The sequence below is a fragment of the Falco biarmicus genome, chromosome Z (assembly GCF_023638135.1).
Source record: "Falco biarmicus isolate bFalBia1 chromosome Z, bFalBia1.pri, whole genome shotgun sequence".
NCBI classification, from domain to species: Eukaryota; Metazoa; Chordata; class Aves; order Falconiformes; family Falconidae; genus Falco; species Falco biarmicus.
The window spans coordinates 28,992,196-29,136,374 of record NC_079311.1 but is presented as its reverse complement, the minus strand read 5'-3'; positions in this window follow the sequence as shown (position 1 = coordinate 29,136,374).

Here is a 144,179-nt window from a genome sequence, read left to right as displayed (position 1 = left end):
GAGAGAGTCACTGGAGTATTTTTTGTCATCTTGCTTTGTTTTTTTTTTTCCTGGGATTTGTTGGTTGGTGTTTTTTTGGGTGGGGGAGGTATTGATCAGCTCAATGCTGAATGATTTTTTTAAGCTTCCTACCTATTAAAACTGCAGCACAGATACTTAAGAAGTAATCAGTTGCAGTACTCCTCAACAGAAGCATACCGCATTAGACGCTTGCAAGAAATGTCATGATACTACTTGAAGCTGTTACACTGTAAGTTCTGTATTTAACATTGATATTCACAGCAATTAATCAAACATCTTATTTACTACATGACCATTTCCATGAATTTTAAATGTAAGAATGCTATTGATTTTAAGTTGCCATGTCATGTGTTCTTTTCACATCTGGTTCTAAAAAAGTAAATTAACATCCCAACATTACTAAGGTAGTGAATGTATCAGTCCTAATGAAAATCCTATTGATCAAAATGTATCGATAAGATAAATCTGGGAATTTGTAAATCAAAAAAGAAAGTGAAAAATTAAGATTGACTGTCTGTTCATTCCTTAATGCAAAAAATCTCCACACAACAAATTACCTTGCAAAAAGCTCATAAAACTCCAGATCTATCACACACTAGGACAATATTTTGGTCCTTGTTATTGAAAAGCAAACCTTTGCATTGTTAATCACGAAAATGAGCTGCCTTTGAGAGCTATTCAGACTGTACCAGCTACATTTTCAAAATACATATTCAGGACATACTTGACATGGTGTAAGGCCTAGACTTCTAATAGGCTTTTTTGGTTCTAGTTAAGGTAATAAAAGATTTAGATAAATTAGAATGGAGCCTTCTGAAATTTGTATAGAGTTTAGATTTTGAACAAAATTATTCTGATTCTTTCAAGCCTCACACAGTTCTTAAAATATTTAACAAGCAAGGAAACAAACACATTTCAGTCTTCACATTGATGAGTTAGGCTTGGTTTACAAAATTGATTTAAAGGAAAGGAAGTTCCGTAAGTAGATTCTGTCACAAGTTTTCAAAATGATATATATTAAACTACAGATAATACAGACACTGATGAATACTTTTGCTGCAATAGTAATTAAAAATGACTTTGAATATGACATTCTGGAAATATTCTTGGTTTTGATCTCAATTATTTTCTTACATCAGATTTTTAAAAATCAAGCAAATTTTATTAACAAACAGAAATGTAAATTCATCTCATCAGCTGAGAAAGAAAGCGAAGCACAAAGCTTTTATGTCACTGTTAACAGTCTTGTGAAACAACAACAGAACTAATTGTTGGGTGGGTTTTTTTGTAATGAAATGTGAAAAAAATGCATCTGGCAAACTGAAGGATAAAGCTGATATAGATAAAGTGTGGTGAAGACTAAAGTTATTTCTTTATAAAAACTATTCAGTCATTCTGCATTCAAATTACTGGTAATAATTTTGATATTTAATTATATATTAAATGTTGCATATAAAACATTAAAAAACCCCACTGTCATTCATATCAATCTGTTTAATTGTAGCATTAATATTCATATGCCCTCTGAATATTTCTCCAGAACTATGTATGTGAAAAAATTGTATCACTGTATCTGAATATCGATTAGGAAGATAAAATCTGGTGTAGCTTGATTTCACAATGATAAGTGCTTAGAAAAGTGTTATAAAAAGCCAAAGCAGGTTTTTGTACTACTGAATTCGTCTTGCATGGAGAATGAAAATCTTCATTAAAATAACTTTGAATAGGATTGTTTTCTTCAGGAAAAACAAAGTTTGTATGAACTTTGAGAAATTACACGTAATTCTTTCACCATTCCACAGTCTGTTATTTTAACTAATTAGATTTAACTAATTAGATGATTAGGATAACAAGATGAAAGAAAAAAGGGTGAAAGAAATGGAAATCTAATGTGTTGAATATGTGAAAGAGTCAAAGTTTTGGAAAACTGGAAAGATATTGGGGGAAATTTTGATATATATTAGAGAAGCAAAATGTAAATAGTGTCTTAGTGACATGAAAAAGAAGCTTGGCATTAGAAAGCTGTGTACAGATCAGCCCTAAAGAAAGAGAGTTACCTAGGATTTTAGAAGAAATTAAGCAGAGTTCCTTGGAGACAGGTCACTGGAAATAAGAAAGGCATGATCTTAAGTTGTACAGGAAACGAAGAAACTGATGAAAGTGGCATTGAATATCAGACTTTCTCCAGAAGATGTGGTAAAATTAGGTGCACAAGAACCAGGTGAAACATAGCAAATGAGAATTGTAACACATGAAGAGAGCGAGATGGGAGTGAGAAGGCAGAGACTGGGACAAGCATGAAAATTCAGAGGTTTTCTTGACAATTACTGTATTGAAAACAGAAATTCTGATTCTTGGGGCTTCAAAGTCTGGTTTAATTTTGCCAATGAATTTCTAAATTTTCAACATCTTTCACAAACAAAACAAACTCTTAAATAGGAAAGGTATTAGGGTACTAGGAAAAAAAAAGAGAAAGAAAAAAGAAAAAAAAAAAAGACAGACCCTCCAGCCCAATAGCTAGCAGTTATGTTTTTCTTCCATTTCTGGCACTTTATTGTTCTTTGAAACTGAGAAAGGTTCCCACAAAATGGATACATTTCTAGGGGAAAAGAAATATTTTCAAATACATATTGCCATTTTCCCCTCCCCAACCCCAGCCAGTTCTTTTATTCTTCTTTCTGTTTTCTTTTCTAAATAGAATATATGTCTGGAGTCTATTTAATGTAATTTTCAAACCATGAGTAAGGGAGAAAGAAGGAAAAATCTACAAAAGAAGAATCTTGCACATTTTCCCTGTCTGTATTAGCAAATTTACTAGATAGAACTTAGGAAGTCCAATTATTAACTAGGTTCTATAAAATCATAACAAATGCAACAATATGATTTTCCTCCTGTGAACCCGAATCCTTAGCTTTATGCTACATGGTCTGATCACTAGGAAAATATCTGTTGGTAGATCTTCACAGACAATTGTTTTTTATATTGTATTTACTATCTCTTCCAGGAATTTGTGTTCCTAATAGTCTAACCACAAATATTTTGTGACAATCTCCTACCCAGAACCCAAGAATAATTGAAGTTGTGACTCTTTATGTATACATATGTATCTGAAAGCATGGGTGCTTCCAGTTTCTCATCTTTAATTTTGGAGTATGAGCCACAAGTCACCTGTGTCATTTAATTCCATTGATTTACAATTATCTATCAGTTGTTTCTACTCCAATGCTCCCAAAGTCACATTTGACCTATCTACATATCCGTCAGTCATATCCCAGACTCAGCCCTCTGTCTTACATCTCATTATTATGTTTTGTTTTACTAAGGATTGCTACAGTCTTCCTTATGTATAGGTCAAGGTCACATCTCTAACACATTTTCTGCAGTCACTGGATCATGGATTATGACTCAGCCAGCCAAGATCATCCTGCACACAATAGAAATAATAAGAAAATTTAAATCTTATGAGATCCAATTATATGAAAATGTATTTATGGGATTATGCTTAAAGTGTCCTCTGGAATTCAGCGAATTTTTTATAATTTTTTTTCTATGGAAAGTTAAATGACATGCTTTAAGATTTCATCATTAATTAGGGATTGATGAAATGTCTTTTTTAGGTAACTCTTATCTACTGGGTGACATTTTTGACTATGCAAAACCTCAGTATGCACATCAGGTAAACAAATAATATTGAGCAAGGAGCTTTACAATGAAAAGTTAGAATTTAATTTTAAAAAAAGTCCCCAAATAAACAGTAAAGACATAATAAACAGAAGCAGGGCATAAGTAACTAAAGAACAAAGGAAATATTTTTAAAGTTCTGTCCAATGAGTTAAAAGAACATCTAATGTTCAGGTTCTCTCTCTATATATGATAATGAAAGATTAATTACGAAAATTTTGGTTTTGACTCCAAAAAGGAGTCAGATTCAGGTAGAAATTTCACACTTACCTTCCCTGTCTGGTATGTGAAATGATGGCAGAAACCTGAACTGGATTTTACACTCAGCATTTTAGATCTTGGTAGAATCTTAGTGCAGATAATGCTTAAGGTCCCTACAACTGCAGTGAAAATGATTGAATATAAAACTGATTTGCATAAATGTTCAATAATTATCTTTAATTCCAGGCATCCAAGACTAGAAAAGGAAAAAAAAATTATGGCCTTTCCTCTTCTGTCAAAGGTCATGAATTAGTTCACAAATGTTAATAGGTTTTCCTTCTGATAGGGCATCTGTCAACACCAGCTATGTAAAAGTATGAAAAAATGCACCTAAGTATGTTGAAGGGTTTTCTTCATTAGAAAAGTGATCACGTAAAATAAAACTTTTTCCTTACATAACTCATTGGGTGCAGCCACATACTTTAGTGAATATGTTGGCAGATTGGGGAGGCACTCTGGCAAGTGTCTGGGATGCTTGTCTTGCTTGTGCACCATCAGTAAAAATTAATGAAGTTCTGACTGCTGAAACTTTATGTTTGGTGATATGTGAGCTAGTAAAATCCCAGACTGGATTTGCAGAGCTCAATGTTAGCAAGCACATCTGCTTGGGCTTGTAAACGGTGAAGATTTAACCTGGAAGTCAAGGATAAATGAACATACAAACTCAGTATGCCAACGTACAATGCAAGATTTCATAGAAGGAATAGGAATTACACATATTTAATAAGCTGTCACCACAAAATGGAAATTACAGAAGCCTGAATCTTGTAAGACCTATTTACTTTTGATTTTAAGTATCCATGGAGTATAACCTTCCTTAAACTAACTTCAGCTGATGCGATCTAGCAGGTAAAACACAACTACCATTTTCTTCTGAAACAGAAATTAAGAAGAAATGCAGCAAAAAAATAGTCATATAATTATAGAACCATAGAATATCCTCAGATGGAAAGGACTCATGAAGATCATTGAGTCCAACTCCTAACTCCACACAGGGCAAACTAAAAGTTAAATCATATATCCAGGAGCATTGTCCAGCTGTTTATTGAACAATGACAGGATTGGTGCCAAGACCACTTCCCTGGGAACCTTCTTCCAGTGCTTGACTACCCAGTCAGTGAAGAACCTTTTCCTAATATCCATTCTGAACTTTCCCTGATGCAACTTCAAGCTGTTGCTTCATGTCCTGTCATGGCACACCAGAGAGAAGAGATTGGCTTCTTCCTCTCCCCCCACCATCATGAGGAAGTTCTAGACAGCGAGGAGGTCACCCCTCAGTCTCCTCTAAGCTGAACAAACCTCGTATCCTCAGCCACTCCTCGTAAGTCATGCTCTCTAGTCCTTTCACCACTTTTGTTGACCTCCTTTGGACACATTCGAATATTTTTATATCTTACTTATATGGTGAAGCCCCAAACTGCACACAGTACTCAAGATGAGGCTGTACCAATGCTGAGTACAGTGGCACAATCATTTCCTTTGGCTGGTCATGGTTAGTTATACTGTGCTTAACGCACCCCAGGAGAAGTCTGGCCCGTTTGGCCTTCAAGGCATACTGCTGTCTCATGTTGATCTCACCATCAACCAAACCCCCCAGATGCCTTTCTGCAGGGCTGCACTCCCAGTTTTTGTCCCCTGGGCTGTACATTTAGGATTACACCTCCCAGGTGCAGAATCTGGCCTATGTCCTTCTGAAGTTTCACATGGCTGGTGATTGCCCAGTGCTCTAGTCTATCAAGACTTCTCTGTAAGGCCTCTCCTGCCCTCAAGGGAATCAACAGCTCCTCTAAAGTTCATATTGTTGGCAAACTTAGTGTGCACTCAACTCTCGTGTCCAAGTCATTCGTAAACACGCTGAAGAGAACTGGACCTAAAATTGAGCCCTGGGGAACACAACTAGCGGCTGGCCACCAGCCTGATGTAACCCCTTCTACTCTCTGAGCCCAACCCCACAGCCTATTTTTGTGTACATGCCTAGCTGTATGCTGGACGTTTTGTCCAGAAGCATACTGTGAGAGAAGTTATCAAAAGCTTTGCAAAAAAAACAACAAAACCAAACAAACCCAGAACACATTCACTGCCTTGCTTTTGTCCACTAACCTTGTGAAAGAAGGATGTTGTGTTCGTAAGGCATGAGTTTCCCTTCATGAACCCATCTTGGCTACGGCCAATGACTGCACTGTCTTCCAGGTGCTTTTCAATTAACTCCTGGAATAATCTGCTCCATAATTTTGCCAGGCACCAAAGTGAGACTGACAGGCCTATAACTGCCAGGGTTTTCTTGCTTGCCCTTCTTGAAAATTGGAATAACATTTGCTAGCTTCCAGTTAAGGGGCACCTCTCCAGATTCCCAAGACCTTTGGTAAACAGCCATGAGGAAGTCTCACAATAACATCATGCAATGTTTTAGGACCCTGGGATGATTCCCATTGGTGCCCATCGATTTCAGTGCATTCAGCTGCAGCAGCAAAGCCCATACCAGCTCAAAGTCAAGTGGAAGCTTGTCAGGCCCCCATGGCTGTCTTCTAGCCTATGGCGCCAGGGGTCCCAGAGCCCATCATTCTGGTTAAAGGCAGAGGCAAAGATGGCATTCATAGAATCACAGACTCATAAAACGGTTTGCGTTGGAAGGGACCTTAAAGATCACCTGGTTCCAACTCCCCTGCCATGGGCAGGGTCACCTTTCACTAGACCACGTTGCTCAAAGCCCCATCCAACCTGGCCTTGAACACTTCCAGGGGTGGGGGGTCCACAACTTCTTGGGGCAACCCAAGGTGCTGTCTCACCACCCTCACAGTAAAAATGTCTTCCTAAAGGATCTATTCTAAATTTACCTTTCTTTAAAATCCATTACCCCTTGCCCTAAGGCTGCATGCCATTGTAAAAAGTCCCTCTCCATCTTTCTTGCGGGCCGCCTTTAGGTACTGGAAGGCTGCTATAAGGTCTCCCAGAGCCTTCTCTTCTCCAGGCTGAACAACCCCAACTCGCTCGGCATGTCTTCATAGGAGAGGTACTCCAGTCCTCTGATCATCTTTATGGCCCTCCTCTGGACTTGTTCCAACAGGTCCATGTTCTTTTTATCTTGGGGGCTCCAGAGCTGAATGCAGTGCTCCAGGTGATGTGTCACAAGAGCAAAGTATAGAGGGAGAATCACCTCCCTCGACACGCTGGCCATGCTTCTTTTGTGGCATCCCAGCATTCAGTTGGCTTTCTGGGCTGTAAGTGCACACTGTCAGGCAATGTTGAGCTGCTTTTTCACCAGAATGCCCAAGTCCTTCTCCCAAGGGCTGCTCTCAATCCATTCTCCACCCAGCCTGTATCGATACTGGGGGCTGCCCCAACGCAGGTGCAGAACCTTGCACTTTGACCTTGTTGAACTTCACGAGGTTCACACAGGGCCATCTTTCAAGCCTGTCAAGGTCCCTCTGGATGGCATCCCTTCCCTTCACTGCCCATGTCACTCAATTCCACTGCCCATGTCACAGACAAAGATGTTGAACAGCATTGGACTCAGCATGGATCCCTGAGGAACCCTTCTCATCAGTGGTCTCCACTTGGACATTAAGCTTTGACCACAACTCTTTGAGTGTGACCATAGAGCAATTCCTTACCCACTGAGTGGTCCACCCATCACATCTTTGTCTCTCGATTTTAGAGACAAGGATGTTATGAGGGATGGTGTCAAAAGCTTTGCACAAGTCCAGGTAGATGACGTCAGTTGCTCTTCCCTGATCTGTCCATGCTGTAATCTCGTCATAGAAAGCCACCAGATTTGTCAGGTACAACTTGCTCTTAGTGAAGCCATGTTAGCTGTCACTAATCACCTCCTTATTTTCTGCATGTCTTAGCATAGTTTCCAGGAGGATCCGCTACACAATCCTGCCAGGCACCGAGGTGAGACTGGCCAGCCTGTAGTTTTCCGGGTTTTCCACACTTCCCTTTTTTAAAATGGGGGTTACATTTCTGTTTCATCTTCATCCCTATTTGTGACTAACCTCATCAAGTAACAGGGTAATGTCTTCTTCAGTCCTCCTTTTGCTGTTAACAGTCTTGAAAGTGTCTGATTTCTTATCCACCACAGTACTGGCCAGCTTCAACTCCAGTTGAGCCATATGAATTTTCTGCCTACAGTGGTGAACAGCATCTCTGTAGTCCTCCTGTGCAGCCTGACCTTGCTTCCAAAGCCCATATGTTTTCTTTTGTCTCCTAAATTCCAGAAGAACACCCCTGTTCAGTCAGGCTGGCCTTCTGCCCCACTTGCCTGATCTCCAACACATTGGAATTGCCAGTTTATGTGTTCTTTCTTAAAAGACGGCCTTTGAAAAGTCACCGGCTTTTACGGAACCCAAGACCCTCAAAAGCAAATTCCCAGGTGACCATATTTAAAAGTTCCTTGAGCAGCCTAAAACCTGCTCTTCCAAAACCCATGGTAGTAGCTCTTCTGACAGTTTTTCCTCACATTGCCGAAGACTTTAAACTCTGCAATTTCTTGTTCACTGTGGCCAAGACAACCACTAATCATGACATCACCCACAACCATCCCTGTGTACAAACAACAGATCTAGGGGGCCACTTTTTGTAGTCAGCTCCATTAGTACCTGTATCACAAAGCAACCTTCATTGTCCTTCAAGAATTTCCTGGACCTGATTGTGTTTGCTGTTAATATCTGGGGAGCTGAAGTTGCCCGTAAGAACAAGGCCAACTGGTCTAGATATTTCCCTTAATCCCTTACAGAGTAATGCATGGGTACCACCATCCTGTTTGAGTGATCTATAGTAGACTGCCACAGCAACGTCCACTTCTTCAGATTTTTTTCTAACCCATACCCAGAGGCTCTCACCCATGCCATCGCCAGCTGCAGAAGCTGTACAGTCCAACTCCTTTACATACAGTGCTACCCCCCTGCCTCACCTGCCCTGCCTGAAGAGCCTACAGCCATCCATCACAGCACTTCAGTCACAACAGTCTTCCCACCAAGTCTGACTTATGTCAAAGATATCTGTGTGCGTTAGTGTGCAAACATTCCAGATGTGCTCCAGAGTACCATATATCATGGTGCAGCATGAAAGCCCTTGGTAGGACACTGTCTGTCAAAGATTTTCATGCCATCACACAGGTTATCAGTGGTAAGCCTAACTTTATCCCTTTTCCCGCTTCAAACCTTGTTTAATGCTCTCTCAATCAGCCCCACCAACTTGTGAGCAAAAATATTTTTCTCCCATCGACAAAGGTGAATCCTGTCAAGGCCTTGGAAGGACTCATGTCACATAAACTATCCCGTACTAAAAAAAAGAAAATTCTGCTGAAGACACTAGCCTGGGAGCCAGGTATTGATAAGATGGGTGTGCCAGTTTCTTTTGATGTCAATCCCTGCACCTGGGAGGATAGGGGAGAATACTACCTGCACTCCTGGTCCCTTTGTCAGTCTCCCCAGGGCCCTGAAGTCTTTTGATCACCCTCGGACTTTTCATTGCAACCTCATTTGTACCCACATGAAAAAGCAATAGTGCATAATAATCTGAGGGCCGTACCAGGCTAGGAAGTTTCTGGTAACGTATTTAACTCAAGCCTCAGGGAGGCAGCAAACTCCCCTAAAAGGCACATCTGGCCAGCAGACTGAGCCATCTCTTTCACCTTAGAAGGGAATCACCTATGTCAGTAACTCACTGTTTTTCTTCATGGTGATGAAGAAAACTCTTCATGATGAAAAGGATAGGCTAACCTGACCATGGTACTCCTCTAGCATAGATGGATTGTGATTGACTTCACCATGTCCCCGGCCTTCCAGTTCTGTAGTCTCATATCTGTTAAGTAAGAGCACCTTGGCAGACAAGGTAGACAAGGATGAATTTCCCCATTGCCCTGAGCAGGGATTTGTTTCTATTCATCTCTGTCCTTCAAGTCATTGCCTTCTGCCTGGCAGAGGTAGGGTACAGGATCCCCCTTGTCATTTGTTATGCCTAGCTGACATTTCTGTTCTGGTGAGGGTTGAATATGGTTCCAGTAGCCAATCTGCTACTCAGACTCCCAGATGTTCTTCAACCTGTCCACTTCCTCCTGAAGCTGAGCAGTTCTTCTGCCTAGGTGCATCTTCCACATGCATTCTTGCTACTTCCCTCAAACATCAGTAGAAACCTTGGAAACACCCTGCAGCTGGAGACCCAAATGGCTACATGTTCCCTTTGGAAGTCTGTCTGCACAGCTGTATTTGTCCCAGTGGGTGCTAATACCACAGGGGACATAGAGGACATAGCTTTCTGTTGAGTGGCCGCTGTTGCTTGAGTTCCTGGGGAGGGGCAGATTATGACTGATGGGGAGGGTCTGTGGCAGTCCAAAGCTGCAGTCCTACAGCATCTTGGTGTCCTTAAGCAGCTGCTGTCGTCCTTGCTGCTGCCTGGCCCCTTTCCACACAGGGTCTAAGGGTGTTTGGGACCAAGATGCCCCCTTAGACATCCCCTGGGTACCTCACAAGCTTTACAGTCCTCTTAGCACACAGTAACAGCTGCTGCTGCTAGCATCAGCCTTCCATGTTTTCAAAGAAATATCTTCTTGTTCATTTTAAGAGTTTATTTTAGCTTGGTTGTCTAAGAAAATGAGTCATGCCACCTCATAGTCTTTCTGTCCCTCTACCATTCACCTCACATGCTATTTTATTATTAAGCACCTGTGCAGCTGTGAACAACAAGCATCTCTATCATCCAGCTAGAGAGAGGGTGGCACCAGATTAAGGTATTTTCATTTCTGAGGCTGAGAAGCTTAAGGGACACACCTTATGGGAGCATATGGGAAACAGCAGGACATACACAGGAGCACAGAAAGGGAGATCAGGGAAGGTAGATGTGAATTTGGAGGTGAAGGAGATATAGATGACTCTCTCTCTCTCTCTCTATATATATATATATAGGGAAAAACTGCATATATTGCAGTAAAAGGACTATATCGCAGAATTGGAATTCCTGGGCTGGAGTATCTAAGGAATCTATAGGAAACCAGAGTCCATTAATATGCACTTCCAGAGCAATTTGCAAAATAATGTATTTTGTTAGATATCTCCCTTCCTTTCTTCCCACTGCAGTGATTATGTGCACAGCATCTCAGTTTCCCTGTTTACTCGTGTAGAGCATAGGTTACTTTGTACAGTTGCCTATTAACTTCTCAGTGCAAACTGGTGCCATTATATTCCTAATGGCTATTACATTCTCTGATAGAAATGTTGCTTATATTGCTCATGTATAGTCAGTCTGTGTCCAGGCAGCGAGAGCCTATGTGCATAAATGAAAATGTTCTTAGTAAGCATTTAATAAGCTAGAAAGGCAGCCAGCAGATGCAGCATTTTGCAGAGCAGTTTGCACAGAAGGGTATGAAGAAGAGGACACCAAAGGAGGCCTCAACTGAAAATGTGGCACCAAGTGGCTGATGCAACCTTACAAGTCCCAGGCTGCAGGGAGTGCCTGGGACAGATGCAACTCTGTCTGCAGGAGGTGTGCTGTCTTGGAGGATCTGTGCTGCCAAGTGGGGGTGCTACGTGAGGAAGTCAGTAGGCTGTGCTGCATCAAAGAGGATGAGAGAGAGATAGAAAGGATCTTTTCTGAAACTCAGTAACTTGAAATGTCTCAGACCCCATGTGCAAAACAGAACCAGGCAGTTTCTACCCCACTACAAAGGTAAGTGAAATTTCTGGAGAAGGGAAAGGATGGAAGATGGCAATTTCTGGCATCAAGAATAGGGCTTCTTCCCCATCCAAAAGCATATACTTGCGAAATACATTCATTATCCTGTTAGCTGAAGGGAAGCCAGAAGTGTCTACAAGCAAAAGGTGTGGCCCATCTAACCCCAAACCATGTAAAACTATCAGGAAGAAATGTTGAACAATCATAATGGGTGAATCCCTGTGGCAGGGGATAAAGGTACCTATTTGTCAGTGTGACCAACCATCTAGAGAGGTTTGCTGCCTGCCTGGGGCCCAGTATCTGGGGTGTTGTAAAGGGACTGCCAAAGCTTATCGGGCCCTCTGACTACTGTCCCCTGCTCTTGTTCCACGTGGGCACAAATAATACTGCCTGGGAAACCTAGACAGCATCAAAAGTGACTACAAATCTCTGAAGCCCATAGTCAACTGAATGGGAGCTCAGGTGGTGTTCTCAATCCTCCTGGTGAGGGTAAAGGGCATGAGGAAAAGGCACTAATGGAACAAATTAAAATTGGCTGTGGAACTGGTGTTGGTGGCAGGGTTTTGGCTTCTATGACCATCAGACTCCTTTTTCAGACCAGTGTCTGCTTGGGAAAGATGTGAACTGTCTTAGCAGAGCAAAACTATTTTTGTCAAGAGGATGGCTGACCCCATTAGAAGGTCTTTAAACTAGGAGTGACGGGGAGGAAAAGGGCGACTAGCAGTCCTCTGAGGGAGTAGTAGGATTGCTGACCAAAGGGCATGGGGTGGGTGGTGGGAAGGGATCACAAAGCCAGTGAGGTGGGGCTTCAGTGGAGTCACCTCCAGCACCTGCATGTCAGTAAGGATTTGCCTACAAGGCACCACTGTGACTAAATCCCCCAAACCCTGTCCAGGACCCCAACATGATTGGGGTGCCACTCAAATGCCTGTATACTAATGTATGCAGCAAGTGCAATAAACATGATGAGTCAGATATATGCATGCAGTTGCAGGACTCTGATCTTGCTGGGCTCATGGACACATGGTGGGATGGCTCCCATGACTGGAGTGTTGCAATGGAAGCATATAGGCTCTTTAGCAAGGACAGGAAAAGAAGACAAGGGCAAGTTGCCCTTTATGTGACAGAGCAACTGGAATGCATGGAGCTCTGTCTGGGGATGGATGGGAAGCTGACAGAGAGCTTGTGGGTTAGGATTAAAGGGAGGACAGGCAATGGTGACACTATAATGGGTGTCTGCTATAGGCCACCTGACCAGGAAGTACTAGTGGATGAGGCCCTCCACAGACAGATAGGAACAGCCTTATGTTTACAGGCCCTTATCCTCATGGGGGACTTAACCACCCCATATCTGCTGGAGGGACAAACAGAAGACCATAAGCAATGCAGATGGTTCCTGGAATGCATTGATGATAACTTCCTCCTCAAAGTGATTGAGAAGCCAACAAGGAGAGCTGCTCAGCAGATCCTCACACTCACCAGCAAGGAGGGCTTCCTGGAGGATGTGAGGATAAAAGGCAGTTTTGGCTGCAGTGACCATAAGGTGGTAGAAATCAGGATTCTGAGGGCAGGAAAGAAAGTGAAAAGCAAGCTCACAACCATGTACTTCAGGAGAGCAGACTCTGGTCTCTTCAAAGGTCTGCTTGGAAGAGACCCATGGAATAGGGCCCTGGAGAGAAGAGGGGCTCAAGAAAGCTAGTTAATATTCAAGAATTGTCTCCTCCAAGCTCAAGGAAAAGTCCACCCCAGCTAATAAGAAGTTGGGCAAAAATACCAGAAGGATTGTGTATATGAAAAGAAGATCCTGGCCAAAGTCAAACAAAAAAAGAAAACATACAGAAGGTGGAAACAAGGATGGATAACCGGATAACCGGGAAGCTTTTTTTGAGCATCTAGGGGTGAAGTTAGAAAAGCTAAAGCCAAAATAAAATATAATCTGGCTAGGGGTGTTAAAGACAATCAGAAGGATGCTTAGAAGTACGTAGGATACAAAAGAAGGACTAGGGAGAATATAAGACCAGTGCTCAGTGGGACAGGGTCCTGGGTACACAGAACATGTTAAAAGTGGGAGTACCGAATGCCTTATTTGCCTTGCATTTTACTAGCGAGACAGGTCCTTGGGAACCCCAGGTCCCAAAGGCTGGGGGAAAATACGAAGTAAGGAGAATGTGCTTTTGGTAGAGCAGGATCAGGTCAGGGAATACTTAAGCAAATTGCACATACATTAAGTCCATGGATTTTGATGGGATGCACCCATGACGGCTGACAGAACTGGCAGATGTCATTGCAAGGACACTCTTGATAATCTTTGACTAATTGTGGTGACAGGCAGAAGTGCCAAAAGACTGAAGGAAAGCAAATGTCACTACTGCCACCCCAGCTCAACACGGGAGACCCAGGGAACTACAGGCTGCTCAGCCTCATTTCAATCCCTGGGAAAATGATGGAGCAGCTAATCCTGGAAATCCCATCCAGGCACTTCCAGGTTTCATCAAGGGAAAGTCATGCTTGACTAACTTGATAAACTTCAGTGACAAAGTGACTAGCCTGCTAGATGAGAGAAAAGCAGTGGATGCTGTCTACCTGGAGTTCAGTAAAGCCTTTGGTACATAAGATCTTCACAGAGAAGCTGTTGATGTATGGTCTGGGAGAGCAGAAAGTGAAGTAGATTTAAAACTGGCTGAATGGCTGGGCTCAGATGGTGGTGGTCAGTGGTGCGAAGTATAGCTGAAAGCCAGTGAGAAACAGCATACCCCAGGGATCAATACTGGGTCCTGTCCCGTTTAACATCTTCTTTAATGATCTGGATGATGGGACAGAGTGTGCCCTCTGCAAGTTTGCTAATGAGTTAGAATGGGGAGGAGTGGCTGATATGCCAAAGGGTTGTGCTGCTATCCAGAGGGACCTCAACGGTTTGTAGATTAGGTAAAAGTGTTAAATCATTGCCCATCAGTCAAGGGAGGTGATTCTTCCCTTCTGCTCAGCGCTGGTGGGACCACACCTTCAATACTGCATCCAGTTCAGGCCTCTTCAGTACAACAGAACATGGACATACAGCAGAGAGTTTAAGTTACTAGAGAACCTCACACATGAGGAAAGTCTGAGCAAGCTGGGACTGTTCAGACTGGAGAAAAGAGGGCTCAGGGGGATCTTATGCATGTGATAACTGAAGGGAGGGTAGAAAGAAGTGAGAGCCAGGGTCTTTTCAGTGGTGCCTAGTGACAGGACCAGAGGCACTGGACGCAAACTAAAACACAGGAGGTTCCCCCTGAATATCAGGAAACACTTTTACTGTGAGGGTGATGAAGCACTGGCACAGGTTCCCAGAGATGTTGTGGAGTCTCCCTCAGAGATATTCATGGTCCTGGGCAAGTGGCTTTAGTTGGCCCTGCTTGAGCAGAGTGTTTGGACAAGGTGACCTCCAGAGGTCCCCTCCAACCTCAGCCATCCTGTGATTCTGTGAATATTACAGCTTCCAACTGTGGGAAGAACTGTGAAATTCTCAATGGTTATTTCTTGTGAAATATACTAGTTACTATTAAAAACTATTTATTGAATTCACATAACTGTTAAGGGTGCCAAAATTGCTATTAAAATAAAAAAACAGGACTTCACTGCACTGTATAGTATAGAAACATGGATGAAGAGATGTCCCCTTACCTGCAAGGGACCTTAAGCTATACAGACAGCTGAAAGAAGTTCGAGAAGACCATTAGAGAGATTTGACCGACAGAGTAGTGTTTGGTCACAACATGAATACCCTAATCATCAATTTATTTGTAAATAAAGCACAGTGGTGGACTGAAATTTTTGAGCACTTCTTGCTTTTCTTCCTCCTCTTCTCAAGAGGGAGGTAGTGCTGGCAAAAGAAGTTGCTTGTTTACGTAGAAACAAGCCAATTAGTGAAAAAGCTACAATTCTTGGTAACTGGCTGTTGTTAAGGAGACAATGACCTATGGGATTAAATTCCTTGTATTAGATGGAATGGATGTCCTTCAAAATAGGATATAAATGCAGAAAAGCTGACTGTGAGCAATTTTAAGCTTACCTACTTTATGGGCAATGGCTAGAGTATAGGTAAAGTAAATTTATTTAATGTCAGTAAGTGTTTTGTCATGGTCCATTAACAAACTACTAATTTTTTAAAATTTCATTGTGGATTTATAGGGTTGGAGGATTTCCCCCCACTTGTCTCTTTCTCATAAATTTTTGTTATAAACAGGTAAATCCTTTTGCCAAAAGGGAAGCTGAGGTTCAAGAATAACTTTTATTTGGCCTGTTCAGGTGATGCTTGTCCCTTGGGTGTGGACTACTAATTGTATGAAAAGAATCTTTGAAGTCAGATGCTTAAGATATTATATATTATAGTTCATTTGAACATCTCACATCTTTCACATTGCTTAGCATGCTTTTTTTTTTTTTAGTTTCTATAAGCCATATAAATAAAAATATTTAATGAGTACAATCCTAAAATGTGTTCTTGAGGAATTCCGCTAGTAGTTGGTAAATAACTAGTAAACAGTCAAAAACCACATTCAAATTGTCTCCCACTTAGTCATTTTCCTATATGCTTTCCAAGACATTTTAGTACTTTCTATTATCTCTGATTTAAATAACAATTTCCCATGCATTATCACATAAAATACATTGCTGAAGCTCAAATAAATGACATCTCTGTAATATCTCTTCTCTAAATAATTATCTAATGAAAGAAAAGAAATAATTTGTTTGTGCCAATCTGAAATTAATTAAAGTTCTGGATTTAAATCTTAGCAGATGGAGTAAAGGATTGTCAGGTCATCGAAAGATACTAAGTAAAACCTTCAGGCTGAAAAAAAAATACTTAAATCTGCTTGAAATGTGTGCTTGTAAGTTTTCATCAGAAAATGTTTGGTAGTTTAAGAAAAGGTATTTTCAGCTATTACAGTCTGTTCTCTTTCAAGGAGTACTAGGATGAATGACTATAACTTTTCTTTGAAGTACATGGAACTACTACAGCAGAAGGTCTAACTAATATTTTAAGTTTTTACTGTAATTTTTTAGAAGACTTTACACTGAATGTTGTACTTAATGATAGTGTAATAGCTTTCAATTATTTCACCAAGTGATATTTAAAATACTGTTATATCTCCTGTAACCTAGACATAAAAGACAGGCACTAAAAACTTACAATGAGCAATAATAGTTACACTTAAAACACTCTCCAGAGTGAAATTCACAAAAAATAATCTGGAAGACCATTAGTGAATATTGGAATATCCATGAAAATGGAATGTCTTGGAAATATCCAAGGTGCCACTGCAGCAGAAATGAATGAATATAGCAAGTTTAGTGAAGTTCTATCAGCTGTTTAATAATAAGAAGAGTAACTGTAAAAAAACCCTTTAAAAGTCACTATATGGCAGGGTACAGTTATTAAAGCTTTAAGTACAGCAAGGCCAAGAATATTCCTTATAGTCATTACTGTGTAAGCAGATTCAAGGAATTCAACTCCAACAAATGGTTCAATATGAACAAGGGTGGTGGGGTCAGACCCTGAGCAAGCAATGCTTATACAATTGAGGAGAAAGAGAATCTTTACTTGAATATAAAATAAGTCCTTTTATGTTATCTCAAAGACAAATATTGATTGTTGCTCTGTCAGCAATGCATATGTAAAAAGCCTGGAGGGTTTAGAAAGTAAAATGATATAGTTCTTTCTCAGGATGATGATAAAACACTTTCATTCAGTACCAGACCTGGAGGATATTTAAAAGACTTTATTGGAACTAGATTTTTTGACACTACCAAGTCCACACAACATGCACACAAACAGTATTAAAAGACATGGATGAGACGCATTCTGGGATATTAATATTTATTTTCAATAAATATTGTACCAGACTGGATATTCCAGAAGACTGAAAGGAAAATAGTGTACTAATGTTTAAAGTGATAAATTAAATAGCATAGATAATTGAGTTTTTTCTGCCTGACAGCTGCTTTGCACTTTTTGATTATTAAACAGCAAGGTCACATAATAAAACAAAACTTTAATCATTATGAGCCTCAGGATATTTTTCAATCAGTATCTGTGGAAAACAGATTATTTGTATTAACATTGTATGCATTTGTGTATAATAATTTGACTAATGTAATAGTGTGACAGCATTTTGGTATAGTGACCGTTCCTTTTGAAAGGCACTCATACCATTTTGTATCAGAAATTGAAAGATTTCCAACTTAGTGTGTTTCCCACTTATATTGATATCAAATCGGCTGCTAAGACTGGAAGTGTAACCATAATGAAGGGAACAACAAGTGGTTTTAGTAGAGTCCCATGTGATCTCTTTCTTGAACCCGTGTTCTGTAACATTTCTATCAGTGAGCTGGAGACAATATAATTGATCATATTTTCCATAGTTCAAAGGTAGATAATACGTAACAAAGAACACAGATTATTGTTCCAGAATAATCTAGATTGCTTTCTAGTATAAATTCTAGAAAGTCTTTTTATAGGAAGAGGACAGTCTAAAGTAAGAGGCAGTGACTATAGAACACCGGGGGTTGAAGCTGTAATCCAATAAATGCCATCCCTCAGTGTAACACTGGCCAAAGAGACTAATGTGAGCACTGGTTACATAAAACCAATACTCTGGTTGTTCCAAAATTTAAGGTGAAGGTGTAATTTAAATTTAAGAGGGAAGCTGGTAAATCACAGCAGGATTAAAAAAAGAATGAGAAAGGTGATTAAATGGGCCTAAAATGTAAGACAGAGCTTCAATCCACTTGATCCAGTGAACACATTAAAAGAGTCTTCTGAGGAAAGGAATAAAGAACATTTAATTACAAATTCTTAAATACGATATGAGGAACAGACTTTTACCATGTCTGTTTAACATAACAGTCAAAGGTAAGAAATGCCAAATAGCTGGAAATTTTCAACCAAGTGAGTTCATACAGGGATTAAGTGAAGTTATTAGTAAACGATGTAGTCTGTCAAATTATTTGTTAAAAAGCTCATGGATACTTCCACAAAGAGGCACAGTGTGACAGCGGTAGGTGGGGGAGGTCAAGTAATACACTTGATGGTCCCAGGGCCATCAATAGAGCCATAGACCAATCATTGGTCCATCACAAGCCCAGAGCAACACAGGGGCGCAAAGGGGAACCAAATTTTGGATTCAGGAGGACATTCTTAGGAGATGCTCAGCCCTGATATTCACCATGAATGGAGAAGATCTCTGTAGCAGCTTTCAGACTGGTTGTGAGTCACTGCCTAGACGTATGGGAGAAATTATGGGATGCAGGGGAAGAAAATGCTGGAACTGCACAAGACTTATAATGGGATATTTAAGGGACTAACCAAAGATAGGGAAAGGTGATTTAGGGAGGAAAAGCAGTAGAAAACCAGGGATAAATAGCACCATTTTCCTGTAAACAGTGGGCTGGAGACCTGTGTGTGTGTGTGTGCGCGCATCTGCATGTAAGTAAGATTGTATTAACAATTGGAGTGGGGCTGTGGCCTCAGGGGTTTCTATGCATTAGCAGCTTGTGACACTGTGGTCCATGGACCAGCTACTTGGCAGACCAACTGCTTGAAGGATCCACATTGTACTTATGCCTTCTTATTTTCACTAACAGAATTCCATCCTGGTCAACCAGGGAGGGAAACGGGATGAGGCTGCTGGTGCTCTTTGTGTCTGTGTCTTTGGCAAGTGCAATAGGCAAGGGAGCTGCACTGAACAGCTCAGCTCTGGGAAGGTATCACGTTCAGCTGCACTGAAAGGTTGTGCTGACTGTGAGCCACAGTCAGCACAACCACACTGCAGCTGTGCAGAATTATCACCAGCAAACCTTGACCTATAGGTGACAATGACAACACATATTAAAATTGCTTAAGCTTGCAGAACTAAGGAAGCAGTCTCATATAAAAGAAAATAAGGAAAATAGTAATTTGTTCAATGCAATAGTCAAGCACAGATAAACTGTAAAAGGCAAAATTAAGAAATTAACTAATAATTAGAATATAAACTGTTCATGAGCACAATTGTATGCAGCACAGGCATAGCAAGTGCTGTTATTGGTTGATTAGAGAAGCTATAAGGGTATGAAGCCACATAAAAGCTGAGGGTCAAAACCTTGCCTTGTAGACCAAATACAACAATGTATACACATATGTTCACAGTCAGCCACATATATTACAGTTGTGCATTAAACAGCCAGTTCCAGCTGGGTCCAACAGACCTACCATAGCACAGCAGTGAAGCTGGTAGTGCATCTGTGAAATCTTACTTAAGAAAGAGTAAAATTGTAAAAGAGCAGCTACCCCCCATTTCCCATACTCCCTGTGCTGTTAGGTAGGAAGGAAGTAGGGGAGGCAGAAACAAAGAAGTTGAGCATGGAAAGAAAACAGGAAGGAGGTGTTTTTACTTATTTTTTTCTTCTCTTTTTTTCTCACATCCGACTCTATTTTTAATTGACAAAAAGTTAAAATTATTTTCCCCAAGTCAAGTCTGCTTTGCCCATGATGGTAACTGGTGAGGGATCTCCCTTTCTTTATGTCAACCCACAAGCTTTTCCATCTTATTTTCTCCTGCTGTCCTGTTGAGGAGGGGTTGTGCAAGAGTGGTTGGGTGGGGGTCTGGCAACCAGGCAAGGTTAACCCATCACAAGATGAAATGCAAAGTGTTTCGCACTAAGAACTCTCAAATCTATATTGTTCTTTTCCTAGAGTTTTCCTTTACCATTTCTCAGCCTTCAGGGCTTTGTGTCATGCTTTTATCATTTTCCAATATGTTTTGCTGGCTGGAGGTGAGTTTACTAAGCAGTAGCAAGGGATTTAAATAAATAATTGTCTCGTTTGAAGAATAAACATATGGCCATAAACAAGAATAAAAATTAGTGTATATTTGACAATCAAAATGAACAGAGAGGTAGGAAATTGAGTTTACATCAACTTCAAAGGCAGTTAAAATCACAGGCATGGTATAAGTATTTGATTAGGTCTGCATAGTCCTTCTGGAAGTACTTCTACAATGGGGACAAGGAAGAAGACTGTACACAGAGTTCCTTTGAAGGCGACTGGTGGAGTGGGAGATAGGCCCATAACCTACAGTCATTCTTCCTCAAACACTGTTTAGTGACAGACACTGAACCTGAGGCCAAAGCGATCTCCTTTTGTTCCTTGCCTGCTTTCATAGACCCACAAAGGCATCTCCTCCAGCCATGCCAGCTGAAGAGCACACTACTGAGACACATTTCTTTGCCACTGGCAAGCTGTATTCATTTCTGAAGGGATGCCCATGATGCTGCAGGTAGATGTATTCCTTTGGCTCTTCCCACAGTACTCTCTGAGTTCCTTTTCAAATATGTATATACATTTAAAATATGTATTTCCCATACATATTTTACTCTCTAAAGGCATGCTTTAGGACAGACTGGGAATGCCTGCATTAAACTGTGAACTCCCACTAGTAATATAATTAGTTTAGATTTTCAAACTGTAGAAAATCCCATAATTGTTCCTATTTTTGAAATCACAAAATAAAATTTCTGATGTGTTGTTTGAAAAAAGCCAAAATTATTGTTTGTGTCATTTTTTACATTAATCTGTATTATATGTCAAAGTATTTAAATAATCTAATGCCAACAGTTTTGGAAAAATCTGTGAGGTTACCCAGCATGCTAATGTTTTGTTGAATCAATATTTCCTAAAACCCAAGAAGACTTAATTGTGGTTTTTATTTTGTATAACTGCATATTCTAAGATTAAGAAATACTTAAATTTGCCCAATGCCAGCCTGTCAGAATGAGTTCTATGTGGCCATTCTATCCTATTAAATGTTTAGCGGATTATTGAAGGGAGATATCTGAAAAAACATCAGAGAGGACCCTGGGGAAATGACATAATTAGTCTCCACTGAACAATGGATTTCTTATGCAACATTTAAGATGTCTGAAGCCAGATATGTTAATAGAGGAAGAAAGTAACAGGACTATAATTTCTTTGCAACTGAGCTATCAAACATTGTATTGGTAAGACTGGCTTTCATGCAGGAAAAAGCAGAATTTTCCAAGAATAGAAAAGATGCTAAGGTATCAAGCATGAAGTACCACAGTAAATTAGGGCAGGTACATTTCAGGAATCTTTCTTTTCCATTTATTTAATATCTATTTATAATGAGATTAGTATTTAATCTCCCTGTTAAATTAAGCCCAGTATGTTTTGCTTTCCATCACTGTCAAGTTAGGATTTATATCAAAGTATTTATATCAAAGTAGACATCTGAGTACTTTAAGAGCAACACTACATCTAGGATATAAGAAGCTATTCTTTCAGAGACTGAGAGTTGCCCTTAGTTCTGGAAACAACGGACAAGTTACATTTACACTAGATGCACCAGTGATTTAAGTACACTTCCTAAAGATTGCTGATTGTCCACAAAGACTCTGGACCACGTTGTGAGATACTAGTGGAGTAATACGTGGTAACAGTAACAAAGAAAGATCATAATTTAAAAGACAGATCACATCACACTTAAATTATTAGAGAAGTTAAATGAAACAGGAACATAGGAAAAGTGCTGTACAAGCACTAAAAGAATGGGAATACTATCAGTTTTCTACATATTATGGAGAAGTTTATTCTGACAATCTAGATAATGTCAAAGCATGAACTGATGTCACTGCAATGAAACACTACTAGATTAAAAATGTAGATAACTAGTGCATACGGAATGTAGAGACAGACTGATCAGATTTAGGATGAGGTGCTCTCCTTTCAATACACAGTTACTAAACTCTCTTCCAGAGTTAGTCTTAGAAACCTGTAAATTGATACTTGTGGTAGGCAGGATCTAAAAATGTTAATACATATTTTAAAGGAAAATGACCCTAGAAAGACTGACCTTCATGAGGTAGAAAACATCCAAAAGAAATGACAACTAAAGGACATGTGCACACTGTAATCAGGTCAGTGAGGATTTTAAAGATTAGAGCGTTATGAGATGCACTCTCCTCATTCCTTCTCTCTTACTCTACTCACTTGTCTCTGTACAACAGGAATTTTTCCATTTTTCCCAGCCATCATGTCCTTCACCCATTGTCAGATGACTATTTGAGCAGCAAAAAAATCCCACACCCAAACCTAATTTCTAAGGAAAGCTGGTGGCTTTGACTGAAAATCAAACATCAGTCTACAAGGTCATTCGACAATACAGCATGCAGAAAATGTCTTTTCTCTTTCTGAGCCTATGCTGCACCTCTTCTTTTTGTATGCCTTTTTGTTCCTGATCATCATCTCCAACACATAGGTCCCTTAATGTGCAAACAGTCATGCAGAATGTATGTCTATCAAGAAGAATTCAAAGTAATCATGATTTTTTTCAAGTTAGACTTGATGATATTGTTTATCAGAGGTGTGATTCCTTTTCAGTGTAACAAAAAAGTGGAGACTATTCAGTTACACTGTTACTACCAATACAGTAAGTTATTTTTCCCCAGAACCAAATTACACTGCAAATAAGAGTCAACAGGAAATGAAAAGAAAATAATGATCCAATCCAAGCAATACAATTTCTTACACACTTTACTTCAGGTACTAAGTTCAGTAAAATAAAATATTTGAAGCCTGGTATATACTGGTATAAAATCACTTGGAACCTGAGATGAAGACTATGCTGGATCATGCACATTGCTTAACTAGTAGCCCTCTCTGTGGTATGGCTTTGGCCAATGCAAACGAGTATGCTCTGCATAATTGCCCAGCTCCACTGAAGAGTCAGCAGGTGTCAGGAACTCCTACCAGTGAGCAACATAAAGAGGAATGCAAGACCTTTCCTGTATACAGTCCTCCAGCACTCAGATTCAAGTGCCCTTCACGTGGTCTCAGGCCACATTTTAGGCATTCAGAATTTACCTTTGGTTTCATGCTTTGCTAACTTCGTAGTGGTGGTCTACAGAGCAACTCTCATTTTATATGCTTTGTACTGAGAAAACAAACAAACAAACAAACAAACAAACAAACAAACAAACAAACAAACAATTATTATTATTATTATTATTATTATTATTATAATTATACTACAATAATAAGAGTAATAGTAGTAATGATAATAAATAATAGTGGAAAATCGTGCACACACACTCCAGAAATAATATTATTGTTTTAAGGCCATAGGAAGATTATACAGGGCTCAGAAAAATCCCATGATACTTGCTATGTATAGCATGGACACAGGCAGCCTGCACCAGCTTAGCCTCAATCCTATTTTACTCTGAAGCATAGTTATACGCTGCCTGCTTAGCCTCCATCCTGCTGTCTTCTACTCAGCTACTTTTTTGTAGATGATTTCTACCTCCAGGTAAAGTATGAAAGGAAATCCTTTTGACTCTCTTTTTGGGCACACTTTCAGCAGTGTGTCTTCCGTTGGCAGAACAATATCTCGCAGCTAGGCCATAGCATATGAGGTTACTTATGAATTCAAGAATCTCTTGCAATGAAAACAGTCCTATAAGGGATTTAACTTTCAAACTTCCTAATACCTCCTTGTTTTCACTCCTAATCTTAAACATTTCCTAATTAATTTGCATCTTGGATTGACTGTTTTGAACATGACAGGCAGTTATAAAAAGCTTATGACAACCCTTAATGATTTAATTCTTAAGCCTTCCTCCTTTAAGTAGGAATTAGGTGCATATAAACTCCAGCAAGCTGCTAACGTGGAAGAGATTTCACTGCTTGCAAATTCTGTTGGCAATGCAATTGGCTTAATCATTCTGAGAGTGCACATTTCTCCTGAAAAAGGCAATGATAATACTGCACTTTAGGCACTGAAAAATTCTTCAGGGAGTTGTCTCTTATTGCACCATTGAAGCTCAGCAAAGCTAACGCAAGAGTAACATGTCACATAGCTTGATTCAAATCAACGTATTACAAACATTTCCTTAAAATAATGCCTTGGTTTATTCCATGTCTTAGGGTACCTAGATATCCCTTTGTATGAACAGAACAACTCAAATTCATTCCTGCATGTGTATTTCAAAGACTGTTCCTAAAGGATCCTCCTGCTGCTTACTCATTCTATAGTTAAAACCAGTGCAGATGATGCTTAACTCGGACACTCATCTTAGGAGAGGTGAAGTCTGGGAATTACCATCTATGGAATGGACTAACTTAAAAAGGGAATTACTTAGCCAATAAAAAAAGCTGTGATGCTTTTACATTGAAAGACATTTCCAACACAGTTACCTAACATCTGTGTTATTTCAGCCAATGAGTACGCAAAACTATATTCAAAAGCAGTTTTGTTTGAAAATGGAGAAGGAGGAAGGAGGGAGAAGAAGGAGCTTCAAGCTGTTAGCAACTCCTGGTAACCATAGCTAAACACCAAGTTAATCTTGTTCAGTGTATAGTGAAATACAATGGACTTTGGAAGCCAAGGGTTTTCTCCTTCCTGGTCTGTGAGATGAAGATTTCTGCTGTTCCTGATTACAGATCCAGCCGGTAAGTATGCTGAGTGTGAATTCAAAAGGTGCAAATACACACACAAAACACACCTATGGCAGAGAACACACATCAACACAGACTGCACGGCCCTTATATGCATCCATATAAACACTAACAAAACACAAACATGAACAACACAGTTAGAACCTGCTTCCTGTCTCTCGCTGATCAGGTATGACTTCACTGCATGCATCCTCTCTCACTCACTGCACATGCACGGTGACTTTCACTGGTTTCTCAAATAGTGACATGGATTTTCTAACTAATAACTGGCTCACATCTGAGGTATTTCCAAATGCTGGTGTCCTAATGCCAAGCAGTCCAACTCAAAGTTCACATGTACATGCACTCACATGCAGAGGCTAGAGATAACATTCACACACAAAAATTAAAAAAGAGACAAAGGGGCAAAGCCTGGGCAGACAGATATACTGAGCATCAGCCTGCTTACACACAACTAACCTTTTTATCCTCCTTCTCTCTATTGCTCTTTCCCCCACTCACCTGGAGTCTTTCTCCCTCTTCTCCTATCAGAAAAAACTACCCGCCTCCCATTGCTTTTCCCCATTGGTCCCAGTGTTGCTACATCCATACTGAAATTTGGTGGTTCTTCTGTGGTTACCTCGGTAATCTCAGCCTCTTCTGATGCTACTGATGCAGTTACCTAGGCAGTGTTTGTTTTGCAATACTCCTCTTTTCCCCAAAGATACACCCAGTACTCACCTCCAATTATCTGTGGATTTTGCACAGTTCTCACATAACTCCCCATATACACATGGGAAAACCACTCATTTCTCACAGCATCATTGTCAGCTTCACACTCTGGTTATTTATTAAATCTAGCCACTTCTCTCTTTTTTTTTAGTTAGGCAAACCTCCAGCCACAGCTAAGTGATCTACCTGCATACTTTAAAACTTTTAAATGTGATTTGTGAGGTCCACTGTAACTTATTTCGTACCATCATCTTTTCAATTATGTTCATAGCAATCTTAACTGGACAACAGATGAACATGGTTAATCCAAAGTAACCCCATGGTTAGTCTCATAATGTCTCTTCACATCAATTTCTGCTACATATTTTGTTACTCTAATAAATGTAATTGTTTTCTTTCTGTAGTATTATGTCCTACATTAAGCACAAAATGAGGTAAGAAATAATTCTGCTGAAACCGAGCCACTAATATTAGATATCCAGATATCCACTAATTCTGGTGAAGCTTGAGTTTCAATTCAATACTCACTATGCAGTATTAATCTCTATAGTACTGACTATTCGTAAGACGAAAGTCATCCTACTGCAAGAATTGTGATAAAAAACTTCTGGTCCAATTCCACTTGTAGTTGCAGATGAACTGGTTTGAATCTGTAATGGACAGAAATGTTATACAGTAGCAGGGCAAGTGCTTGTAGTCTTTCTTCAAAATGCCAAAGATGAGAAGGAAAGTGGCATAAGCATAAATGTTTAAAAGAACCTCTTGTACTGTTATTGTCCACAATGATACATCCTATGTACCTATTACCTTAGGGTCTCTAGGGTTGTTATACAAGTGACTTCAAAAAATCTAGTCAAGTCTTTATACAGATCCATAAAAATTCTAGGAAAATTCAGAAACGGATCCACAATGTGAAGTGCAGTCCTCTAAATACCATCAATTATCGCCAATTGTATTAGTTGTTCTTGCCCTGTGGAGATATGTCCACTAGGAACTAAATTGATATCAGAACCTTATTGTCTATATAGGTCAATAATCAGACAGATAGATTATCTTTATTCACTCCAAACTTGTGCTAGATTCAGGCCAGTAATTCAGAAATAAAAGACTTTGTGTCCTATTATTAATTTCCTGAAGCCATGTAATCACTCAGAACTAGTAAGCATAAGAGTAATTAAGAGTCCCTCACACGTGATGGTTTTGAGTGTCTCTGTGCTGTAAGCAAAATTTCATGTCAATTTACTATTTGAACCATATCACAACAGAGTATAAGCCCATCAAGGATTTTAATTACTGTAGGAAGGGGGGAAATTCTGTTATCACTTATGCATGCTGCAAAAGGTTCTAAAATATTCAAAACTGCTGCCTCACATTTATGGACATATTAGTCCATTTTCCTTGTCAGTTCTGTGTGCCTGCCTTTGAATGATACAGGATTTCTGTATTTTGAATTCCAAAGGTGTCAGTGCTGTGCAAATAGCTGAACAGGTTACACGAGTTGCTTAATTATTGAAAAATATAAGTGTGAGAGAAAAAATAAAGGCAATAACAACATGGAAGACCATCAGAGGTATAAACCAACCAGTTTAAAACAGGCTTGCCATTGGAAAAACTCTTCAGATTGTGTTGTTCAGTTCTGCTGTGGCAGTTTTACTGCAATCTGAAAGATCTAGAAGAATATTAATATGGAAAAAAGTTCAGCGGCCACAGGGTAAGAATACATTTGAAACAAAGTAATGCAATTACTGTGTAAAAGGGTGATTTTCTTACACTTAAAAAGCCAATAAAATAAAACAATTACTGCTTTATTATTACTTCAACAGTATGTAGTTACTTCTGCCCTATATATTGTTCAAAGGGAGCTTTGCATGTAGAAGGAACAAAGCACTTCACATTAAAGCTAAACATCTGCAGGTGTGCTCAGATTTAAACTTAAAAATCTATTCATAAGATTCACTACACTTTTCCCTGAGAAAATATTTCAAATTATATCCTCTAATCCTGTAATTTATTTTGTATAATACAGTGTTTTAGCCATATAGTGCATATTAATTACAAATATTTTGAAAAAAAATTAGAGTTTTCTTTCTAAGCCTTTTCTCCCAGATTGGAAATATAAAGGACAAGAATTGGAGGTGACGCACTATTTAGTTAGATAGTGAGTTTTTCAAAACATGGGGCACTTGGATCCAAAGTTTTCAGGCTTTACCCTGTTTTTTGAGCCATTTAATATCATGGGTTCTTCCCTAGAAAATAACTGTGTGATTATTTATAAGGACCATGTTTAAATGTCATGCTGCGCCATGCAGAACTCCCAGCTGTTTTAAAGAACACTTTATAGACTTCACATGTTTGTGATGGCTTTTTGTTATAGAATGAGCTAATGAAACATGACTAAAGAGGAAGCAAGCAGGAAAGGAAGAAAAACAAGCAAACAAACAAACACTAGTCACATGAACAAACAAACAATGTGTAAAGAAGAAACACTTCAGAGCTAGTTCTTTCTACACAGCTGTTAATGTTGAGAAGAAAAAGACTATCGGCATCCTCAAGTATCAAAGAACAGCAAGGCTGCAGGCTGGTCAGGAGGAGAGAGGAAAGGCTTTAAAGGGGTCAGAGACTGCCCAGAAATTGCAAGCTGGGGTAATGTGAACAAAGCCAGAAAAAAGGTGTAAAGAAGGTTGCAAGGAAAAGACTGTCTTTTAGCCACAAGCAAGGGTAAACTAAATCATGAGGGATATTGAAATCAAAATTTTTGACAAGGCAGTTTCAGGAGAAATGAAGATGTAGGCATGCAGGTTTCTTACTTTCACCTTCTGCTTGTACGTTTTACACCTTTACAGTTGTATGTCAAAGGCCTTGAGGATGCTCATGGCCAGATTTATACAGCTCCACTTCCTATCAGTAGGTTCACTCCTTTTACCCTTATGAGGGATGCACTCCTCCTGTTTGAACTAACCCAACTTAGGTCCAGGCAGATGCTCAGCAAGTAGGCCTAACCTAATTTAAAACTATTGTGTAAGGCTGACAGTGAGAGCACGAGACCAAAAACCCAGTTTGGCTGGACACTGGGCTGATAAGTGGCCAAAACATCATGAACACAGTGGAAAGTCTGGTTACAAATCAACCCCTTTGCACTTTGAGTATCTGCAGCCATCAGCATCTGTTGAGCTCTCCCTCCGTATAAGTTGGCTGAGCAGCAGTGATCTACCCTTGAGTAAGGATACCTCTCAAGGTTACCCCTCAAGGCCGTGAGATCCCTTACCTGATGTCAGACATTGATGTGTTGGTAAGTGACGTTTTTTGCATGGATGTAACATTTAAGATACATATATTATGCTTATGTGGTAAAGTTTGAATCCCATATTATCTTTGTGGAGTATTGACTACCAATCCATCTGTATTATCAAACATTTTACATACCTAAACTTGCTATTAGAACTCAATAACTACTAGATCAGATCTGTCTGAGTGATCTCTGACTCTCCTATGACGACCTTACAAAGTAATCACCAAAAGGATGAGCCTGCAATAGCTGGATATGTTAGAAGGACTTGCGGAGTGTGATGTAGTGAACTTTTAAATGTGCAGATGTAGGAAAACCCAATAGAACTACACACACACCTTTCACAATTTTCAGAAAGAATGTAAATACATGAAGGGGCCAGACAACTGCTTACTGCTTTCATAGCCTGGCTATGTCCAGTCTAAAAGAAAATTACTGTTCTTGTTCATTCCACTTTAGATCAAGTCCTGTCTACTTTCTTGTCCAGGTCTTTCAAGGACTCAACTTGTATGGCTGATGCTACGTAGTAGTATGAGAAGGAAAACAATAGAAAAGCTATTATAGGGATATCAAAATATTTCATTTACAACTAAAATAATCCAAGAAAAACAATTACTATAATTGCTAGCTATCCCTGCCCATTCCTCTGCTCATGGATTTACTGCTACTTCAAGAACAGAAAGCTGCACAATTGCCAGCATGCATCAGTCCCTCAAAAGCAGGGTTCTGCTTTAAACAAAGAGGTCCTTTGGAAACCTTCCTGAATGATTGGCCTCACCAGCACAATAAACCCTATCCTCTGTCACAGTTAAAGGTCTTATTAGACTCACTTTGCTAGACCTTATGGAGGCCATATTTGCAAAGTGTTAGGATGAATATACAGTGATGTCAGAGGGATCAGAGTAGTCTGAATTTCTTTATAGAGACTGATGCTAGAGTATAAACCCAAGAACAAGAAGTATAAAATCTTGTTTTATATCATTTATGTTTCTTTTTAACACATGCTACTTCAGACATAAAATCTTCAGAACAAGACACAGTATTTGTCTGTTTTCAGTCAAAGAAGCTAAGATGGTACTTGAGAAAAGTTTGACTCAAACTTAAGTACAGAAATTACACTAGAATTATATGAATATCTAGTTACTATTCTTGGCAGCTTCTTATATTATTGTTGTCGGTTAGCCTTTGGAAGCAGCAGAAAACAGGAACACCAAGAGAAAGCAAGCTTGTGGGCTGAGATAAAGACAGGGAGTTTATTTACCAACTAGCATCATGCACAAAACACACTTGATTTGGGGAAATTAACTTCAATTGTTATTAATTAATTTAAATTGATTCAGTTAACAGGAAAGAAAAAAAAAATCAACAAACCTTAATACACTGTTCTGTGCTTTCCCAGGCTCAACTTCACTCTTCTACACTCTCAAGTGGTGTGGGGAGTGTAGGCTGTAGTTAGTAAGCAGCAGTTGCTCTCTGCTGCTGCTTCCTTCTCACAGTTTTCATTTCCTCTGGTATTGGCTCTCCACTGGCCATGGGTCCTTCAGGAATATCCCTTTCTCCTGGCATAGGGTCCTCCACGGTCTGCAATGTGGGTAATTGCTCTATCATGGAGCATCTCCTCCTATGACCCTGGTGTCCCAGAAGACTGCTGTTTCTTTTTCCTTCCTCCTCTGCCTGTCCAACATTTCTTCCCTTCTTTTAAATACTCTTTCCCAGAGGCACCACTGTCTTGGCTGAGGGGCTCCGCTGTACCCTGTGGTGGGTCTGTTGGAGCCAGCTGGATCCAGCTGTGTCTGCCACCATATAGCCCTGGTCTCTCCTCACAGAGGCTGCCCCTGCAGACCCCCACTGCCAGTACCTGGGCATCTGCACCTTACACAGTTATGAAGCACAGATGCTTTGGAACTAATGGCAGGGTTCCTTTCCTGAGTTTTTCCTATGAAATTCTGTTAGCATCCCACAGTAACCAGCATTTCTGACTTGACCGCAAATAAGCGTAAATAAAAACATGCTGCAGTATAGATTAACTGCTGAAATTTTATGGAGATCAACAAGTAAAATGTCATTGGACCCTGATTTGAAGCGACCCTGTGGGAGTTTGTCAGGGTTGTAAGGAGGCAAAAACCCTATCAGTTGGTGGCATTTTGGAATTACAGGCTCTTTCCAACAGGGCAAGGAAGTGTAGATCTTAATCATCTTTATCTTGGAATGTTAACACAATGCTTAAAGAACTCACCCAATCTGCCTCACCTTAAAATTTTTTACCTTTATGGATCTAAAACCCTCATAGAGGAAAAAAACTTTGTTTTTTCTTAACCTTCTCAAGGAGAACTAAAGACTTACAGGCATAACTTATTGATTTAATCCTCCTTTAAAATGGAAAAATACTGTATACTGTAGCAGCATCTTGATTACTTATTTGTCTTGGGGAAAAAATAAGCCTAAAAACGTCCTCCCTTCCCTTATGTCATCTCAAATTACTATATCAATCGCAGTTAAGCATAGATTCTTACTTGGAAGAGATCTGAAGCAGCCCAGTGAGAGAGGCAGCCATGCTCTCTTGAGAAGATACCTACAGTGTTTGAGCCAGTTAGAAAGAGTAAAATACCTAAAGTGTGCTGGGGGGAATCTATGACATTAAGACCACATCAGAACCTCTGTTATATGTGTGAAAACTTGTTCTCTAGAGCAGTACTTGTTCTTGTAACGCTTGTCTCTGCCTCAGCTGTGTAATTCACTGAGCAGTGCTGAGAGAAATCCCACAGGGGATGGCAATTCTTGTTCTGCTAGCTGGCTAAGTTGCCTTTAGTTTATTTGCAGTTACTGGATGTTGGAGAACAAGGGTAAACACTGATGCTAACAACTACAGAAGAGGACCCTGGCTACTACAAGAACTGCCACCTTCACTAAAATCTGCTAGATCACCCGTAAGAGTAATGTTATTAATTATTGCTTTCAGAGCAGTAGAGTTTTCAAATGACAAGTTCCATGATGGTACAGGTAATTCAAGCAGAAATAAAAGACAGTATGTGCCCAAAAGAATCTACAGAATAAGTAAACGAGAGAGAAAATGTCCTCTAATCTGTTCTGCTCATCAATGGAAACTAGAAGATTTCTTGCAAATTAAAATAAAAGTGAAAATAAAGTATATAAGAAATAATTAATAATTCCCTGACTATTCATATTTTTAAAAATATTTTTAAACAGAGCCTCGAAAATGTTACATTATTCTCCTCTCTCCCCAGGCTCCTTTGAAACTGTAACACAAGCTCTCCTACAGTTCCACAGGGTGGAAATCTAGCAGTCATGGTCATGACCTATGAGGGTTACCTGACCTGCGGGTATGTAAAGATCATGACTGTGGGCTTCTCAGCATTCTGCAATGCACAAGGACATGGACGTCTGTGTTTCTGAGAAATATTACAAGTTAATAAAAAAACAATTATTAGTAAGAAGAAATATGTGTACATACATATATACCACAATGCACTACAAAATTACATCTGGGAAAGCAAGTCTGTAAGTGTACATATGTTACAAGAGTAAAGCAAGTATATGTACCTTGTAAGTTACTGCAGAATTCCAACCAGTGAAGCAAGTGTACACTTACCAACCTTCACGTGTGCATGCACCTATAAATGTATCATGTGATGATGAGATGTCACTGGTACAACACTCACCAAATCACACCCAGGACTGGGGCTAATCGATGACTAAAGAAATTTTACTTCAAAGACGATCAACATCACAGGGGCTAGTCCCATCCAGACCCAGTAAGGATCCAGCCTGTCCATGCAGAGACGCTCTTTGTCCTGGTTTCAGCTGGGATAGAGTTAATTTTCTTCTCAGTAGCTGGTATCTCCTTTGCAGGAATCCTCATTTTTGAGTCATCAGCAAACTTGCTAAGGGTATGTACTGGCTGTCCAGAGAGTGTTCACTCAAACTCACTGACTTTACATGTCAGGATTTTGTGGGATACAGTGTTGAAAGCCTCACTGACGTAAATGTAGACAATATCCACTCTTCTCACCCTGTCTACAAAACCATTCATTTAATCATAGAAGGGTATTAGGTTTGTGAAGGGTGACTTCCCCTTAGGTCTTTCTTGAGTGAGAAGATGTGCCTGAATGGACATAGAGTTTTTCCAATCAGAGAAGAACCCAGTGATGGACGTAACACTTTTGATTTTACTTTTGGCAAAAAGGTAAGGTGTCATTTAGAAATTTTATCTTCTAGGATTTTTTATTTGAAACTCCTTCACTTTCACTTCAGTTCCTTAATGTCTGGTCATCAGGATGTGCTCCCTGCACACGTTATGCATATCTGTGGATTTTCAGACTGTTTCTGTAGGTCACGTTTGGTGTTCCTCAGAAGAAGTATATCATGGAAAACAATGTTTGTTTTAGGAAGAGAGCAGAGCTGGAATGTGATTTATAAAAGTCCTACTAAGATACTATTTTGAGTTTCCAGAAAGTAAAATTTTCAAATTTAAAGCAAAAGCTTTCATTTTTTTAATTTCTTCTTCTTTGTTTCTTTTACTATTCTTTGTGGAAAAAAAAAAAAGTCAGTGTTTTACGTGGAAAATCTGTACTTTCTGTAATTTTTTTTTTACAAATTTGAGGTTTTTCTACAAGAAGGCCTTAAAAAGAGTCAAATAAAATACATAGATTGATTTACTCTAGCATTAAGATACTCATTAGGTTCTTACAAGCTAAATATTAGTGAGCTATTCAACACACATGCTGATTTATACAATATATTAAGTTGTTTAACACTTATACACCAGTGTGATTATACTATGAACCAGAATGTTAGTGTGATAAACGCAGTCATGATTCATGTCAAAAATAGAATGTACTGTGATAAGTGTAATTGTTGTACCCTGTGTAAATCTGGGACCTGTATCGCAGTTGTGGTGAGTGGGCACGTGTGGCTCTCCTTTGAGACAAGGTGATGGCTTCCCCTTCCCCTGAGGCAATCGCTGCTTGGAAAAGCCTGCCAGAGGAGATAAGGAAAGGGAAGGCCCGCCGGCCGCAGAAGGAGACAAAGACCTTGAGATCTGAAAAAGCCCCAAAGGAGAGCCAGTAGGAGGAGAAGGTGTACCTTGACGGCCCAGTGGGGAAAGGGCAGGACGGACAGCCGGCGAGAGGAGACTGGTCAAGATCCGGGCATAAAAGACGCTGCTTTTAGGACTCAGGGGTGCCTGTGGTGGAACTAATTGAGCTCTCCGCGCACCCAGCGCTGTTTTTGCTTATTGTTTCTCAACCTAAATTGATTGAACCCAAAATAAAATTGTTTTAATTGTTATCGTTTATAACATTAGGAACAAGAATGACCAGATAAAAAAAGCTATTATGGTGTACCGGATATTTTTACATTACTATGTAAATAGTTATCTAGATAGAAGTACTGTTTTTTTGTATTTTGAACATTACTGTTTTACCACATTAAATCACAGCTATGTTGTGATTTAGATCTGATTGCAATTATGGGACTATTGATGTACACTCTCATCTGGTATATATTGGCAGGCCACTTCAGAATCTGGATTGTATCTCAGATAATTTCACAGCAGGTATATTAGAATTAATACTGTCCTCCTCAACTGCAGTTAACCCATGTGTATAACCACACTTTAATTTATTCACTTTGCTCAGAATATACTTGTCATTGATTACTGAATATCTTTTGTCATTACTGCCTCAATAGTTTTCAAAATGTCATTCTGAAATAATAACTTTTTGTCTCATTTTCTAATCTCACTTTCTGTAAGTTGCCTTTCTTTCATCTACACTTATTTCACTCTTCTGATTGCATTGTTTCATCATTGTCACCAAGCAGGTTTCCCTTACTTATCAACCCCTTTTTCTTCATCTCAGCTCAATAAGTTTATGCATTACAAAATCTAGATGCCAGTATAAAAGTTTTCTTTTACCTCCATAATTCTGCAGGAACAGCTTGATCATGAATCACACTCACCAGTGTCACACAGAAATGGCAATATCAGTGAAGGACAGAGTGTAGCATTGCTAGAATTTGAGTCAGTCAAAATACATTAGCTCTTTTTTAGGAGAAAGGTCCAGTTTGTGGGAATATTCTGTTTGCAAATACCTTAGCTTTGGAGCTGACTACCAAAGTACCCATTGTGTCCTGTAATTTAAAGGAATGCAAATCACAATAAACACCATCTCTATATCTGGATAGCTAGGGAGGCTTTCTGGCAGAGACTGTAAGGTTTTAGAAACATTTTCAATCGTTTAGTTACCATATATGGCTTTTGGGATCCAAAAGACTTCAGACTGCTGTATTTTTTAAGTCTGTAAACCAGCAACAGCTAAATATTTCAAATTACTAGGTCAGTGTGAATATGAAATAAATAGTTAAACAAAATAAATCCTTCTTGAAACTACTGTTAGAAAGGAAATAATTGCACTACATACTAAACAGAGTAATGGAAATTACCTGTCTTATTTTTCTTCATACCATCAAGTGTATTTGTGATACCAAAAAATTTGATACTGGACAGAAAATATTTAATATTAATCAGAGAAAAGAATGTTTGTGATGAAACAAACAAATGACTGAGATGGCTGAGTCACACCAACAGTAGACAGTTCCTGTCTAAACCAGCTGAACAGTATATTGCTTGCCATTTGGTGATGAAAAGAATGTCATGACTTTACTGAACTCAAAGGGAAAATTATGGATATTCAAGTGTGAACAGTGCAAAGGCCTACCAAGAGCTGGGATTACAGGAAGTTTTATGAAGGGCAGAAAACACATTAGTATGAAAATATGATGTGGCTTCAGGACTGCCTTTTCCCTTCCCCACCTCTATTCTGACATTTCTTCTAGACTTTCTTACATGAGAGAAAGACATAGTCATTGGCCCATTCTAGCATATAGCATTTTAATCTGATACAAAGCTTGCCAATAATTCTGAAAGAATCCATAGCAACTTTTTTCACTGATCTTTTCTAAATCTTTTGGGTATCTGACATGTCATGTAAGTGTTGTCACATAAACACATCATGTAGAAAAAAATAATCATGAGACCAGTCTCTCATTATTTAATAGTATATCATTAGAGATACATATATATCTCCCTGAATGTTGCTTAATAAAACAGATGATTGTGTGTATCCACAGCTGGATTTGCTTTAAGCTTGCATTGTGTGTGTGGTTGCAGGTAAAGATACCAACAGTTCTGTTCTGAGTTAAAGCATTTACCCAATAATGCTTTCTTTATTCTATTTTATATTATTATATATATTCTATAATATAATATTCTATATTATAAGGCAAATAGTCACAATTTTTGAGGCTGATGTCTGTTTAGACTGAAACAACCTAAAAAAGGTATTGCTTACTCTTGACCTTTAATGGGTCCCTTGGGACTTAAAATTTCCTTATTAAATAATAAATGTTGCAACATTTTACGGAAGATTGTACAAAGGAAGTGAAGACAATATATTTTCTCACTGCCAGGATCAAGGAGACTTTCAGTCTATCAGAGAAACCAATGTATTTTTGGAAGATGCAAGTAGGGAGACTTAGTAAGTGTCTATTTATGGGTGTGCACAAATCAAACCAAACAACATTATTTCTTTCTAGTTCAATTTTCTTTTTTAAAAAGTTATATTTAACATATGTGAAAAGTGCACACAGAATGTTACATTTATTCCAAATTAATGATATGCTAAAATTTCCTCTTTTGAATGGATACAAGAAATACTAGCAGTAATTTTTGTATATAGAGTGTACATATACATTCAAGAGTACTTAAATAATCTGATTTTGAACACATTTATCAGTTTTTCTGATTTTTAGGAATGACTTTGATCTCCCTTTGTTAAAGGAGCAAGATGGCTACATGTGAAGTCTGTTAACCCCATCTCATGTGAAAATCCTACCAAACTCTAAGTAAATTGGATATTGCATATCGTGTTCACTCTTTAAGCCAAAGCCCTCCTGTTAATTTATTTCCATTATACAGAATAGCAGTCCCCACTTGCAGTATTATAAAACATCACTCACAAACACTTTTGTTATGGAGTTGGCAGACAGCATTCTTTGCAGTTCAATTATCCTGTTGATTCATTCCATTAATTATAAATTATTTGATTTGGGTGTCAAGATCTAGCAAGACTGTTCTTTTGTCAAGTTGAAACAGTGTTGCAATGAATGCTATGCATTATAATTGGGCTGGGAACCAAACTTCACCTGTAATTCTTTGCCAAAATCAGGCTGGCAGTGTTCCCTTGGTAAACAAAAAGATTTTCAGTTTAGAAATTGATTGCCAGCATTTACAAGAGAGGCACAATAAATAGTACTTGGAACCTGCTCATAAGCCCAATTCCAAGCATAACTTTAAGGAAGAAGGACTGAAATACACAAATAGGTATATTTATTAAATTGGACCTCCAAGAAAAAAGCTATGATATGAAGAACTCTAGTTATTCAATTGCAACAAAGGTAGAGACTGCAGATGGCTGTGTTAACTTTAAAAATACAAGAATACTCATGATTCATTACTTCCTATTAGTGATAATCCCATCATAAATGAGCAATAATTGTTCCAGTGCTGGATTATATTACAAAGGGGAAAACTTGCCAGTCAGACACAGACAAAACTGCTGCAGCTCCATGCCCCCGCCTCCAAGTGGAAGTGAGGCTGAGCATGCATTCCCGGTAGGCACTTACACACATGCACACACATACACACATGCACACACGCACACAAAGACACCTGTGGTGGGTTGACCTTGGCTGGCTGCCACACCCCTCCAGCCACTATCTCACTCCTTCTCAACAGGAAAGGGGGAGAAAATATGATGGAAAAAGGTTGAGTTGAGATAAGGACAGGGACACCACTGATCAACTACCATCATGGGCAAAACAGTCTCAACTTGGGGAAAATAATTTTAGCTTATTGTCAATTAAAAATAGAGTAGGTTGGTGAGAAACAAATGAAAAAGTACAAACCACCTCCTCCCCTCTTCTTCCCAGGCTCAGTTTCACTCCTTGCTCTTCTACTGATGTGGGGCACAGGGGGATGAGGAACTGGGGCTGCAGTCAGTCCATAACACTGTCTCTGCTGCTCCTTTCTCCTCACAATTTTCCCCTGCTCCAGCAGGGTCCCTCCCATAAGATAAATTCCCTCAGAAATTGCTCCAGTGTTCCACAGGCTACTGTTCTTCAAGAACTGCTCCAACATGGCTTCTCTCCGTGGGGTACAGTCATAGAATCACATAATCATTTAGGCTATATAAGACCTTTGAGACCATCAAGTCCAATCGTTAACCCAGGACTGCCAAGTCCATCAAGAAACCATGTCCCTAAGGACCATGTCTATGGGTTTCTCAAACACCTCCAGGGATGGTGATTCCACTGCCTCCCTGGGCAGCCTGTTCCAATGCTTCACCACCCTTTCAATGAAGAAATTTCTCCTAATATCTAATCTAAAGCACCTCTAGTGTAATTTGGGTCTATTTCCTCTTGTCCTGCTGTTTGTTACCTGGGAGAAGAAACCTACCCCCACCTGCTTACAGCCTCTTTTTAGATAGTTGTAGAGAGCAATAAGATCCCCCTGAGCCTTTTCCCTCAGCTGCTCCTCATAAGACTCATAAGCTCCAGCACGGGTCCCCCATGGGACACAGTTTCTGCCAGAAAAACCTGCTCCTGCATGAAGTCGTCTCCACAGGCTGCAGCCCCTGCCAAGAGACTGCTCCTGCATGAGGTCTCTATGGCCTGCAGTTTCCTTCACAGCATGTCCACTTGCTGTGACATGGGGTCCTCCACAGGCTGCAGTGTGGATAGCTGCTCTGGTGTGGTCCTCCAAAGGTGGCAGCGAAATACCTGCTCCACCATGATCTTCTCCATCAGTTCCAGAGCAATCTCTGTGCTGGCACCTGGAGCATCTCCTCTCACTTGTCCTCTCACCTTTGTGCTCACAGGGCTGTTTCTCTCACATTTGTTATTCCTCTCTGACACTCTGCTGCAAAATGTTTCTTGCCCTTTCTTAAATAAGCTTTCCTCAGAGGTGCTGTCACCTTGGCTGAGGGTCTGAGCTGTGCCCTGCGATGAGTCCATTGAAGCCAGCTGGACCCAGATGTGTCTGACATGGGGCAGCCCCAGACTCTTCTTGCAAAGGCCACCCCTGCAGCCCCCAGCTGCAAACGCCTGAGCACATAAACCTAATGAACACCTAAAGACCCTTAACTGACCTCACAGCTTCAGGGCATAGAAAGACTTTTGAGGCAATCTTACTATACAATGACCTTATAAACAATTATCTCTGTTGTCACACCATTTTCCTATTTTTGCAGAACGTGCAGCTAAAGCCTTGTGGTACTCCATGAGTGAAGGCAGTCTTTCCCTACTAAGCCTTTTACACTGCTCAATAACCTTGCCTCCAGCCTACAAAACACTGAAATGTAAGGAAACAGCAAAAAAGCCCAAACACGTCAATAAGCCCTGAAGGCTGGCAAACTGAATGTCTTTTTTAGTGTGCCCTCACACAGGCTAAGGATGAGGCAAAACTGTACTTTACACTGACTGAGAACCCACCTTCCCTGTTCACAACAGCATGTATCATTTCTACCGTGTCTGCTTTGGACATGTTATATCATAAGGTCACTTTAAAAATGCAATGGAAATGGGCCACCCAAGTGTAAGTAACAGTGAATCATTCTTCTGGCTTGGGGTGTGGTACTGAGAAGGACTGTGTGCCACAGAGAACATGTATATCACCAAAATCGGCAATTCCAGTTTCCAAGATGTCCCCACAAAAGTGAGCAATCTAGTTACTGTTCATTCAGAAGGTCTGCCTTCAGTGTCAGAGAGCTGTATGGCATGCAGACAAACTGTGATGTGTTTGGGAGTGTGCAATAGTAGTGCAGGTGGCGTGGCCATGCTCACAGTCGTTTACTGCATGGCATTCTCTTGTGCCTTAGGTGATACCCATAATTACATGCTCTTCTGCAATATATTTTATGAAACCTTGTCTGTATGTGGAAAGTATTTTTCCTGTAAAGGGACATTTGGACTCACTTGTTCTGGAAATTATTTGCTTTTGTTCATCAGTCTGGTAGCCTCATCGGCTTGATATATGAAGTAGTTTTGAGGGCTTTTATTTCTACCGTAAGCCTTCCCCACGGGAGTCTTCCACAGAGCCCATGTTGATTGCTGTGCAGTTTTCTTATATGCTCAGCCTTAGAGACCATGTACAATTATTCAACCAAGAGAATTCAGAGTCATGGACACTCTTTCATGCTTTTAGTGCTTTTTTTTTGATGCTTCACACCAGATACTGGTACAGGGGGGAGATAGCTACTTAGAAGAGAAGAAACAGTATGCTAGAAGAACAACTTTGTGTCTGGGTTTCATGAAACTATTATGAAATTCTTCCCTCAGGTTTCGTAATATCTGATCACAGTGATGTTACTGAAAATCTCATTGTTCTTCACAATGAGCTTGCTTTCTCCACTGAAATGCAGACATTTCCACTGTTTTTGTTTAGCACAATCATCCTGATTTGATGAACAGCAACCAGTTTTACTTAATTTTATATTCTGCCTTCTGGTTCTGCTGTTTCTCTGCTAATACAGAGACTTTTTGAATTGCTATTAGTTGAATCATTTCATTTTATTTTTAATTTCTGATTTTCTCAGGCAATATTCCTTTACCTACAAATAATTTTCTCCATTATAGTTTGTTTATGGGCCAGATTAATACACTTGCATATAGATGTCTGCTTTTTCATCCAGAGGAAATGTAAAATTAATCAACAGAAATGCTAAGTATTTCAGGTATGCTGGTTTAATTTTAATCCCACACGTCTTCTACTGTAACATTAATAGACTAAAGATAAAACTAAGAATTAATGTTTTCAAGTGATAATTTCATTTTACAATGCAGTCTAAAACACATCCAAAAACTGGATTATAATTTTATTTGTGCTTAATATTCAGGGAAAATTCAAGTCATGTCATTTTCCTCAGAATAACTGATTATATTATTTATTTATTTCAAATTTTTGCTATTTGAAAGATAGAATTTGAGGTTTTGATTCCTGGAGAAGCTGATGGAAGGCATGCAACAACATTCATTTTCTTATGTTCTTTTATTTTGAGTATTCAGACTTTGCTTGAATTTTAGGTTGTAAGTTAGGCTATGTTTTGGGACAGAAAATGATATAACCAGTCAATTGTGTTTCTCTATTTCCAGGCCTCTCTGGGAACATGCAATTATCATTGTTGCATTCACTAAACTGGTTTACCTGATTAACTAAATAGATACCCTACAGGAGGACTGCAATGGAGAACTTAGTAGTTCAGTAACACTTATCTGCCACGAAGAGTAGGCTAGCACAAGGAACATGTATGACTTTATGAAGGAATTGAGTCATATTTGTAGTAGAATGTTAAAGCTGGTAAACACAAAAATCACCTAACATCTACTTCTTTCTATTTACATGTGCTTTTCAAATGTCTTCAGTTGTATTCCACATAATCACAGAGGCTGGCAGGGACCTGTGGAGATCATCTAGCCTAACCCTCTTGCTCAGGTAGTGTCTGCTGGAACAGGTTGTACTGGACTGTGTCCAGTTGAGTTTTGAACATAACCAGCTACAAAACCCCACAATATCTCTATGCAATCTGTTCCTGTATTCCACCACTTTCACAGTAATAGAAAGTACTGCTTAGATTGCACTTCCTTCATTTCAGTTTGTCGATTTCCTGTCACTGGTCACCACTGATCAGACCCTGTCTTCTTTACACCTCCCTTCAGATACTTATAAATGTTGATTAGATCATCTCCAAAGCTTGTCTTCCCCAGGCTGAACAGTCTCAAGTCTTTCAGCTGTCCTTGTATGGCAGCTGTTCTAGTCCCTTCATAATTTTTGTGGCCCTTTTCTGGACTCACCTCCAGTATGTCCATTTCTCTTGAAACAAAGCAAGGTCTTAAAAAGATTAGTCAGGATGATTTTGGTACAATGCTCTGGGTGATGCTCTGTTTGTATTGAGAAAGGAATGTACTCTGAATAATAAGAAAAGTACTCTGAATAATAAAAGGTTCCATGACGATGTTAACCTAAAGGAATGTACTCTGTATAATTAGAAAAGGAAACGTGGGCACCTGAAGGAGATAAGGAGACCATGAGTCAGGAAATCATTGAACAAAGAAGTTGAAAGGTTTACTCCACCTAGATCCCACCTATTATAAATAGAATAATTAGATGTCGATGTTGAAATCAAATAAATATGTATGTAAAGACGTTGTAACCTCTCAGGAAAACTGTATAAATTACCTGACCTTTCACTGAAAACTTTGGAGCTAGTTTGTCCGGTGTGAACCAGATAGCTCCCCAAAATTGCATGAAATAAATACTTTTGCTGCTTAAAGACAAAATTCATCTCTGAGCAGTTACTCTGTGCCGTTTTGACATCATGCTTCTGTACTAAGGGAGCCCAGAACTGGATACAGCACTCAAGATGGGTCTCCACAGTGATAAGCAGAGGTGAAGGATCATTTCCTATGGCCTTCTGGTAATGCTGCTCTTCATGCAGCCAACAATACCATTGGCCTTTGTTGCAAGGACACATTGATGGCTTGTGTTTGCCTTGTCCATTAGGACCCCCAGGTCCTTCACTCCAAAGCTGCTTTCCAGCTGGTTGGCCCCCAGCCTGTACTGGTGCATATGTTTTCCTCTCCGCACTCCATAAAAGTATTTAAAAACCAGGAAGAATAGTATTATTGCTTTCATTTTCCCTCTCAGTAACTCCCATTAATGAATGGATGGTTGCAAAGCAGAAAGCGGAGTATTGCTTAAAACCAATCAGATTATTGTCAAGAGGACACGGGGCTCATGAAGTTTGCTCCATTAATAAATGGACAGAAAAAATAAACTGAAAGCAGAGCTGACTTTGAAATATTTTCTCTGATAATAAAGTGAAAGGTATTACATCTGTGCCAGTCAACTTACTGTGCTGTGTTTATTATTCAAGAAGCATGAGCGTACAGAAATTGGTCGGTTAAATATCCCCTTACCTGATGAAATCAAACAAGAAATATCTAAAAAAAAAAAAAAAAATAGATCTGTTGAACTTTTAAAAAACTAGTGCTATCTATGCTTGCATCCTCACATAGCAAAAAAAAATAGGTAACATCTGATTAAGAATGAAGCTTCAGCAGATCTATCACATAGGTGAAGTTAAACCTTTGATGAAGCTTGATACATGGTTTAACATCCTGCCTATATTTGTTTCACTGAAGTTACATGTTTTAAATAACCTTTACAGTTAAATACATAATTGCACTAGAACTACATGTTGGTATCTGTGTAGACAGAAATGGGACCAAATTCCTCTAAAGTCTGTTTCTTCAGTTATACTTTTCGGGTGGAGGATCAAGTAATTTTTAACTCCTTAGGACTTAACACATACAAGCCTGTGAATAAATTATAAATATCATGCAACAAATATTTTTAATGTTTTACTCTCTGAATTTTCCCAAATGATCCTGTACTCAGCTTTATGATATTGAATTGAGTTTCTTTAAATTGACGTTAATTGGAATAATGCTGTCTCTTGAACGGAAAGGCTAAGGTAATTCTCTGGGGAATGTTGAGTGGTGTCTTCTGTAGTGAGTAGTGTTGTAATTATCCTACTGCTAGTGTTACAATTGTAATGCCACCCTATGCAAAAACTGTTGTGTAGCTCCTAAGTGATCCCATGAGCTGGAGTCCTAGGTGCTGTAGTACAATGGTTCACTTGAGGTTTAGTATATGAGGATATGAATATGAAGGAGACAGAAATATATGAAGAATACAGTGAAATATGATTTGTTATAAGGGGCTAGTTCTCTTTGATAACTTTATCAATGATCTGGATAAGGACATCAAGTGCACCCTCAGTAAATTTGCAGGCAACACCAGCTGGATGGGAGTGTTAATCTGCTTGAGGATAGAAAGGCTTTTCAGAGGAATCTGGACAGGCTGCATTGATGGGCCAAGGCCAATTGCATGAGATTCAACGAGGCTCAGTGCCAGGTCCTGCAGCTGGGTTACAACATGCAACACAATAGATTTCGGGAACAGTGGCTGGAAAGCTGCCTGGTGGGAAAGGACCTGGGGGTGCTGGTTGACAGCCGGCTGAACATGAGCCAGCAGTGTGTCCAGTTGGCCAAGAAGACCAACAGCATTCTGGCTTGTAGCAGAAACTGGGTGGCCAGTGGGACAAGGGAAGTGATCATCCCTTTGTTCTTGGCCCTGTTGAGTCTGCACCTTGAATACTGAGTTCAGTGTTGAGCCCCTCACTACAAGGAAGACACTGAGGTGCTGCAGCGCATGCAAAGAGCAACAAAGCTGGTGAACAGTCTAGAGAACAAGTCCTAATGGTTCTGAGGCTCATTAAGTTTCTAAGAACTCAGTCCTTTGAATCAATAATTTCACCAAGAATTACCAAGAAAAAAGAATGTGATGTGAATGCTGATCTATAGTTCCCTGAACATTGCAGTACAGTTGGAAGTCAAAATACTCACAGATGTTATAATTGTGATTTTAAATCAGAGTATATATTTGGATCCTCCAACGTATTATCTGTATGAAGTATGGGAACTTTTCATACATAAGCTAACAAATGTTAGTCATAGAATCTTCTTGTAAGTAAAAACCAAAAAAAGCATCTCCAGTTTTCTGAAAATTTCTATTTCCTAAAATGTTTTTGTTGTACTAATTCCAACTTCTAAACACGCTTGAGGAAAAGTGGACAAAACCATAATCCCACTGAAATCAGCGGCACAGCTCCTGTGAAGGAGGAATTAAGATTTTCTGAAACCACTCATGATTCAGATTTCTTTTTCTTCAAACTTCACCCCTTAATTATGAAAGCATAACTTAGTACAAATAATAAATCTAGAAATCAGAAATTTTGATGTAAATTTTCCTATTAGAAGATGGCAGCTTACCTTCTCTAAAATTTTTTCTTCAAATGAATGAATTTTGATTCATCTCAGTAACTTGGTTTACTTTGCACTCAAAACCTATCATAAATAGACCCCCACCTTCCTGCCATCTAGCTGTACATCAGAAAACCAGAAGCAACAGAGGAAGAGGGATCTGAGCCCTGGTTGTACAGTTCAGAACACACGCTTGGGTATGACCATCCTAACCCAGAAGTCTGGGTTTTTTTCTTATTTGATTCCTACTGAAGCTGTCCAAATCTGCAGAATATCATACATTTCAGGATTGACAGAGACAGAATAACAGTGTTTATAAGGCTGCATTTCTTTCATGAGATGAGATCTAAGCTCGAGTCCTGGTCTTAATTTAGTGCAGGAAAGTGTGAATACTGGTTTTCTCATTTCCCCTGAATCCTGACTCAATGTGCTAATAGGACCTAAGAACTACAGTTGAAAGAGCAGACAGGTTGTTCTTAGAGAAATATTTCCTAAGGTCTTTAATGCCAGGTCCCAAACCCATCCATACATAAACCAGACATTTTTTGAAATCAGAAAAAATCATACAGGACTGGGAAGCTATTTTTACCCAATTCAAGATGCAAGATTCGATTTTATGGGAAAAATATAAATGGGATAACTGCATGTAACTGAGGGGAAAAATCTGCTCTTTACATTGAAGTAAAAATTTGAGGTATTGGGTGCACAAATTCTGTGTAACTAATCTTGGAGAGGTATGAAGTGTGTTGTGAAATGGACTTATCTGTCAGGCTTCACAAAGTTCAAAAAGTTATATAGATTGGAGACTACTAATACTTCAAATTGTTATTCCATTATTTTTATTGCTTTAATTACAGGTAATACCTTTAAAAACATTAACTGGAACTCAATGTTCTATTGTATTTGACAGGAATAATAATGGTGGTGAATATTTCATACAGAGCTCGTGCATGCTATAGAAATCCAGCAAAAGAGAAGAATAAATAAGAAAAAAACCCAGACTTGTTAACACATTTTGGCTGTGCTATACAGATTTGTCAGAACAAGATTCCTATATACATGAAAGACTGAGGTTCAAATAACACATATTTCATTAGGCATAATTCATACCCAGGAGCACATCATGGTATTTTCTGGCTGGAAATAAGCAATTATTACTTAGAAAAAAAATTACACCATTGCATTATGGAATTACCTCTGTAAAAAGGAGAACTGATGACTGCTAGATGTGACACTCCATTTATTTTTTTAAAGTTTAAAAAGATCTACTGTCAATTTACAAGATACAGCAGAAGTATTAAATCGTATGTCACGCTAAATAATTTCTAAAGACATTATCTGACCTGTTTTATATCCGACTAGAATTTGGCTGTTGTCTCACAGGGTGTGTACCCCCATGTGAAAGGTGCCAATCTCACACGCAGAGCCAAGGTATAATTTATAGCATGTCCATGCCGAAGTGGGTGCTAGGTGGGAAATCTGCAAACTAGCACCCCTATTAACACATGGTAGAACAATTAATATGACTTTGAACAGTTGTTTATAATTACGTTTAGTCACACTTAATGCTCATTGGTTCTTAACAGCCTGATCTCCATTTAAAAGTACAGTATTCTTTTTTTTTTCACTGGGGCTTTGTAAGTAGGGGGCCTTCTTTGCTCTGGGGTGGAACTTGTAGTATGCTATTAGGACAGTTCACACGTATCCAATTAATTTTCTTTTTGGTCTCATTAATCATTTGGTTCTCCTTGAGCTTACCTTGAGTTGTAACCCAACAGGCTCCTGCCTGCTGCCCTGAGTGGGATCCATATTACTGGTTATAGAGCCTGGTGGTGCAGCCAAGCACTGGGACTCACTGTGTGACTGATGTGATTACTTTAATAAGCACCATAAATCAATAATCACAAGCAAACCACTATCCCTGTTGATATAATGGAGGTAGTGATTTTATGCTGATCACCCTTGATAGTTTTAGAATAAACAACACACAGAAAGGTAAGGAAATAGACTACAAAGTTGATTGACACATTACAGTAAGTGGACACAGTGAATAGACATATGACCTGCCCAGAGGGAAAGCATTGCATGGCGATGACAGGGGATCTCAGGCCAGCTGAAAGGGAGCTCCACAAAGCACTTTCTGAGTTAAGGTTTTATACCCTTACAGTCATATAGGCTTTTCCTATGGATAACTTTGATAGGCAAGCCTTTTTTATCAGTTTAGAGACAACATGGAGGTGTTGCAACACTGGATGTGTGCTCCCCTTTAGCTGGTAGATAGCTTTTATCTATCTGGGATTTTTATTTATCTGGGATTTGTCCCACTTGAGACGGAGGGTGTGAGCGAGGCACTGTTATCCCTTATGCACAATGGGGATGGAGGGCTTCAGAAAGGAGACACTCCCTGGCCCTACCCCCAGTCCTGCTCCTCTCCTTATGGCTTCAATGGCTGTTTCCCTTCAGCACACTTCTTAGTTGGTTTCTTCACCCCCCGCCCCCCGCCCCCCCCCCCCCCCAATCCCCAAACAAGAGTCTGAACCTCACATCTTGTTAGTTCTTAGCTTGATGTATTTATGGTGTTCATTCCTTCTCCTAAGGTCATGTGTCGTTAACTATTTGCAAGGATTAATTAATATCCTCTGTTTTTAAAATTCTTTCTTGTTTTTCATTATTTACATATTTTTTTTAAATTTCAAGTTAAAGAACCGACTAACCTTCTATTAACCATGTAAATGTGTATGTTTGATCTAATATTGAGCTGGGCCAATGGGACAGAATGGCTTTATTATGGTTAACATATAACTACAGGGTTTCTTGTAGAAATTATGCCAGGCAAAAATAAAATAATCCTGAAACCAAAAAAAAGGGAAACAAAAGGAATTTTGACATTTACTTAAATGAATCCAAGATTTCACCCTAGAAACATTATAGCTTCCTCACGTTTTTTCCATCTTTTGGATGGAAAATATAATCTGATTTTATTATGTGTTTTTTCCCTTTTCTTTAGCTATTCAGCTGCAGTATTTTGCTACCACCATTTAGATAGCTGCTTATTTGGAAGCAGTTAATTCCCGGAGTTTCTGGCAACTTTACAAATCAAGAGTTTCATACAGACAACTTGCATGACATATTCAAGATACAAAATTCCTTTAACATAAAAAATAAATTGTTCTAATATTCAGATACCCTCAGGAATAATACTGTTTCTCCTTCAGATGATGGGGTTTTACCAATGGCTTTAATGAGAGGAAGGCCATTTTGAGTATTGCAACAAAAAGTATAACATCTCCCACAACCAGAGCTAAAAACATTAAACTATTATTTACTCATTCAAGTTTATTATTATGATAAAGAATTTGTCACCTTGGTACTACAGCATAAAAAGTATTTTCCATGTATAGAAGATATATATAGCATGTATGGAGGTAATGCAGTATAAACCAAAGAAAAACATTGAAAGATATTTCTATTCTATTCTATTCATGATCAGATTATATGATTATAGGGATTCTGACACATTATACATACCTATAAAATAATACTTCATATGTACACACCTAAGTTTAACTTAGATGACAGAAATTCATAAATACTTATTTTTGCAGCGAAGATTTCAATTTGTGAGGAAAAGTGAAATAAAGTCAGGCAAAATATACCCTATATTCCAATAGTTTCCTCTCTAGGCAACCATATTATATCCATCCATCATTAATCCGTCTATGTCCTTTACTGGTCATCTACTTAATTAAGAAAAGACCAGAAATTACAAAAAACCCTAACCCATCAATCAATTTTCTTCAAAAAATGTGTCTTTTCAGCAACCTTTGAGATAGAAAAATAGATCTTTCAACATACAGCATCTACTGATGCATTGGATCTGGCAGAGCCCCATAGGAGCCCTCACAGCGCTGTGCTTGTATGGGCAGCTGGAAAGGTGGTGGTAACACACCAGCGTTTTGGCTGCTGCTGAGCGGTGCTCGCACAGCACCAAGGCTGCCTCTCCAGCCTTCCCCCACCGCCTCCCCCAAGTAGACTTGGGGTGGGTAAGATCTTGGGAGGGGACACAGGCAGGACAGCTGACCCAAAGCGACCAATGGGATATTCCATAGCATATGACATCTGCTAAGACATAAAAGCTAAGAGAAGGGAGGAGGAAGGGAGGCATTCATTATTTATGATGTTTCTTTTCTGGAGCAACAGCTACGCGTGCTGAAGCCCCACTTCCTGGGAAATGACTGAACATCTCCTGCTGATGGGAAGTAGGGAATAACACCTTTTATTTTCCTTTGCTTCCACATGTGTGGCTTTTGCTGTTGCTGTGTTAAACTGCCTTTGTCTTGACCCACAAGTTTTCTTCATCTTATTTTCTGCCTCCCTGTTCTGCTGAGGAGGGGAGTGATAGAGCAGCTTAGTGAGCACCTGGTGTCCAGCCATGGTCAACCCACCACGATTCCTTTCGAATTTTCCATGTGGAAATTTTAAAGTGCAGTAACTAGTATTAGTGACATGCTGCCAGCACTGTAATGTATTTCTGTGGATTTATAATAGAGGATAAGTGGGAAGAAGGCTTTTTATCCCCTTACATGCTTTATTATATTCAGCTGGCACAGAAAATGTTCATGCCTCACAAGTCACAGATGATAAACTGAGTATTTCATAGTATGAATATTAGACTGCAACTGCCTTTGATCAGAGGATGGGAAGAATTCAGAATGCAATGAATTTAGATGTATATGCACACACTATGTTATATTTCTTTTGTCAATAGAAATCTAATTAAAACTTTATTTCCTTTAAACTTTATCTCCAGTTTTATACCTATGGCAAATAAATGGGACTTGTTAACACAAAAACACACCTTAAATAAGTTCCTAAAGAAATTGCAAATTAAATAACTGAAATTCAGCAGATAATAAAGTAGAGACAATCTTAGATGAAATAAGTGAATAAGGGCACAGCTCAAACTATGAACATCAAATGTCAGGTATTTGCAGAGGAGTATTGGTGGCAAACAATTTGCAAACAATTATTAGAATTTGTTCATTAAAATATTTTCAAAGTTTTCATGAACCCATTTGTTGCCCAGTCTAAACTTACTACATGTGGGTAAAAGACTGAACATTTTCATATTTTATATTTGCAGTGTAACCTGTTGAGTCTGTATCATCCTGACATCAGATAAACACTGGAAAGTTGAAAGAATAGATGAGTATAGGTAGGAGTAACATTAGTCTACCACCTGATGCAAAAGGTATAGAATGACACATAACTGCATAAGTGACTTATTTTTCCTTTTATATTTTTGATACTGTAACTTTCTTTCCATTCAGTTGTGGTTGGACACCAGGTGCTCACTAAGCTGCTCTATCATTCCCCTCCTCAGCAGAACAGGGAGGCAGAAAATAAGATGAAGAAAACTTGTGGGTCAAGACAAAGGCAGTTTAACACAGCAACAGCAAAAGCCACACATGTGGAAGCAAAGGAAAATAAAAGGTGTTATTCCCTACTTCCCATCAGCAGGAGATGTTCAGTCATTTCCCAGGAAGTGGGGCTTCAGCACGCGTAGCTGTTGCTCCAGAAAAGAAACATCATAAATAATGAATGCCTCCCTTCCTCCTCCCTTCTCTTAGCTTTTATGTCTTAGCAGATGTCATATGCTATGGAATATCCCATTGGTCGCTTTGGGTCAGCTGTCCTGCCTGTGTCCCCTCCCAAGATCTTACCCACCCCAAGTCTACTTGGGGAGGCGGTGGGGGAAGGCTGGAGAGGCAGCCTTGGTGCTGTGCGAGCACCGCTCAGCAGCAGCCAAAACGCTGGTGTGTTACCACCACCTTTCCAGCTGCCCATACAAGCACAGCGCCGTGAGGGCTCCTATGGGGCTCTGCCAGACCCAATAGAGGAAGATTATGTCAGGTCACGTTAAAAATCTAGATATTCTATACTCTTCCTCTACAGCTCAGAATGCCTGAACCTGACAGAAGAGTGAAAAGTTTGAACAAATAATATTTGAGTGTACAGAAATATTCATCCCCTGTTTTGCAACCTGATCTGGAGAGGAAGGCTGGTATATTCTGTGGCTACCAGGTGACAGACTTAAAGTTCTGTACTTAGTGAACTTTCACTTCTTGAAGAGCAAGTAGAATATGTTGGTGATACACTGTTCTGGGATTTGATCTTCTCATCAGTAGACTCTGTAATTTCTCTTTCTAATGAACTAAGTGGAAGTGGTATAGGGTGGAAAAGAGGTAGGATTTCAGAAAACATGCATCCTATATTAAGTGAATGCTATTTGTTTGGCCATTTATGAAAGACTTGGAAAATTTTTGAAAAAATTATCAGCAATGAAGTTAAATATTTCATCTGGAAATAAACACTATGCAAAATGCAGTGGTGAAAGTCCAGTTCTGGTGGTCTGTTGCATGTTGCTAGTACCAATTTGTTTCATGGTTTCTACTTATTACACTAACCCACTACCCTCTTTAGTGCATCTAGTAAAATGGGAAAATAGCCAGTCTTTCTTTGTTCAATGTTATAGCAATCAAATAGTGTGTCAAGGAAGCTCTCAGTGAAATTGGACTCCTCATAAGCTAACTGAAATTGGTATTTATTTTCTCAATAAACCAGATATTGCCTGAATATTTTAGTGTTATGTGGTAATAACTGCAAAATGAATGTAGTGGATAGCACAGCCAAAAAGCCTTTTATAACAGAGATTCCTTGAAATAAGGACTTTACATCATAATTAAGTATGTTCTTACTATTGCATTCATCATCTATGCATGCAGCTGGTTATTACCACTCCATAAAGAACAGCTATATGCAGATGAACAGAGAAAATTATGTATTCAGCAGGTCACCTCTGTGTGCAAATTTACCCTTTCTAAAGAGTACGATCACAGTAATTTCTAGTGCAAATTAAATACACAGTTTAATTATTCATCTTTTCACTGTTCACAAACGATCAGGTTCAGAAGTCAGTCCCTTATCACTGATAAATGTCTGCTACAAGTGAAAAGGTAGGATTCCTTGCTGTGCTGATGCTGGCTGTGATAGAGCTAAATTTCTTCAGGGTAGCATGTATGGTGTTATATTTTGGACTTATGATGAAAGCCGTGTTTATAACACAGGGATGTTTTCGTAATTGTTCAGCCATGCTCACACAGCAACAGGACCAGCAGCAGTGAGCGAGCTGAGGGTTGTGCAAGAAATTGGGAGAGGACACAGGTGAGACAGCTGACACGAACTGAACAAAGGGATGTCCCAGACCATATGACATTGTGATTAGCAAAAAAAGCTGGGGGAAAACAGAGGAAGTGGGACATGTTTGGAGTCATGCCATTCGTCTTCCCAAGTAACCGCTACATGTAATGAAGCCTTACTTTCCTGGAGATGGCTGGACACCTGCCCGTCAATGGGAACTAGCAAATTAATTCCTTATTTTGCTTGTGTGTGGCTTTTACTTTACCTATTAAACTGTCTTTATCTCAACCCATGTGTTTCCTCACTTTTACCCTTCTGACCCTCTCACCCATCCGACCAGAGGGAAGTGAGTGAAGATGCCCACTTGAGTTAAACCATGACACTTGCTTGTGAGCTGACTAAATTAGTTTCCACTCAGAAGTGGAACTCAGGCTGTAAAAAATGTGACCAATTGCAGTGCTGCTACACAATAATTCTGTGAGGAAAACCCAACTCCAGAGTACTTCTGGGCACAAGTCACATTTCTAGTACCAGATCCTATTAAGTCTACTGCCATTTGATTGAAATATAAATCTCCTCTCACTAATGGAATGCTTTACTCTAAATGTAAAAAGTGTGAAATTCAGAATGAAATTTTCAGAACACAACTGTCTTCAGCCATATCTGCCTGTCACTTTGAAGAATGTTCCAATTTTGCTTTACTGCTGGGTATATCAACATACCAGATCATTGTCATTCTCTTAGTGAAATCAGGATATGATAAATAAATGTGTTCCATTTAGCTCTGCCATGGTTTGATTTACTCTAACAAAAGTGGCAAAAAATGTACTCTCATTTTAAATTGAGCAACTGCAGCTGTGCAGGATTAGTGTGGCAGGAAAGATTGCAAACAAGAATTCTTTTCATGCCATACGTTGGAGAGATCTGAAATGAAATACAGATTGAGAAAAAAGTTCAGGACATCACATTCCTTTTAACATTAAGCCCAATTGCTAAGACTTAAAAAAAAAAAAAAAATCCTTTTATCACATGATATCAACTGTGATTGCAAAACAAACCCCAAGTCTCCACTGCATTTCAAAGACTTTTTTATTGCTATTCTTCCATAACTAGTGCTCACTTAGAAAAGAGAGCTATGTTTTAATTGTCAGGATTGTGTGTCATGTGGGGGTGGGACAACCTTATTATGTGCAACAGAAAGACAGAAATATTTGACCTTGTCAGGAAATTGGAAAGCAAGGAGTGGGGAAGTGACCTTTGATCACTTCTTGCATTACATGGTACGGAATTACTACAGCTATGTGGGTATGACTGAACATTAAGTGAATTTAAACCTGATTACTTTGTAAAAACTTATGAGGATATGTAGTGAAGACAAAACAGCTTTTGGAGGCTTCTTTTTTCTTTCCTGTATATTGAAATATTCTGTGAATTCACCCTCAGCAGGTGCACATTTACGGTGGATACTCAATAACCTTGTTATTAACTCCATAGAAGAAATTTAGAGCTATTTTATTTTCTAGAAATGACAAAAGAGGAGAAAAATATAGGTGAATTTTGTAGCTTCCTTATAAAATGTGTGATGGTCTTAGCTAATTCTTTTGCAAACTGAAAGTTTTACAGAAAAGTGCTTGGATGAGGCTTGCTATATTTGCCTTTTGACAAATATTAACCTGTTTGTCAAAAGCAGCAGTGAGGGGTATAACCAGAATAGTGCACTTTGGTGATATGTTACACTGAAATAATACAGGTTTAATATGTCTTTCACTTTAAACAACATTCCTACCTTTGGTCTCCTAGTCCTTGCTCCCTTTTTCCTACTTGTCCTGCTGCATCAGTTTTTGAATTTACCTAATGAAAGGCTGTCTGAAGACTTACTGTTAACGATACTACTTTTAATCATAGAATGGTCTGGGTTAGTAGGAACCTTAAAGGCCATCTAGTTCCAACCCTCCTGCCATGGGCAGAGACACCTTCCACTGGACCAGGTTGCTCAAAGCCACATCCAGCCTGGCCTTGAATACTTCCAGGGATGGGGTATCCACCACTTCTCTGGGGCACAGATTGTCTGATACCACCCAGATGAAGAAAGGACAAATAGAGCAGCTAAGTGAACATTGATTGCTGCTCCAGATTTTTAATAGTTACTTACATTAACTAACATCAATGTTTTTTAGACACTGCAATTTAGACTTAAACTATTAGTTTAGCCAATTATATTAGTTTCAAAATCAGTCTCACTGTTAAAGGTAACACAGTTCAATAAGTGCATTTTTAGAAACTGAAATGTAAATAATAGGCATTCCATTGTATGGTTTCTTTTATTTTCTTCAGACTGTTTGAATTTAGTGGTTTACACCAGTACAACCACACTGCTAGAGAAAAAAACAACCACGGAATGTTTTCTTTTTTAAATTACAAAATAAGCTGTTTCACTGCAGCAACCGCTTTGAATAGAAAAGTAAGTTTCTTCAGTGGCCTATACTCAGCTCATCTTTTGTGGATGTAACCATTCCCTGATAATGCCAGTTTCTGATGAGCTCATTAGCAGAATTAGCTTCTAATTATATGTATATTCCTATTACTGCATAAACATATTTGTTCACTATTATAGACAGCATTTTGCCTGTCATCAGTATGACTACACTGAATCCCACATTATTGACTTTCCTAGTGCTGTGCTTATTGCAGATCCAGCTTAAAGATTCTACCCTTTCTGATTTTCAGCTCTGTTCTTTCTTCTCCTCTTCCCATCTGATTTTCCTCCCCACACCTACTGTAATTTCAGTTGTCTAAGCATCCACACTTAAAAAGAATAAACAACAGAAAACGAAACCTGGTTTTGGAGGCTTTTAAACACCTAAGTCTTTAACAGACACAATTTAGAACACAGTCACATAAAATTGGAGCTGGCAAAAACTAGAAAGTGGATTGCCTTTTATCTGTGAGGACTGATAGAGAGTGGCTGCAGGCTAGGGAAAATGCAGCAACCCCCTTGTTTGGATCTGCAAGTTACTGCACAGAAAGGCAGATTATTTCAAGTACAGTCAGCTTGCCTCACTGGTTTTATGTGAACCTGAGATCGATGAAGAATGCTGTTTATTTCTGCAGAGTAATAATTGACATTGCTTCTTTCTCCTCTTTGCAGTGAGTATCCTAATACAGATAAGACTAACTGAATGAAAACCTGAGTGGAATAGAAAAGGTAAATTAGAAAAGTATTTTTCAATTCCTCTTATAAAATAAGAATTTTTAGCTAGTTTTATAATTTAGCTAATTTTTAGACATTGCTAGTTGGTGGCAGGTTGGAACAAAAAGAAAGAAACAGACAATGAGGAGTTTGGCTACAAATATATTTTTTATATATATCTAAGAACATTGTTTAGGGTTATATAAGCCTAGAGAATTTTAACAAATTCATCAGGAAAAAAGTCATTAAAAGCTATTGCATACCAAGATATTATCTACTGGCTCATGAAGTCCCTAAACTGCAGACTGATGGAAGTTGGGATAGTTTAGTGAAGTATTACTGTTTGCTCAGTCTATTACTATATTCTTACCAAGGGGTGCCATCCTAGATACCATGAGAGAGAGAATGTAGGGCTAAGTGGACCCTTTTTCTGGCTGTTTTCATGTATATGACTATTTTTCCTCCTGTTTTCTTATATTATTCTCTCAGTCACTAAGTAACTTTACTAAGCAGTGATAAATACTATTCCTCTTCTCTGTAATGATCTCAGCATCTTCTGTTGCACACAAACCTAGTTACTTAGCAACAAATGAAATTGTAGACATCATTCCAAGTAAGAACTTCACATATTCACAGGCTCTGGATTTAAAACTCAACAAAATTGATTTTTATATTTTGAGCACAGAAGATGTGAATTTAAAGTGTTCCATGAAGAATAAAGGGAATTAGAAATAATGCATATCGTTCTTGTATTTTGAGTATGCGATCACTGTTTATCTGTTCATTACATGTCTGTGACAGGCAAGTGCAAGTGAGTGCTGGTATCCATCTGTTCCACTCTTTGTTGCTTTATGTTTAGCAGTATTTGTTTAGATACACCATAGTGCTTTTGAAAAACATTCAGGACAATGTGAGAGCATCTGTAGTAAAATAATTGAATTTCATTGACCTTTTTTTTTTATTGCATTGATCTTTGGTTGATGAAATCACCAAACAAATAATCATTCATTAAGAGCTCAGTATCTCTAATATAGACAATTATGTCACAAAAATTATAACAAACTTAATGTTTAGGTCTAGAGTAGCTATGAAGAACTGAACCATGACCACTAATTTAACAGGGCAAACCAGACATTAGTAAAGTTCATAGCAAGCTGCCATAGACTTAAGTGAAGAAAAGATTTAACTTGGAGACCTGAGGTACTGTATGCATGCTTTTCTTATGGGCTGTTTGCCGCTCAAACTGTAATACAATATTGAATTTTAACAACAACGTTACTATGGAAATACATATGCTGGTATGTTTGGCAAAAGAAATTTATCTAGTAAGTAAAAATTATAACTTGACACATTAAACTATGTGGTTGAGATATTCCAAGGGTCTGGAGCACAAGTCTTATGAGGAGCAGCTGAGAAAACTGGGGTTTAGTCTGCAGAAAAGGATGCTCAGGGCGGATCCTATTGCTCTCTACAACTACTTGACAGGAGGCTGTAGGCAGGTGGAGGTCAGTTTCTTCTCCCAGGTAAAAAGCAACAAAACAAGAGGAAACAGCCTCAAGCTATGCCAGGGGAGGTTTAGATTGGATATTAGGAAAAATGTCTTAATTGAAAGGGTGGTGAAGCATTGGAACAGGTTGCCCAGGGAGGTGGTGGAATCACCATCTCTGGGGGTGTTTGAGAAACTCATAGATGCTGTGCTTAGGGACATGGTTTATTGATGGACTCGGGAGTTCTGGGTTAACAGTGGACTTGATGATCTCAAAGGTCTTTTCCAACCTAAATGATTCTATGGGTCTATGATTCTATGATCATTTATATTCACACTTCCAACTCTGATACATAACATTTTTTAATAGTTATAGTCCAGTATAGTACAGTTATAATAATAGACAAAATGAAATTCAGTTGGAAAAATTACATCAGAATGCTTTACCTTGACATTTTCAATGATTTTTGTATGCTTACATCAGAACAATTATTTGTCTACATATTCTTGTATGAATGTTTTTTATCTGCCTTTGGACTGAAATATGTGTAAATGTTGGTTATGTCAGTAGTGTCCTGTACTCTATCACAAAGGCCAGGAGGTCTTTTCTGTTTAAAGGTGTGAAAAGCAAATAATGAAACAAACAAACAAAGAAACAAACCTCCCAAACTGTTGATGTTCTTCATGTTCTTTTTAGCTTAATTGCAATTCAAGCCAAGATATCAGGTTTCTCAGTTAGGCAAATCAGAGATTTTACCCAACTTGGCCTACTAGTTACAGAGTCTAGTACTGCATCAAGAGATTTGCAGCGTGGTGCAGATGTGCCTATCTAGATTTACTTAATTTTCTTTACTTTTTTCTTTTTTTTCTTTTTCTTTTCCATTCATCTTTTGTCTGTCTTATCTACTTCAGTAGCAAACCCTTCAGATCATAGTGGATCACTTCACATGTGACTGTACACTGTAGCCAGTCAGGATTTGAATTTATACGGAACACAAATGTTGAATAGTAAGAATAGAAATTCTGTGTTTTAAATGCCATTTACTCTTTTAAGTTTACTCTGGTGTTGCCTACTGACAGTAACTGAATTGTAATGGATACACACAGTGTCTTGGTATTTCTTTCCTAAAAAATCATTCAGTGACAGAAAGGAAAAGCTTGAGTAAAACTGGTATTATTTATGTAGCAAGAATAGTAACCTCCACTACTTTTCTATTCTTGCTTAGTCAGAAATGATTCCACCTCTGACAGAACTATCTCCAGCATAATATCGTTTTGTGAGAATTGAAATAAATATCATTTGTGTACATTGAGAACAGGGTCCATTTTACATTGTGTACATTGTGTACATTGTGTACATTGTGTACATTGTGTACAGTGTCCATTTGCCTAAGGTTGGTCCCCTGTTTATTTGTTGGCTAGTGTTTCTCATGGCACACAGCCTGACATTTTTCTCTGATTCATTGCAAATAACCTAAATGTAGCTGCTGAGATCAGTCCTGCATCAGGAGACTTACATGACTAAAGAAAAAAAACGTTCTGTAAGAACCTGAATCCAGTGGACAGCGATCCTGTTAGATATCTTCGTTTATTCATAGCTCAGCCTGCCCACCTTGGCTATACAGATTTCATGGAGAAATAAGACGGACATGGCAAGGTATGTCAGAATGAATGCTGGATGGAGAGTGCTTTGACACCTGTTGAGCTTCGGATGGCCACTGTCAACTATCCATAATGCCAAGAACCTGTCTAAACTACTGTGTCCCACCAGACAACAGCACTACGATTGATTTGGTTAGATAAGCCACTGAGCAAATGCTGGGGCTTTACCAGTGATTTAATTTTTCAGGAAAGGTAAATTCTTTGAAATTCAAACTTTAGCAAACAAAAGGAAATAACACCTCCTAGCTGAAGCAAAGCTTATGTTGGTTGTGCTGTCTTCTAACCATTGAAATACTTTCATTTGTTTTGTTTCACTTCCATTGAAAAAAAATCTTGGAAAAACACACTTTTCTGATCATAAGGTCTGTTTTGACCAACAATTATTCCACTAACAAATGATTTGTTAATGAAAAAATTACACCAACTCTTCCAAAATCAAAATTAGAGTGGAACTTGGAGGAAGGCTTATCGATGAATAGGGTTGGTGTTCACTCTAGGTTTGGAAATGTAGTCATCGCAGAGACCTGGAATTGGGTGTTGCACAAGGAAAACAACTTGTGGTGTAAAACAAGTGTAAGATAAATTTGTTCTCAAAAAACGTCTAACAATATATATTTATTCTTAAGAATTGCTTACTGGCAGTTTATTTCTGCATTGGTAAAGACAAATATTGAACATTGTTTTGCCATGATTGGAATTTACATTTGAATGATTCTTTTGTGTGCTATTGCTGTTTGCAAGGATGAAAATTCACAAGAAAACAAAACTTACACCCTTTAAAATCTTTCATGACCTACTAGTCCAGCCCTAGATACACTTTAGTCTCAGAAATTACCAACATAAATAACCTAAAATCTAAAGAGGTCCAAGAAACTCGCTGTTTTCAACCTCTAGATATCATCGTTAGTCTCCAATTAGGTGAGGAAAAAACCTCACCTTTGAGAAAGAATCTCAGGTTTTTGATAAGCAACTATGACTGCTCATCAATCTGATGGAGGCACAAGCAGACCAACCCTTTCCTGCCACAAGGAAGCAGAGATGAAGCTGAAAAAATTAAATGTTAATTTAATGACCTATCCTCCAACAGATAGTGTATTGAATGCCCATGATGAATGATGTTTTGTTTGTTTGGTTGGTTTTTTCCCCCTAACAAGCTTCTTTTAATAAAGGCATTGGCGGTTCTTTTTTCTAATTCTTGCAGCATTTATTTTTCAAAATAATATGAAATTATTAACTTTGCCTGAAGAGTAATGAAACCTTAGGGAAATGTCAGTAACTCCAACATATCTGATGAAATGATGTATTCGTTGTGGCTATTTTAACTTGATTGTTTCTACTGTCATTCCAGTTTTGTGAAGTGCCTTATGAACAAATTGCATTTTATTACAAAAAATCAAAATAATGAACTGATAGTTTGTTTTTTCAGTGTTTGAAAGAGTTCAGATTTTCTTTCCTTTTTCTTTCCCTTGTCTTTCGTTAAGCTGTGTGAACTTCATTGAAACTCTGATATCCACAAATTGTTTCACTCAAAATAGTGTCCTTACACTGTATTTAAACACCATTCCTTTACCTTACAATTAAATTATTTATAAAAGAACTACATCAGCTGCTATTTTCTGTACCTATTGCTTTTTAATTAACTAAGCAAAGTTGCTATTTGGTTGTCTAGCTTAAGTAATCAGGTGGACAAGAATAAGGAGGCATGTTCTGTCTTCCAATGTGTCACAGAGTGACTGTGGAGTTGTGTTAAAAGTATTACTGCAACAGTGAAGTTGCTGTTGCTCCTGTGGTATTGCCATTGTGACAGGAAAGGACTGGCTCAAAAATGCTAATTTTGCTTGTAAGGTCTTGTAGAGTGGGAACGTATGTGATAATCCCTTGTATTGCCACTAGCTGAACATAGTTGCAGTGCAATTAATTTTAATGCAGGAAAGCAGAAAAGTGGTTTTGGCTTTTAAAAAACACCTTATAAGTGACATGTTGAAGTTGCAAGCTCTTGGTTGTCACCAAACTCAATAAAATCAGTTCATCCCAGTAAGAGGACTTTGCTACAAGTATGATAGGAAAGAAGATCATGTGGGACCTGACTGTCTTTAGACACAGAATATCAGTGCTAATAACTTCTGTATTAAGTTCTTTTCCATCTGCTTTCCACATACGTATGATATATACATGTATATGATAACATGGAAAAAAAATCACTGCAGAACTCACTGCCATACATAGTAAAAGCTACAATAGATAAGAGCTCCTGGAACCTAGAATTCCTAGTACCAACTTGCTACATTATGCAGAACCATTTCTGTGACACAAAACCCTCCAAAAAAGATGCTCATAAAAGCTCTTCTTGTGAATGGCAACTGTTCCCCCAAGGATCTGTGTTCTGGTTAAAATGAAAATAGAGAAAAGCACATAAGCCACTAACATTTGTGCATATCATTATTAGGTTCTGTTCATTAAGATAGAGTTCATACATTTATTTTCGTATTGGTGCATCCTAAGACCTTGTTAAAAAAACTGGATGGTAGTCATGTATAATTCTTCCTTATCCCCAAGAAAATAGCTTATTTTTTCACAAGACAGCTCTTTTTCAGAGGAAATTATATAGTGATTCAATTGAAACAACAATAAACAATTATAAGAAAGACAACATAACTGATCTTCATATTTTACTGCATGTAGTGTGTGAAGTGAATTACAAGTTATACATTGGTCACATAATTTGGTAGATGGAAAATCCACATTTATTACATTTTAGTATGTGGTAAATTTTAAACTGGGCATAATGTTTCTACAAGTAAGAAATTATGATAAAGGCTATAATTATACATTATTCTGTGGTCTTTTAATTCTAATTTTTGACAGTTGTGAGTAACTGAGATGTTCTGAATGTAAGTGGGGGAAAGTCATTTGGAAATTATTTCTCTAACAGAGTAGATGCAAACTTTCTGTTTTGTAATCCAGATTTATACAGGGAGAAATACAGGGTCGGTAGCAATCACATACTTGATCTTGCGAAAAATTTTTGGCAATAGCTTGTGTCCTTCATGAGGACTTTAACTAAGAAACCTTTGGAAAATTAAAAAACATGAGAAATATTTACTCCACCATAACTGATACAGATTCTGATAGCATGAGACACAGGGTTGTGCTTCTCTTTGGCTCTGAGCCTACAGGACACAGAATATCTCTGCCTTGTGGCATGTCCCTAAATTCTGGTCCTCTGTTGTCCACAGTAAGGACCCCAGAGAATTGCTAACTATCTTCCTTTTGTCCCATATTTAAGCTTCATTACTGATCAAACCAAGGCAGAGAAGGAGGAGGAAGAGCTAGGGAAAATGCTGTGATTTATTTTTCTGATGTGGACTGAGGTATGACCTGGGTGTGTGGTCATACCTGGAACACAGTATACACTCCTGAGATCCATGGTATAAAAGTAGCCTTGCAAAAAACTTCCAGGAACTAAAGACTTCTGTTTTGTGAACTCACATTTTTTTTAGGGCAGAGACAGTCTTGATTATGATATATCAGGTGTTCAGATTTACAGGTGGGCTTCATTTAAGGACTTCTAGTCATCTCTGGTTAAAAAGGGGTTTTGCATCTGAATTTACTGATACTCAGTGCAGATCTTGACAAAACATACCTTAGATTTAAGTTTTTTCTTTGCTGAAAAGGAAACAAAACCCCATTTATTTTACTGAACATGCAACAGCAGCCCAGGAAAAATGTGGTCCCAGAAAAATGCCTACATATTTTGCAGTCTACTCTATAATGTATATTAACATAAATAATTGTTCAGCACCTTCACTACCTACAGTTATACTTTAATTGCACAAATTTTCCTCAAGAAATCCATGTTAGATTTGGAACTTTCAGCAAACTGTAAATAAAATGAACGAGAAGCAGTTCTGAGGAGTTAGTATATAAGAACTATATAAACATTTCTAAATAATATATTGCTTAAATGTTAAAGCCACATTCCTTGACAAATCTTCTAGCCTACATATCTAGGTTTCCTTTCTGTTTAAAACAATCTTCAATATTAGTAGTTATTCCGCATTTTACAGTTCTGTCTGTATACATTCACTCATGAATATTTTTCATTGTCGCTATTGGAGATTCCCCAGGTATCACTAGAATGGGGATGAAATAAATCACACACACAAAATAAATCAAAAGATTTGAATATATTTCTGTTGGTATGTATATAATATTATATAAGGAATGAATTTGCTATTATATTCACTAATATGCATAAAATAATTTCTGTGTCTCATCTCCTGCAACTGTTTGAATTGGTTAAGTAATATATATTGAAATACTTACTTCAAGGAAAGCAGTGTAGCTGCTGCAGCAAATGCTTTTCATTGCATTTGAAAAAGAGGCATTAGATTCCTTTGGTTCCATTTCTGTGAACTACCAGAAAGGTCACTATTCTGTGGGCTGCTGCTAAGTCTTGATTAAAATCAGATTTTAAGATATATAACCAGGGTATCTAAGCAAATTATTATGCTGGACTGAAAGGAGGCGTGAATTGTGCAGCTGCTGTCTTATAATACACACTTCTAACCCAGCCAAATCATAGAAGTACTGTCTCATTGGAAATCAGAATTTTAGTAGTTGCTGGGGACATGATATTGGTTAAGCTTCTCTTTATTACTGGCCTGCAGACTTACTTATGGAATATGCCTATCATAGCACAAAGAAGAAAAATTGTCAAGTGAAAATATTATGGATTAGGACAATAGACCTTTTAAGAGCATAGGAATGTTCTGGTAATCTGACTACCAAGGGGAGGCAAGCTATTTCCCCAGAAATTGTAACCTTATTTGTTGTTATAGTAAAGGCTTATTGTAGTTATAAACTCTGATACTTTTTAAGGCTTTGCCTAGAGTTAGAGCAGGTGGATGTAGAGAATTATTCAGAACTCAACTGGAAAAGGTAATGAGTGGCCTGACCAAACTTCAGATCAATCTCTAAAGTTGGCTTGCTATGAGGAGCCAGATGCCCCCTGCAACCCTAATTATTGTATAATTCCACAGTACATTGCAATTAAATTACACTTCATTAACTTGTCCTTTCAACAACAGTACAAAACAAGATTGCAGTCAGAATATTCTCCTTCTCATCAGTCTTTACCCTAGACAAATGCTAGTCCAGGGTATAGTGTCCACTTGACTACTACACATTTAAGACAGATGCTTCTGCATAACAGAATTGAACACAATTTTAAAAGATCTGCCAGTCATTTGCAGCTGATATATTATATATGTTTGCATCAAACGTGTTTCAATAATTAATGTTTTTATGGAGGTATCAATACATTCATACAAGGCATTGTATGGGTCTTTCTTGGTTTTTTTTCTTTCTTCAGACTAATGCAGAGTAAAATCCAAATAACAAGGCATAGCTGTATTATTTAACACTTCTAATATCTATAGGAAAACCAGTTATGCTTCAGAATTCTTTATTCAGCTCTTAAATTGCATTTTGACTCTATAATTTTCTATGGTGCAGAATCAGATGACATAAATGGCAGAGGAGGTTTGACAGAAAGCTTGGCTTACAATGCGTATTTTCTTACTCTGTAGTGAATAACAAAGATATATTTTGAAGAAATCACAAATATGCCCATTAATCACCATAAGAACAAATAATATTGGTTTTTAACTTCTAATGTATAAGAAGAAAGCAATACAAAATTTTCTTTTCTTGCATATAGAGTTTGGATATGGGTTATACTTGATCATACAAAATGAAATATAAGTAAAGGTATGGTTTCAAATGTCAGTATAGGTGAGAAATCTCTTAGTACAATTTATTTCCATGATTTTGCAAAGTCATGAAATAAATCAACATTTGATTAAATAGCTTTAAAAATACACTCTGAATGGTTTCTTACTGTCATTTAGAGTGTCACACAGATTAGATGCTGCTACACACATCTGACTGTAGCTGCTCTGTTGTTTGTAGCTATAATTAATTTCTTTAACTATGAAAAAAAGAGTAGCAAGTGTGTTGGCATAATTACGTCCATGTTCTGAAAGGCTGAACATGCAGGAGTTGTGGAGCTTGTATTTAAGTACCATAACATAAAGTTCCCATCATCACTACTGTGTCCCAAAGCTCATTATGGAATGATCTCTTTTTACTGTTTGGAGAGTGTAATTTTGACCCTTGCAAATTTCAATGATCTTTGAGGTAGCTGATTTGGTAGGCGTGCTCACAGCATGTCTCATTCATACTGTGAAGACAGGCCTTTTGCAAACTACACTCAAAGATGACCTTTTCAGGAAAAGGTGGTGCCAGCCACCTTTCTAAAATAGCTTAATGGTGAACTGTCTTGTGAAAAAGCTTTTAACATTGTTTTCTGTATTGGGAAGAGACTCAGCCACATGCTTCCCACTTTTCTGGAGAAGCCAAGCTTCATATTAGTGTGAAGAAGTAAGGGGTCCTTTCCATCCACATCATTGAATCTCTGCTGCTGTGTGCCTGTGAAAACCATTATTGGTCATAGTGCCAGAAGGGAGGCAAAGAGAGTCTAACTTGTAATAACTAACAGCGTGCATCTCAGGTAAGGCAGATTAATTTAATCTGTTTCTCTTGGATAATTTTAGAAAACACACAGAGGTTCTGAGAGTTGGAACCACAGCCTTAATCAGCTGAACATATTGCCCTGATACAGGTTCAAAGTTGAGATTCTGCTCCTTTATTACATGGAAGACGTATGCGTCACACCACTTTAAAGGGAAAGCACTGTTTCCGTTCAATTCCTTGAAATGAAAGTAGAAGGTGTCCATCTTCAAAATGGTCTCTGGGTGCTGGATCCACTGAATGGACTGGGGAACACTACATTTCAAGGTCTTTGCCCAAGCTCACATTTGGCGTGGACGTTTTCCCCTTTGTCCAAAACATTTAAACATTTCCCAATTTGTATCATTAGCAGCTTCTGTAAAAGTTGTGGACAAAGCTTAAGCTCACTCTCTTGAGACTTCAGAGCAAACTGACTGGGGAAGCCAAAGGGAATACCCTAGTCCGTTCAACACTCCACATTAACACCTTATTTGTGTAGCAGCCTTGCATTTGCACGCCTCAGTGCCCATCCCAATGGCTATGGGGTGGCTGCAAGAAAAGTTATGTAACTTCCTTCATAGTAGGGAAGGTTGAGGCTCTCTGGAGGTTAGCTATCTCAAAAATGGTACTGAACTTAGCATTGCTTAAGTATTTTATTTGATCTAGCTGCAAATGTCTACACTTTGTGCAACAGGCTGCAACCTGAAGTCTGAAAAGTAACTGGCTCCCCTGTTCAGTACCTCCCCTTGATTTCTGCAGTGGCAAGACTGAGCCGCTCCTCAAGAGGAAGGTGAACTGCTGACTGATTCCTTGGGAGGAGAGTAATTAATGATCATCTAACTATCCACAGTTAAACTGAATTCATAACCAGAAAAGGATAATGAGGAAAGGAAAATTTTATGGTAGTGACATGTAATGAACACCCAGTAATAACTAAAACAAGAAGAGTGCTTAAGACTGTATTTTGTGACAGCCTAATTTTACTTAATGAAGAAATATGAAGCCATAGTAAAATTTTGTTGAAAGTTGCAGTGCTATAGATCTTTCCAGAATTTAGAATTTACAGCATATGCACAGAGTTAATACATTCCTGTTATGATATTAAGTTTACAATCTTGCTGACCTGCTTAAACAACGAATGTGTTAGGAGCAAAGAAAATGGGAGTGTTATGTTAGCTTAATAACTGTTCTCTAGATTAACTGTAACAGTCAAAACATTAGTAATTTTGTCACTGCTTACGTGAAGAAGGGAGACCATCGTTTCCATGATCATTGCTCTAGTTGTTTAATTTCATGAGTAGTTTTAGTGTTACTCCACCTGGAGTACAAACATTATTGTGGTTTTGTTATTAAGTTTCCCTAATATAATTTAAGATTTTTATTCTCCTTTTTCTTTTTGGTTTGTATGAAAAATCTGATAAAATAAGAGGAGCTCATGACAACTTGTTAGTCACCAGCATGTGGAAGGAGTAGCTGAATATTGTTTGTGGGGTATCAAAATCTTAAGAAATCTAAGATTTGTTAGATTATGATAACATTAAAAAGTATCCATCCCTCTGTGATGACACTGAAGTGATGCTTGCTCCTACACTGTAAATGTAAGCAACATAAAAGCAAGATGTAGGTGTACATAGGTTTTATATTGCAGCAAAATGACACTTTCCACCTTAGTTTTTAACCATATTTCTTGATGATATCTGAAATTACATTGTATTTTTTGGCTGCCCTTTATGTCAAGGTTATGACTTCAATGAACCATCAGTTGTGATTCCGAAACGTTTCCTGGGATGTGACTGTCAGTTGCAAATTCAACATCATATAAGCATGGTTTGGCTTATTTTCTCTCTAGATGAATTACCATTTCTGTAGCTCATTGACCCTTCACTCAGTTTTATGACTGAGTTCACTCACAAAAACTATGGAATTTTTGGGTAGTATTGACTATCTAAAAAAGCTTCGTCTGCAAACTTTCAAATTTCAATGTTCAGTTTGTTCTCTAGATCATCAGTGAAAATGTTGAATAAAATTAGCCTTAACATTGATCCATTGGGTGTTTTGGGGTATTACTAAGCCTTTTCCATCCTGAAAAGGAACTTTCAGGCCCTGCTTTTTGCTTTCTTATCATTGATGAGCTTTCAGTTAATTAAATTACATTTCCTTTAATGTCATATCAATTTTATTTCTTTAGTGACTTTTAGTATGGAAACTTTTTTAAAAAATTTATTGTAGTATTGTGTTCACTGGACTGCTTCTGTCCACATTGTTACTGACTTCCTTGTCAAACTCTTGTGAGGCAGGATTTCCTGTTACAGAAACCACACTGGCTTTATTCAAGGTTCTACTCCACGTTCAGTGGTTTATTTTTCATTGTAGATTCACCTATCTTACCAGGGATGGAAGGTAGACTTGCTAGTTTGTAACAACTTCTATGACCCCTTTTAAAGAATGTTTGGGACAGGGAATTTTCTGTTACATATTTGAAGATGTTATTATAATATGATTCTGCTATGTTTACATTTCTATACAGTATTTTGTAAAGACTTGACACAGTGGGTTCCATAGCTCCCACAATATTATGCAGTAATAAATATTCCCTGGGGTAAACATACAAAAAACCCCTAACTAACTTAGCATTGATATTTCAATGTGAAATCTTGGCTTGATACTACAGATCAACACATTTTTCTAGACTAAAAATTGTCTGGGAATTGAAAACTAGAGTCAGAATCACTGTATGATTTCAGTAGCTTTTAAACAAATATCTCATAGACTTATGCTTTTTCTTGTGCTGCAGGCACAGCAAAACAGTCCCAAGGATGTATGTAAACTCAATTTCCTTCCAATGTATTCTACACTCTACAACTTCTACATTTCCACAACATATACATTACTTAAAGTAAGAATTATAAAATGATTTGTATTGTTTCTTCATATAATATAACAAAGGGAAAGAAACTACTTAAATATAAAATTAAAAAATGCTTTTTATAAATGAGAAGACAGAAAAGTGAATTTAACTTCAGTTTTATTTGAATGCAATTACATGAAAAAAATGAGTTCCATGCAATACCACAACAGCAGTTAGAATGGAAGGTATTAGTTAAGAGAAACGATAAATAATATCTCAGTGCGATGCAACATCAGCCAGTGCATTGAGTGATGAACTCAGAGAAAATTGACAATATAAATTTTGCTTGTACATGGAAAATCAGATTTCAAACTGGCAGAAATATTTTATGCTGAAGTCACCAGACTCAGACTTTAGCATTTAAGCTGAAAGCTAGACTGGAAGTGTTGACATTTGCCTGATGTTATTGACCTGTGGCTGAAAGAAAAATTAGTAATTCATGTCACACATCTTGAGGTTTCAAGCACTGGAAGTCACAATCTGTTCTGAATTTGGATGTAGGAAGCTAACCAACTTATGCCATCACAGGAATGACTCTTTATTTGTGAGACCTTAGAGATTTGCACTTTTTAACATGATCTGTTGCTTTTAAACACTCTGAAACTGGTATTCTCAGTGAGACCTCTGGCACTTCATGGAAAACAGATTTCAGTCTTAAGTACAAAGGACTGTCTGACACTGCTGTTGTGACTGATAGCTCTTAAAGCTTGACTTGGGAGTAGCTGGGGAAGTAGCTATGCATCCACATCAAAGTAACTTGGGAAAGTCTTGTGGCTCTAAGGCTCTTAATGTCCCGTGGCCAGTTTTAGCAATCTGAGCATGTTTCCATCTGGAGTTTATGGTTTCCCAAGTAAATTTGGCTGTTTACATAGCCACATGCCTGAGATGATAATTAAGAGCTTCCAGCTGCACCTTTAGGTTTTGCTAATGGCTCATTCAGATTTGCTGGAGACAGCATCAAGAAACTACTGTATCACATACTGTTGAATGTCAGCTTTTGGCAAATCTTGGACTGCTTTTGTGTCCTGGTGCCTGGTGCCCTGACCATTAAGGTCAGAGAATGTGTAAGTATTTCTGAGGGTTTGATTTTGTCATTATTAACCAAAAATACTTTATATTTAAGATTATGTAATCTTAACTCTGAAAAAATGAAATAAACTGGAAGTGAAAACTGTCCTACTGATAGTTTGTCATCTTGTCAGATCACTCTGCTAAGATGTAATAGCATGAAGAAAATGCATAAAAATTTAAATGTATGACAATGCAAAGAACCATTTAAGCTATATACTATTTATTTTTATGTTTTGCCATGCTTCTTCAGTATGCCGCCTTTTTCAAGTCTACTGGAGACAACCAAGTAGAAATATACCTGCCAAGATTATTTAAGTTCTTGACCATAATACACATAGCACATAAATCATGAACTACATCCTAAGTTATAGCCCCAAATACCTGGAAAACCAAGGATAACAGTGATGAAATTGCTTTTGAACTCTGAGTTCAGTCTATTGGAGTTTGTCACAAGTTAGTCTGCTGGCAATGCTTATGATAATGTGTAGGCTAGTAAGGCATAGTTAACGATGACGCCTTATCTTCATAGGTCTCAGCTATCTACCTCCTACTGCCCTCTGCCCTAAACCTGTTACATGAACTCCATTTTTCCAGGCTGCAACAATATTACAGAAAAATGTGACATGTTAGGCATAAATGCATATAAGTCTTCTCTGTGGTGGATCTTCAACCTCCAAATAACCTGTTAAGTGAGGCGTTCCCCTCTACCTGAAAGACTACTTTATAGCAATAAACAGTCACCAGTCTTTCATGAATACCAGACTGAGATCAGACCTAGACCAAAAGTCATAAGCTTTGCCTTGCATGTTTTGGAAGTATAGATATATACCCACCATATGCTTTCTTGCTCATTTTTCTTTTCCCATTCCAGTTCTACTTTTCTTTGTATATCAGTGATCTGTGCTCAGAAAGAGGCTTCACCAAATGCCTACCTAGACACTGTTCTTGTCTTAGAATCATAGAATCATAGAAAATAATAATAGAAACATTTAGGTTGGAAAAGACAATTGAGATCATCATGTCCAACAATTAACCCAGGACCGCCAAGTCCATCACTAAGCCATGTCACTAAACAAGTCTTTGACCCCATTGATACAGTAGATATTCAGAAGAGTAACTGAAGCCCAGCAGAAGAACCCTTTGAGATCAATTTGGCTGTCCTAAACTCACTATTTTTACATGAAAGATGGGCAAAAGACGCATTCAAAGATCCTTAACTATCTTGAGGAAAAACTTGGGTTTAAGTGCTACCCCATTCTCCCCCAGTTCCTTGAGCAAAGTCCTAGAACCTGAGATAGGTCAGTGAGATTTTTATGTTCGAATGGCATAGCTGAAGAACACCGTGTGGCTAAATAGAACAAATAGTAATATTTATATACTCTTGTTTTCTAGTTGTACAAAGACTTTAGAGTTTGAATTCCAATTAACATGAGGTAGGCTTTTGCCCAACAGATATGTCCATATTGCACATTTTATTACTCTGTGAAGATCCTCGAGCTACTTTAAAATGAGCTAAGGATAAGAAACAATGAAGCTACATTACCTGAAACTCTATCTAGACTAGTTTTTCCTGCTGAGAAACAGGCTGCCAATTTCCTATATATGAATGAAAAATCCTTCAGACAGGTATTATGCTGTGGAGAACCAGGCTAATGAAAAAAATTGGGTCTTCTGTGCCGTTTTATACAAATTGATAAACCTGAACTTTTAAATACTCAGAACTTCACAATCTCACAAGGATTTTGCAATACTAATTGTCATGGAGTCTTAAAAATAGGCCTTTTTTGTGTCTGTTCCTCACACCTTGAAAAATATTCATCACTCAAAATTCTCCTTTGGTGGCAGGAATGTCATTCACTTAGTAAATGTAAACATATAACTCCCACTCCTTCAGATTGAAAAATTAATATGAGAGCTCAGTTATTATGGGACTGTACCATGGCAGGTTTTTTTTAATTGAATGCATTTAACACTGCAAGCTGTTATTTTTCTCTTTAAAGTCACAGGAAAAGCATCTAATTAAAGAGAGCTATAGTAGATTTTATTAGGTTTTATTTTATTAGTGTGTTCTAAGCAATTTTATTGACTTTTGTTATCTATGATGGTAATCATATTTTCTTGGAGTAGAAAAGGCGTTGTTGGATACAGTCAAGATCTTTCTGTATGAAAATTGTGAAAAAAATCTGTTTTCTCTGTCTTTGATATTTTGTTCCCTTTGTACATATGGTGAGCATGTAGGATTTTTTCCTTTGTATGTATTTGGGAAAAGAAATGGTAATATTTGTCATGTATACAGTAGTTCTGTGAACCACTTGGGTCAAATAATAACTTAGTGATATTTTAAAAATATATATGCTTCTTTCTTCTTTTTAACTAGAAAGTTAAGTATGAATTATGCTATTTTCAGGGGCTGTTGGAGGAAGTGGCTTCCAGAATCATAGCAGTTATGATATGCTTTTGTAGCATAACAGTTGAATTGTATTGGATAGTGAGTATCGGATAATGAGTACGGAAGGAGGGAGGCTTCTACAGATTACATTATACCAATGAGGTATAATAGTCTAAAGCACATGAATCATTACAACTAGAAGAGAGCTGAGTGTTTAGTCTGTAGTCACAGGGAAAATGTAAGCTTACACTAACATGATCTATTTTTATGTAGGAGAAACATTTTATGTTTTGTGTAGAACTGTTACTTCTCTGAATATGCCTTCAAAATCTGTTCCACACTTTCTAGTATTTCACTTGTAAACCATTTTGTAAATAAACGCTTTTCTATGTACTTAGGTTTTATAAACCAGGAGACTGACATTTAGAAGATTTTCCCCGTTATGTATTTATTCTTGTGCATGTTCTCTGGGTCCATTGATCCCATGGTATTTCATTCACATGGCTTATTTTCTCTTCTGAGTTTTATTTTTCTTTCATGTGTCTGAAATGAACTTGGCAGCAGGTAGAAGTATGCTTTGAGTAATAAAAATGACTGGAAAAGCCCCCACTCTACACCAAAGGGGAAGACAGTAAAATGCCTAAACAATAATATTGAAATTTGAGAGAAGGTAAGAAGTCATATTTTGGGAAAAAACACTCCACAGATCATTTGTTTTAAAAGTGGGCATGAGTATGTGACTTCTTATCAGCTTTCCTTGTTGAAACAGCAGACTTAAGACACACGTATACATGGCCTTTCAAAATAATTTGCTCTGGCATCTAAAGTTAGAGATGATTATGTTTTTTAATCAAGTGTTAAATTAAAAAGAAATGATACAATACTATATTTTGCATACTGTTATAAAACGTCATACAACTCAAAACACAGGGAGTTCTTTACTGCAAAGTTCATCTGAATATATTTTTTACATCACTAGTAATTTAGTTGAATAACTCACAGTCCCTATTTGCCTAATGAATTAACACTGTGATTGTGTATTTTGTGGGAATATATTTTTATGTCCTTAAATTATCAGGTATCTGTACATCTCACTGGATGATTTTTGAGAACAACTCTTGATATATAGCTTGAACATGAGCTGCTATCTGTCATATTTTAATAGATCAAAATTCAGATACCAGATACTTCTCATGGTCAAAAAGATGCACTTTTGCATATCACTTTAATATATATTAGCAAGGAGATTTTGAGCTTCTCTTTTCTGTTCATATATAACCATTGTGCTCTGAATGTTTGAACATACTGGCTAATAAAAGATTTCTGGAAGATTCTAACATGTGTTTGAAATACACTTAATGTCCTTCATTATTTGATTAACATTTTGATTTGAAACACTTAATGGTACCTCTCAGTAAGAGGAAATCATGTTCCTATACAAAATGGTGCCAGTTCAGCAAAACAATTGAACATATTTTTAATTATAAGCCTTTAATTCACCCTTAATCAGAAGATATATCGTGGCATCTTGAGATTTGACTTAGATCAGACAACACCTAGTACATGCCTCTTTTATGCACAGCAACCATACCATATTTGTGGTCTACAGTAGTCAAGTGTCTAAAATTTAATACAGATTATTTTGAAGAACATTTGGAGATGTAGCTTTTATCTACTCTATTGATGGAACAGCATCACATTATCAGTTGTTATTTTTGTATTTTACTATTCAATAGTATATGTTTTCCTGTTATTTATATATAAAGATGTAATTTTCAGAGTCTGACCTTTTCCCACATATGCTAATGGTAATGTTTCCCTTTGGTTTCTGTAGAAGACCCAGTTGGTCTTGATTTCTACGGTGAATGCTTAACTATGAAGTAAAACTTAACATCACAGTGCTCTTGGCATGGGGTTCATGATTTACAGTCAGAGGTCTGTTGCAGCAAACAGCATTTGTGAAGGGCTGAATTAGTTCTACTCATGCCTTTCTATATTCTTAGAATATCACCACTAACTTTCTAAACTGTACTAGACAGCATCTTGTCCTTCCCAGGAAAGCAGAAACTGTGGAAGTCAGGGTGTACTCTATCCCCTTTCCATCATATAGTCATCAATCTACAACCAACAACAGTAAATTGTGCTGCATCGTGAATGTTTTCTAGGTTCCTTTTTCTTTTTTTTTTTTTTTTTTAATTCTATGTATGTTCTTACCGAGTCTTAGAATTAGTTATGCTTATATTCATTTTACTGGTCCTCTAAAGAAGTGTCCCTTTTATCATTTCCTAATTGAACATTACTTGCAAAATGTGTACTTAGTGTAATAACTCCAGCTGTTTTATAGTAGGGAAATTAGAAACTACATTCATACCACATTTCATTTGACAATGAAAAGTCAAAGCTAAGAAAGAAATCATGCATCATACAGATTAAAAAATACAGAATATCAGGATGAGACTGATATAAAACAAGTAACGCCACCCCTTTAACAGATGTTCCACATACGAGAAGAATGGCAACTGCAGAGTACAATTAATTTCCAGTCTTATTCACTTGGAATAGGAAAGAATCTTTTTTTTTTCTTTTTTTTTTTCTATGCTGCCTTTGTGTTGCTGTTCTTTATAATGAAGAAGACCATTTAGAGTCCTAAGACCTGATACCCAGGCAGCTACATAAGCATCTCTGCAGAATTTCTGACAGAAAGTGTGAACAGGAGTTTTTGGACAAGCTCCATGGTACCTGAGCCAGTGATAGGAAACAATTAAAGCATACCTGCTGTCCCCAGACCTTTTTCCAGAAGAGGCTTAAATTAATTCTGCATTGTGACTATACCCTAGGAGATTTGGTTTTCAGAAAAACCCACTCGAAGGTTTCCTCTATGCCTGCTTCTGTGCAATCAGAAGCCTAGTCGTATGCATCACTATTCTTTTAAAAACGTAAGTGAGTCAGTAGGCAGTGAAATCAAAAAATGAACATGAGGCCAAAGATGTTATTCAGTCCACATGCTTTCTGCAAGTCAACAGATACTGACTGTCTTTGCCATTAATGTTGCTTGCAGGGAAATTTGTTCATATTTAAATCCCAGACCAAAAATGTGCAATTAACGGAATGTACCTGAAGAAGCTACTACTGATCCCCTTCTTTAGATATTCTCATTAGTTCCAAAAGCCTAAATCCTCTGTAACAGACATAGGCTACTTATTAGTTACAATCATTTTTTGGCAGGGCAACATGGGTCTTTCTAGCCCCTGGAGAAGCCACTCTCTGTGTTTTCCTTTAAACTACACTTTTCTGCACCTTCCTTCCATGTGTTTGTTTGTGACATTAGCATGAAAGTTTGCTTCCCTGCAGATAAGTGACATTGCAACACTGGGAAAAACTGCTTGAACTCACATAATTGTATAATGAATAAATGTTAAAAACACCCTGTATAGACTAGATAAAAAACATTTTGTTCCTATTTCAGTTGAATCCAAGACTCCCATTGATTTCATTAGGAAATAATGCATGATGATGCAGATTAAAATTTGAAATAAATCTGGGCATTGCTAGCATGTGTGCAGTTATTTGTGTAGACTTTTTTTTAATTAGGATCTTGTTACACAACTTTTACTTAAAAATATCAACCTATTACTTGTCTGATGCCAACAGAGGTTGAGTTTTCTTAGAAAAAACCCTAAATCTCAGAACACACACACACACACATATATATATATATATATGTACAAGTATAAATTTTGCATCATAGATACAAGACACAATCTTCTTTATGCAGCTATTAAAAAGAAACTTATTCTAAATCACTTATGCAGTACAACAAAATACCATTCTGCCTCATGGTATGTAGGCACTGAGCTATGTCTGAAAGAAAAGCATCTGTTCCTCCCCTGCACCGAAAATCCTTGGTGATATTCAAAGGATCATCTACAGCTGCACAAGTGAAGTTAAATTGCATTAACACCTGTTGGAGACTGGCTAGAGCTTATGAACATTATACTATCTGGGAAGGAAAAAAAACAACCCATAAGTTTAATCTGGCAGGCTTTATCCAACAGACAAGGTATTATATGTTATCAGCTTACTAGGAAAATGATGTTTTGATTGCATTCCGGAATTTCTGGTGATAGTAGTGCTTTCTTACATCTAATGCTCTCTTTGCTGTTGAAATCACTCCTTGCAGGTGTTGGTCTGTTCACTGTTGCAGTATTTTCTTCTGGAGTCAGGTGCCCTTCTAGCCAAGGTAGTCAAAGGTTAATATTTGTCATCATGTCCCTAACTGTGATTTATATTTCAACTAGAAAAGTTTATAAATGCTCCAGAGACTTAGGGATTTGATATTAAGTGCTAGAGGAGGAATGAATTTTAGTTGTTGGTATTTGTACACTTTTAAGACATTAAAAATACATTTTTGTGTTGTTCAAGGATTCAGAAGTAGGGATGTTGTTACTGGGGCTGCACTCAAAGCATGTTTAAGAAAACTCATGCTTTCTTAGAAGTCATTGGTGGTCTGTGGTTATAGATATATGAATTAGCTGAGTAACTGAACTTGGTACTAACAGTAAAGTTGCATCAGTGGAAAAGCAGCTGTCTGTCAAGGCAGTGAGCACATCACTCCCAGGCTTCTTGCTTCAGGGGCTTCTCAGATCAAGACCCAGGAAAGTAGTATGAAACCTGAATGTAATCTAATTTGATTAAATCTGATGAAAGCCAAATTATCAGGTTGTTCTAATTTGAGTGGATCAAGAAAACCAAAGTCTTTCTTAATTTCTCATTGCTTCGAATGACTGTTGATAACAAACAAGGCTTTAATGATCTAAGTGAGGAACTTCAGAGTGGATGGGTTAGAGCTCAGATGAAAGGAAGACACTGTTTAGTAAGTTTATCAAGAAAAAAAAGAACAAAAAGAACAAAATAGAAGGCAGATTGTCTTTGTAATGTTACCAAGACACTGGGTAAGAAAACTAAAGATCTTGGGTCTTTTAAGGAGGCTTGTACTTAGGCACTTTTAACTTTGCAGCATCTCCGATATAAATTTCTGCTAAGTTTCCCAAGAAAAAAAAAATACAATAGCTTTAGTAAAAGCACATAATCAGCTGTGACTAGTGACTGGTGAACACTTCCTCAGTTATGGGAGGGAGAGACAACTGTATGTTCTTCATCTTTCAGTTTCAAGTTTCAGTTAAACTAGCTCTTGATATCTTAACAGATAACCAATACTTTGTTCTGAGACACTTGTCTCTTAATGTTTTTTTGTAAATGGATATAACAACCAACTGATCCAAAATGTTGAACAAGCTTTTAGTAGCTAGTGGGTTGACTCAGTCTCTCCATCAAGGTAATGCTGTTGAGAATGTGTCTCTAATAGAAAAGAAAGCTCTGTATGCATTGTAGGTGGGTGAATTCCAAAACTTTTTAATTATTGAGATTTTAGCATGTATTTTTCCTGGCACCGTTATTGATCTGAGATGACTTATAGACTGATAAACTGAAAGGTTATCTCTGAGCAGTACAAAACTGAACACAGCATTTCTGTGAGATGTTCAGTGTGCTAAATGGAAAGGCCTGGTTCTAGTGCAGTTTGGTTTTATTGCTACAGTGATGGATAATTTGACTGAGAAAATAGAGAGATAATATGATTGATTATCAATGTCTACATAATGTAGATGGCTTATGACGTTTAGCATTTTCTCGGTCCACATTATAATCAGCTCAGAATGCATAGACTGTATGTCGTTGAGCAACAGTCAGCTGTTCAGGAACTTCTGTAACTGGTAGAATGTTCTTGAAATTTTAGAGAGGTGTAACTGCTGCCTATTGTCATGTGTTATGATGCCTGTGGAAATATCTCAAATCTAGTACAAAACTTCAGTATCAAAAAATTAAGGAGGTTGGGATTGATCATTTAATATTTGTGTTTGTCCTATCCATATTGCTTTTTATTATACAATAGGACAAAGTCAGTTATTATAATATTTTAAAGTGAAGATTTCATGCAGTTTTATCAGCAATGCTTCTGTACCATTTTTATTCTGGATATTATTAGGATGAATTTATCATGGAATATTGCTGTGTGCTCTGTATTCTTGTTATAAAAAGTTTCATAGCACAGTGGTACCCAGCACATCATCTCAGGGACCTTGAGAAACATTTATCAAAATGATTTGACTAGGAAGAAAAGTGCACCACTTTCAGATTGCCAATAAAAAGATCAATGAAAAAACACAGATCTTCACATAAGGTGAGATGCTATTCTGGCAGAATGAAATTTAGTCAACAGCAATTACTACCTTCTAGTTTTACAAGCAGATGCCACAAATATTTTGCAGCCCTCATGCAATTCATCTGCTGACACACAGGATGTTTTTCTCGGTTGCGTGATCAGTGTTAAATGTACATGGGATAAATGGACTCTAGAGTTTCCTCACTGTATCACCAGTGGTTGATTTGCTTTAGATGGCATGAATCTCTGACAAAGCAAATACAAAGGAGATACATTACAGAAAATTCAGGGATAAATACTTCTGGCAGAGGTTTTACATGTCAGTTCTCTATTTCTGTGAATCTGGGAATTATTCCTCATGAAAATTCAAAGATCAATGCACTATCTACAGAGCAAAGCTTCAGACCAAATTGCACCAGGGACACTCTTAGATGGTTTTCTGAAGATTTCATTCAAAAATATTTTGCCTGTCTCTGATGACTGCTCCAACTGATGACTCTGATGCTGACTCCAACTGACCCTGCTGTCCTTTGCCTTTCCATTGATATCTTGAAATAACCTCTGATGTTAAATAAGGTTAAATTCAACCTGGGAAGGGAAACCAACAAACCAACAGCAAAAACTTGTGGAAATAAGGTGATTCTTAAGGCTTTCATACTGCCCACCTGTTTGAATATTCACTCTTTTTGTCTTAACCCCCTACTTTTGTACCCTTTTGTCTTAACTTCCCCAACTGGATGGTGTATACTTTAGACCATGGAGTATATAATATTGCTTGTGAGTTTTTAAACATACTGAAGACTTCACTAGTATCCTCCAGGGGCACAAACACCTACCCACACCTATGGCCTACTAACAAGGACTAACAATGATGAGAACAGTTTTATAAATGTCTTGTGTTTTTCACCATCTATCCCACCTTTCCTTGTGACCTGATTCATGATCAGGCAAATGCAGAGCTCAGTGTGTACTTCAAAACAACCAAATTTTACAAAATAGAAAATGTTTGAGTGAAAAGTTGGTTTTAACATACAAAACCAGCTTTGTGAAATGTTTTTGAAATTAGTGGAACCATTACATTTATTTTTAGCAAACATATTTTTTCCAACCATTTCGTTAAAACTAGCTTTGCTGAAAATTGCTTATTTTCTCCAGATTGCTTTATAATGTGTTAATCTACCAAGGTTCTGAATGTATCACACAGAGCATACTTGATTTAAACTAGTTCACAGAGCTACTTTGAGAAGACGTGCACTTTCAGGAATCCTGAATGAAAGCTACTTGAACTATAAGGCTAACTCAGAAAACTATTAACTTTTACACTTTTATTGTTATTGAAGTTCACCTTTAATATGCAAACATATTAGAGACATAGTTGAGGCTACTAAATGAGTGCAAATATGACAGTGAGGACAAGTAATGATTACTGCTATAGACAAATAAATGGTTTTGTTATGCTTGAATGAATATAGCTTCTGTTCAACAAACAAAATCATTGTTCAATGTTTGAATTTATTTCCATAAAAAGATGAAGTATAAAGAAAACATCTGATTTTGACTGTTGCAGCTAACATCTTATTCTCAGGTACAGAGAAGACAGGAATGAGAAAGTCAGGATGTTTTAAAAGGAGAAAACTTTCTCTTACTTAGAAATAATTACAATAGCAAAACTAGTTTTCCCTGCTCCTGCTACAGGATTCATTCTAGGCCTTTTTTCAATCCATGCTGGCAGAAATGATGACATTGAAACTTTAACAAAGACATATTTTCCCCAAGTTGTTTTATTAAGGTATGTTAATAAAAACAATAATAGGAGCCCATCGTATCCACTTCAGGTTTTCTCTCAAACATATTTGAGTTGTTGCATCCAGGACAGTTCTCTATTTACCCATAGAAGCTAGACCAAAACTGAAGGAACACTGTTAGGTTTTTTTTCCTGTATTTTAAGAAAGGGAAAATACAAATCTAGTTTTAAACAGTTGGTCACCTTTGAACATTTTCTGCTTGTTGGAAGATCTTAGCTAATACTCAACTAGTTTTCACAGTGACCACTGTGATAAATGTAGCCCTTGCTACTTATAATAATAGTAGTTGTGTAAAAATTGCTATTGTGAGTACAAAATGCTTCAGTGCACTTACTGGCACCAAGCCATTCCTCCTCCAGTTTTCCAAGTCTCCCCTCTTACTTTACTGCCTCTGGAACAGTAGTAAAATCTAAGGAGATTACAGTTTCATAAAGAACAACTTTTTCTGGGTAATTGAGTGGTTCTGGACAGATTTTTCTACTTGTGTGCAAATACAATGCTACAATACTTCTTCCAGTGTGTTTTGAATGGTTGGTACCAATGATAGAACTTTTTCTTTCACAGTCATTTTAGAGTGTAATTTTTAGACTAGAAAAAAAAATGTGGCTTTATAGATATAATTCATACTACACAATTCAATGAAATAATATCTGTTCGAATAATGAGCAAATAATTTATAAGTCACAATTAAATGAGATTTCATTAAGTCCAAATTGTACACAACAAGACAGGTATGTTTTGAATTAAATTTATGAGGTAAATATTTAATAGGGAGAAATGACTGTCACAGTGGTGCTTCTTTTTGTATATTTTAACACTTTGCCTTGTAAGTAGCATTAAACCAAACTAAACTAAAAATTGCAAATTTTAAGATGCTGATACTTTTAAACAAGAAAGAGACCAAACAATAGTATATTTAATTTTGACAGAAATATTTTCCCCCCTTTCTATGGATCATATATGCCTTAGCATAAATGATACAGGAAGAGAATTAAGCTTTTCATAGTAATTGCTAAGTATTCAAGTCAACATGTTTTGAATTTTTGACATATTCTAGATCTTGTCAATCTTCATTTGAATAAATCTCATTGGCCAAGTGAGACAAGTTTAGAGTGAAAATACTGCCAAGTGAAGAGGCAATAAAATGCATATCTACAAACTTACCATGTTTTGGTGGAAAACTAAGAATTGGTGTAAAACTGATTCTAAGGTCATATAAGAACTTTAGCTTTTGTCCTTTCTTAACTATAAATTGTAGTACCCATCATATCACACTAAAAGGCATTTAATCAAAACAAGACTTTCCAATATAAAGTCTGTTTTACTTTTCACACTTTGTGCCTGACATGTATGTATTTGCAGTGGGCATGCACCTTTACACTGAAAATGCACATTGGTGAAAACATTTTTTATGGGACAATTATTTTTCACCAAAATAGCCTATTCACCAAACACAAGATATTTTGCAGACATTCATCTTTTTCTGCTAATTTTTCAAATTTGTTTGGGTGAAGTTTGAATGGATGAAATATGGGACAATCAGGATCTAATCCTCGATCTGAATTGAGGTTTGGTGCATGTAGTGCAGCATATCTTCTGTCTGGCCTTCAGATTCTCCATACGTGGAAATATGGAAAAGAGGGGAGAAAGCAGAAATGCTGATTTGTATGAGACCCCCTTGATATGAATTTCTGTATTATGATATAAATACCTGTAACTTAAATGTCTCAGTAGATATGGATGAGTAAATGCTTCTATCTACGTATTATCAGAGTGAAAACCCCTCCTCTCATTTAGAAAATAAAATGCAAGTTTTTTTCAAGAATGTGTAAAATTATTTATCTTTTGTCTGATTTTGAAGAAAACAAAAGTAAAAATTGTCACTATCAGACTAGTTCTCCATTAGTGCTCTAAGAATATTATGTAGCTAGGTTCTGGAATGATTCTTTTTGCTACTTAGCTTCCCCATTTGGTCACATTATTGAATGGGTACGAACTTTGGTAGCTAACTGAAACCCAAAACCAATACCATTTTGAAAATCCTTCCAGGAAAGCAGGGACAGCTTTTCAGGACCCAGTTTTCACAATGACGCAAATGTTGGAGTTCGTTTCTATAACAGGATCAACTCTGACACTTCTGTCTTCTGAAAAGTCTTTGGGTCTTTATGTTATGCTGCGCTAAGTTATTTATATTGAATTGGTTTGCAGCAAGTAGGATATTGAGAGTACTGTTAATGAATAGAATCATCAGTTTAAGCAACACTGTACCAAGTTCTACAAAGAGTAATTTACACAGCAGAATGTATACTTTTGTATTTTCACAAACAGAATCACAGTTAAAGTAGACTTTGCTAGTCTAACAGCAGAGATTTCCCTTTTCTTTTTGCAGGCTAATGTCAAATATGCATGTGTGAACATTAGACCAAAGCATGTCTTCCAGTATTCTCCAGGCAGAGAAACACTGGTATATTATAAAGAAGTACCACAACTACTGTGAACTATTACACATCACTAATACCTTCATGTTATGCTGCAATTTTTTTTCTGGGCCTCTCTACCATGTTTGACACTTTGCTCAGAGCACCAGAAATAAAACTATCTGCTATTTATGTTGCTAAGAGAAAAGACTGGAAAAAAAAAATTTAAGACTTTCCACTGGTAAGGTGTGAGTCAGTTATTGAATTTAATATAAACTCTGGACTACCTTGTTTACCTGTTCAAGATCTCTTATATTTACTCAAATTTTTTATAGGGTCAGAGATGTTTTATCCATACCTACATTTTATTATTCTGACTGCTCCCTTGGTGCTATTCTGGGAATTTTTCCGAACTGCTACCATCTGTTCATCTTTGCACATTGTGAGAAAAAGGGGATGCTCTATAATAAAGCAACAGTGAACAGTGCAAGATTTATAACCTGACAAGCAAGTTAATATCAGCTCAATTTCTCTTGCTTGTTAGGATTCTGATTAAGAGAGCAAGCCTTACTCACTAAAAAATTGCAGTTGCTTCAACTCGGAAAAGCCATCAGCTGAGCTGCCTCAGCCACATGGTAACTCTTTCAGAGTATCCACAGTACCAGCCACAAACATGTAACTGCCTTGACTTTTTTAGGCAACTAGGTAACTGGAGGAACTGATTCATACTCTCTCTACTTGGTATTTTAATTGCTTCTAGAAGATTTCATAAAAGAGGATTTTATGCTTATTATATTTTAGACCCTGCCAAGGGTCTATATTTTAGAGTCTGCCAAGGAGAGAAAAGTACAAACATACTGACTCATCTCTTTCTGTTCCTCTCTTCTACCTTCATTCTAGTTAAAACATATGACTGGTTTTTGTTGACTCAGTCCATGGTCTTCCATTATACTAGGAGGTACACCATCAGACAGCTAAATTTATGAAAAAAGCTGGCAAGAAAAACCAGAATATTTTCTTGGAGAATTGCCAAAACTTTTCACGGTGCTATTTCAGAATGTCTTGAAAAATTTTGGCCAGTGTACTCTGGCAAATTCTGAATGTATATCAGGACCTTTAAAGGATAATTCTTGCTCTTCATAAATGTCATTAATGTTCACACCTTTAGTCTATCCCCATACTGTATGTAAGCAGATTTTCTTCTTGCTCTTCCACTATTTCTTAAAGGAGGAGAGAGAGAAATCTCATTTATGTCTGAAATGTTAATGTCTATATCCTCATAACAGGGTGTTGCAGTTTAACCCCAGCTGGCAAAGAAGCACCACATAGCCACTCACTGTCTCCCCCCACAACGGGTTGGGAAGGAGGACTGGAACAGTAAAAGTGAGAAAACTTGTGGGCTGAGACAGTGTAAAAGGCAAAGCAAAAGCCACACACATAAGCAAAGCAAAACCAAGAATTCATTCACCAGTCCCCATTAGCAACAGGTGCTCAGCCATCCCCAGGAAAGCCGGGCTCCATCAAACACAGCAGTTACTTGGAAAGACAACCTCCACAATGCCAAATGTTCCCCTCTTCCTTGTTCTTCCCCCAGTTTATATACTCAGCATGATGTTCTATGGTATGGAATATCCCTTTGGCCAGTTCAGGTTACCTGTCCTGGCTGTGTCCCCTCCCAGTTTCTTGTGCCCCTACAGCCCTCTCACTGGCTGGGCCTGAGAAACTGAAAAGTCTTTGTCTGGGTATAAACATCACCCAGTGACAATCAAAACCATCAGTGTGCTGTCAGCATTGCTCTCACGCCAGAGCCAAAACATAGCACTGCACCAGCTACTAAGAAGAAAATTTACACTGTCCCAGCTGAAACCAGGACACGGGGTACTGTCACATTTCCATTTCCTCTTGTCAAAGAAGTTTTTCCACCCTCTGTATACTGTAGCAGAGCTTCACCTTTTAAATCCATTCAGTTAATTTATTTGAGTGGTACAGTGGTAGAAGCAGCTTGAACTAGGTGCCTCTGGGGAGAAACCCTGAACAAATGAATTCCTGGGCAATTATGGCCTTGCAATCTGAATTCTCCACCCCTCTCAAGACAGTTCCAGCCAGCAGTAATATTAGGGCCTGGGGTCTTTCCTGTTCCTCATTGGGTGCCTTCATTTTCTCTAGTGGGGGATGTTTCTTTTCTTCTCTCTACAGTTGCAGTTTCTGCTGCTTCTGCTGATGAGCGTAGTGACCTTCTTTGCCTCCTTGTCTTCCAGCTCTAACTGCCTCTTGAAGCCCTCCTTCACTAACTGCTAAACAGTTGACTCCGGACAGTTTCAGTCCAAAATACCTTAACATCTCCCAGCTACGTTGGTTCTTTCATTTCTGCAACCCCTTTCTCACAGCATATCTGATGACATTATTCTGCTGCACAGCCCCAGACAGTTTGTCTCATCAGAATCTTATATTGGCATCTTTTGACTAGAAATTCTGTTGCCTCTTTGCATTATGCTCCCACTGGTTAGGTATGAACTGGGGCCTTAGAGAATCTTACCTGATATGCCAACAGCAAAGAGATTAGTGTTTTATCTGGGAAACAGTGTTAATGGACGATGACGTAGATGAACACAGGGCCCCTCACTGGTGCTGAAAATGTAAGAAAATATTTTTTCGTAGATTTCTTGGTGCTAGAATAGTTTTAGTGTTTTGGTTTGGTTTGGTTTTGTTATTGCTGGTTTTGTTTTTTGGTTGTTTTTTTTTTTTTTTTTTTCCCAAGTTTACACTAAGTGGTTGTTAACACTGATAAGGGAAGTCACTGATCCCACAGTGACCTATTTGTCTGTGACCAGTTTTGCTGTAACCACTACAGTCAATACAGGCTTCATTCATGCCCACCCTGCTTTTCCTGCTTATTCACCTAATTATAGATTTGGCCTTCTAGTATCTGTAAAGGATTCTTGACTTCTCCCTGCACTAACATGTATATGGACAACCATGAGCCCCTCACAGTTCATGGCTGACAGCTTGGATGTTACAGTAGATCAATTCACTTTTCACAGGGAAGATGAAGAAAAATAAAGAAGCGCTTCTGGGTTCTTTTTAGGATCCATAGAGAAGAATATCCAGTCAGAGAAGGGACCAGTTGGAAGTTACTAATTGAAGAGTAAGAAGTAAGATATTCCAGTGGCATTGAGTAAATGCGTCAACAGAAAGAAAAAGCCACAGAATTCTAGTACATATTCTTTCCACACATGCTGCCTGCAAACAGGTTCACCTACTTGCTAGAGATCACCAAACTGTCAGTTGTTCAGTAGAAAATTGTCCAGGACCTCACCATAAATTTAAGCAGAGTGAGAACACAGATCTCATGAGTTGAACACCATGGATGAGATGTCTGTGCAAGAAGGGATGCACCATCTTGAAATGAAACCTCTATATGAGTCACTGTAAGAATCATCTTCCTTTCTGCATAATCAGCTTTAAAACTCTTTCACCATTAGGAGGTGCCCTTAGGGGCATTATACCTGTTCTCCAGCAAGCTCTAAACTGCAGCTCAATTACTGCTCTTTTTGTCCAGTGGCAGATTTGTCAGGGTACAGGTAGGCTTGGTATATCAACACCATGCAATGAGAAGGCATTCAGGCATTCAGGACAAAATGGCATACCTCAAAATATTATATGCCTTTTAAAAATAGGGACAGGTTATATAGATATATTAGCAGATAGTTATATTAACTCTTTATGGTCATGTAATTGGGTTTTCAAAATGGAACATAGTTCTTTGCCAGGATCTTACATGTGGGATTTATAAAAATATATTTCTCCACAGAAGAGTATGGAATAAAGATTTAATAAATCCCACATGTAAATATCCTGACAAAGAATTTATTTTCAAAACCAAGACAATAGAATTTTTTAGGATTGAATATCTTGAAGTTGTTTATTAAAAAGTTTTAGACATTGATAGTCAGCATTTTTGAAGCACATGAAAATTAGTGGGAAAAGGAAACAATAAAAATATTTTAAATATTAAATATTTATAAATTTTTACATGACCAGTCTGGCAGAAACTTAATAATATAATCATTTTTTTTGGTCACTGAACATGTGGTTTTGGGCTAAGTAAAAATTACAGGCCAAAATATTTCACCCTGTTCTGCAAACTGCTTTATCTGACACAGGGTGAATCATTCAACAAAAACTTGAAAACATATAACTAGCATGATGATTCTTGTTAAGAATAGCTGCTAAGGGTTAAAAAGTAGATATCTGAGTGTGAGCTAGTATTATTTAATGTGTTCTTCCAACATGTTGGAGTATATTTTGAAATACATCTCAGTTAATAATGAAATAAGATATTGTTTGTTGCTGAAAGAAGGGTACACTATTCATGGGAGAATTTGTGGACATGGCTGATGTCTTTGCATTAATAACTTTTTTTCTGATAGATTTTCATTGCTGAAAGTTTACAGAGGCTTTAAAAAAAGTACTGTGTCAATGTGAAATAAAAATACATGCTGGGAAAGGACTGACTGTCATATACATATGATTACATAGGTATGCAAGCAGAGTTGAAGTTAGCCCTTTCCACAGCGAGTATACAGGTTATTGTCAACAGCGGTTGTTCCAGAGTAGAATCAACAGTATAAATATAGAAAAAGAAAATTATCTTCAGGCTTTTTTTCACTGGATTTTTTTTTTTCATTCTGATTGGCCCCCAGTTTTGTATTTATCCATACCCAAATTAAGATACAGTCTGGTAGAAACAAGTCTTGTGAGCACAAATTGTGCCACATAACATAATCCCTTTGTTATAAACACATCTGTTATATTTCATAGATAATTTATTATTCTTCACTGTGTGTGATCCTTGCTTTAAAGTCAGCAACTATTTCTTCTTTTAGTGGTAATATTTTTTCCCCCCGAGTTATTGATGGAGCAGTTAAATCAATGGCATAGTTGCCATCTCAAATGCCAGAGCTACGCAAACACCAGAATGGCGATGCCAGGTTCCCAAGCTCCCCCAGTTCCCAGCATATGAGATTTTAAAAGTAATTCTTGAATTGTTATACATATCATATGACCTCTGCGGCCCCTCTAGATATTTCTTTTAAATATTAACAGACTATTTTAGTTCATTATGTGGAGACAGAACAGGAGATTGTGTGTCTATGTAACTTTTATTGCCTTAATTGAATCAGTCTCAAATGTATGAGCTTGTCTAGTTTAAAAGAGGTATCCAGTCACACATTCATCGCATATGTCTGTTTATTTGTGACAATTGCTCCCTAAGAATTTTAACAGCAACAGTTGTTTTTCAGTTCTATTCTCTGCTTGATTTGTCATGTCTTGTTAAATTTTCCGTGTTTTCATGTTAAGTACACGTTAACTGAGTTGACAAGTACAGATTTTCCATATCTATTTTGTACATCTTTGAAAATGGACATACAAAAAAAATCCCACATGAACATTTGAACACACCGGAACATTTCCAGAGGTAGCTTATGATCTGCCCATCCACAATTTGTATACCACATCCACTATCGTAGGTTTTTCCTAGCACATAGAAGAACACGAATAAATAATTTATTGCACCTTTTCTTTTGGTTTTACAAGGTTTCATCTTCTGTCACTTGTATGGCTTTTGTTGAACCACTGTGAAGTTTTTCCATGGGATCACAATCACAGTCTACCCACAGTAAGACTACACAGCTAGACATACAGGAAACATAGTAGCTTTAAATTTTTTAAATAAATAATACATAATGTATTATTTCATTTTACTAATTAGCTTTTTGTTTATTTGTTATAAGTGCAATATATTTTTTAGCTTATCTTATTTGCTTTTATAATCCTGTTTCTTCAAAACTAGCTATAGTAGTCCTTTGCTGTTTTAAACATTTTTTTTCCTGTAGAAGAACAGTAATTTTCATATTTTTATTAACATGCAAAATATGCTGGGTACATGTTAGCAGCCATCCGTTACCCATTTAAAATAATTTTGCACTTCTAGCCACTTTAAATCACTGATGCAGTTGTAGTTTAGTTGATAGCCTGACATCTGTGATGTTCTATGTATGTGCCCTTTTGAATTCCAGTGGCTGACTATGAATCAAGTAGCCATGAACATTAAATTCTTTTATGCTTTGAAATCAGTAAGTTTGTTTTAACAGGAGGAAGGGGAAAGGCCTAAAAATGGTAAAAGAACCTGGTCCTTTTTATTAATCAACAGAAAGCTGACATATGGATATAAAGCTTTGTTTCTCAAGCCAGGGTTTAGTTATGGCAGCAAGGAGGGAAACTGCTGAAGGGCAGAATCTGACCAAATGTATGTTCTTTTTTCTGTAGCTAAAAATCAATTGGGAATAAAAGTACTCCAGAAAGCAGAGAGAAGAATGAGATGTCTGTCTCATAAAATGGACTTGGCTGTGATTTCAGTAAAGGATGTTAAGGTGCTTGTTGATTTTTGGTTAACATATGACTTCAATCTGGTTGCCAGTGTTTCAGTGACATTTGTCTATCTTTTCCTCATAGTATGTTCTCTTCTGAAATTTGAAATGACATTGTATATTTTATGTCATGGTCCACTCAGTGGACTCGTGATGGTTCATTTACTATGATCTCAAAGCGCAAAATATCAAGGTGACCATGCAAAGGGGTTATGCTTTGATCAAACAGCACAACTTTATTGTTTGCCCATAAAGCAGTGTGAGATAGATAGATAGAGTGACAGGAAGGGAAGAAAAGGTAAGGTAAAAAGAAAAAAAAAAAGATAAAAGAGGATTATAGGTACCACCACAGGTCCAAGGCATCCCTATGGTCCCAGGTCCAGGCAGCATCCCACCAGTCCTTCCAATCGTCATGATCCTTGGTGGAGAAGATCTCCAAAGTTCAGTTGCTAAGGACCCATCTTTTATGCCAAGCGTCACACCTTGTTCCTCCTCTGGTCCATGGATTGTTGCCAGTTTCCACCTTCTTGAGCAAGGTTACCACACATGTCCAAAGAGGAGTGCCTGAGGCGTGGTTTGCCTTAGAGGAGGGTAGCTTCAGACCAGGAGGTGTGTTTTTGTATTGGAATGATATTATAATGAAGAAAGTTCACCTGAAGTTCAAGTTTTTCTGGTTTGTTGCTACGACAGTGGTTGTGATCCATCTTCTGGACAGTGGTTATGCGGCCTTATCGTAGTTGTTCCTTTCAGTCTGAGGTAGCAGGGAATGACATAGTACTCCTCATACCATGCAGTTCTCCTTCTCAGGGTGTTTGTGTCTTGGTGCCCATGAGGACCGCATTCCATCTCCAGGTCTCTGTTGGCAATGTTGAGACAATATCGTTCTCTTTGGACTGACTCTTACAACTACTTATATATTTTTAAGCAGCATGGATCTGGACAAAACTTTTTTGAGTTTATGATCATCTAAAACCAGAGTTCAATGTTTCAACAACAGAAACAAAATTTCTACTTGCATTTCTCTGTTCCTTCTGACGGATCCCAGCTATGAAATACTGCTTCTTCTGAGATCAGTACTAGTCAGATGAGGTTTCTCCTGTAGTCTATGGAGCAGTTTTAATAAACACTGTAGTTAGAGCTGCTACAGAGAAAAAGCAGCACTGATAATCACAAATAAGTATCAGCATAGGTTCAGACTTTTTGAAAGAGTCACTGCATAAACAAGGGAGACCAATTTGTCGCAATCTACCCTGAATCCAAAGTGGTATTAGTGAAATGTAATATATGGTATGATACAATACAACAAAAAAGTCTATGGAATGTTTTTTTCTGATATTTAACAGGCTAGATCTGTATTTGAAAATTATTCAAAAATAAAGTAATAACTAAGAGCTGTCTCAGTAGCTCTGGTGCAGTCTTTATTCTACTTGTTCACTTATAAATGATCTGAGAAAGTGAAGAAAAAAACAAACAAAAAAAGAGGTGACATCCTGCTCCTAATTCAGATTGGGAAAGATTTGGCTTTTCAGCTAAAACAGATGTTTAATTCTGTAACCATCTGTCCTTCTCTCCCCTGATCACTTAAGACAACCTGATTTTTTGTACGAGGACAACAGTAGAGATGCAGCAACCTTGCCCCGTGCACTAGCCTGTGTCTTTAATTGTTACCATCTGCCAAGCACATTATTTGATGTAAAGATTCACTACAAGGGAGAAGACAATGGAAAATTTCATTAATGCAATTTTCTTGCAGTTCTCATAATTTCTCTGAGGTAACACCAGATGTCCATTAAAGCTGTTTTTTCCAGTATACTTTCAGATAGATGAGTGGCACAAACAGCACTGTGATTAGAGCTGTGTATGTAATAGCTACCAGGACTCGATGTGTCTACCAAGGCTTCTTTTTAAAATACAAATGTAATACTTGAAAGTAAAGGTCTCATCCTCTGTGGGTATAAGCCAGCATTATTCTTCAACAGAATTGAAATAGATTACTTGGCTACACTGTTCCTCTGCTTGAGTCAGTTCTTTATTTTTTTCACCTATGTGATGTATGTCAGATTCTGGACTGACAGAAATGACACTATAATCGGCAATCACAAAACAAATTTGTCCAGTATCTGCAGACTGTTGCTTTGTTAAAGGAACACAAACAAACAAACAAAACCCAAAAAACCCACAAGAATGGCTACATTATTGGTGAAATGAGGGAATCCGTTAAAGTCAAATAGGCCAGATTCCCAAAACTGCAAGTATTTGGGACATGGTGATGACAGTGGGCTACAAACATATGTTGAAAAAACACCAATTCTAACAATGTAAAGTTAGAAACAGGTAGTTTACCTTCCAAATGGCATGAACCTTATTATCTAATTGTCAGTGAACAGCTAATATAAATGACATATCTAAGTAATATAATGATATAATAAGTTAAAGCAAATGTACTTTAAAATAAATGTATGTAATAAATATTCTTGAAAGAAGCATAGAAATTTATTTTCTGTTGTCTCAGGCTATACTTATCAGTACTTTTTCCTACATATTTTCTCCCAGCTTTACCATTAGATCTTCTAATGTACTTCATATTTAGTTCTTAATAGGATAAACATTTATAAAACTGAACAACCATTTCACCTCTTCAAGATACACAAATTAATAATAGTGCTATATTTTTGTAAAGAAATTAAAATTACAATTCTATTAAGCTTTATTTTCAGATAGTGAGAATGATTATAGAATAATTCACCCTGGCTTCATGAAAACTGACATTTATTTAATTATTTTGTGGGAACTTGAACACTGAGTGTGTTTTTCTGTTTCTTTTTGATGGAAGAAGTTTTTTTTGGTTGGTTGGTTGTTTTGTTGTGTATTTTTTTTGTTTTTAAGGAACACATATTTTGTAGCCAAGTGCTATAAAAATGTTTCAGCACTTACTCGATAATGAGCTGTTTACATTTTGGAAGGTGTCAAGAGCATGAAACGTCTGTGGGATTTACAGTCTGTATTTGGGTGTGCCAGATGGGATAGAGTACTGAAATACCTGATCAGGGATAAAATACTCGAAAACATTTCACAGGCATATAGAAATGTGTTTTAGCTGGGAAGACAAAACTTTTAAAATATTAAATTATGTACACAACAAAAAATTCAAACCAAAACCAAACAGTTTCAAGATCAGAGAAACACTTGGCTTAAAGTGAGAAACTTAGATCTAATTGGCACAGAATTATGAGAGTGTAAATTATAAATCCCAGAGAATCTGTAAAGTATCAGATAAGCAATCAAACTGCAAAACATCTCCTTTTTGTCCTTTCCATCCCTCTTGGAAACATAGGAAGCAATATGGAAAGGAAGTAGACATCTAAAAAGAAAACAAAAACCAGAACCAAAACTGTTATAGCTTCTTGTGGGTTCTTAGAACTATGTTTAAGCAGCACAATCTAACCTCTTCAGTGATTTCAACAAGAACAAGAAGTCACCTTATCTTAATGTTACTGAAAGCAATTACTCCAGATCTAAGCTGAGTATCTCTTCTCTTCACAATTCCCTCAAAGTTCAATTTATTATGTTAAACTATTGTAAATCGTGTGAAACTTTTTTTCTTTTTTAATAAAAAATGCATCAGGTTTCAATAAGCTGAACAGAGGTTCATTCTCAATCAAAGAATATCTGCATCATTTTCCAATGTTGTGAATTGTCTGTATGATAGGACAGGAGAACCAATGTGTTATGATATTAAGAAAAAAAAAAAAAAGTGATTCAAAAAGCCTGAAGAATTACTACTACATACCAAAGACCTAACTTTACCTCTCATTTATTTGTGCCAATGAAGTATGGAAAATTGGTTTGGGGTGCCAGTAAACTGCAATGCCTAATATTTCTGTACCACAAAATGGTAAGATTCAGTTTGCAAAAAAATGCTTGGATCTCAGTAAAAAGGGTAATACCCACACTGAAGCTGTTATGTAAGAAAAGTCAGGTTTGCACTGATTACTCATTGAGTACTGAAAGTATTTCTACCCTTCACTTGATACTTCTGACGGAGTAGAGCAGTAAGCAATATTATTTTGGCATAAGCCCACTTTCTTGACTGTCTTATGGGTGATCTGACAAAATAAATTGCTGAAGTCGCTGTTGAACCTCTTCTCTAAACTACCTAACAAGTCAGAAAGATCTTCATTAATTCAGTCCTATTGTACTGAGTGACTTAGTTTGGGTTCCTGATTTTAAAAATAACACAGCAAAGAAATTGAGACTTTCCTTTTGTTGAAAACTCTTTTATTTCCTTACTCAGTCATGAATTTTTGCCCACAAGCCTACAATCTCATTTCATCTAGAAAGTTTATTAATCAGGTTCAGGCTGATTTAATTTTTATGTTGCAATGCTTTTATTTTATTTGTCTGATGCAAAGATAAGATTCTCTCTTTTCAAATGAATTGCAAGTATTTCCAATTTTCAATTAAAAAAATTAAAGAATAGATTCTCCATTATAAATCACACCTCACAAAAACAAATTGCTATTTCTATATGTTGGTGCCTGTTAAGAGTTGCAATATCCCATAAGTATGATCTTGGTATGCTCCTTTAGTGCAAAAGATGGAGCAGTTTATAATTAATATTTTACTCTTTTTTTCTCCCCTGTTACTCTTCTAAACTACTGTCATCCTTTTCAGAGATAACGGACACAGGAGCAGAGAACAGTGAAGGACTGACCATGTCAAAATTAACAGGTGGTGCAGCACAGTAGCTGCAGAAGAGGGATAAAATGGTGCCAGGGAGCCAATGTCTGCACTACATCTATATTTTCAGCTTGGTCTGGTCCCAAGGAGAACATTAGCTGTGCATCTTCTAGTTTAGTTTGATCCTACAGAATCCAATCTGAAAACTTAAGGACCTACACTATAATAAAAACCTGAGACCAACAGGTTGACGTAGTTGAAAACCTCCTCATATCAAGTAAAGCACTAGTATAAATGTATCTGTACAATGCCATAAAAGATGGTTTGTCAGTTTCTTGATACGCCATATGTCAGCATTCAGGTTTTATTACTTGACTGGCTAAAACAGTTTAGACAAAAAAAGAATGGAGGTAAAACATCAGGAAGTTGAAAATTTACATGAGTATTTTGGACTTTTCAGCTGCCATTACCCCACAGCCTGGTTCTGACACACGTATCCTCAAACATACTCTACTGTTCCTCCTTTACATTTTTTTTAATTTAATAATTTATTTCTTGCCATGTTGACTGCAAATTTTAAATAATGTCTGAATCTGTGTTAATGATGTGTAATTTTTTTTTTAAAAGACCAGTTTTATCCTCCCCATAGATTGCCACGAATCATATGCTTTGCCATTGACCGTGGACTGTTACCTGTACCACAAAGGATCATGAGATTCATTTAAGAAGTTATATAAACCATTCAAGGAGTGGAGGAGTTTCATAATTTTTTAAATATATTTCAAAAGGACCTGGATGAGGCAGGGGACTTGGTGACAAATTACATGGAAACAGCTGAGGTACTTAACATTTTCTTTGCCTCGGTCTCTACCAGTATAACCAGCTTCCAAGAATACCAGGTTCATGAGACCAAAGGTAAAGTCTGGAGCTAAGAATTCCCCTTAATGGAAAAGGACCAGGTGAGGGAGTACCTAAAGAAACTGGAAATACACTGTTCCGCAGGACTTGTCATGTTGCACCCACAAGTCCTGGCAGAGCTTATTGACATCACCGTAAGGCCTTTCTTAACTATCTTTGAAAGGTCATGGAGATTAGGAGAGTTTCTGAAGACTGAGAGAGTAAATATCACTTCAGTGTTCAAAAATGACAAGAAAGAAGATCCAGCAAACTACTGGCCAGTCAGTCTTACCTCAGTCATTGGGAAGGCAATAGAAAAAACTTCCCTAGAAACCATTTCAAAACAATAAGGACAAGAGAGTGATTGGAAATAAACAGTATAGATTTACAAAGCTAGAATCATGCTAGCCAACCTGATAGCCTTCTACAATGAGTTGACTAGCTGGGTGGATGAGAGGAAAGCATGAATACTAGCTTGAATTTAGCAAGGCTTTTGTCATTATCTCCTGTAACATCCTCACAGACAATTTGACAATGTACAGGTTAGGTAAATGGACAGTAAGGTGTCCATAAGACTGACTGAAGACACAGATCCAGACGGTTGTTATCAGTACCACAATGTCCAGTTGAATGCCATTCACCAGTGGTGTGTGCCAGGGATCGATACTGAGGCTAACACTATTCAGTATCTTTTTTAATGACCTGGCTGCTGTGATGGAGTATTCCCTTAGCAAGATTGTAGGTGAAATAAAACTGGGAGGAACAGTTAATAAACCAGATGGTTGTGCTGTCATTCAGAGGGAATCTGAGAGACTGGGAAAATGGGGTGAGAGGAATCTCATGAAGTTCAACGAAGCAAAAATTCCAGGTCCTATGTCTGGGGCAGAATAAGCCTAGGCACTGCTACACACTGAGAACTTACTGTCTGGAAAGCAGCTCTGCAAGAAAGGACCTTGAAGTCCTGTTGGATAAAAAGCTGCCAATGAGCCAGCAATGCACCTTGAAGGCAAACGAACGGTATGTTGGGTTGCATTAGGGAAAGCCTGACCAGCAGGCTGAGGGAGTCCCCTGGACTCAGCCCTGGCAAGGCTGCATCTACAGAGTGCTGTGCCCAGCTGGGGGCTCCCCAGTACAAGACAGATATGAACTTACTGTAGCAAGTTCAGTGAAAGGACACAAAGTTATTAAGGGACTGGAACATCTTTCATATGAGGAAAGGTTCAAGAAAAGGATCAGGAGCATCTTAGCAATGTGTGTACGTACCTGATGGGATGCAATGAAGAAGACAGAACCAGGCTCAACTCAGTAGTGCCCGGTGACAGCTAAGAGGCAATGGGCACAAACTGAAACATGACATTTCATCTAAACACAGGAAAAGAGTTTTCTGCCTTCAAAGTGGACGAACACCTGAACTGTTGACCAGAGAGGCTATAGAGTCTCTGCAGATGCTCAAAACCTGACTGTATGTGGTCCTCAGCAACCTGCTATAGCTGACATTACTTGAGCCAGGGGCTTGGACTAGGTGATCTCAAGAACTCCCTGTCAAAACCTCAACATTTCTGTGATTCTGTGTGATTCTGTTGATAATGTGAGCTGGAGCTATTTAGATTTTTAAATGTTGAGTTGCAGGAAAATATTGAGCAAAGTACTTGAAGAGCAATCCTGAAACAAAGATCCATTCACTCTCAGAAGAGGAGCTCATATAGCAAACTCAAGACAGAAAAACATATTTATACAGCCCAATTATAAGCCCTTTAATGTTACAGTTCATAATGGAAGTGCTGGCATAACCTTTACAAGAACTCTGAGAGAGCATCAGTATAATTAAGATAAAAAGAATGACAATGAATCAAAGTTGAAAGAACTGTTTATGTTTCTGCAGAAAGGGAGAGACAGGTCTAACAGGTTAGAAGCATCACTGTCCTTGTGTATGACAGAAAATACACGGCAATAGACAGGCTCATTTTATGATGCACAACATAAAAATAAATAAATAAAACCGGATGTTAAGGGAAATAGATTTCATGCCTTCTGCACTTCAACAAAACAAAAGGCTTGTTGGAAGCATTAGTGAAAATTCACTACAGTATACAAAAATGTAGAATCTGCAGTGATTCTGAGATATTTCTCAATATTTTATGCTCAAGTATCTTGTACCTAGATTAATATTTTAGCAAGAATGGACATTCTCAGGATGCAGTAGGAAAGAGACTATCTAGACATTTTACTCAGAATCCATTTTGGCTAAAATTATTGAAATATTTCCTGTGTTTTAGCCACTGAAATGATATTGGCTAGGGTAACAAAAAATACAACAAAAATTTTCACAAAATAAGGAAGAGGTATAAACAGCCATGTAAAAAAAGAAAAATATATTTATATTTGTTTGATTTAGCTTTGAATATTTTGATTTCTCTAGGTTATGTTATCTAATAAACATATAGTAGATAAACTCAGAGTTGACCTAAGAGCATAGAAGACATTCCAACTTTTGACAAACACTGATTATTTCATTTATTTTACAAGTTTCATAACACATTTTCAATGCTATCTTGTGCTTGTTGCCATCTCAAGAAACCATTCATGTAGTTGATGTCCGTGGTGTAGAGGTATAATTCTGGGATAACAAAGAATAAATCATATCCACCTTTTAAAAGTTGTTTTTCAGATGTTATTCATTGTGAGCTTTTTATTTCACCAGGTTGTTTAGGGTTCTTATAAGAATTTGTTTTGCTGTTTATTTATCATATTAAGATGTTGCGGGCAGGTTTCCTTTATGTTATTACTTAAGTCCAAATAAGTCAATCTCAGCAAATCAGAAGTATTAGGGAGAAACACCAAGCAGATATTTACCTTTAACAAAAATGATCTATCGCCCTTACCATATTTTTAGTATTCATTACTGATTCCAAGGTAACACCAGCTCCATAACCTAGGTGATACTATTCATGTCCTTTCTTAAAAATTGTGAGATCCATAGAACTTTTTAGAGCTGAATAAATTGCTTATTTTTGGAATCTGTGGTCCTTAGGTAATCATAATCATTAATCATACTTACCAAAAATGTTAGTTCGTTTTGTGGGGTTCTTTTATTTATTTACTTCTAGTAACATCAGCAGAAAGAAAAAGTTCCAGAAGGCCAAATTCCAGCTTGGGTAATGGACTCATTTCTGAATGTCTGGTTACCTCTTTCACTCTGAGTGACCTCCTGACATGTTAGCTAAGCTGCTAAACTAGAGTTCTGAAGTTATGAGTAATTCAGTCTTGTTAATCTTAAAAACAAGTCTCATGACCATTATTTGGGCCATCTCATGTTACCAGTACAGACAATTTAGTACCCTAGGGCGCATTGCAATGCTCCCACTGCTGACTTTCAGCTATATGGTAGATGACAGTCCTTTCATATTGGGAGTGCCTTTGTGACCATGAGCTTATAATGCTGCCACCAGTAAGCACTCAGCACTGCGGTCCTCTGCAGGCTACGGTACAGCAGCATGAATGCTTTTTCTTTTCAATTTCTATCTAGCTACCCAAGCCTTTGCTTTCTAATTGTAATGGGTTCTAGAGTTTCATAAAGCTTCCCCTATTTCACAAGACAGATACAGGTCTCTGCTGATCATTCAGTTTCCTACTAGCAGTGCGTAAAAACATATGTATAGTTCAGAACTTTTTTTTACTGCCTTGGGAGTGAGGAGGATGTGATTATGTCTGAAGCTAACAGGCTTCTAGAGAGGTATCCTCTGATGAGACATGGGTTGCTTAAATTTCAGATGTTTGGCTTTAATTTATCCGCTGTTGCTACTACTGTATAAAAAAAACCAAAACCAAACCAAACAAAATCTGGCCTAAAAGAAGATGTAAAGCCCTAAAAACACTGTACAACTGTTAAAAACTTTCAGACACATTTAGTAATAAATATATTAGGAAAAACAATTCTAAAATCTCTTTCAACAATCATCCAACCAAAAACTCTTACAGTTAGCCTTTTGAAGGCACATGTATTCATAAAATGTGACCTTTGTTCCTCATGGAAATACAAGTGGCACTACCGTATCTAATGCAATATAATTTGAAACACATTTTTAAATCTTTCACTATTTAGATCAGAGTATTGCTAAGCACATTTCAGGTAATGTAGAAGTAAAGCTTTATATTAAAAAATTTAGAAGGTACTACAACTCTTAGATAATAACAAAACTGGACAGCTGTTTAACAGCTATTAGTAAGAAATTCAAATTCACTGTTCTGCTACATATAGCATAGTGTGAGTACAGTACTTGACTATGCAGCATAAATAAACCTTATAGTTAATGTTCATCAGGAATATTAATCTCAGCCTTGCCAGAAATTTCTAAATTATTGCCAATTAACAGACTTTTAATTTTTTATTCTGGTACTGAAAAATAAAAACCACCACACATTTAGCGACACACCCCGGCTCCTCTCCAGACACTTGCCTCCCCCTTTCCAGCACATCTCCCCATCACATGCTGCACTCAGTACCCCTGGTGTGGTGGAAGGCTCAGTGCACTAGGGTCAGTGCATGGTACCTCCTGCTCAATTGCTCTGGTATGGTCTCCACTGGCCACAGCTATACCTCCTTTTGCATTTCTTTTTGTCCTGCTCTGGTGGCTTCTTTTCTCCTGTCTGGACTGGAGAAGCCATTTTAACTTCAGACCTGCTCAGAGCAGTTAGCTCTGCTGTCCTGCTCAAGTGGCTACTTTTGCTTCAGCATTTATCCTGCTCTGTCATCACTCCCACCCTGGCAACCTTCAGGTTCCTCTGCTACTCCTTCTCCATTTTCTCTACTGCCCTATCATGGCCTCTTGTGTTCTATCCCATTCCTTAGTGTCTTTCTGTCCTGCTCTGGCATTTTTTCTCAGTAATTACCACCCTTTCTTAAGTTTTGCAGAGGCACCACAGACTCCTCTGGCTGTCACAGTTTTGGTGTGCCACGTATCTGTTTTGTCCATTGTGGAGCCACTGGACCAAGCTGTGGCCAGTGTGGGACAGCCCCAGTCTCCTCCGCTCCTACAGAGGCCAGCCACCCCTGCAGGCAGCCCGCCACTGCCAGCAGCCTGTTGTCCAGATTCCTCTTCCCTATGTAAATACACAGGTTGGGGCAAACCACCCCAATGGTGTACCCTGGGGAGGGGGATGGAGGGTACACAGGCGGGCAAAGTGCTGAATGGAGAACAAAAAAATAAAATGGAAATCATATGCAACATTTTCCTAAAAACAGAAAATCACTGTCATGTTTGTTATAAAAGATTTTTTATCTTAATACTTCTTAATCAGTATTGAAGAATATGGACTTCAACATACATTATACAACACTTTTTTTCTCCAAATGAAAAAACACAATGGAAACTTATTTGGTGTTTGCATTAACCACACTTAAGAATACCTTCAGTTATAGGGCAATAGGATCTTCAAAACTTAAACTTCTCTAAATTTAAAACTTAAAATTCTCTAAAACTAAAGTTATAAAAAACTGCATTGAGGAAACTGAGAAGATACATAAAATGTCATTGTCAGTTTTGCATGTTTTTCTCAGTTTTGTGAACATTAATTCCATAAAAATAGATCTGAAAGATACCTTTTGGATTCAGCACAAATGGATGTTTGGATTACCTTACTTGGGAAAAGGCTAATAGAAGTTATATGAGAGGCTTTCTTAAGAGAGGAGATGCGAAAAAGCAAGGTGTACAGTCAGATTAACAAATTATGAAAAGAACCACTACAACCTAAAATCAGTTTTACAGAGAAATCCATTGTTACTCTTATTTACTTTGTCTAAACAAGTCAAAGAATTATTCTATTAAACTAAAAAAAAAAATAAAAAGTAAAACCAACAGATCTAATTGGACACCATATCTTGACAGCTACATGAATCCATTTAGTGATAAGAGCTCCTGTTAGACCAAAGACCATAGTGGTTTTCCACATAAGATTAGGTATTTACATCCAGAAGGTACCAAAGAATATTTACAGCTTTTTTTTGAAGGACAAAATTTGATCATCAATTGACTAGGTTTAAAAAGCAACTTCTCTCTAGTTTTCTCAGAGGTGTTTCTGAAACTTCTTGGCACACATTCCTTAAGATCCTTCTAGTGTTTTCTACACATCATGTAGCTGACCTTCTTCTTTTTAAATATATATATGGAAACTGGGGAAATTAATAAAGAAATATACTCTTAAAAAAATCATGGGCTTTTTGTCCTTTACAGAAAGATCTGCCTGACTTGCACATTTTAAAACAGGCAGAATCAATAGGCTTGGATTCTGAAATAAACAGACCTCACTCAAAGTAATGGTACAAGTAATGGCAAATTACTGTAAGTATTCTTGATCATAATAGTAGTATAGAAGTGGAGAAATCAAAATACCTTTATATTAAATTCAAAACAACTTGGAGAGAGAGAGGGAAAAAAGAGAAATGGGGGAGAGGGGAGGGGGGGAAGGGAAAGAGGGAAAGAAAGACAGGCATTCAGGAAAAAAGGTTTAAAATAGCCTGGAGACAGTTTTCTGGTTGTCTGTCATAATGGTGAACAAGGACTTAGATGATTTCACTGTTTTATGTTTTATTTAGTTCATATTGACAGTGATGTGTTATGAAAAGGGTAACTTGTAACCTAAGGCCCCAGTGAGATGCCTTAATTCAAAAGGCGCGTAGGTTGGTTTGTGCAGGATGAAAAAGCTTTCTCTCAGTTTAGCACAGAAAACATTGTCGCTGTGAGGCTGATGGAGCCTGGCAATATTTGCCTGAGGAGACAGGCATCACTTTTTCCAAAATCTCTAGGACCAAGCAAACACACTAGAGGGCCACATTTCTAGCAGATGTTGTCCTAAATGCACTGCTAGACTGGGAACTGGGAGGTATGGCCGAGAAATCTGCTTCAACAACGTGATGTGGAACAAGCTCTATTTTTTTTTTTTTAATTGTCTTTGGAAAAAACTCAACAAAACTGTGGATGAAAATAGAAAGGTCCAGACACGAAGTTAAACAATCTTATACCCTGAACACTAGTCTTTTTCTAAGCAGCATAGAAGGGATACAAAGGACAAAAAGCTCGTAAAAAAAAAAAAATGAAAAAAATATCTAAGACACAATGTATATTTAAGCATATTTAGACCACAGTTGGGCTCAAGATTTAGGATCTTGGCTTTGTAGTGTTTGCTCTCTAATTAGGTTTGACTTATCTGCATTGAGTTTTTATACCTCATCAGTGGTACTGAAGCACAGACTACTAGGAAATTAAAAGCACTGCCATCACTTTAGCCCAAACAAAAACAAGCAGATCTCTTCATCTTGGTTTCTGCAGTGACAGGAACTTTACTGTGATAAGTTCTGCAATCCATCTTATTAGATCTTAATCGAGAAAACAGTAACCAAACAGCTATAGGAAACAAGTTATTCTTTTCTGAGTTAGGTTTCACATCATTAGCAAACTGCTGTAAGGTAATTTACTCTTTTGTTGCCTTGTCACATTTTTTTTCCCTACCCCTGGATACAATATAAACATAAACACTTTCATGAGTGTGAGAGTAAGCCTTCCTGTTCTGCAACTACCAGGCAAGGATCCTTCAAGATCTCTAAATTAAGGCAGCAGGAAAAAAAAATATTATTCATTTGGAAGTTCCACTTTGTTTTGGTTTACAAACATAAATATATTAGAATTGCTGCTACTTTATTCAGAACATAGACTGAACCAAGATTTTGAAATAAGCAGTCTAAAATAAATTATCCTGTAAATCCAAAGCACAGGATAACACCTGGCTGTTCAGAATGAGCTATCCTGATTCCAGGATTCATGAGAATTATTTTCCTATGACTGTCTCTGGAATATACCTCTAAGTTGCCTGTAAGTATCTGTTAATGCAGGAAATTCTCATGCAATCATGATGCAGCACTCTTATCTTCAAAACTATAGGATTTGCATGAATATTAGATGTCAAAAAGAATCATCTGTTTCAAAAAAGCCAGTGCAATACTTCAGTGTAGAAGTGCACAGTCTTCATTCACATGGACTTCAACTGAACACATTCATGCTGCAAAAGGTATGTGCATTTGACTTGAATATCTGTGTTTTAAAAGGCTTGAAAATAGCTTGAATGCCTTTTTTTATTAATGTTTTACTATATTCACTATACCAAAAAGCTGGCGGTAAAAAAAAAAAAAATAAAATGCATGAAAACACCATAATAATAAAAAAAGTACAGAATGGTGAAGGTTTGGGAGGGTTTTTTTTCAGTCGTCATGTTCTTTCTCTTCTATGGTTAGCAAATGGGTTGATTCTAGTCGGCATCTACTGAACTGACAAATTGGAGTTTCAGCACAGAGGCAAACAGAAATATGACAAGAAGACAGATCTAAAGATGTCACCAATAGACTGAGTAGTGTTATATTCAGTTGGAAAATAAAATCTTTATTCAGTGTGGAGGATCAGGGTATTTACTACAATCAGTAGCAGCACTTAGGATGGAGGGGAATGGGGGAAGAATTAAGATGCACATGAAGCATGGAGAACAAGAGATACTCTCTAGACTTGGTTGGTTTAGCTGGTGAAATTAGTATTTTAACATGCACTTTTACTAGAAAAGTAACTTCAACGAGTTAGGAAGCTAATAAGTAAAACCTAGCAATGAGTGATGAACACAGAGTAACTCTGCAACACATTTAAGAGCTAGTTAAACTAATAGAATTGTTGCACATTGTAACAATATTGTATTAAATTTATCCTTACCTTCCCTGAAGTTTCTAACACAGAATGACAAAGAAGACACTAGCATCATTTTTTTTCTGGTAGGGAGAAAACCTTCCATCCAAATTAAATAGTCACCCCTGCAGTGAGATACTGGCTTAGGCTACGTTATGAGAAAGTTAAAGATCTAAATATGGAAGGAAAATGTTTCCTGAGGGTAAAAGTCAGAGTGACCTTCTCAGTTCCCTGTTTTAATGTTAACAGATTACTGGATTATATCAATAACATCTACAAAATATGTTGCTCTTTTATCTGTCTATCCAAGGTACATGGGAGTCTTTTATAGCATATGTAGGCCTTGTATTTCTTTTCACCACAACTTTCTTTTTTTGATATTGCAGTTTGACAAAAATCCAATTCCTGTAACACCATGCCAATTTTTATGATTTTTTTTTTTATGAAGTGCCCTTTGAAATTCAAAACATTTCCATCATTTTCAAACATAACATCATGTCTTTGGGATTTTCTAAGTACTATGATTTTAAGGGAAAATTTATAAAGAATCAGTCTTTCTATTTTATCAAAATATGATTCCTGGGATAAGAACCATGTTGTTAACTTCATTTCACAGTATCTTTTTAATTTTGATTCAAAATTAAAGCTGTTTTCAAAATGTCATACTTCTGTGTGAAATTGCCATTAGAAATTCCAAGTTTTATCCAGCTCCAAATATGAATTATTAGTTGGAATAAAAAGCAAATTAAACACACATACATATTTACAGAAGAGATTAATATTAAAATAAATTTGTAAAATAATAATCTTGTAAAATCTGAGCAATATTGACTGTTAATGCTATTATGATTACAGAAAAACCGTTAAATAAACTCTAGCTATAGTCAAAATCTGGGACACCTGTAAGGCAGACATTAAAAGGAATGGGTTTCTACTTCTGAGTACCTAGACAGCAAACAGTAGTTAACATATCTCAGTGAAAAAGAAGTCCACAGTCACTACTGGTTTTGAGCTCTTGAACTATACATGAAGCAATCATGCTGATTTCATTACCCCAAAACAGACATTTAGCTTTGGTTCCAAAGAAGCAAAATTTAAAGAGTTTTAGGGTGTTTTTTTTTAAAAAATCACTACCAGTGCAGAAGTATATTGAAACTATTATGAAACTCTAGGATTTTAAGCTAAAACTGTGCTAAAGTGTAATAAAAATCAGATTTTCTTCATCTCTGTACTAAGTTGAAACATTATTTAATTTAAAAAAAAGTATTTTAAAAAACTAAATTTTATTCTTTAGATCATTAGTTTTTCTTTAAGAATCTATGTCTTTGCAGCTCCAAATCATCTAATGATTGATTTATTAATTATTATACATTTCTGAGGAATTAATCAGATCAAAAGGATATGATTTTCAATTTAAATTAAAAAGATATAAATTTGTTCCTTATGAGTTACTGGGTGGGACAGGGGAGGAAACAGGGAGAGAGGTAAATACAGAAATTACAGCCTGACACAGGAAGCCACTGTCCACAACTTTTCCATGACATAAATACTTTCTAACATCAATTATATATTTACACTAAATCCTGTCATGAGTCATTGGCAAGTGCCTTTTTCCCCCCTCATTTTAAGCAATGGTTCAGCTCTTTAGGATATGAATGTGCTTTCCTCACAGTGATGAACAATGTATTCAGGATGCTAAAAATGCTTCTGAACAAGTACATTAAGATAAACAACTATGCTTTAGCAATTTATTTCACAAAATTTGAAGAGATAGGATTTCATATTTGTACGGTTTGGACTGAGATAGAGTTAGTTTTCTTAATAGTGGCTTATTAGCTTAATGGTATGGGGCTATGTTTTGGATTTGTGACCAAAACAGCGTTGATAACACATGGCTGGTTGCAAAGCGTCAAGGCCTTCTCTACCGTTCAAACTGCTTCACCAACGAGCAGTCTGGGGGTGCACAAGAAATTGGGAGGGGACACAGGTGAGACAGCTGATCATTTCTGATCAAAGGGATATCCCAGACAATACGATGTCATGATTAGCAATAATGCCTGGGGGAAGAAGGAGGAAGGCGGACATGTTCAGAGGTATGGCATTTGCCTTACCAAGACACAATGTTAAAAGTCACGGAGCCCTGCTTTCCTGGAGATGGCTGGACACCTGCCTGCCAGCAGGAAGTATGAATTAATTCCTTATTTTGCTTTGCTTTGACCCCTCTGATGCTCTCTCCCATCCCACTGGAGGGAAATGAGCAAACAGCTGGGGGTGCTTAGCTGTTGGCTGTGGTTAAACCATGACAAGAATACAGGTTTGTTAGACATTACTTATAGCACACAAAATATAATCTCATATTTCATATTATTTTCTATTCAAGTCATAAGTCGTTGTAGCATTCTGTGGAAGCACAGAAAATTGTGAGACAACAATGTGGTGATTTTGACAGAGTTAAAGGTGTCTGATGTCATAACATAAATTCCCCATAAAAGTTAAGGGAATACAGTTTGGGTCATGAGCAAAATAATACGTTTATAAATTACAAGAAAAGAATGACAATATCATTATAAACTGGTAGGGAATTTGTAAGAAAAAACAATATTGTAAGTTAAAAGACAGAAAAATTTCAAATAATTTCTTATGGCTTTTTATTTTATCCATAGTAGTTTTCCAGTTACATGTCAGAAATAGGTTCTACACATTTTGGTCTTGGAAGAGGCAGAGGAAGATGCAGTATGCATGCAGTCATTTGAATGGTTTCTGAGCACTTACCATAGGCTATTGAAAGACAGAAGGGTGCCACTTGCTTCTGAGAATTTCAGATAAATCCGAACATCTCCAGAAGATGCATAATTATTTTTCTGATAAAATGGAAAGTTCCTAATTCTTTTCCTTTTTTTTTCCTGAGCTGAGCTAATTGGAAATTGTTTAGACAGAATAGTTCATTTGAAGTGAAAACCACATAAAGTTATATATATTTTCATTTTGTATGGTTAGAAGCCACACCATTCAAAAGACTTAAAACAATCCATCCAAAGTTAGTTTCAGATATTTAGGTCTGATTTCAGAGGTCTCTGAAAATGGAGACTCCAACAGCATCGGGGAAAAAAGCCTATTCGATGCTTTTTAACTAACAGCTGGAAAGTGGAAATGGTGACTTTTCTTCAGTGGGAACAGGCAAATGCGACAGAGTTCTGTTGTTCAGCACTTGCTGAGCTGATGATTCCTTGACGGAACTAGGCAGATGGGCAAGCCAGGAATCCTGGCCAAGAGCGAGCTGCAGTTGTAGGTAACCATTTGTGAAGAGGCCTCACAGATTTGCGCTGCTTCTTTTTTTCTTTCTGCTAATCAGTGAGCCTGGCAGTGCAGGTTCTGCCTCTCAATAGGGAATGTAAATTATCACCTTAAGTAGAATTCAGTGATTTTTAATTCCATTTTATGGCAAGTTAAAATAAGATTCTTGAAATAAAACCAAAGTAAATAATTAAAAATAATTGTTCACAGCTGAAAAAAACAGACTGGAAAACATAGACACACAGGTTATAGAGCAGCAGTGCAAAGCCTCTAGCAAACACCCAGATGTTTTCCTAGTTTTAAGAAATTAAAATATATGATCACTTTATTTAAGGTATTCCTGAATACCCTGAATGTCCCGAGCATTTTAAGTTTCATAAATTCTTCCTTGTGTCTAATTCAGAAACTGGGTGAAAAAGCTACCTTCTCTGCCTCCCCGAGTCAAAGAGCAGGTTAAGCGGGCAGTGAAACAGCTGTGGTCTGGGTGGCACCGCAGTGTTCCAGGGCACAGCTGGCTTCCAGTTGGGGTCATGTCACCAGATTTCATAAACAGCCAACGTATCAGTTGTCCTTTTAGGATTCTGACAGAATAAGGCTTTACTGGCTTTGCTAAATCTGATACTAGGTGAGCAGACAAGCAATAAGACAGGTTGGAAAAAGACCATCTGTCACTTACGCAGAAACCAGTCATGCATTACATTCCCTAGCTCATGAGGAAGAGCAGAAATGGACCAGCTAAAGGGAAAAAAACTGTATTCAGGAAAGTGTGACTCTACTAAATCCTGTCAGGAAGTGAAATACATCTCATCCTACCTTTGAATTTAGGTCTGCTTCCACTTAGATTTGTGGTAACCTAAAATGTGGAAATTTTGGAAATACTTTGCTTCTTAAGCTCTTACAGGGAAGCACTTCACAATAAGAATGTGTTAAGAAAAGCTTCCTGCCTCTCACTTTTCTTTCCAGTGCTTGACTGTCCTCTTGTTCTGCAGTACTCTGTGAATTCAATTCTACATTCATGACATTGATTTATAAACTTTCTTTATTGAATTTTTTTCCCTGCTCCAGCATTAATCTGTGCTTCTTTGGCAGTTATTTTGTTATGTGCTGGTAATAAAAACACATGCTGTGAGTGCCAGGCAGCTGATTTTTTCAAAGGTCAGATCAATTTAAAGCTTCTCTGTGCAAAATCATTTCAAGTTACCATATACCAAGGCAATCCAGATCCCAAAAATACCTGGGTTTGCATGTATTTCTTGCTCTCCATTTTCACTTTTAAGTGGAGATGTCTATCATACTTAGCTTTTGCTCATTACTTTTCTACAGTTCCGTGTGAATCTCGATTTTGTCTCACTAATGTACTTAATGTTTGAAAAACAGATCAGAAAAAACCTTCCAGTAATAGCACTGAAACCTATTGTCTCCAATGACAGCTATCAAATATGCAATATTAGTATAAGAACCTGAAAAAAAGTCTCTCTGGTCCACAGAAAGGCACAGTATGATGACAACGGGAGAGTGAGGGGGTTAAATACTCAAATGTACTTGTCTAATCTTCAGACCTCAAATTCTTTCTTATTGGATAAAATTGCATCTGAAAAAATATGAATATAATAGTGTGAAGAACTGTGATTCAGTTTTGTGGAGGAGTTTATACATTAAAACTTGTTTTTCTTCTGATCAGCAATGAAAACCAAGCCTTTGGAATTCTTCTCTGCAGGGAATAGACCCTGGCTATGCAACAGCTGTTGGAGCCCCGGGACTGAAAGCAGTAGCCACACCATGAGCCAAGGGGGGATGCTCCCAGGTCTTGGGGGCAGTGAACCATGTGTCAGCCTGCTGAGAGGGCTGCTGAGGAGCCAGGCAGAGAGCCTGGCAGAAATGCAGGAAGATTTTGAAATCTGCCTGGTAGCAGTCAGACTGAAATTCTGCCAGTCTTGTCTCTGGTTTAATTCTCAAAACTGAAGAGGATGAATAAAAAATATATGTTTGAAGAAAGCAGATTTCTTTGGCAGGATAATATTCTGTTGAAGGTTTTTTGGCATCAAGTGTACTGTGGAGCAGACACTGTATTTGGCTTAGGTGCCCAAGGTTTTGGTAGCATAGGGGCTGTACAAATGGCTTGTGTGGTCAGGGACTGCACTGTGTTGGACACAGCTGTTCCAGTCAGCTCCAACGAATCCATGGCACTGCACAGCTGAGCCCCTCAGCCAAGACCGTGGCACCTCTGTGGAAACATATTCAAGAAAGCTCAGAAAACACCAGAGAAGAAGATTATCCAGGTGCCAAGGCAGATATTCACTCACACCCGTGGAAGACCTATACTGGAGCAGCTGGGTATTCCTAACAGGAGCTGCAGCCCTTGGAGAGCCAGCACCAGAGTAGAGGAAAAGTGGGAGCTGCTGTGTATTGACCCCCTGCTGCACTGCTCCTTGCATCCCTGTAGGCACTGAGAGTAGCCAGCAGCAGTAAAATGTAGGGAGTGAGGGAGCCTACAGAGAAGGAGTGAAGGTGAGCCTTGGAAAGAGTGGAAGAAAACCTGTGTGCTTTAATGTTTGCCTTTTCACTCCCACACATCTCAATCAGTAATTATTTCAATACATCTATAGATCTATAGATACATAAATTGGTGATAAATTAAGTTTCCCCAGATCAGTGTGGTTTGCCTAGGGTGGTAATTCATATGTGGTCCACCTGTCTCGGAGCTTTCTTGCTGCTGTTCCTTCGGTTCCCTTCTACTGTCCTGCTGGGACAGGGGAATGGGGATGGGGAGAAGGGGACATGGTAAGTTGGAACAAGGGGCTGAACAGGGGTTTGGCTGTTATCTAGGGCCAGCCCTACACATAAAAACATTGTGTAAAGCTCATTCACAAATTAAAAGGTATTTCCCAAAGGAAAGGTGTGCCATTCATCAATAGATTTTATTGATGGAAAGCCAACATGATCAGCTATCCCATCCATATGCCAAATGTAATTCACAGAACTGTCCTTCTTCCATTACTGCTTGAAGAAAGCAAAAAAAATCCAGTGTCACAAAAAAATACTGTTGTGGAAAAGTCTGCCACAACTCTTTCTACAGTTTTTAGTGGTTAATTATCATCCAATTTAAGGTTTGTTCTAAGTCATAAAATTATCATGTTGTGCCTTTTTTCCTAATACCTTGCCACTTCTGCTGTGTTATTTCCAACTCCAGCACACAATCCTTCTTTTCTGATATGTTTTTAGTCTCTTTTTAGGCTTTAGACCTACTACTAGATGCCCTATAACATTGTTTTTCAAGTTTTCATTGAAAAGCGCTTTCCCTCTCTTCTATTCACGTCCAGTCTGAATTTCACAAGTGCAGTCCCTGGAGTGTGGCACCACAGTATGCTCTCAGCATGTGTTCATACCATGGTATCTGTCATTGTCTCCCAAAACTAAAGCAGCGTGTACAGGTGTTTCTCTTGTCCTCAATGTTGTGCAAAGGAATTACTCTAAGGAGAAATTAGTGATCCTCACTCTTATAGCTGTTACTCTACACGCACATGCAAAGCAACATGTAGTCTTATAGCACAAGGATATAGAACCATCTTTAACTGGCAGCTCCTAGTTCTTAATAGATTTTGAGTTTCATCTGTTTTGTATTTCTCCACAAGAAATAAAGTTGTCAACTATAAGTTAATTTAAAAAAGACACACACAAAAAAAGTTTTGAACCAATAATCATGGAAAAGGAATTGTATAAATATCCAAAAGAAAATGCCTTCACACTTAAGTCAGCAATATGACCAGACATAATTATATCTTATTTATTTATGTTGTTCTATATTATTTGTAGGAGGAAAGTAAACATAGGAAATTTCATCTATAATACTTTTTTTGGAACACTGTAAATGCCTGAGAACAAGGTGTTATAATGTTTGCTCACTGATAACCAGAGCACTGTTATGCTGATGCTTTTATGATAACAACTTGAAAGAAAATCCCATGGAGGTTGAATTGGGTTCAGAAACCAGTGTTTAAACAAAAGTTTCCTTCATTCCCATCCAAAATAATTCCTGCCATAATGAAAGAACTGCGCAGAGACTCCAGCATAATAGTTGACTTATGCATGACACTACGGAGTGGACTTACTCATTTTCTGGAAAGGGTCAGTAATGACATTTTTAAAGGTGAGAGAGGCTTACATGTAGGCGTCTGTGGCTTTTCTACCTTGTCAGAACAAGAAAGGAAGTAGTAGTTGCTAATTTCCTCCTCAGCATGTTCAATGCTTTTATACTTTGCTGGTTTCCATCATGCTATCCATTTAAAACTATCAACTGTAACTAAGGCTGTCGGTGTTTTCACAAGCAACTTGCTATCTCTGAATTTCCCTGACTGTCATTTCTTAACACAGTGGGGTGACCGTTTCCTTCCAAGTTGAAGAAGAGTCCCTGATAGTTTCTGCTACTCAGGAGCCATACTATGCATGTGTGCACTGACTTTTTATTTATGCATACATTCTTAGGTGTAATTTCTCTAAACATAATGGGACAAAACTTCTCACATGGATAGCCCCTGCAGGGCTCAAGGCTGAGAACAGCAATAAATCATGATGGAATTGTAGTCAGTGAGGTAAAAGAATTGTATCTTGAATAAAATTAACAAAAAACTAGCATAGAATTAGCTCCCGTTTCTTTCTCTCTGGCTCTCTACTCTTTCCATACATTTTCTTATTTCTTATTCTACCTTAGTACGTATTTTTCACTTGGCTCTCCTCTATTGCAGAAAAATAAACATGTAATTTGTTAAATTAGGACTCCACCAAGAGAAATTGGCAGAAAGCTATTCTTTGCACCAACAAATCTAGTAGACACATATTTTTGTATCTACAGACAGTGACTGCCAGAATGGTAAAACAAATGAGGCATGAGCTTTTAACATCTCACAGCAATGCTTCTGGAAATCTGGCAAATACCACAGCTCCACATTTTGTAATTTTTATGTGAACCTTCCCCATTTTCTTTAAACTAATTCATTTCTGAGCACAGTTTTTACTTTGCATAATTAATATTAAATTAACAGAATTTTATGTCAAAAAGTTCCCAAAATATGGATGTAGGAAATGACAATTGATGGTTGATATGTAAATGTAATTGACAACTTTGACTGCATTTGGGAATTTCTGCATTCAGTTAAGGATTTTCTTTTTAAGATTATCTTTCAGGTTCATGTGTATGTGAATGAAAAAAAATTGATTTGGTCTGTTATTTCCTAAGTGTCCCTATACAGATTTGGTTTAGTGCCTGGGACACAGAGAGATTTTGTATAATATAAGGAAATAAACAAAATTCTGAAAAATTTGTTATTGTATAACTTCAATAGAGAGATTCCTGGAATTTCAGGTGGGATTTACTTTTAATATTTGAATCAACAAACTCATTCATTTAAGCATGCAATCTTCCACCAATATTGTAAGAGTTAGTCCAAAGAGAACGATATTGTCTCAACATTGCCAACAGAGACCTGGAGATGGAATGCGGTCCTCATGGGCACCAAGACACAAACACCCTGAGAAGGAGAACTGCATGGTATGAGGAGTACTATGTCATTCCCTGCTACCTCAGACTGAAAGGAACAACTACGATAAGGCCGCATAACCACTGTCCAGAAGATGGATCACAACCACTGTCGTAGCAACAAACCAGAAAAACTTGAACTTCAGGTGAACTTTCTTCATTATAATATCATTCCAATACAAAAACACACCTCCTGGTCTGAAGCTACCCTCCTCTAAGGCAAACCATGCCTCAGGCACTCCTCTTTGGACATGTGTGGTAACCTTGCTCAAGAAGGTGGAAACTGGCAACAATCCATGGACCAGAGGAGGAACAAGGTGTGACGCTTGGCATAAAAGATGGGTCCTTAGCAACTGAACTTTGGAGATCTTCTCCACCAAGGATCATGACGATTGGAAGGACTGGTGGGATGCTGCCTGGACCTGGGACCATAGGGATGCCTTGGACCTGTGGTGGTATCTATAATCCTCTTTTTTTTTTTTCTTTTTACCTTACCTTTTCTTCCCTTCCTGTCACTCTATCTCACATTGCTTTATGGGCAAACAATAAAGTTGCGCTGTTTGATCAAAGCATAACCCCTTGGCGTGGTTGCCTTGATTTTTGCACTTCAAGATAATATTAAATGAACCATCATGAGTCCACTGAGTGGACCGTGACAGTAGTGGTTCACATATTGAATTAATAAGCAAGAGTACTGGTGTACCGTACACAATTTATTTCAAATGTTTATTCTAAGACTGTGCTAATATCAATTGCTCTTGCTATTCAATTCCATTTAAATGATGAGTGAGTGTAGATTTCTGACAGCTTGAATTAGCAGCTTGAATTGGTTTAGGATCTTGTCTGTGCTACGGTGTATTTGGGAGACTTAATATCTTTTACTGGTACAGATGTCTGTGGGCCTGATACAGTGTCCCAAGTAATATGTTCCTTGTGCAATAAAAATTTTGCCTTTTCGAGCAGCAGACCTGATGAGATTATTTTTTTCAAGCTTGACTTTTTTCATCATTTTTGTCTCCAAATCTGTTAAATCCAAGAAATGAAACTATATAGTAGCAATGAATTTTTCAAGTACTGCAATAGCTTTTTCTTTTTTAAGATCTTTGCATTACTGAACCTACAAGAAGAATGCATAGAGAACTGAACATCAGAGTCACAGAATACAGTAGTTAATTTAACATTGCACCAATATTTATTGCTGTCATATTGTACCGCTAATGTTTACCACAGAATATCTCCCACTTGTTTCAGTGATCAAAAAAGGAAGGAGACTGTGTGTGTACAATATCACACTGTTTCTTTTGCCATTTTTTAGGTAAGGAAAAGAAAGGAATGAATAAATGATAATGGACAGGAGCAGAGGGAGAGGTAAAGAAACATTGCATTTTACCATCTACGTGAGGCAACCTATAAACAAATTTATTTTTGCCAGTGTTATAGTTACCAGCTGAAGCTAGCTATTTTGATAATTACCATTATTAAGAATTTACCTGAAGTGAGCTTTGGTATGTTTAGGAAATTAACTCTGTTTTGTATTTCAATATATATATGTTGGTGGATTATTTTTTTTTTAAAAGAAAGTAAATTTTATGTTCTGGATAGGAGTTAGTAGAGACTAACAAATTTGGATATAAACATGGATTGATTTTGGTGCCTATAACTGATGTAACTTACATGTTCAATAGCCTGATTTGCTGTATTTAGATGTCCAAGTAAAACACACTGTGTCTTCAACTAAATGCAGGTGCAAAACTGTTATTAAAATTGCCTGTAAGAGGGAAATACACAGATAGTGGTATTTTTCCATTTCTGTTTTCCTCGTGTTTCCTGAAGTGTTGTTTTCATATTGTGAAGCTGTACTGTTTTGGCATCTCATACCAGGCCAAAGTGGTTTTGGTTGTTCCACCCTGATGACTGTGAATATTAAGAAATTTACTTGGGAAGTGACTAGGTTGTGCAGGAGGGAAAATAATAGGTTAATCATTGCCTGTGCTTTCAAAGTTGAATATATTGGCTATGCTGGTGATAATTAAGGAAAGGATTGTTGATATGTCAGCCTATCATCTGCCAATAGCTTACTGATAAATAGAAATGCCCATGAAAAAAATCTGGATGAAAACAGATCTAATTTTATTGGACTACTGAAGGCTAATTCAAAGCTTCTTAACATATAGGCTAAATTGACTAAGGATAAGGGACTGGACCCTGGCTGGTTCATATATATAAAGAGAAGAAAGAGCAGAGAAGGCAAGCCTGTCCACATGTACTTGCTGTCCTATTGTGGCACAAATATGTAATGGATCAAGAAACTCATTGATTATATTGCCACCTCTGATAATCTACTTTCTGAACACTCATCCACTTTGCTGTGGTCTCCAGCTTGCTCTAGGAATGATTATGTTATTATTTTGCCAGATCAATAAAATAAATGCAGTTCAAATTATGATTAATAAAAGTTCTATTATAATAATATTAATTTACTTATAACATGGAAAATACTGTTTTTTGAAAAAAATATGCTTTTTTTGGTGTTTATACACTTGTTTGATTCACATTTTCACAGAGATATGACTAATCTGGCAGGCAGATACCTGCTTCTAAAGCATGTTGCCAGAGCCAGCCAAAGTGTTTGGAGCACATCAGAGATTAAGGATACAAGTGTAACAACACCTACAAGGAAATCATAAATCTCTAGCCATGTGAGAAGCATTCTTCCATGTTGCTTGTGTAAATAAGGTGGGGCATGAACAAATCATACCAGAAAACCTTGTTTCTTTGTGTGTATTTTTTTTTAACACTGACTTTTCATCCAATCATTATTTCAGAAATCTATATATTAAGATATGATTAACAAAGTTGTTATGTGACCCTAGAATACTCATACCTTTGAGCATTTTTCTGCAGAAACAAGCAGGACTTCATCCTGTACTAATACCGGGGGAACGCTACTACTTCTACTTAGGGCAGAGTGGCTGGAAAGTGCCTGGTGGGAAAGGACTTGGGCGTGCTGGGTGACAGCCGGCTGAACATGAGCCAGCAGTGTGCCCAGGTGACCAAGAAGGCCAGCAGCATCCTGGCTTGTATCAGAAATAGTGTGGCCAGCAGGACTAGGGAAGTGATCGTCCCCCTGTACTCAGCACTGGTGAGGCTGCACCTAGAACCCTGTGTTCAGTGTTGGGCCCCTCACTGCAAGAGGGACGTAGAGGTGCTGGAGCATGTCCAGAGAAGGGCAACGAAGCTGGTGAAGGGTCTGGAGCACAAGTCTTGTGAGCAGCAACTGAGGGAACTGGGGTTGTTAATCTAGAGAAGAGGAGGCTCAGGGGGGACCTCACCAGTCCCCACCTGAGAGGAGGCTGTAGGCAGGTGGGTGTTGGTCTCTTCTCCCAAATAACAAATGGTAGGACAAAAGGAAACAACCTTAAGTTACACCAGAGGAGGTTCAGGCTGGGCATTAGGAAAAAAATCTTCACTGAAAGGGTGGTCAGTCATTGGAACAGGCTGCCAAGGGGGGTGGTGGAATCACAATCCCTGGAGGTGTTTAAAAAACACATAGATGTGGTGCTCAGGGACATGGTTTAGTGATGGACTTGGCAGTCCTGGGTTAATGGTTGGACTTGATGATCTCAAAGGTCTTTTCCAACCTAAATGATTCTATGATTCTATCATTCTATAATATTTTGTCTGCTGCTCTGGTAAAGAAGATAAAGCCTTCATGCTTTTAACATAGTTTGTTCACTATTTTAAATTTTTTAGGTCCTGAATCACAGTTTTATGTCTAGGTTTCCTCACATAACAAAGTGAAACTATCAAATAGACAGAACTTCATTAAATTTTTTTCATATATATATTTACCTAGCATCTTGTATTTATAGTGAAGCATAAAGTGGTACTATAGAATTTTTGATTGGTATTAATCATGCAGGATTCTATGTTCTGTAGGTTTGAAAAGGCAGCAAATAAAAGAAGATTAGGAATGTGCAAAAATATCTTTCATTATTAACATAAGGGATGATAAGGATAGGACACTTGTCATAATTTTATTTTACCCTTTCTGAAAGAAGTTTCTGAATTTTCATTTGTCAAAGATCTAAGTTTTACAAGATGTGATACATTTTGCTTTTTGGAAGGGAAATACTAAAAAGGGTCAGAGATGATGCCTAACAACCTGGGAATAGAGCTGAAATTTAAATTCTTTTTCCTTAGCTAAAACATTACAAATAAATCTCAGTGGGAGCGCACGGCAAGAAAAAGACATGGTTATATGTATTGATTGGACTGCAGTTCACAAATAGGTTGACACTGACAGTGTTTTAACCTGGAAGTGGTCTTTGAAGAGGACGTAGCCGGGCTTCAGCTGTAGTCCTTCTTTAATGGTGTGTTATAAAATGCTAGAAAATTAACCTTACTTTCCCCCTGTAATTCTTGCATGAGGATTTTCTATGACTGAATAATAAGTGTTCCACTGATTATTTATAATGGATTGTAATTTACAGAAATCTCAGTTTCATATGGGTTGGGGAAAAGAAAACTTTTAGATTTATTTTGGGGAAATTTGGTCACTGAAAAATGTATTATCTTTAAGCACCTCTTTATGCTGTATCGCTGGAGCAAAATAAAAAAAAAAGCCAGTCAGGATTCAAGAAAACATTGTACTGATTGAATGAATGGATGCATTTAATTCGTCCTAGCAAGTGCCATATTTTTCATCTCTGTTAGCACTGCACGTTATTTTCATTATTTTTAGAAAAAAGATATATAAGGGAACAATTATTAAAATAAATCAGTGGTCATGGCTGTAGAAATTTCAGGTTGTGGTTTTAGGTTGCTAGCACATGTATAGTAATGCTTTGTAAACTGATTCCTTGCTAGGCTAAGTGTCAGTAACTCCGGCCAGGGGTTAGACAATGAAACTCCTGCTGTCAGGATTTGGTAAACCCACTACATTAAGTTCATCACACACAGTTAATCTTACAGCCACACTGATTGTGAGCTGGCCACCACCCGGGAAGATGTTGCTGTCGGTTTTTCAGCAAGGTCTAGTTAGCATCTAAACATCTTACCAGGGAAAAATGGACTCCAAACCCCCAAAAACTTTAACATATTTCATCACCTGCTTCCTGTCCTGGGCAGAGCTGCCAAAGTCATTGCAGCAGAGTCACAATAGTTTACAAACCAGTGGTCTGCTTAGGTACACTTATTCTTTTTGTGGCAACTTCACAAAAAGATGTGTGAATTATGAAAATTGAGATTACTTTATCATTTATGTAGGAATGTTTGGGGGAAGTGCAGGATACAGCTGGTGTTCTGGATTTCAAAGGACAAAATAACATCTCTCTTGACAGTGAAATATAGCAGGAGGCTGAGAAAGGGCTCTGAAAAACAGTAACTGTTGATACTGACTGCAACTTGTCCTTTGTTCTTCATTAAATATTATGGAGATATTGACTCATTGATAATTTTGAAAAATTGTTTTACAGAACTTGTGACCACCAAAGGCACGAAACTTTGTGTGCTGAAGTATGTTTTGCAATCATTCCAAGCAAAGTTGGCTTTTATGGCTTTTTTATTATAGAAAACAATCTTGGGCATATTTCTGTACCCATGCATTTAAATCCACTTCTCCAGTACAGACTGGAAATTATCTCAGTACAGTCTATTAAACACTTATGAGAGACAGACTTTAACAGGACACTTTCATTATCTGGAATAAACTCCCTGTTATACTGAAATATTATCTGTTTTTTAATAAAATTTTCACACTTTGTCTTGAAAAGCTTTGTCAGTCTATAAAATTGTGATCATTCATTTTCATTCTCCACCATACTAGATTGAATGTCCTGCATTATATGGCTTTATTTTGATGAAATATTCTTCAGTAACACTGACTTTTGTTCCCTTAGGACTTTCATGAAAATGTGTAGCACACGAAGCCATACTAGTAGGAAAGTTTAAAATTAATACAGTAACCTCTTCTCCTCTTGCTCAAAATAACTGAATTTAAAAAGTATCCATGCTGTTTTAACTATTTTCTAGAAAAAAAACCCTGTAGTTTTATGTATTACTTGTACGTACTTTTTTGCATAATTACAGAACTAACTTTAGATCCTGTCTGGTATTTCTTAATAACAAAGAAAGATAATGGGATCAACTAATATCTGTCTCTCCTCAAACTGGAGTGGTACTATGTTTCAGAGTGGAAGTACACATTTTGAACAGAAAACAATTTTGAATCATGTGTTAAATAAAATATATCCCATGGATGACTAATATTTTGTCAGACTAATAAAGATTGCACAAATATATAATGCGTTAAACATTGGCTTATCCTCAAACTAGAATTGCTTGTTTTTTCTTTGCATTCATTCATCTGTTATATGATCTATACAAAGAGAACATAGTTCAGTGCTGCTTAAATAGCTCAAAATGTAAAAAAAAATAATAATCCATAATGCTTTTGTAAAGATACGTTTGTAAAATATGTCTTGTATCTTTTGTTTTTAGCAAGGTTCTAGCTTAGACTCACAAATTCCAAATCAGGATGTCTTCACAGGTTTTGTTCAGAAATTTTTTTACTGTAATATAGTCAGCAGAAATATTTCAGTTAAGTATAGGTTTTGCTAAGTTATTATTTTGATACATCGATACACTGAAACTTTTACATTCACTGCAGGGTTTTAAAGTTAGCTTGTGATTATCATGGTACTAAATTAAAACATGAGTGTCAATGGTATCAACAAGTAAACATATTAGGCATTAAAATTTTGGATAAATATAATCCATGATGTCTCCCCAAAACACTGACCTTTAATTACATGAATCACAATGGATATGCAAAAATATTGTCAACTGTGCTATACAAGAATCTATATATTTTACAATGAATACCTTATTTTTTGTCACAATCTTTCACAATCACAATTTTTCCTCTCTTCCTCTCATCCCCTTCAGTGATTTACTATGGGTCATTTAAGTATTTTTACCTAAATTTTTAACAGGTTCATGAACTACAGGAAGACCTAGAAGCCGCAGTCCATGAGGACTACTTGCTGTCATTATAGTGATTTCCGAAAGAACTAAACAAAACACAAAGTAGATAGTGGCTGACAGGTATCAGCTTTTACTGCTATGTGGTATAAATAAACTCATAGCTCTATCATCTAAAGTCCATGTTTTAATAATGAAAGGAACATAGGTATCTAATAAGTATTACACCAGGATAGAAATTACCCAATAATTTGTTTCAGAAATAGGCAAGGTTTTATCCTGTTGAAATACTTTCCTAGTACCACTTTTACAGGTAAGCAGTTGCTGTCATTACTACACAAACATAATGGAGTTATGAACTGCAAGGGAGTTTGGTCATGAGGCCAAACTACTCTCTGCAGCAGAATTTGGCTGTCAGGCTGAACTTTGGCATATACTCACAGAGAAACAGAATTCTCCTAGCTGTATGCATATGCTACAGAATTATTTGTGACTTAAATCCAAGTAAAATACTAAACTGAGTTTGAAAATATTTCTTTCAGGTGTGGTGTTGTAGCAAGTTTTCAGGATTCATTGAATTTAGAAATCGTGGTTTTTTCCACATTACTGCACTCAGAGCTTAAGCTTAATCATCTTATTTCTGCCAGCAGTGAGGATTCACTGGAAATTGTAAAGGCCCACATCATAAGGCATGCCTTGATGACCAATGTGTACCATGAAGGTGTCTTTAACCTTTGAGAGTGAAAGGGTGTTATACATGGGAAACTGCTGAATCACAATAATTTCCTACCTACCTCACAAGCAGGTTCTTTGATATTCCATGGCTTTCCTCCACTTTGGCACTGCAGCCCTTTGTTTGTTTTCTGCTTGGGTGACAAATTTCATTCAGTGCATTTTATTTCCAGTAAGTGTGATGGACTGTTCTCTAGTCTCAACCAACAATTACAAACTCAGCTTGTAGCACATAAGAACCTAATCAAGTCTTATAAGACTCACTATTTCAATTTTCACAGGCTCTACCTTTCATTTCTGCTCCTTTTTACCCATCACTCAATATGTAAATGAATGTAAATATAATAGTCAGCCATTATAGAAGTTTCTTTATTCATGAAGAAGAGGAGCAAGATACTTCTTTACTGATGAATGTAAGAGTCCTTAACTGTATCATAGGGATATTGAATTTATTTTCTTTTAAGTTGTCACTCAGATGTGTTGTTAAGACATTCATTTGCCATAACAGTTTTTGAGCATGAAAATCATCATCTCAGTGATCCAGTTTCAGATCCTTGGGATAATAATAATAATAATTTTTAGTTACTACTTCAATAGATAATATATTAAATCAAAACAGTCATTTCTGTTTTGGATTCTGAAATAGTAAGAGGGCACAAATTCATGTCATCAGGAGACATTTGTAGAGATTTCAGAGGAACCTGAATTTTCTTGGCAGCTAGAAATTGCATGAGAACTTCAATGACCAGGCTATTTGTTTTTGGTTTTGTGTTCTTTTTTTTTTTCTTTCTTTTTTTTTTTTCTTTTTTTTTTCTTTTTTTTTTTTTTTAAGATTCTGTGTGAATTAGCTATTTGACTTCAAACATCTTTTTGCCTCCAGACTTAAAAATTGTGTTACCAAAAATCTCTACTAGATTTGTGACTTCTAGTAGAAAGTGTTTGGCTTATTTTAGCTTTTAGATAAAAAGTTTTGGTTTTTTTTTTTAGTGATCTTAGCCTTCCTTCCAAATATTTGCGTCTGAACAATTTCCTATCAAATGTATAGTTTTTCTATAGAGTTTTAACATGCTTAAGTGGTCCTGTAATTTTCATTTATTTACTTCCTTGCAGACTTTCAAAAATGTTCCAAATGCCTTCTAGGTGAAAAGAATGAAACGGGATGAAAAGAGGATGTCTGTTTTGACTCTTGCCATTTTTTCTCATCATAAAATACACTCAATGCATGTATTGAAGTGAAGAAGCCAAATATTTGAAGATGAACTACATTATCTCTACCAGTGAGACAAAAAATTAATACATTTTTTAGGTAAAAGGGATATTACATGCACAGAATAAGCTTTATTTATTTCAAATAAGCCGTATACTATTTCATTCACTGATGCTTTATGGAAGAAATAAAGTTAAAATCCAGTCTCCATGGCACTTGAAGTTACTTAAAGCAGTAGATCACACTTAAATTTATTTCCCTCCTTTTTACCTTCCCAATAACCTTCCAAATTAAAAGAGATGTAGGATTTTATAAACAGGATTTACTTTTCTTAGACAATCCTGCTTCATCCTTTGAACACAGCTAGGTGCTACCTTGAATAAAGAAAAAGATTTGTGGAAATTTTGTGATGCTATGAGATACAATCAGATGAGGACTGAGGTGCAAAAAAGTGGCAGAGGCAATCTTAATTCTGGCAGCATCATTCCCTCTCTCAATGATGCCAATCTTCTCAGTGACAGCCTAACTGAATAAGTTTCACATTTCATACTAGCTGAAGATTATGGGAAAATATTAGAGGCTGTTGAATTATCGATAGATTCCTCTAGGTTACGTGATGGTCATGGTTCTAGATACTTCAGAATCTGAAATGCATATATCTGCTTGATTCTTTACATTGGATTCTCAGTTTGCTAATACGTTAGACTTATCTTTTTTTAGTAATGATTTGTCCAAGGGCTAGCTAGAATTGACTAGGGTCCAGAAAGCTCTGAATTACGAGTTCTGTGTTCAACTTATCTCTATAGATGCTGAGAGAAACTGAAACAAAACTCAGAACATGATGAGGTGCTCAACATGCATCTCCCTTGCACCAGCGGGAACAGTGTCTTACCTGAGATTTTCTATAATGATGAGGTAGATGAAAATTGAAACAATGAAACCAGGAAGGAAAATGGAATTATGTCATCAGCGTAAGTGCTGAGACTTTTCTGACCCAATGGTATGATCCCTGCCTCATGTCAGTGAGTTCCAGCAGGTGTGCTTATGGCCTTCTCTAATTATATATATAATAACATTTCCTACTAGGAAAGCAACATTTAGAAATTCATGGTGATTATTGCTCTTTTAAGGTGTCTAAACTATCTTAACCTTCAGTCTCATCTTCTCAAGGTATACAGTAATTATCTGAAAATTAAATGTTTTTCATCACTTAAATAACAGTTTCATGGCCTAATGAAGATAAACTTTAGGTTTTAATTACAGAAGAAGAAGCACAAATTAAAAGTCTAAATAAAATCATGTCAGCATAAGTCAGAGTTCTATTGCTGACTGAATGACATCAATGTCTTAAAAAATCTATTAAACAATTTTCCCGGTGAAAAAACAAACTGACATAAAAAAATATTAAGTTAAATTCAAATAAATTAAGTGCTAAGTCTTGGAGAGAAAAAAGAAAATACATTCTTAATTAATAAGGATTTTTTAATTATTATTTTTTAAACAGACTACCATATTGGAAATATGAGAAATTATTATAGCTTGTTAAGTGTTGCTGATGAGAAGGTACTGTGCATCCTTGTAACAGAGCAGGTTGCAAGAAGCCCTACGCAAGTTTTAGATCAAGCACCTACTCCTATCTATAAATCTAAAAATGGTTTAAGCTATGCAGTGTTTTCTAAAGACAGTTGTTCATGAAGAAAAAATATCTTTGAATAGTGTCCTATATTAATTTTCCTTTTTCAAGCAATATTTTATTCATCATATTAAATATTTGTTTCATGTCATACGTCGTAGAAAATTAGATCAAGTAAGAGATATACAATGACATGTGATGGGAAATTCCACTGAGAAATGAACTGACTACACATATTTATATGTAAGGAAATAAATACAGAAAATAAAGGGAAAGAAAACTCTAAAACTACTGATTAACAGAAATTGCCACTACCTCAGATTGCTCTTTCATGGACCTTCAAAAGCTTAGGAAGAATATTTTTCCAATACATTGGAATCATAGTTTTCCCCACTTGATTTAACAATTCCTTATAAATTTTCTCTAACTTTAAGCAAAGCAGATTAAGGGTTGCAAAACTGTAAAATGCTAACTGCTGAATTTAACTGCACCTTGACAATATGCCAGTCTGCCACCCTTCAAAGAGATGTTGCAGGTCATTTGTCTGTATCTGATCCTTAATTAGCATGATGTTTCAGCTCGTCAGAAGCCACAGTTCATCAAAGGGAATGACAGGCCTTGACAACATGATATGGGACTCAAAGTTTTGAAGACATTTTACCAGAAGATACCTAGTTAAAAAAAGCTGTATGGACTTGTCCAAATCCATCTTCTTTATGTATGTTATGTGGCAAATCTTTAACAAGGTGAGGAGTGTAATTCAGCAGTGTAATGAAAGGATTTAGTTCTGCTGCAGAAGACCCAGCCTTGCATATTGGGTTCATGTGTCTGCTTGGTTCATGAACACCATTCAGTATATATGACAAGGTCATACCGATATTACAGCCATGGTGAAGGTTGCTGTCATCTGTATAACCACATTTATTTTGCAAAATTCCTTGGAATTGTTTTCCTTTATGGTAAGTGTAAAAAAATTAGAAGTGACCACCATCTATTCCCTGGTGTAGGGAAAAGTATACCCAGCAGCACAGTACTTCCATTGTGAAATGAGTGGTTTGGGTTAGGTGGCTTTAAAGCGTAAGACCCTCCTGTTGAGTAACGAGGTTCAGAATGGACCCCTTGCTTTCCACACTCTTAATGGAGTTTAGGTGGGCTAGGGCCAATCTTAGTCTCAGACTTGGACAACGGTCTATATTTAAATGATGTCTAAGATTTATTCATTGTTCATAGATCATAGAATTGAAGCAGCACTTAATCTATGATTAACATTTACAAACTTTATCAATAGGATTTACTTAAATTGCAAGAGTAGCTGAACTATGGATTCAAAATTTTGATGCTTATACTAACGATGAGGTATCTAAATCAATTCACACACGCATGCATACAAGCACAAAAAGCATAGATATACAGAGTTATGTACACAAATATACAAAGGTGTAGCTGTTAAAATCTCCTCTCGAGTTCAACGTCTTTGGATTTCTCAATAGGAGCAGGGGTATCAGCCCAGGCCCTACTGCTAGCTTTCTGCGACGGTCCCTCTGGCATCACAGACTTGAGAGTACACGAGTGTCCCACTCAGACAGAGATGCTGGTCATAGCCTGCTATGGTCCAGGACAACTCAAAGGGTTGTCTCACTTAGGACCACTGTTTATACAATAATGAGGTGATTGGCTTTAGCCATCTGTCAGTTTCCATCCTGGCCATAACTTGAATCGGTAAATTTTCAAAATCCACTAACAATGGTAGTGTTCCACTTAGCCAGCGATCCAGGTCAGGAATGCCTCAGAGTTATCAGGGAATAACTGATTGTCCCCTCTGTCACCCCCTACCTTGGTCAAGAAGCAGGAAGTCCCGGTACAGACAGTGCAGATCCCCACCTTAGCCATGCAAGAGTTGCTGGTACGATCAAGGGGTGCTTAACCGCCCAACTCCCTACACAAATGTCAGGGCCTAATGGGGATTCCTGAGGTCATAAAGCAACCCAGAGAAGGGGTGAAATGCACCACCGCAATCCACCCCACTACTAAAATCAGTCCACCTCTCTCATAGAGTGGCGGCATGGTTGCCTCTTGCCTTTATGCTTATAAACAGAGAATGTCATATTCCAGCTGTGATTTGAGAGAAGCTTTGTGTTAGTCTTCCTGCGTTAAATGTGACCAAGCAGTGTTATATATGTGAGGAGGTTTTTGCAACAGCATCATCCATTTAGCCATCCTCCATACTCTAACATATAAACCAATGCTCAACATCAATCATAATACACCAGGAATTAGTAAAATTTATGATGGGATGCAGCATCCCATTTGAAGTCCCTGTTGCTGTTGGTTACCATCCAAATAAAGTAGCCTACCTATGATGTTCTCCATCCTTCACTCTTTCTAGGACATGATGTATCTCCTCTGCATCATGATGGATGGTAATCAGGGTTTTTTGTCAGTTTTTCTGGATTAGTTTTAGCATTGATTCCGGTCATCATGTTTCAACAGTTTTCTTACCAAGGTAAGATACATTCCAATGGAGAGAGTAAATTCTGATAGGATGTGTAGGTTGATTGTAGCAATTGATTGTGATGGGAGCTGAATAGTTAAAGTTGTATCCTATAATTTTGGTAAAATTACAAATACAGATATTGAGTGTTTATATATCTCCACAGTAGTGGTGTCTGTAAGTTAAAAATCACAAAGAGATCTCATACAAACACACCCATTTCCAACATACACAAGTACAGTTTCAGAGGTTTCACCAGGATGTGTTTCAAAACCACAGACATTTTGTTCAGTGTCAAGACAAATGTCTTGGCCCTAATAGTATTATTTTCACAAATAAATCTGTGTCGTTTCCATATGACACATGCATAAAGATTGACAGTTTGCCATTTGTCTCCATTTTGTTGGGTCCATGCTCCATAATCTAATGGGTAGAGTACAGCTGTGTTGTGGTTTAACCCCAGCACAATGATTTGGTATATTGTGTATAATGAAACATTGTGTATTGCTAAAACGAAAGCTGTGGCTTTACTGTCAGTAGGATCATAAGTGAAATTAACTAGGTGCCACCAAGACCGGAATTTTCTTTCAAATTTAGTTGCATTATCCCAAATTGCCTTTTTAATTACAGCTATTAAGGTGCCCTCTTCACATTCTCTTACAACTGCTGTTACAGTAGATTGCTTCCACAACTGGGAAACATGTATGGTGCAGAATGCATAATAGTTACTGTATTGATTAACATAAATAAAAAAGGCGAGGGTGCCAACCCTGTTGGTTTAGCTTGTTGATGTGTGAATCAAATTTGGTTCATGCTAGCCATGTAAGAAGGATAAGCAATCTTGATTTCCAGGGAAGGTGTGCTGGTATAATTCCCAGTACCATTTCTGGAAAGGGAAAACAATACAAGTCTTGACAGGGTTTTTCAAGACCGATGAACCCTTAGTGGCTCCACTTGTTTAACTTCTCAGACCAAAAACAGAAGTCCCTTTTCCAACTCAAAGTACTTCTGTTCTGTCTCCTTACATGCAGTTGAACTGAATAATAAAGGTCTTTTTGGTCCTTTAGAGACAGTTCGAAATAAGCTTCAGTAAGTACCACACATTCAGCAAAACCTTATTCTGCTATAATAGGATCAAAGGGGAGTATTGATCCCCAAGGACTGATATGTCTTTAACTCCTGTATTGGAGTTACATAAAGACTGATATGTATTTAACTCCTGATTGCCTCTTCTATTCTGAGTTCCATTTCCACAGTTTTTGCTTCCTTAAAAGTGAGTATAGGGGGCAAGCAATGACAGAAAATCTAGGTACACTTTCTCCAATACCTTAAAGTACCCATAAACTGTTGTAATCCTTTTCTAGATTGGGATATCTGCAACTGTTTTATTTTTCTTAAGATATCCAGAGGAATTACTGCACTGCCTTCTATCCACCAAGTACCCAAAAATTTTACTTCTCTACTTGGTCCCTGACATTTCTTAGGTGGGATCTCAACTTCTAATTCATGTAAGGCTTGCCACACTGCCCTTGCTGTTTCTTTTTCCTCTTCAGGGGAATCTCCTCTGATTCAAATATCATCTGTTCTGTTGGGTTGACCCTGGATGGATGCCACCAAGCTGGTCTATCGGTCCCCTCAGCAGAACAGGGAGGCAGAAAATAAGATGAAGAAAACTTGTGCATCAAGATAAAGGCAGTTTAATGAAGCAACAGCAAAAGTCATGGGGGCAGAAGCAAAGGAAAACAAAAAGATGTTATTCTCTACTTCCCATCAGCAGGAGATGTTCAGTCACTTCCCGGGAAGTGGGCCTTCAGAACGCCTATCTGTTGCTACAGAAGACAAATGTCATAAATAATGAATGTCACACACCCCCCATCACACCCTTCCTCCTTTCTCTTCACTTTTATATCTGAGGAGACATCATACAGTATGGAATATCCCACTGGTCACTTTGGGTCAGCTGTCCTGGCTGTGTCCCCTCCCCAGATCTTGCTGACCCCCAACCTGCTGGTGGTGGTAGGGCGGAAGGTTGGAAAGACTGCCTTAGTGCTGCGTGAGCACCACAAAACTGGTGGTTCCGAGCTATCAACACAAAGCACAGCACTATGAGGGTTGCTGCGGGGCTCTGCCAGACCCATACATCTATATATGTAGTTTCACGTCATGATGAAGTGAGATTGTAAAAGTTCAGCAAGTGCAACATGAGTAATTGTGGGTGAATGTTTATAACCCTGTGGTTATACAAATCCATGGATGTGTGGCTGCCTGCAGTGTGCCTGCAGTTACGGCTGTACTTTTGGGTACTGTAGCTGTTAGTGGGGTCATGTTGGCATTTAAATGCCAGTACTCAATTGTAGGACACCACCTCCCATCCAGTTTTTGGACTAACCAAACTGGTGAACTATATGGGGACTGGATTCTGGAAATAATATGTAATTTTTCCAAGTCAGCTATGGCTTCAGAAATGCCCTTTCGTGCTGCAGCAGAAATTGGGTATTGTGGCACATGAGTAAACTTTGAGGCTACATGCACTGTTGCCTCCCACCATCTATTAGGGTGAGGGTGGATGTTTGAACTGGACCACACACTGCCATCCAGTAGATGCCAGGTTCGGCTGTTTAAGACAACACCCAAATTATCTCCATTGCAATCTTTAACTGCAAAGTGAGTAGCTGACGTGTGCTTCTTGCCCAGAAGCCATAAATTAACTTTTGCAGTTTGACACAAAATATTTTCTCTGTTTACTCCAGTGAATTAACTCTTTGATGTGTGGGTTACACACCCAGCTTCTTGGGATACTGTTCAGTTAGTATGGAACTTTGTAATCCTGTATCATCTAGAAATTTCATTAATTGTTGTTGAGGATCATGAGAACCGACTGGAATCAAAATATGTTCTGCTTTAATGATGGGTCTAGCCTTTAGGCAGAAGGGGTTATAATTTCCTTCATCATAGTCTAGGATTACCACAAACATAACCATCCCAGTCCTCTGGGGACAGAATTGATTTCTTAATTTTCATGGGACTAGGTAGGTGTGAGGCCTGCATGAGCACCACCTCAAGCTTTTCTTCCAGCTTTTGTGTTTTTTCCTTTTCTTCCTGTAACTGTTTCTGCAGCCACTCAGTTTTCAAAGCTAGTATTAATTCAGCTGCCTTTCTGCCTTCTATTTCTTTTTTAAGGTGCTGTTCCCTTTTATTACTATTCTTCCTATTCTGAAAAGTGGCTTCTAAGCATGTGCTTAAAATTTGCTATAATTCCTTTTCTTTTTCCATATTTTATATTGCCCCTGGGGGTCTTTATTTTTGCTACAGCTTTCCAATCATGCCAGTTATCATAAGCTCATTCTTCTGAGAATTTAGGACTTGGATTTATTCCATGTTTTTGTAAGTAATTAGTGATAGTGCTTACCCTCCTGTTCAGTAGGTCAATCTGTGGCAAAATGAATCATTTAGGTTAGGCTGCTTAGAGTCACCAACAAAGGTACTAGCGAAATAGTTCTAATATAAACTTGTGGCAGTGTGACTTCAACAAGTTCGATAGCAAGATTCATTCTATTACCTATTGCATGAATGAAACATGCAAAGGAAAATCAAGTTAGAATTGAGCTAACAGCTTTACACAGAGACCGAAGACACAAAAGGATAAGGGAGATCCATCCACAGAGCCACAGGGTTTACAGTGGTTAGTTGTTTTCTAGACTCTTGATAGAGTTCAGGTGTGGCTAGATCTACTCTATCATCCACTATACCAACATATCACTGAAGATGGATTCAGTGTCAGGAAACAAAAAGAAACTTGTTAAAATCCAAAAATAATTAACCGAAAAATTTAATTTAGATTTTTGCGAGTTTAGGGTTTTCTTTCTCTTTTAGATGACTGTTGTCTTTTTTATGAGAGAATCTAGTAGTAGTCAAAAATTTGGTAGAGGACAACACATTGCAGGGAAGTTTTTAGAAGCAAGAGAGGAATGGTTAACATATTAGCCCAAGTCTTCAGCTTGGGTATCTTCTAAAATTCTTCCAGAGGGAAGATTTATATGATTCTAAATAATGTTATTTAAAAAGTAAGTTAAGAATTAAAAGCTGTTTGTAAAGATCTTTTTTCCTAATGCATGATATAATTTTTATACATGTTTTATATGATAACAAAGTTCTACATTGCCAAAATAAAGAAAACATCAAGCTAGAGATTGGGAACAAATACATTTATATGTAGTAATTTTTTGTGGGTATTAGTAGGTATTAAATTAGACAGTTTATTCACTGTGTGCTGAATCTTGTGCCTTGGCAGAGTCAAAAAATAAAGCTCTTGTGAACTATACAGTCACATTAGATTTTACATTTATTACAGCCTCTTCTGGTCTAAAAAAGTGGTCTGTTAATAAAAATTACCATCTCCAAGGTTGAGTAAGTCTTTAATTTTTAGTAATTGAAAGAAAAAACGTGGGATTCAACCTTTCAGATATGTATTAGATCAGTTAGTGATTTACTACTTTTCTAGGGAAGAGAAATATTTCCAGTTGTACCTCTACTTCTATAAGGAAGTGAAATGAATGCTCTCCAAAAAGATTTGACATAATTTTTGTAGTCATTCATAATATATATATATATATATCATAAATAATTTTTTTGCTTAAGATTAGTATCTCCCAATATTTGTGTTGAATCATATACCATTGGAAAGAATTGTTCTGAATGTAACAGCTTTCCTGGTTTCAAACACATACACACAAAAACATTAACTTCCAGTTGCTTGTAACGAGAAAGTTTATTCTGTATATTAAGGTTGATATCTGGGTAGTTCAGTCCTCAACATAGCTCACCTTATATTTTGGACAAGTATAATTTTAGGGAAGCAAGACAGATGTATTCTAGGAATTATATTAACATGTGAGGGGCATTAAAATAGTTATTAAATTATTTGCCTTGACTATACTTGGTTGCATTTAAAAATTGCATATTCTTCTGTTAGACCTGAATTAAGACTGCTTATAGTTATGAGTTGGACAGAATGAAGTTTTCTCAGGTTCAAAGATATGCTCAGGCCACCTATATGAAGGACTTTGAAGAGGGAGGCAGCTCACTGAAGAGAGAAAGTCTGGAGGCTAGCAGCACTGGCACAAATCAATCTTTGCTGAGTTTGGGCAAAATCAAATTTCTTCACGTTCATAACTAGCAAAGTGCATTTTCTTTAAAAAAAAAAAAAGACACTAATTAAAAGTAGCAGAATTAGCTGATATGAGCATAACTGCATAAAAAAATCTCAGCAGCCAAGCACTCTTACAATCACTTGGTTCTTACAAATGCAGAGGACCAAACTTTCTATCACAGGAGCTTATTAGAAATTCCAGTATGTGTTAAAACAGTAATAAAATCTAATCTACTAAAAAGAGACATGTATTTAACCACAGTAGGTTGTCTTAACCTGGATTAGAGCTGTGTGTCACATTCAGCTCTTTCTCTGAACTCCATAGAAGGATATTTAATCTTCTACTGACACATGTTTTCTGCTTCTTCACTATCAAACCTCATTCTGAGAGAAAGAAAGGGGCATCTTTCTATCTTTCCTTCTTATTTTCCCTGTCATCTATCACCCGAGGGATAATTCACCTGATTTTACAGCAACACAATCTTGACTCCTATGCCATCTTCCAGGTCTGGAAGATACGGAATAGAAACAGAAAGCAAGTTGGCTCCACGGGGATATCTCCAACAGCTAAATACATTTAAGCCCCATTTTATGTACTGGCTACAATGGAAGGAGTCAATGAAAGTGAATACAGACTTTTCACAAATCCAACACTGTTCTTCCAGACCTTCTCTCTGGTGCCGTATCAGTTTCTACTAAACTGCATGCAAGGGTACAGTGGGAAAGCATAGAATAGAGCAACAATGGGTTGGTAAATGTTATTAGGAGAAAACTGACAATAGCCCATGAATGACTGCTAATTTAATTTTTATCAATTTAAGTGAAAGCAAACTTAAGCCAAGACTAATATAACAAGTAAGCCTAAGCATGGCTAATACAGACCTAAAAGAACTGAAAATTATGCTTTATTTTACCACAGAGAAAATCAACCACAACCATCTTCTCTGCCATTCCAATGATGGAATTTGAAGTGTGTTGTCACTTCAGGTTTAGTTCCACTAAATAATCTTATATCAAGCATTTATTTTCTATTCTCGTTATGCTACAGTGGTGAAGAGCTCTGATTGACCTAAAAGGAATACGTAAATGTGGACCAAAACCCACATCCTGAATATTCTTATCCTTTATGCTGCTTTTATTTGCTCTCTCTTCACTTTCATCATTCACTTTGTATTAAAAATGAAGGGATTAATTTTAAATTAATGCATATTATATGACTACTTGCAGGTTATGAATCTCAAAATGGTATTTTATTTGAGTCATAGGGACCTTTTAAAAATCATTTCCAGCCAAGATTCTTCAAATTATTGATAAATACTGCTTAAATCAGCTAGTGATTTTATAGAATAGAGGACAAAGAGAATGAACAGATTTTTTGAGGTTAGGAAATAATTGTTCAGTCCATAGGTAGAGCATAAGCTTCCAAATGTATTTTTTCTTGTATGGTTTCATAACCATGTGTTATTTCTGTCAGTGCGGAGCAGGAGTCTCAGTTCTATTAGTCATTAGGCTTAGATAAAATTCAAATGTCTTAAACTTACTTTTAATCATCCTATCTTTTCTAAGTAGATTCTTTCATGTGGATAAGGTGTGTTGTAGTCAAGAGTGCCCTTTCATTGACCAATGACTGTCACCTCCAGACAAAGACTTCTTAAAATGCGCTGAGACACACCAAGCCAACACTGAATGCAGTGATCATCATTGTGCCTTCTAAGCCTTCCTCTTGAGGAGCCTAAAATAAGCTGTGGATGTAGAATCCTTCTTGGAGAAACTAAGCCAGACTTGAGTGAAAAGGCAACGTGCAAATTTTAGCAAATCTGTTTTGCCATTACTGCTCATATTGAAACAATAGGGAGCAAAGAAGGATGGAGAGAAACAAGAAGAAACTTAAGAAGAAAGAAAAAGGTTAAGGAGAAAAAGACAAAAAAATCATAGAACTGTGCAAAAGAGATTCCATTCTAAGTAGATTGGAATATTTTAAATAACTTTATAAATGCATATGTAACACTTTACAAATATGCTTAAAAGACAGATTAGATACTTTTTTTTTGTTGTTTTGCACCCTGGATGGGGATGCACTGTGTGGAATTCCTTCTGGATTTCAATAAGAAAGACTCAAAAAGAAACAGCATAATAAAATAGCTGTTTTAATAAATAAAATTAAAAAAAAAATACAGTTTGTGAGTAAATCTTACATCCTTTCAGATGTTGGAAAGACTGCTTTCATGCAGATCCCAGATGAATTTTCCCACAACACACTGCACAGATCCCAGCTGTGGACAGGTTTGGTCTCCCTCTCATAACATGATGCCTTCTATCTTGTGTAAATCAGTAAATCATATGTCTTCCCCTGACAAACAGGAAGGTTGTGTCTTTCATTATACCCACCAGCATGCAGCACGGTCTGGCATGGGACGCTCCAGCAGATTCCTTTGTGGCAACTGCCCATACTGACGTACAGGCTTCCTGAGCCTTGAGTACAAGGCCTGCTAGAGCAGAAGTGGCTTTCCCAAGATCACTAAATTCTCAAAGGCATTGTCGTCCACAGGGCATATAGAAGATATCGTCAAAACCTCTTTGTAATCATGTATCTTTACTAAGGCTTGTAGTGTACTCCATTCATGTCACTGTATGTTTGCTATTCAGATCTGATACCTTAAAAAAAAATACTGAATTATAGGAGAGGCATTTGTTTCCTTCTATATTACTTTGGTTGTTACAGCCCGTGAATATGTCATACCATGTAGAACTGCATGCTTAATGTATAAGTCAATACCTGCTTAAAAAAAATACAAAATAATAGAAAGGAACCCTTCAAAATGTCTGTAGCTTCACCTGAGGCTTAATTCATTATGTTTTGATACTTTCCAGCCATGTATTTCATGCCATTACTTTTAAAGGCTTTAGGGAAGTAGCTTTGAAAATTAAAGTAGAATCATAATGAGATGATGCAAAAGATTAAAGTGAAAGCCCTTGGAGTTGCCATAGCTCTACTAAATTCTCTTTAAGTATGGGAACAATGCATGAGGAAAGATTTCCTGGCTTTGAATTGCTGTTAGTGAAATCGTATATGAATAATGTTTACAGATTTGGCAATATCAAAGGAAAATGAGCTAATGTGTGATGTATGGTCCACCTCTGAAAGTTGTAATTAACATGTCCTTCCTTGGGAACTGGTGCACATTGAAAGTTCCCTAGTATGTCTTCTCACGTAAGTTCACAGCCAGTGATGCACAGTCTTTAAATCTGGCTAATTCACCTGTGAGGCCATACTGGAAGCAGGAAAAGATTGAGTAAAACTGTATTTTAAACTTCCCTGCAATGGGTTTCTATGACTGCTTAGCTGCTTGCTGGGGTCAACCCACCACAACTCCTCAATAGTTAAAGGATATGGCATGGATTCAGATCTTTCCTTTTTTTGCAAGTTTAGGACCCTGTTTCTTAACCCTGTTGTTTTGCTCTCTGGGCAAGAGTCACAACATATTTCTTTACTTTAAAGAAGAGATGCTGCAGTGATTACTATGTTTATACAGGAGTGTGGACAATGGCTGTGTGATTTTCTGGACTGTAGGTAATTACTCCAAATTAAATGTTAAATAAATAAATTGTAACATCTTACATAAAACTGTGTGAAGTCAAGTCATTTGCAAATTACATGAAGAGTTAATTTGAAAGTAATAGTGTTTTGATAAACTTCTTTTGCTAACTTTGCAAGGTGCATAGACTATAAAATAACAAAGTGGTGAACATATAACGTACCAACATGGAATCACAGAAAATAGAGTGATCACAGGAAAAATCATGGAAAACTGAATGCTTGTTGGGTTACCACTTCTACCCCAAGGCAGGAAGAATTATGCCTATGCCTTTCCTGACAGACACTAGCCTCTTATTCTTAAAAGGAATAACATAAGAAAACATTCTATATAAGACTCCACACAGTAATTTCACTAAATATGCTAGATAATCACACAAAGATCCTGCTTAGAATTTAAGAGATAGATGAGAAGCCACAACACTACAGTTCAGTAAAACCGGTCTTGGTCCAAACCTTCATTAAATCTTACTAGTGCGTTCTGTGAAAATTAAGAAATAATTCACCTACTCTCTCAGAAGAATTTACAAATAATTATGAATCTATTCCAGTGAGGCTCTGTTATTTTGCTTTGTTATTTTTACTTGGTTATATTTATCTTCAAAGATGGTTGAAGATATCTCTGCTCATCTGTTGCAGATGCAGTAACTCAATAAGCTCTATAGACAGAGGCAAATGATGAGACAGTGAGTTGCATTGAAGAGATAAGAATAGGATCCATGCCCTGGGGAGCAGAACCAGAATTTGTTATGGTTTTTTAAGCATTGAAAGTACACATGTAACGCCCCTCAGTGATATTGAAAAGCTGATGTGATTCATGTAAAACATATAGAACATTTACAACAGTATTGAGGTCAGCATTCCTGAATTTAAGTCTCTTGGCTGTTGAACTTTTTACAGTACCCCTCCTTCATGGCCTGATTTTTTGGTAGAACCCAGTTCTTCAAAATTTAGACACTTTCTAAATCTGTCAGAAAGTGTTTGTGCATAGTGTTGGAATTGTATATTTGAGAACTTTTTGCTAAAAGTCACACACTGTGATAAAGCAAAAAATTAGGAATCAGAAAATAGAAAGAAAGAAAAAAAAGAAGACAACTAGTGTTGAGTAGCCAGTATTATATACTGAATGACTACAGCTGGAAAATTTGGAAGCCAAAACTGAGATAGCATATTTCTTCTGCAGATCTGTTCCTATAACCAAATTAAATTATTTCTCAGCTGTGGCTCTGTGCTCCTGGTAAGAAACACAACTAGAAACAGCTAAAGGTAGTGCTGTGAGATATACTGGTAGTTAATGAACTAGTTAGAAAACCTGGATGATGCATGGGTTTCAGTTTGAACTTCAAAAGTCAATCATTTTTTCTAAATATGCTTTTTTTTTTTTTTTTTTTTAAACTCCCTCAGGCAATACGCAGACAAAAGCATTGCTTCCTTACTTGCTTGGTTTGTTGACTACAGTTCAGCCTTTGAAACATCTGTAGGCAAACTCATTAGAAAATGTAAAGCTCCCTGAAATATCAGCTTAAAATTCTTTCCAATATTGTATTTCTAGCTCTAGTGCAGAACTGCTGACCTGGTTCTCATTACAAGACATGGACACTAGAAAGGCTGTATTGGGCAACCATGTAATGTCAATTTTAGATATGATATAGATCAGAAAAAATACCTCTACTGTAATAAGGGAATTAGATTTATTTTTCTCTATAATTGTTCTTCCATCTGTTCCAATGTAAATTGACATTATTCATAGCTTTAAAAAAAAAAAGTACTTTAAAATTGTTAGTGTCTTTTCACAGTATCAGTATTTTAATAATCTTGTTTGATTAAAAGAAATGTTTTGTTTAGTCACTTTCTTGCACCTGAAAAATATTCAAAACAGTAAAAATATAGCTATTTGGAAAATTTACACAAACACACTTTTACTTAAATTTCAGATATTTTCCCCAACATAATTATATCATTCTTTTTTTTATATCTGTCAAGGTTTAACCCCAATTGACAGCTAAACACCATGCAGCTGCTCACTCACTTTCTGCCCTTCCCAGTGGGTTGCAGTGGAGAACCAGGAAAAAGGTAAAACTCAGGGGTTGAGATAAGAACAATTTAATAATTGAAATAAATTACTACTACTACTATCACTATCACTATCACTATTACTATTACTATTATTATTACAATAACAATAACAATAAAAATAGTAGTATTAGTAAGAAAGAAATTTAAAACATTGTATTGACAAGTGGAGAGGAGAGAGGGATAAAACCCAAAGAGAAAAAAACCCAGGTGATGCACAACACAATTGTTCACCACCCACTGACCAATGCCCGGCCAGTTCCCCAGCATCGATCTGCAGGAATAGCCACTTGCCCCCAATGTAAATACTCAACATGATGTCCCATGGTATGGAATATCCTTTTGGCTAGTTCGGTTTCTTGTGCCCCTCGAGCTTTCTCACTGACAGCGCCTGAGAAGGAGCAAGGTCTTAAACGTTACTTAACAACTATCAGTGTGTTATCAACTTTATTCTCATATTACATCCAAAACACACCATTGTACCAGCTACTGAGAAGCAAATTCACTCTATCCCAGCTGAAACCAGAATCATTCCAGAAAAAAAAGTGGTTTGCAATATGCTTCAGTAGCTCTACTCTAAGGGTATCACCTGTGGCCATGTCAACAAGAAAAATAAATTGTTAATTTTAGGACTAGAAACTATTTAAAAGAATACATCTTGTGTTAACTTGCAATATTTAAAATAAAATATTTTTATTTCTCCACTAATTGAATATATTTTTCAAATTCTTTTGTCTCAATATCAGAGACCTCCTACCTTAACCAGGAGGCAGACTAACATTTTCTCAAAACAAACCATATTTAAACACCAAACTTTCCCCCAGGGGAAGCAGAATTCTTTGCAAATAAGAATTTTTCAGTGGTAGCTGTGCCAGAAGATTGCATCAGGTTTAAATATAGAAACTATTAATGACTACACATAAACCATTTTAATTTCTACTCTACTGAAGACAATGATATTGGGCCGAGGAGGTAGGAGACAAACAAGGAATTTGCAGGTAAGTGTTTGCAGGAAGGTACCATGCAGTAAGTGGAGGGATGACGTGCACTAGCAATCTGAGCTTCATGATGGACATGTTCTCTAGAGTTAGTTTTTCAGCAGATGTGGTGCTGTAGTGGAGTTGCTCCAGCCGTAGAATGCTAATGGATAGTAGATCTGCTTAGGTTTATCAAATCTACTGGAAGAAATTTTATTACCATCTCCCATTCCTCTACTATGATTCTGGAACTACTTGCATTCTTGGGACAGTAGTATAATTTCTCTATGGCTCATCCGAAGTGCTATACCATAGGAGATTTTACAGTAGATCTTACAGCATTACTGATTTGGAAGGAAGGGAGGGAAATAATGTCTCCTCTGCTATCTACCCACTTGGCAGATAATTTGCCCACTTTGTCCATTAATGTCTGTTAAAGAATATGACTTTGAATTTACATCAGCTGTGGCTTTTCAGTTATCTTGAGTAACTATACTGCACAGAACCTACTGCAACAATACAGTCTGTGGAGTAGGCATCGGAGGAACAATTTCTGAATTTTAAACAATGTAGTAAGTGATGCAAGGAAAGTTGGAAGTGAAAAGTTCACCCATTTGTTATATTACTGCCAGTTCAGAATGTTGTGTAGCTCACATCAAAACAAGCTCCCTAAACATCTAAAAATATGAAACCATCTAGCCTGGTTGTCCTTCAGCAGTTGGCTACTAGCAGATGTCTGGAGAATTTAGGAATAAGAACTTGGCAAGCATGAATTATCACCACAGCTTGAGGTTTGTAGATTTACCATGCTGAAGGAGACAGATATCAGATTAAGCCTCCCAGATTAAACGCATACTTCTAATGTTCCCGTCATAACTAGGGGTGATTTTCAGAGTACATTTAGATCTAAATGTGATCTCATCCAGGATGATTTTGATTGCTCTATCTACACACTCTGCTACCCATAGAAGTCTTTTGGGTTATCTAGAAGGGAACTAGGAAGCAGAATAATCCCAAAAGGCAAATTTTAAACCATTTTAAAAGCACAACTTTGTATGTCATCACCATCATGTTAATTAAACTGGATTTTTTTTCCAACTAGGCAGCATTCTGATATTTTTTTCCTGATTAATCCTCAATAAGAGCTCAGTAATTCACATCTTTATGTTGGCCATGTTCTAGAAATGCTGAAACAATGAACTGCTGTAGAGGAATGAAGGCAGTGGGTTGATTAGCATTGATAATATGCAGCTGTGGCCTTGCTTAGACGGCAGTGGGTTGATTGACATGAATGATGTGCAGCTGTAGCTTGTTCCTGCTAAGTGGTTAAATAGCCCTGAGGAGTGTGGGGGGGTGTTGGATGCAGGAGTAGTGTGGTCTGATCTCTGGAGGAAGGAGAAACAGCATGGACAGTAGAATCTGACTGATAGTAAAAGCCTTGTTGCAGCCTATTTGTTTGTTTGTACTGCAACAAACTGCTCAGTTAAATACTGTAAATCACAGTGAAACTGTAAGTCATCAAGTCTATTGATACATGTGATATCCAAGCTACCTCATTATTGCCTTAGATTTTCATACACATTGGACAGGAAAGGAGAATAGACTCCTTCAAAAGCCTATCTCTTTTGATGTGGATGAGCAATTGCCCGCTCACATTTTACCTCTCAATAATTCTACTCTTTGCAGTCATTCAGAAAATCATATATAACCCTGGCAGCACTTAAACCAACAAGAACTAATTATCAATGACACTGACAGCTGCATTTGTTTGATTTCTAGACAGATGTTATTAGTCAGTTAAATGAATACTGAAACTTCAATATGAGAAGAAAAAGTGGAAATATGTATATAATTTTAATCTATACCAATTTCTCCATAATTTTAGGTTTTTTTGCTTGCTTATAATTTTTTCTGCTTTCCCACTTGATTAGAAATATATCACTATTTAGCTAATTTTTTTCCATTTTCATTCTTAGCCATCTGGCAAGTAATTTCCTCTTCCATTTCTTGAACAAGAATGTCAAGTAGATACTAGAGTGATGCTGGCATGCAAAGTAAGGACTGAATTTCAATGGCAGGTTTGAAAGGTATTATTGACAGAACATGTCATAGCATAAGCCATCCTGAAATATTTTCATTAATACAATTTTGAGTCATAAGGTAATGGAGATTCAAAGTCATTTATATAAGAAATTAGGCACCCACATTTGGTCAATTATTTTTGCATTATTGAATGATAGACATGAGTATCAGACCACTATTACTGTAAGATTCTAAAAATGCTAAGTTTTGCATGCTCTTCTGCAGTGCATTTCTCATTATCTCTAATAGAACATAGATCAGTTTCTGAAGTACTCTGTAAATTAGATTTGTTCCAGTAGGAAATATCCACTTTGAAAATCAAGGCATATTTATATCCACACTGATAGTATACAAAAATCTTTTATAGCTTAATGCTTAGAAGCACACAAATGTGTCTGTAATAATGAAGGCAGAAAGAGCATTAATGAAGTCAGGTGAGGATGTTTTCTTCCAGGTAACATTGGGAAAAGTAATACGATGTATCCCTTCAAAAAGGTTTCTGTGTAGCATACCTATTTTGTGAACATGAGCACAGCAAGCAATTCATTCGGTGTTCGGTGTTATATTCACGAAATGAAATTTTTATTGCCCTTCTTTTATTAAACTGTGTGAAAATTAGCCTATGTGGCAATATACTGTAGTATCCATATCCTCTCCAATGCTTTGATTGCTGTAATTAACTTTCTGAGAAATGAAAGATGAAACCTATTCCATGTTATGTCTCAGCAATAAGATTTTATTATTTGGAAACTAAGAATTTAAATATTTTACTAAATTCTTTTCCAGATTTCTGTGTTATCTTTTATTTAAAGCAGAAATATCTGCTCTGGTAATGAAGTTCATTTGCAAATTTGCATATGACAGGTCAATTTTCTAGTAAGTATTTTTTAAAGAAATTAACGTACTGTATTGCTACATTTTCTGCCATTTTTGTCTGAATGAGTCTCCTTGCAGAAGTCCTAAGGAGTAAAGTGGAAAGAAGGATTTGCTGGACTTAACAATAGAGTGTATATGTGTTGTTTGGAATAGTCAAATTTCAGTGCTTTCTGGACATTATGTTGCAAAAAAACCCCCAACAATGCATGATATTTAAAGTTTTCTCTGGAGAAGTGCATGAAAGATGGGATGTCTTTCATAGGGAAATAAAATCAAACCCACAAGAGTATGAAATTATTGTTATTTTTAAACTTTTTAATATTTATGTTTTTATTTTTGAAACTTCTTTGTAAGTATTCAGTCTTTCTTATTTGAAATGCACAGAATTTAAAAAAGAATGCATGATGCATACAGGTTTGAGATGATCAGAACACTGTGAGGTAACATAAATATAGATTGAGCAAAAGAACTGTATTTTTCATAAATAATAGCTATTTCTTTTAGACACTTTTCTTTAAATTAAATTCAACGGATAATGTGGTTATAAGTTAGGATTTACACGGAAAACAATACAAAACAAGCTGAAAAGTGTAGTATGGAGACCCCACAAACCTAGACCAGTTGTGTTGGGTTTATGTGGTGAAGTTTTAGTAGCTGGTGGTCTTAAGAGTGCATTGTCTGAGAAGACACCAGGATCTGCCCCCACGTTGGACAAAGCCAGTTTCAGCTGGCTCCAAGACAGTCCCAAAGCTGAGCCCATCTGCAACACTGGTGACACCTCTGTGGTACCATATTTAAGAAAGGGTAAAAAATGTTGCAGAGCAGTTATAAGAAAGGAGTGAGAAAACGTGAAAACACCCTGCACACACTAAGCTCAGTCAAGAAGCAAGGGGAGGAGGTGCTGCAGGTGCTGGAGCAGAGACTTCCCGGCAGCCCATGAAGAAAAGAGCATGGTGACACACATTGTCCCCCTGCAGCCCATGGAGGACCATGTTGGAGCAGATACCCACCCTTCAGCCTGTGGAGGACTCAGTGCTGCAGCATGGACTTGCCTTGAAGGAACCTGCAGCCTGTGGAGAGGAGCTGAGCTTTTGTTCTTGTGCCATTGTGTACTTGCACATATATTTTTTAACTGAAATATGAGAAAAAGTAAATAGAAGAAAACAAGATTAAATAGACAAAGACAGGATTAATAGAAAATGTTTCTCTGAAATGATACTTTTATTTCATTTTTTTCAGGCTCAAAGTATCTCAGTGTCTTTAATGACCCACAAATGGCAACTTACTGGTTTTAACATTCACTTTTTCATGGTATGTTTTTAAGAGTTAATTATAAATTTATTCCTGTAGCATATTGGGAAGGGTTAGCTGAGAAAGAGAGAAAGAGAAGACTCCTCTGGTAGACAAAGTAATCAAGGGTTGGGTTGGTTGGTTTAAATGGAAACATTGCCTTTTTTCCCGGTAATAAAATGCCAGTGCTATAGTGTTCTAAAGAAAGACAAAAACAAAAACAACAAAAAAAAAGGAAACAGTAAGATAATAAATTGATGACGGAATAGCAAATACTTCAATCGCTATTGCACTGGTGAAAACAGATGTTGAAGCTTAATGCCAAATTCTGTATCTATCAGGTTATGTGTTTGCTGGAGCTAAAAATATAGCACATAAATATTTTTCCTCCGAAATGATCTGTAATTACATCAGGATAGACTGCAGATTTCTTGAATATGTAAGAGATCTTATTGGAATATTTTGGCTTGTCTTCCTACTTTAGGATTGGATTATTCAAAAAGAACAACTTTTAGATTCCTACCTGGAGGTGTTGCATACTGCAGTTTGCAGATTATAATTATTGTGTCAGAGATTAAGTAACAGATTTTGAAACAGATTCATGAGTTAGAAATAAAGAAATACATGAAAAGTTAAAGTAATTTTCATGTGCCTTAGTTACAGCCAATACACTAGAGATTTAAGATAGTCCAAGACCTTACCATTTTAGTAAAATATCGCAAAGTACAGCCAAAAAATAGCAAAGAGCAATTACAAATGCTGGTATAAGCAGAAAGTGGACTGAAATTGTGCTGCAAATGTTGATCAGGTAAATAACCTGGAGATTCTGTCTCTAGATTTTTTTTTTCCTAGAACCTATTGCTGTATTTAACAACAATAACAAAAAGGTACCTTTGATGAAACTACACAAAAGGTGTGAGTCAATCGGTTTTAAAATACAGCTAGGTCTAAGTCATGACACATGATTTCAAGAAACATGGATAAAGAGTGTGCTCCTGCGTGAAGGGAGGCCAAGAAGTAAATATGAATTAAATAAATGAAAAGAAAAATTCAGTTACAAGAAAAGGTTTGTTGATGGGCAGGGAATTCTTTGCATAAACAACCTGAGGTGGTGGCAGTGTTGCTGGTCTTGTGCAGCTTGAGGTCTGGGGGCTGGATCTGCTTCAGTAGCACCACATGCTGTGGCGCACTCAAGTGGTCAAATGTACTAATGTGCCCATCTCTGCAGCACTCCTCTTCCTGCTTCTCTCATGGTTCAGGTGAGCATTTCACAGTTCTAGAATAGCTTTTTCTTTTCTTACAAGCTATCACATTCTATCAAAAGTGAAGCTTGTTGCATTGATTAATTTTAGGATCTCATTCATTGCTTCTGAGAATGAAGTGGTTCTGCCATTGGTCTGTGGAAGGACGTACATATTTTCTGAAGTTTAAACTGAGGAAAAGATGTTGGGATCAGGCAGTGGTGGCCAGGAACTACCAGCAAAAGCACCACATAATTAAGGTCAGTTTCTAATATAAAGCTGCATTTTAATTTCTTGTATATTTATTTTTGAAATATTGAAGTACATTTTTTTCATGTTCACAAATCAGACCTCTCATGATTTCTAAATTCTTTATTTTGAAATTCAAGATAAGTAGTGGTGCATCCTCTTTGAAATATTTTAGCCATGCAACTTCTATATACTTATGTTTTAGTCTTTGCTTTATTCACTCTTTAAAATACCTATCTAGTGAAGGCAGTCTAAGACTTCCCTTCCTTCACTTCATTCCCACCTGTGAAGTTACCATCCTGTGATGATATTTACATCCAGGTTCAGTAGCTTACATGTCACATGTCAGTATGGCCACGTAGGTAAGATTCCTTCCTAGGAAGTGTTTGACGCAAAGTGTTAAGGGTTCTACCAACCTATGGTGAATTTGCCCAGGGACCAGATCGCTCTAGCTCCTGGATTACTACAGGAGTAGTCCCTTTACACAAACAACTGGTAATTTTTATTTTAGATTCAGCCTTTGCTAGTGTGAGACATACGTTTTGTAGGAGTCTAAGTATCTTGCATACTAAATAAATTTTGTATTATGTAATATATTTTACAACTCAATAATAGTTAAGGCAGTAACAATGTTAACTATGAATTGTTTACAATGCGCTTATCAAGACTTATACTTGTAAAAGAGAAAAGCAAAGTCACTCATTTAAAATTTATTTTCAACTTACATAGCAGAAGATGTGCCCTTCTTGTCTTGTGCCAATAGGGGAAAAATATTGATTCTGTTTTGCAGATCTTAAGAGAAACACCAGAAATAATAATTCATTTTTCAGGTACAACGTTTAGGAAAATGAGATTACAAATTATATTTTTTTATCTTTGTTCTTAAATATTTATGTGAATATTAAAATATTTTAAAGTTAGGGAATTTTTACTGAAATAGGCATATGTATCTGTCTACATTAATATTTTCATTACAAAATTAAATCTAGCAAGCAGTAATTTCCACAAGAGTAATTATTTATATCTCGTTTAGCTAGACAGTCCAAGAAGTTAAGTGTTTTCGAGTCAGGGATGCTCTTAGTTATCCTAATTGTGTTAAGAATAACATTTTTCCAACATAATGGTGAAGATGGGTAAACTTAATAACCAATGTTATGCATATAACTTCTTATTTAATGTTTAATTAGCTACAGGAATTACTACTTCAAAACTGTTTTATTTCAGAAATCCACGTTCATGTTTCCATTTTTAAGTAAAAGCATCTATGTTTGAGAATAGATATTGACCTTTATCTCCTTTTCCATACAGTATTTTTCTATATTTTCCAGGCAGAAATCAAAGACTATTTTACATTAGTTGAGAAATCAGTGGACGTACAGATACAATAAGAGCAGCAGTCATATTTACTGTATGCTATGATGCATGCTCTGTGAACAGGTCGATGCTAGAAGTCAGTATCTCACTTAAAGCTGGTGTAGGTTTTTTGAAGCTATATTACTGAATTGCAGTGCAGATATAATTATCCATTTTCTGAACTGTGTATGCTGTGCCGCTTCTTAGAGAAATATTTTATGCTAGATTGTAGATGCCTTAGAGAGCTGTAATTAACAATCTCACTTTTGATTCTGAGGTATGAAAAATGTTCCTAAACCAATCTATCCTATGGAATTCATTGTCATCTATGTAGTTGAGTGTGTGTAAATAAGAAGTTCTGACACTTAAGAAAAGAAGCTAGAAAAAAAAAAAAAGATATTGGTTAAGTCTTCAGTGTCATCAAAACTTAGTCTTGAACAATGTTAGGTTTGGTTTTCTTTCAGGATCACAGAGTGGTGGCTACTGCTCTTTTCCTTGACCTAGGCAGTCAGTTCTAGCCCCTGGCAGGATTCTCTTCTTCAACAGGAGAAATATGGGGAATTATGGGATTTATCTATATAAATTGAAGCTTTACAGCTGTAACATTGTCATTCTGTCCTGTGTGTACATGTTTCTACAGTTCTGTAAGTACTGCTTTGGAGGACAGTAAAATTGTAATTATGTAGAT